Below are 117399 nucleotides of genomic sequence, written 5' to 3' on the forward strand. Positions count from 1 at the left end.
AGCAGATGTTTGTCGAGGACCCCTCTACCCTGTCAGGGGGCTTCCTCCTGCCCGAGGGCCCAGTGAGTGGGTGTGGCCTGCTGAGCTGTGGGCATGGAGTCCTGAAAAACACAGTGAGCTCAGTGGGGCCGTGAGCAGGGGAGACGGTGGAACCCCATGGAGTAGCCCCTGCTGCTGCTCAGAGATCTCCAAGGGCCCTTGACTGTCACGTGCATTAGGATTAGACATTTTAGACATGTTTGTCTGTCACAGGCCTGGGGTCCAAGCCTCTCACTAAAAAGGAGGTCCACGAGGAAGGGGGTGTCCACCTTGAGTACATCTCCACAGGGAGGTCCCCAGAGCCCCAAGCAGTGTGGGGGACCCCTATGGTGAGCTCATGCCCACCCTGGAGGACACTCACACCGAGGACACAGACGGCCTCTGCAGGGTCACCATGGCTGTGACCATCAGGGACAGCTCTGTGAGGACAAGCCCTGCTCCGTCAGTAACACCTGCTGGGCCAGGAGAGGGGCTCTGGGGTCTTCCTTCCAGGTCAGCTCCCTGCCCTCTGGGGGCCCAGCCCGTGGATGCAGGACCCTCAGCAGACAGTTGGGAGCCTGAGTGGGGCTGGGGGAGGGGGGGGGCTGGGAGGGTCCTGGGCCCTGAGGAGCTCAGGCTACAGCTGAGCTGAGGCCTATCCCCTCCTCACAGGGGGCATCACAGAGTCTCCCATCCCAGGAGGAGGAGCCTCTTCTCTGAGGGTAAATCTGGTCATTTTTTCCTGTTGTGGTTCTGATGCTGCAGCTACGTTTGTGTGTTCAGGACAATCACACGCCGTGGAGAGTGGGGGGGGGCAGGGGGTGTCTGCACCTGGGGGTGCTGATACTGAAGCCTCCCCTCCTGCCCGTGGGGTTTCCCAAGGACAGAACTGGGACAGTCAGTGTCTACAGACACTCATAAACTCAGTCAATGAACACTTAGCAAGGATCACATATGTTCTAGGCTCAGTTCTAGAAAAAGGAGATAAATCAGTGAACAAAATGAATAAGGAGACCTTCCCTCAACAGCCCCACATTTTAGAACAGCAGAAAGTAATCTATAAAACAGTTAACTAGAGGAGTAAAATAATTAAACTACTACATCACATGGTGGTAAGTGCTGTAGAAAAATTAATCCGGGGCGAGTGTGTGGAGGCTAGAGGCAGGGGAGCTGTGATGGAACTGGAAAGGTGAGGGGAGGCTCCTGTGAGAAGGGACAACAGGGCACGTGGGGGTGAGCACCAGGGAGCAGGAGGGGCAGGGGCCCGGGGCCTGAGGCAGCAGCACGTCTGGCAGTTTCGAGGAACCCGGGGGGCAGGTGTGGGTGGAGGGACTGAGTGCAGGGAGGATGGGAGGAGGGGGGTGCGGACCTGGAAGGGGCCCAGACCAGACGGGGGCAAAGCAGGTCCCAGGGGGCCTGTGGTGGAGTCTCGGTGAGACAGGAGCCAGGGCAGGGACTGGAGCAGAAGCCGGAAGGAGGGGGTTGCAGTGACCAGGCCCCAGTGAGGGCAGCTCAGTGGGGACAGTGACGGTTGTGGGTTTTCAGTCATCGGGTCCTTCCCACGGGGACTGCAGGTGCTGCTGCTCCTCTGTCTCCTCGGCCCTGACAGGTGACACAACTAGAACTACTTGGTGACCAGCTGACGGCTTCTGTTTGAGGGAAAACCGTCCATGGACTGGGGGCTGCAGGGCCTCACCCGGAGGGGAGCCCCCCCCGGAGAGATTTGGGGCGACAGGAAGGGGTGCAGAGGCAGAAAAGGCCTGACTGTCTGGGGGCCGGCGTGTCCTGGTGAGGCAGCTGCTCCTGTGTGTGGGGGGCAGGTGAGTGGCTGAGCTGGTGGGAGGGTTGCCCTGGGCGTCTGTCAGTTTCCCTGACAACGGGGTGTTTCCAGCGCGCCCAGCAGACGTCAGCGTGGGCGTGTTGTGTGGGCCACAGGGGCGGCCTCTGCTCTGTGGGTCACGTGTGTGAGTTGTCTGCACCAGCCCCCAGCCGCGGCCCCCACTGTGGTTCCTGGGAGGGAAGAGGACAGAGCAGGGACCTGAGCGAGCTCCTCAGAGGGGCACCCACGGGTGCTCTCACCTGGGTCTCCCTGGTCTCACTGACTGGGACTTTTCTAGTCTTCCCTCCAGAAGGAGTCTTCATCCCCAGCCCCCCTGCCTGGACGGTGGCCCTGGCGGTCCTCCCCCCCCCACCCCCGCTCTGCTCCTCCTCGTCATGTCGGGGTCGGATCCGCAGGCACCTGCTTCTCTGTTTCCGGGCCCGGACCGGCCTTCCCCGGTGCCCGACTCAGTCGGACGTCGTCCTCGCCGCCGTGGAGACGAGCGTTGCTGGGCGGCCCCTCCCTGCGGGCTGACAACACCCTCACACACACACACACTCACGTGCAGAGCAGGGGACCTTACCTACAGCACAGCTTTCTCTAGTGAAAATGGACCTTTCTGAGTATATTGACCCATTTCACACCCATTTCCCTCCCAGCGCCACCCACAGGTCAGGGTGAGAACTGCGCCTGGGACCCTGGATCCCGGGAAACTCCAAAGAGGTGAGAAACCATCTGCCCAGAAGCTCCCATCTGGTTGGGAACGAGGCGGCTTCTCTGCGTCAGAGCAAACGGGGTGCTCCAGACAAGACTGGCATGTGTCCCTCTTACTGATACGACTTCTAGCAGCAAAGCTTTCGGTGGATGAATCTGTGGGTGAGACAGCAGGGGGCCCTCAGAGAAGGGGCTCCCCTCCCCACTCTGTGGCTGCAGCCTGACCTGGGCAGGAAGGTCACTTCCTGTCCCCTGTGGGGTTGGCTGGGAGGGACGCGCCTGTCGCCCCGGCCTGACCACGGGCAGGGAGAGTTCTCGTGCAGCCCCAGTGCTCTGCGCCGCGGGGCCCGGCTCCCACTGCATTTACCCTCTGAGCCCACCGCAGGCCTTTCCGCAGCTTCCTGCCGGCGCCCACGGTCCCGGCCGATTCCACAGCAAGAGGGACCCCCAGACTGGGGGGCAGGGAGGGATCTGCTCCGTGCAAACCGGCTCCACTGGGACGGAGCAGGGACGTGGGAACGGGGCTGTGGGACTGTCCTGGGGACAAGAGGCCCAGGGTCCAGACCACTGAGTGACTGGACAGCTGCCCCCAGTCAGCTCTGCGCCGCTGCTCTGCCCTGGGAGAAACGTGCCCCCTCTGCTCCAGGTTCAGTCCCAGGTGGGAAGAGAAACTGCGTCTCTGACACAGAGGGGAGGGGCTTTACAAGTCCAGGAGTCCCTGTCCCTAGACTCTAGCCCTGATTGGCCCACCCTCATGCAAATGCGGGCTCCAAATTGTTACTGTTTGATTGGTCCAAAAGTCACTTTCTTGTCTGAGCTGCTCTGATTGGCCCGACTTGCACACCTGTGCCTGGAAGGCTAAAGCCTGAGTCTTATTGCTTGAAGTGGGCTTCTGGGAGGTTTCTGCAGAAGGGCGGGCTCACTGGGAAAAATCACGTGTGGGAAGGGTCAGTGCAAAGGTGGGCAAACCAGTGCAGTCCTCTCTGTGACGTCCAGTTTGTGGGAGGGACCCCTGTGCAGAAATGGCTCCTGGGCTGTATGTTTCAAAATGTGAGCCCAGTTACCCACCAAGACCCCTTGTTAGTGGGTGTCTTTTTTTCTCAGGGTTCACACTGCCATTCTTGAGAGGATTCATGGGGCCCCACATCCTACAGGTCCCCAAGAACGACAGTCCCCTGCTGTGGCATCAGCGGTGAAGCCAGAACCTCTGTCATCAGATGCCAGGGGACCAAGGGAAGGGGCCTGAGTGGGTGCTTGTCCTGTGTCAGGCTGTGGGGAGCATCCTGCTGACAGAACATTGGAAGTGGCCTTGATCTTAGGAGGAGGGGCCAGGGACCTGGGCCAGACTGTCTGTAAAAGGAGGGAGACGACATTTAGAAGCGAGGGATACCCACTGAGTGTTTTGAAATTAGGACTGAAAATTACTCCTACATCCACGTTTTAAACACAGCTTCGGTGCCTCACGCATTTCAGGACTGAGTTCTGCGTGACAGGTGTGTGTGGATGCTCCCAGGGGAAGGTGTACTGATGCTCCCAGCTTACTCTAAAAGGCTGCAGATGAGTAAGCATAAGACATCAACAGAAGGATGGATGATTATGAAGTAAGTGTGTGTTGTAAACGTGCACTGTGGACCCTCAGCAGCAGGTGTGCAGAGGCCTGGATGCACAGGACACACTGACAGCTGTCAGAAGGGAGGGGTTGGGGACTGAGTGGAAGAAGGTGAAGGAATGAGCCATAAACACACACACACACACACACACGTAACTCACAGACACACACAACTGTGTGGTGACAGCCAGAAGGAAAGGGTGTTGGGGTTGGGTGGAGGTGGGCAAAGGGGCAAAAAATGGGGACATAAAAGGACTTTGCTTGCAATGACAGGTGCACAAAGCAGTGAGCAGATGAAGTTTTATTGGGTTCTACACTTCAAAACTGAGTTTGTGAATCAATATCACCCCAATACATTCAAATTTTAAAACTACAGGACAGTTTGAAAAGGAAAAAGAGAAAGTAGTAAAAAACAAGCAGTACATATATTTAATGTTCATTGAAACAGTCTCTCAGCTGTGTTCTGTGTTTGTAGTTTTCCTGACAAACTGCTGGCAGAGGGGGTGGGGCGGGAAGAGCCATGTACTGCTGCTGGTAACAGAGACCAGAGGTGCCAGGGGCTTCAACTAAACACGGGTCCACGTTCCTCTCACGGGAGATGACCCCAGAGGGCAGTGGTCCAGGGCTGGTCTGAGAGCTCAGAGAGGCATCCACGCCCCAGCCTCCACCTGTCTCCATCTCTGCCCTCTCAGTGTGTGGCTTCCATCCCCAGGTGGCCTCTGGGTGACGAGATGGCTGCTGAGCTCCAGGTCCAGAGACGGTGTCCACCCAAGAGGAAGGAGGAAGTGGGAGGAGTTGGGTCTCTAGAGGAACACAACCAACAACTTCAACCTGCAAACTATCGGCTCAAACTTAGTCCCTAGAATTCAGGGGTGTCAAACTCATTTTCACCAGGGGCCACATCAGCCTCCTGGTTGCCTTCAAAGGGCAGAATGTAATTTTAGGGCTGTATAGATGTAACTACTCCTTAACTAGGGGCCAGGAGCTTGGTGCTGCCGCTGAGGAGAAACTAGCTCCTGGGCCGGATACAACAAAGTGGGGGGCCGGATTTGGTCCTCGGACCTTGTGTTTGTCTCCTGTGCCCTAGATACTCCCGTCATCAAGAGGGATGGGCACATGACGTACCTTCCCCCAGAAACAAGGTCTGTTCACTGAGAAGCAGCAGGAAACAGATGGGGCACAAGGGAGCAGCCACCTTCACCCCAGAACCCACATTCACACCATGGAATGCATCACAGTCCATCAGCCACAGTCACACTCTGCCCTGGGAGATCAATTCATGACCTAGAGACCTAAACACAGTGTCTCTGGAGGCCACAGGCCACAGGCAGACCCTGCTGGTCCCCAAGTCCCCTGACAGACACACTCACATCCTCTCCCGTCCAACCTCAGAGAACACAGACCCTGCAGCAGAGAGAAGTGAGCACACCTGAAACCCAGGTGCAGCTCAGATGAGGGGCAGAGGCTGGATGGACCTTCTCAGCCACGCCCCCATGACCCTTCCCTAGAAAACCTGGAACCTGCCCATCGGTCCCTGACAGCACCGCCCGTGGGAACCTGAACACGGTGCTGCCTGGGAGTGGATCTGAGACCTGAGTGTCACAGGGGCCAGGACAGGTGGCGTGGGCCTGCCCTCTCTCTGGCACACCTGCACGGGGCTCTGCTGTCAAAGACCTTAGCCAACAACCACAGTGACCCTGTAACTCCTGCACCTTCCTCTCCTCACACACTGCCCTCTGCTGCTCTGTCCTGGTTCCTCTGCTGAACACACTGTGACACAAGTGACATGAAGCAGGTGTGTACAGTGAGATACTGCTCACACACACCCACACCCAGGACTGATTCACGCAGGTGACCACACAGAGAGACACAGAGGGAGGGAGTCAGGGCTGGAGCTGGTCTGCACTGCTCCCTCCAACAGGGGGTCCTGGTTCACACCAACCTTGCCCACTGGTTTCTGCCCAGAAACTGATGAGACACACAAGGCTCAGAGCCAATCAGAGAACAAGGGTTTTCAAAGAGGGACTTTGCCCATTTCCCTTGCTGAGCACCCTTTCTCCTTCCCCACCCTTTCATCCATATCAGAGACTCACCTATAATAAAGAGACCTGGAGTACCTTTGCTCTGTGATTTTCATCTGGGAGTGTCAAGGTTAAGTGGGGGCAGTTGGTGAGATCCAGGGCCCCAGGTCCCTTTAGGAGAGAGGCTGAGGAGCTGGGGGAGCCTGCAGGGTGTCCCTCACCCAGGGAAGGAGTGTGGGGCTGTGAGCCTGCAGGTGAGGGCACAGGGGAGCGTGGAGCAGGGCAGGTAAGGTCTGCACTGGGACACCTGTGGGAGGGAGACAACGGGAACCAGGGAGCTGGACACCTGCCCGTCCCTGGGAGCTTCCTGTGGTCAGAGAGGAGCAAGGCCCCTCACAGTCTCTCCTGCTCGTCTCTGGGAACGTGTTCTAGGAGATTCTAGAAGAGGCATTGACACCAAAGCCAGGTGTGACTGCCTGCTGCTCATAAGCAAATAACAGAGAGACCAGGACTGGCGGGAGGAAAGTAGGTCCATTCAAGGGCCAGGTATTGGGGATGATGGGGGTCTCAGCTCAAAGACCATCTGAACAATCACACACAGGAAGGGGTTTCTGTAAGGAGAGAGAAGGAAGAAAATATACACAGCAAAGACACGGAAGGGAGGGTGTTGAGAGTTCTGCCTGGAGGGGACAAGGTGCAAACAACACAGTCTGTTCAGGTTCCTGGTCGAGGTCAGCAGATCTCCCAGAGCCGAATGTCTGAGGGTGGAGTGAGCTCCTTCTGAAGTTGGTGTCTGGAATTCTTCAGCAAACTGGCTGTTTATCTGAGTCACATGTAAGTTAGCCAGTCATCATTTACAGAAATAATGTGGAGAGAATAGTGGGGTGGGTTACCAGGTGTGTGCCTTAAAGATTAACTGTAAAACCCTGGCCAGGGCAGCTTAGTTGGTTGGAGCATCGTCCCACACACCAAAAGGCTAGGGGTTCGATTCCTGGTCAGGGCACAGACCTAGGTGTTGGGTTCCATCCCCTGAATACGCAGCCCAGGAGGGGCAGCCAACTGATGTGTCTCTCTCCTGCCCACTTTCTTTGTCTGTTCATCGTCCTACTCTCTCCTCCACCCTTCCTCCCCCTCTAGAAGTAATGAAGAAAAATGTCCCTGTGTGAGGATATAATAAAGATGTATGTGTAAAGAAGATTGTTAAAGACATACTTGTGATATAGAACAATCTGAAGCATCCACACACACAACGGTCGAGGAATGCATGACTACACAGTGTCTGACCACAAGGGGGTCCAGTCCGTGTGTCTGTTGGCCGTCTGTACCTACCCTTTGGAGAAAAGTCCGTTCAGGCCCACAGCTCATTTTATACTTCGATTGTTTGCTTTCTTGGTGTTTAGTTGTCTGAGTTCTTTCTAAATTCTGAATATTAAACGCAGTTTAAAAAGTGGGTCCTATCACTACCTGCTTTTTATTTTATTTATTTAGTTTAAGATTCCATTTATTTATGTTTAGAGAGGGGGAAAGGGAGGGAGAAAGAGAGCGAGAGAGACACTGAAGCCCAAGAGAAACATCAATTGTTTGCCTCTGACATGCTCCCTACCAGGGACCCGGCCAGCACCCCAGGCCTGTGCCCTCCCTGGGAATCTGACTGGCAACCTTTGGGTTCTCAGGCTGGCACTCAACACACTGAGCCACACAGTTCAGAGCTAAACACTTTTTTAATTGTGTTATTGGCAAATATCTTCTTCATTTACTGCATGGTGTTTTCATCTTGTGATGGTTTTCTGTGCTGGGCAAACTGTTGTTACTTTGAGATGGTCTCATTCTTTTATTTGTTCACTTCTGCCCTTGCCCAAGGGGACATGCCCAAAATGACATTGTGAACAGTGATGTTAGAGAATTCACTGCCCATGTTTTCATCCAGTTTTATGGTTTCAGATTTTACATTTAAATCTTTAATTTTATTCTGTGTTCTTCATACTTGGTTTAGGAAAGGGATGCAGTCACACCCTTTTGCTCGTATCCGTCCAGGTCCGACAACAGCATGTTGGAGAGGGTCTCTTCACCTCAGACCGATTGCCCACAGAAGGGAGGACTCGCTGCTGGCTCTCTGGTCTGTCCCATTGACTTGGTGACTGCTGTCCTGCCAGGTCCTGCTGTCTCTTCAGTGCAGACGTGTGACGTCCTGTCCTGTCAGGGAGTGTGACACCACCAACTTCGTTCTGTCTCAGGGTTTCTCTGGCTGTTCAGAGCTTTTGTGTTTCCACATACATTTTAGGGTTAGTTGTTGTACTTCTGAGAAGTAGGTCGTTGGTACTTTAGTAGGGATTGCACTGCATCTGTGTGTTGCCTTAGGCTGTGCGGACATTGGGACAATATGAACCCTTCCCAACACCAGCACACTGTATGTCCCCACTCATTTGTGTTTCCTCAGTTTCTGTCCTCATTGTCCCACAGTTGTCACTGTACAGGTCTGTCACTCTTCACTTACATTGAATCCTAGTTATTTTGTCCTTTTGGATGATAATGAAAACAGGATTTGAGGAATGTCTCATTCTGAATATTCAGTATTGCTGTGTAGAAATGCAGCAGGTTTCTGCTTTTATATCCTGCAATGTGACTCCATTCATACTAGTTCTAATAGTTGTTTAGGTTTTTTTTGGGGGGGTGGCGGAGTCTTCAGGCTTTTCTCTATTTTGTATCATGTCATCTGCAAATGGTGAGAATTTTACTTTCTCCTCTCTGATTTGTATGATACTTATTTCTCTGTCCTGTCTGATCAGTGTGGCCAGGACTTCCAACACTGTACTGAATGGAAGTGGTCATAGTGGGCATCTGTTTCTTCTTCCTGGTCCACAGGAACAGCCTTCAGCTTTGCACCACTGAGATTATGTGAATTGTTAGTTTAGGAATCATGTTTTTAATAAAGAGGTTTTCTACATATTTGTAACAAAATTGGTTGCAGTTTGGGTATTTAAATTGTATCTTCACTTTGCTATTACAGGCACACTTAAATATAAACCTTTGTGATAATGTCCCATTTTTTTCTTTGAGAGTAAATTTTTCAAACGAAAAACATTTTAAAGCCATTCTGTGTCTGTGTGTGTCTGTGTGTGTATATATATATTCAAAATATGTTCAGAAATATTTACACTCATATAAAGCAAAGTCTATGATTTCCATTATAAGTTATAAATATTTTATTCTATTATTATTATTACTATAAATAATATTTTGGTCATTTTATACTTGTCTGTGATCAGGAATAAAAAAACAATAAATATTTCCAGAAATAAGTGGAAATACATCCCACACTGTGAAAACTTTTAACATTTAAAACATTCAGGTAATTGTAAAAGTACAGGGTGCAAAGGACTCCCGCTTCTGCTCTGGGATGGAATGGGGAGCCCCTGGGAGGGGCTGAGCAGCAGGGAGGGAGGGGTCAGGACGTCCTGGCTGCTGTGCGGGAGCACGGCCTGCAGGGGGGCAGCAGTGGGACTCGAGACTAGAGCAGTGGGTGCCTGCGTTCCCTCAGAGGGTGATGCTGGGTGGCAGGCACCTGGCTGTGGCAGGGAAGTGTGGGTGAGTGGAGGGACTTCTGAGCACGTTCGCACAGGAGGGCTCCGTTCTCCCTGAGGACGAGGGTTAAGGTACGTCCATTACTGTTCCATGTTTCCTGGGTGATTTCCGTGTTGGGATCCAAGGTGAAAGAGACTCCCCAGGGAGACATTTGCAGAGGCAGGCTCTCCCGTCAGCAGGGATCCTGGTTGTGCCCCCTTCCAGCCCTGGGGAGGCCGCGCCTCCACGTTGAATTCTCCACCTTCTCCAAGGTCATCACTGCTACCCAGCCCCTCCTGGCATCTCTGTCTGCACAGCAGGGAACGATGGTGAGGCGCCTGGTTCCCCGTCTGCCTGCCCTCCCTGTCTGCCTCGCCGTGGTCCAGCTGCTCAGCCCCTGCTCAGGTAGGACCTGCTCTGCGTTCGTGCACCTGAAGCCTTTCCCTTGGGGGCCCAGTCAGAACCCTGGACTCCCCCCACCCCTGCAAGGCCCGTCCAGACCCACCTGTGTGAGGACTGAGTTCCTGTCTAGGTGTCTCTCCCCTCGCCCTCCCTGCTGGGGCACCCCCTGGTCCTCTGGCCCCAGCTCCCTCTGACGGAGCCCCCCCTTCTGATGACCAGCTCAGTTTGCTGTGGTTGGACCCCCCGAGCCCATCCTGGCCATGGTGGGTGAAGACGCTGAGCTGCCCTGTCACCTGTCCCCGGAGATGAGCGCTGAGACCATGGAGCTGATGTGGGTGCGACCCAGCCCCAGGCAGGTAGTGCACACGTACGCACACGGGCAGGAGGACACGCCGGCAGCAGAGTATCGAGGGAGAACTTCGATTTTACGAGAGGACATCACTGCAGGGAAGGCTGCTCTCCGGATTCGGGATATCAGAGCCTCTGACAGAGGAACCTACCTGTGTTATTTCCAAGATGGAGACTTCTCTGAAAATGCCCTGGTGCAGCTGAAGGTTGCAGGTGAGACTCAGGTTTGATCTGTGCTTGTTTCCCTGGAGTCAAGGGAAGACAGTCCAAGCCCATCAGAGAACACTCGGGGCTCCTCACCACCAGTGGTTCCCATGCCCCCCCCTTCCAGCTCCCTCCCTGCTCCTCTGAGGCCCGAGACAGACCCAGGTCGTCCCCCAGGAAGGGCTCCTCCTGCATCCAGTAAAGAGTCCCTCACGCCGCCCACCAGGTCTCAGCAGGGAAGTGGAGGTCGGGGACGGGAAGGAGGAGGAGACCCCCCCACAGTGGGAGGCACACAGGTGTTTGGGTTCAGCGTGTCCCAGACAGTGGCCGTGGGCCCCCAGGTGCCCGCTGCTGTGGGTCCAGGGGGCTGAGCTGCAGGGACAGCACCTGTGGTGCCCACACCCTCCAACCAAAGGCCCCGGGACACACGTGCAGTTGAACAGGGTGTGTCCATCCCTGGAGCAGGGAGGGGGGACGCACAGGGGAGGAAACCTGGGGTGTCTCAGAGAAGGGGGTGTCAGGGAGGATCTGGGTGTGACCTCTGGGCTGTCAGGGGACTTGGGGGGATGTGGAAGCAGGGCTCTGCTCTGGGCTGGATGCTGTCAGGAAGGTGCAGGGGTGTCATGGGTCACTCCCAGCCAGGACAGGGGAGGGTGGTCACTGCTGTGGTCTGCACACTGTTCCTGCTTCCTCTGTGCTCAGACCGACTGCTAAGTGGTCTTGACCTTGTCCTGACCCGTCCCAGTGACAGAGTGACCTTGTCTGAGGGTGCTGCCCCGTGAAAGTGCTCGTGTCCGGGTGTCAGGGCTGCACTTCACCTTCTCAGGACACAGCCCCGCCCTGGGCTTCTGCCTGGTGGGTCCCTGGGGAGCCCGGCAGGGGATGGACTGTGGGGGAGTCCTGGCTTTGTCCCTGCAGGGGCCTCCTGAGCCCAGACACTGTCCCTCCCTGTAGACCACAGGTCCTTTGAAGAGAGTCCTCCCCACAGGACTGTCCTCTCAGGTCTGTAAGGGGCTCCCTGCCTGCTCCTCTTGTGTTTAGGGATTCAGTGTCAGTAGCAAAAACCCCACAGTTCCTGGCCTGGGTCAGCGCTCCTCTGTGGAGAAGTGTTCCCCTCTCCACAGTCACGTGATAGAAACTTCCCATGGAGGAGGGGCCCCAAAGCAGGCTGACACCTGCAGCGTTAATTACATCAGAGATTCCCACGGGGACAAGCATACAGCACACAGCTGGGGTAGTGCAAGACAAGTGCAGATCCTTCCCCCACATGGCAGGCAGGGCAGAGGCTCACACAGGACAGGCAGGATGGATGGGGCCTCTGGGGTGGGGCCTGCTTCAACTAAGCAGGAACTTACATGCTTGCCCAGGGTGGGGTGAGGGGCTGTTCCAGGAACCAGCATGTTTGGGACATGGGGAAGGGAGAGTCCAGCAGTCTCTAAGGTGATTTAGGGGAAACAATATCAGTTCCAGCCCAGATCCCCCTTTCCAGCACGAGGGCCCAGCAATGGTCAAGCAGTGGTCACACCGAGGGTCAGTCTCTCCTGCACAGCACACTCTGGGAGCAGCTCCTGTGAATCCCTGCTGGGCTCATCCAGGGTGGGTGTGCCCCTCCCTGCTGTGGAGACCCCCACCAGAGCAGAGGGCTCCCCAGGATTCAGACTCACTGTTCCTCCCCAGCACTGGGCTCTGACCCCCACGTTGAAATGAAGGGGTACGAGGCTGGAGGGATCCGTGTGGAGTGCACGTCTGCCGGCTGGTACCCGCAGCCCCAGATCCAGTGGAGAGACGCCAGGGGACACAGCTTGTCTGCTGAGGTGGCCACAGAGGCTGCAGACCCCCAGGGCCTTTATACAGCCTCAGCCTCTGTGATCCTGGAGGACAGCTCTGGGGAGGGGGTCTCCTGTGTCATCAGAAACCCCCTGCTGGGCCAGGAAAGGTCATCAGCCAGGGTTTCCATAGCAGGTGAGTGTCCTGCCCACTGCCCTGGGCTCCTGGGTGGCCCCTGGGAGAAGGTGTGGTTGTCTGCTGCTGACCTGGGTCTGTGCAGGGAACAGAAGGGACAGAGCAGGGACCTGCTGCTCCCTCCCCATGAAGCTCTTTGTGTCACAGACACCTTCTGAGCACTTCCTGCGGCCACACAGGGTGCCAGGGGATGGGGACTGGGGGCAAATGGTCAAGATCAGCAAAGACATGAGAAAAGGGGAAAGAAATGTACAACACAAATCTTAGAGAAAGGGGTGATCTCCTTAAAATATAAAACAACCTAGTAGAACACTGAGCAAACAACAGGAAGTATCAGTTCATAGAACAGGAAATGACTCAGGAAAAGGTGTCCGATCACACTGACTAGGGAGGTGATTTCCACCTGTGAGACTGGCAAAACAGGAAAAACGAGGTGATGGTGACACATTCTGACAGCAGAATTGTTGGGAGCCAGTCACTCTTAGAGGTTTGTGGCTATTGTTGGGTGTAGTTTCATGTCAATAAGCACAACTTCCACTGGGGACACCAGAGCCACCTCATCCAGAGTGCTCACTCAGTAATGCAAGACCCCACTTCTGGGAAATCTATCTGACAGATCAGCTCACATTTCTGTGAAATGACCCACATAAAAGGTTATTTCCTGCACCATTAACTATAGTAACAAAGAGTCAGAGACGGTGCAAGTGCCCCCGAGGGGCCGTGTGTGCAGGGGGCGCTGCCCTGTGAGAGCAGACACAGACCTGCCCCCTGTGCTGAGGCGGGAAGGTCGCCCAGACCCAGGGGAGCAGAGAGAACAACCAGCACATCAGCTGGCATAGAGTGCTGTCTTCACTGTAAACAAGATAAAATAGAACTACATTTATGTTTTTAAAATTTAATAAAACTTCCATGGCACTCACTATGTGTCAGGCACTGTATAAGCATTAATTTAATCTCTTACCCATCAGGACCAGGAACAGATGCTTAAGTCATTAGTTCAAGGTCACAGAGCTAGTCAGGTGGAAGACCCAGAATTGGAGCCCAGGCCCTCCAGCCCCAAAGTGCATGTTCTTAATCCCCAGATTAAACTGACTTACAAGGAGATAATAAATGGCAGAGGGAGGAGCAGTGGAGAGATTTCAATGTTCTTGTATACGTTCTTTTATATTCAAAATATTCCCATGTGAGAGGCAGTTACTGCAAGACAACGGTGTTCTGTGCCAGTGAAAGTTCTGGGCACTTCGGGGAGAGAACGATTGTTTTCAGTCCCCAGATACTCTGAGACCCAGGGTGGCCATCAGCTGAGGCTCACCCTTCGCAGGCCCCTTCTTCCGGATCACGCAGCCCTGGGTGGTGACCCTGGGCGTGACCCTGCCGGCTCTGTTGGGGCTCCTGGCTGGGGCGGGCTACTTCCTGTGGCGACAGCAGAAGAAGATCCAGGACCTGTCCCAGGAGAAGGAGAGGGAGCGAGCGGAGAAAGCAGCAGCTCAGGAGGAGAAAGAAGCAGCTAAGAGGGAGAAAGCAGTAGCGCAGGCGGAGAAAGAAGCAGCTCAGGCCAAGGAGCAGCGGGAGCGAGGCGCCAAAGGTGAGGCCCAGCTGCAGGTGGTCACCACCTCCCGGCCCCACCCAGCACCCACCACGCAGGTCCTCTATTCCATCCCCTTTAAAGGATTTTCTTTTCCTGCTTATTTCCAGAGAAACTTCAGGACAAACTCAGTAAGTGACGATCCCCGGCCCACGGATCGTGGGGTCCCTGCGTTACCCATCTCACTGACCCCTCACGTTGTTCCCTGCAGGGTGGACAAACATCCCGTACCTACCACGTGAGTACCCGGACCTGCATCTCTGCCTCTCTGCCCAGATAGTTCAGCCCCTTTCCTCCCGCCTAAGCTTCCTGGGGAAGAAAGGGAGGGACTCTAATTGGGGGCACCAGGCAGTGGTCTGTCTCAGTGGGGAAAGGGGCTGTGGGTCTCTCTGCACCAGGGGGCGCTCACGCAGGACACCCTGGGAACCTTGGAAAGGAGTGGGGGATGGGGAGGTGACTCAGTATGGGGGTCCTTCCCGCCCTCATTGGTCCACAAACTCTGTAGCGCACTGACAAGCAGGCAAAAGGAGCGAAAAGTGTCTTAAAAACAGGAGTGGCCGTGTCAGTTGTCACAGATTTATCATCACTGCTGAAAAAAATAGTATCTGAAATTTTCCAGTTAGGTTGGTCCATTGTTTCCGGAGTGGGCAAGAAATAATGCAGATTTAGGTGAATGAATTCCAGCACACAGGTACACACATGTGTACACAGGGCAGTGTGTGTGCAGACACACCCAGGCGCTGGAGAACCTGGTCATCGCTTATATGACAGGGTCGCCATCCTTGTCCCCCAGGGATGTCTGACCGTGGAGAGGACCAAACCCTGAATACACGAGGTTTTTCCCCCTCATGTGAAGGAAGGCTTCTCATTGGCACACCAGCACTGCAGCATCACTGTTCTTGCTTGTTGGGATTGTTATTAAGTAAAATACGGGTGACTGAAGACCACTGCTGTGATACTGGGACCGTCCATCTGTCACAGAGAAAGTCCTCAGGGACTAAGGGAGGGCGGGACCCCCAGGGTGGACGTGCTGGACTCGGGGGGATTCCTGAGGGGGCAGGTCGGAGCAGACAGCAGGGGACCTCATCACGCTGCTCAGACTGATGTGCAATTTAAAACTTATGAATTGTTTGTTTCTGCAATTTTTATTCACTCTCCCCAACCCTGGTTGACAGAAGGTAACTGAAACTTCAGAAGCTAAAGCAGGGGATGAGAGGTGACTGCTGCACAGACACGGACAGGACAGCTGTGCGGTGACCCTGGGACAGCCCCTGCAGGGCGCCTGGGGGTCCTGAGCTGCAGCTGATGGAAAGAGGAGGGGGTGCCGGGGAGGGACCAGGCAGAGGGGGAGGTGGGGAGGGTGGGGGGCACACAGGAAGGTGACAGGGGGGCACAAGGGAGAGGAAGGAACCGACTCAGAAAGGACAGTTCAGGTGACTGTCTGTCTCCATTGCAGGTGAGGAGCGGTCTCAGGGCCTATGCAGGTGAGTGAGCCTGAGGCTCTCTGGTTTCCCTGGCTCCTGTGGGGGGAAGCAGGTGCAGCCTTTCCTGCTGGGGGAGGGGGCCCGTCCCGTCCAGCTCAGAGGCTCATTCTCTGTGTCTGCACCACCCCCTCCTGTCTGGTCACTCAGAGAGGACCTTCCAGACCCAGTGTCCCCTCACCCTGCTGACACCCACGCCCACACCCGGCACAGCCTGGCTGTGTCCCCACGGCCCCAGTGTGATGGAGGGAAGCCGAGCACTGGGAGAGGGTCCAGCCTGGCCCACAGAGCTGCAGATGAGGGGAGTGGACGTTGGAGGGGACTGAGGAGAGGAGAGAGAAGAGGCTCAGTGAGGACAGTGGGGGGGGAACACAGAAAGAGTGACCTTTCCTTGTCTGTGTCTCCTTCCTTCCAGAGTGTAAGACGGCCCTCTTCCAGCCTGGTGAGTGGGTCCCTCTGTGTCCCCAGGACAACTCCCGAGGGCCCCTGCTCCCTCTTTCTTCTCCAACTGTTGACTGGGACACTTCTGGGAGGGTGACCTGAGATCGTGGTCTCAAAAGTGCACCCACCTGCTGCCCAGAGCCCAGGGAGCAGGGACATCAGGTGCCCTGGGGCCCACAGGTCTCTGTGGGAGAAAGAGGCAGGAGGGGCGGGGCTGGAGGGAGGGGCTGCAGGGAGAGGGAGGGGTGACCTGACCAGGCTCCTGCCCTCCTGCCCCTGTGTGTCCCTGAGTTCTGCCATGTCCCACAGTCACTGCTGCTCTGTGAGGGCTGGGACAAGGACTGAGTGAGGGGGTGACTGTGTGTTGTCAGAACACCCACAGGAAACAGACGGCCTGTTTGAAGGGGGTGTTTGTCTGACGGTAATGACCACGGTGAGGAGAAGGTGTCATAAGACCTAAAACCGATGCAGACAACTCCTCAGACTGCAACAGAGTGTGCTGTAGGGTGATTCACTCCCAGGGGTGCAGGGTCAGAGAGGACAGAGGACCCCACAACCTGCACAGATTGTTCCCTGACAACACACCCCTTACAGCACTTTCTCACACTGTGACTCGGGCACTGATGACTGACAGGAACAGGGACAAAGAATGGGGCAGCACCAGCCACACCTCCCGGTGGTCCTGTGACAGGTGACCCTTTATCCTCCACACGATCCCCAGTGTGGAGTTGACCTCGGTGCCCCTGTCACTCTGGCTGTTAGTGACAGAAGTGCTCATGGCCGTGTTTAAGGGACACGGATGACAGTCACCTGGAGGCCTTGGTGTGCTGGCTGAGGACAGTGAGGTGGGTCAAAGGTCACAGCAGGAAGAGGTGAAGGAAATCCCTGACACAGAGATGGGGTTGGGTGTGTTCACAGTGACAGGTGGGGCGACATTAGGGAGACCCAACCAGGACAGATGAGGCCCCACGGCTCCCAGCAGTGGGGGCTGTGACCACCCCTGGGCCGAGGGCACAGGGACAGGGAGGACTCCCTGGGGCCTCAGCTGAGGCTCAGGGGGGGCTCCTGGGGGAGGTGCTCTGGTGGAGCATCTCCCTGGGGGACGTGGGGGTCAGCGCTGTGCCCCCCCTCCTCCCTCCTCCCCGTGTTCAGCCTGTGCCTCCCCTTGGCCAAACCCAACAGTAACCAGAGCCCAGGGGCCAGGGTTGCTGTCCATGGAGGACTGAGTCCTGGGCCAGAGGGGGTGGGACAGGTGGGGAGTGGACCCCAGAGCACATGGAGCCCAGCCTGGCCCCGAGCACAGGAGGGACACGGTGTCTGTTGTCACTCCAGACACTTCCTCTGTGCTCAGCCTGGGGTTCAGTATACCTCTCATTTGTCCTATTCCTCCCCAGAGATCAGTGTTTTACCCCCAGTTCACAGACATGATATTGAACTTAGATATTCCGTAGCTGGTGTCTGAGGACAGAGAGACTGTGCAGGAAAGGACGTCACCCAGCTCAGGGCAGAGCCAGGGCTGACGTTTAATCCATGTGACTGTACAGCACAGGTGGGCATGACATTTTGGGGCAGAAACAGGAAAATGGTAGATCTCAACCCTCCTCACCCTCCCCTTCCTCACCAAACACGAGACCCCTGCAGTTTCCCTGGCACGGCTGAGGGTCCCATCCAGGGTGGGCTGGGGCCCCAGACTGTGGGCTTTGGCTTCCTGCCCAGACCCAGGCCTGGAAGGCTGAGGCTCTGAGGTCCAGGAACCATGGCTGACCCCTTGCCCTCCGAACCCCCTGCAGCGGATGTGTTTCTGGACCCAGACACTGCGCACCCCACCCTCCTGGTTTCTGGGGACAAGAGGAGCCTGCAGCGGGCAGAGGAATGGCAGGACCTGCCAGAAAACCCGAAGAGATTTGAATGGGAGTCCTGTGTGCTGGGCTGTGAGAGCTTCACGTCAGGGAGACACTTCTGGGAGGTGGAGGTGGGGGACAGAGAAGAATGGCGTGTTGGGATGTGCAGGGAGAGTGTGAGCAGAAAAGCTAGCGGTGAAATGGTCCCTGCAAATGGATTCTGGACAGTGGGGCTGAATCCTGGGAAGTACTACTGGGCTCTCACAGACCCACAGACCAGACTGACCAACGTGAGCCCCCCTGAGAGGGTGGGGATTTTCCTGGACTGTGAGCTGGGGGAGGTCTCGTTCTACAATGCCCTCGACGGGTCTCACATCTTCACCTTCCCACACACCCGCTTCTCTGGGCCTCTGAGGCCTGTTTTCTGGATTTTGACAGATGATCCCACTCCCTTGACCATTTGCCCAGCACAGAAAGCAGTGAGGAGGTCCCTCGTGATTGTCCCAAAGGCTGACCCTTCCCTGGAGACCCCAGTGGCCCTGGCATCAGCTGGAGGGAATGGGGACCCTCAGGCTGAAGAAACTTCTCTGCTTCTGGCTGCCCTGCCTGGAGCTGAGGGCCTCCTGAACAGCAAAATGTCTCAGTGAGAAAACACTCACTAAAAACACACTGAGTGACGGACTTCACTAACAATCACTCAGTTTTTCCACACGAGAGACAAGGAGACCAGGGTGCAGACAGTGAGTTAACTTTCCAAAGGTGAGTCAGGGGCTTCGAACGACCAGAGCTGACATCTCTGGTAACTTCACATGTACTAGTGCTGTGCTACCTGCTTCAGGTGAATCTACCTCATCCCCAGAAACCCTGTGAGGCAGCCTCATTATGAAAGTGCAGAACCTGAGGCAGCGGCAGTTCACTGAGGTACATAATTCACTCAGATTTTAGTGCTGAATGATGTCCATCCCCTGCCCCTCCCCCTCCCTCTCGTCTGTCCCTTTGCAGCTGATTGTCCTGTTGGGCAGGGTCATGGGCAGCCCTGAGGGTCCCTCCTGTAAGGTTTTCTTAGACCCCGCCGAGGAAATAAACAGCCAATTAGCCATGGAAACAGGCAGATGAGCTTTATTTTGGAAGTTTGTGCTCCCGGGCACTGTTTTCCCCGCCCGGAGAAGGGGCTAAGAAAAGACCGCTCGGGAGAAGGGAAAGGCTGGGAGTTTTATATGGCTGGACTTCGCAAGGGAGCCAAGGATTGGTTCTTGGTGAACAAAGAAGCAACTTAGCATTGGTGGCTCCTAGTCTGATGTCAGTCACCTCTTCTGGGTCAGAGTTCAGTTGCCATATTACTTCTAGTTCAAACGGTGGCCATATTTGTAGTCCAAAATGCTAATTGTAACTACATTCCCACTTGTCCTACCCTGCCCATCCTGATACCTCCCAGGGCACCAAGGGTAAAGGTCACTGCAGGTGACTGTGAAGGCCACACCCCACTTGGATCCTTCAAGGTCAACTGTCAGAGCCATGGTCCACCCTTCACTGACTGGCTCTGCAGGACGCCGAGGTCCAGGGGATGAACTCACAGTGACCCCATCACACAGGCTGAGAAGGGGCCAGCGGCCACTTTCTGAACCAGCCTGTGACCTGCGGGCACAGGGCAGACCCACCCCCCACCTCCCACCTGGAGGTCCTCTGTGAGCAGGATGGTGGGGGGAGGGGGCAGACGGACGTCAGTGGAAGTTTCATCACACGGTGGGACCCATGTCCAGGACAGGGACGCCCACCGCTGACCACCCACTGAGGTTCCCAGGTTCCTGTCACCTGTGGGTCCTGGGGAAAGGCCGCTCTTCCTCATCATCATCATCGTCACTGTGACTGTTCACTGTGTGTTTCCTCGCCCCGCATGTGGGTGTCAGGTCACGTGTGTTAAATAAAGTTGTCAATAATTGTCACGCTTCAATTGACCTCTTTCTAGATCTAACCCCGTGGATGACTCACCAGGTTCACAGTTTAGTTCCCTGGCACATTTTTCCCAATGCTTATTGGATGAACTTTCTATTTTTGCTGTAATAGTATAAATTTCAGGACCTAATGCAACACAAATCTGTTATCTCACAATTCTCTGGGTCAGAATCCAGCACGGCTCTCGCCAGACTGTGTTTAAGGTGTCTTCAGGCTGCTATTTCTTTTGTTTGTTTGTTGTTTTGGGGGTGATCCAGGGACAAGTCTGTGTTGCTGATTCTGACTGCTGGCAGAGCTGAGTTCCCTGCAGTGTCAGGACCCCAGCGGCCCCCTTGCTGTATTTGGAAGAAGCTGAGACCCTCCAGGCTGGGAACATCTGGGGTCGTTCTCACAGGGACAGATGTGGGGGAAAAGAAGGGAATGACTGTTAGGGACCGCCCTGCCTGGTCTCAGGAAGCTGTAATCCCCCATGACTTAGGCTGAGTGAAAGACTTCCAGACCAGAAGCCACTAAGGAGACAAAACTTATCTCCCTGGCATGAACGCTGCCTGTTCTAATACCTGGCTTCCCTTTTGCATGGTCGGCAGTCAATGACGGGTAACAATTCTCTAAGAAAGAGAATGAATCTAAAACAGACATGATCACGTGGGAATGCCCTAAGGGAAGAAATTCATGGGGCTGTGGATATGAAGGGGTGATTGACATCAACCCCTGCCCCCTTGGCTTTGTCAAAGCCTGAGCCCTTGTGAGAAATCCAAGTCTCCTGGCTGCCTTTGTCTTCTCTGTGAACTCAGGCTAGCAGGGGCAGTGCAGCCCAGAGCAGAGATGAGGGATCCCTGGGGTGATCAGGCCTGGGACATAGAATATGCAAGATCCTGTGAGATCTGTTTGCTGGAGGATGTTATTATCTTGGAATTTAAAGGCACAGACAGGAAACCTTTGGAACCTGTAGTCCTTTCATATGTTAAAACCCCAAACTTTGCCCAGAATTGTAACCAGAAAAGACACCAGTGTTAGGGCTGCCTGTCACTACCAAACCCAATAAGCAATGACAGTGATTGAATCTTTTATAGGCGCTTTATCCAGATGGCTGGTGATCCGAGAAGATGGCGGGTTCATACCCTAACAAATCATCTTACTCTTTCTTTCCCATCCAGATCTTTTATAAGGGGGTTGGGGGAGGGCAAACAAGGTGTCAGCGAAAGCCTTTCAAAATCAACAGTTGCCTCCAAGGGGGAAGGGTAGTCTCTTGCTTCTTCCTGGTACAGACGTCTCCAAGAGGTCATCTGTTTATTCTTAGGTGCCAAGATAGGCCTTATCTGTAGTTACTGAAACAAAAACTTAACATACACATTACTTGCTAGATTTATGACTATTTACCTTAAGCTAAATTTTCCAAGTTTTAAGCTCCTATCAGAATCACAGTGTGGGTTCTGCCTGCACCTTTGTAAATCACCTGCTTCTTTTGATCTTTTCTGCCAGACTGTAAATCCACAAACTAAGTCTGTGTTCTCAATAAAAATCTGCTTGGGAATAGATACAGCACACCCTCCATGAGAGAGAGTGGCCCTTCTGTCCCTATTCCCCCACAGGACCTGGTTGTCTCTGTGTATGTTTTTCTCGTGTTTTTGAAGAGCATCCATAGCCAAGATGGATACTGCTGGCCGGTATCCATCTACAAATGACATGGGGACGGAGTCCCAGGAGTGGAGTCACTGCTGGTGGGGCCCTTGCTCATAAGCTAATGGCAGCATCCAGTTGAGGCAGTGACGAGGACGAACGACCTTTGTGAGCAAGGGGAGGGTGGCCCTGCTCCTTCACAATGTCACAGCCCAGGACAATCCCATGCACCTCTGTCATTCCAACAAGGCAGGTCCTATGACTGTGGCCACTCTGTGCCTGATGGTGGCAGGTCCATTGTTTCTCTTTGGTGACTTTTTCACAGTGTGACCCTTGGGGATAGTTTCCCTCTGCACTTCGGCCCCCCACAGACCAGCAGATGTTTGTCGAGGACCCCTCTGCCCTGGCAGGGGGGCTTCCTCCTGCCCAAGTGCCCAGTGAGTGGGTGTGTCCTGCTGAGCTGTGGGCATTGAGTTTGAAAGCCACAGTGAGCTCAGTGGGGCCCTGAGCAGGGGAGACGGTGGAACCCCACGGAGTAGCCCCTGCTGCTGCTCAGAGATCTCTAAGGGTCTTGGTCTGTCACTTGTGTTAGGAATAGACATTTTAGACTATTTGTCTGTCACAGGCCTGGGGCCCAAGCCCCTCACTGAGATGAAGGGTCACAAGGATGGTGGTGTCCACCTGGAGTGCCCCTCCACAGGGTGGTCCCCAGAGCCCTGTCCAGTGTCGGGGGACTCTTATGGTGAGCTCATGCCACCCTGGAGGAAGCTTACACAGAGGACACAGACAGCCTCTATAGGGTCACCATGGCCGTGATTATGGAGGACAGCTCTGTGAGGAATGTATCCTGTTCGATCAACACCGCCCTGCTGGGCCAGGAGAGGGACTCTGTGATCTTCATCCCAGGATAGTTCCTTGCCTATGGAGGCCATCCCTTGGAGGTAGGGTCCTCAGCAGACAGTTGGGAGCCTGAGTGGGGCTGGGGGAGGGGCGGGGCTGGGAGGGTCCTGGGCCCTGAGGAGCTCAGGCTGCAGCTGAGCTGAGGCCTCTCCCCTCCTCACAGGGGGCATCACAGAGTCTCTTGTCCCAGGAGGAGGAGCCTTGTCCCTGAGGGTAAATCTGCTCATTTTCCCTGTTGTGGTTCTGATGCTGCAGCTACATTTGTGTGTTCAGAACAATCACACGCCATGGAGAGTGGTGGGGGCAGGGGGTGTCTGCACCTGGGGGTGCTGATGCTGAAGCCTCCCCTCCTGCCCATGGGGTTTTCCAAGGACGGACCTGGGACAGTCAGTGTCTACAGACATTCATAAAGTCACTCAACAAACACTTAGCAAGGATCACATATGTTCTAGGCTCAGTTCTAGAAACAGGAGATAAATCAGGGGAGAAAATGCATAAACATCCCTACCATCAAAGGGCTCATATTGTACAGAAGCAGAAAATAATCTATAAAACAGTTAACTAAAGGAGTAAAATAATTAAACTACTACATCAGATGGTGATAAGTGCTGTAGAAAAATCAATCAGGGAAGAATGTCTGGAGGGCTAGAGGCAGGGGAGCTGTGATGGAACCAGAAAGGTGAGGGGAGGCTCCTGTGAGAAGAGGGCAACAGGGCACGTGAGGGGTGAGCACCAGGGAGCAGGAGGGGCAGGTGCCCGGGGCCTGAGGCAGCAGCACATCTGGCAGTTTCGAGGAACCAGGGAGGCAGGTGTGGGGGGAGGGACTGAGTGCAGGGAGAAGGGGAGGAGGGGGGTGCAGACCTGGAAGGGGCCCAGACCAGACAGGGCAAAGCAGGAAACAGGGGACCTGTGGTGGAGTCTCTGTGAGACAGGAGCCACGGCAGGGACTGGAGCAGAGCAGCAAGGTGACCTGGAGGAGGGAGCTGTGTGAGGACAGACTGCACGGATGTCGGCAGAAGATGGGGAAGGGGGTTGCAGTGACCAGGCCACAGTGAGGGTCGCTCAGCTGGGGACGGTGACGGTTGTTGGTTTTCATTCATCTGGTCCTTCCAACGGTGACAGCAGGTGCTTCTGCTCTTCTGTCTCCCCAGCCCTGTCAAGTGACAAAAATGAAAGTATTTGTTAATGAGTTTGACATCTTTTGTTCAAAAGAAAACCACCCATGAACTGGGGGGCTGTAGGGCCTCACCTGCAGGGGACCCTCTCCCTGACGGGTTTGGGGTAAGAACAAGAGGCACAGAGGATGGAGCAGACGTCACTGACTAGGGGGTCAGGGTCTCCTTGTGAGACAGCAGGTCCCGTGTTCTGGGGGCAGGTGAGTGGCCCGAAGTGCTTCACTGTAGGCGGAGGGGACAGGGTCTCTCGTGTGTGAAGCCAGTTTGGGAAGTCTGCAACCAAACAGAGTCCCAGAGACCATCTGTTTGTAATAGAAAAGGGGGCACATCTCAGGATGTGGAGAGAAAGTGGGAGACATTAACTTCAGCCCCTTTACTAAACTCTCTGCTCACTCAGTCCCCAGGTGTGCTCTCCCTGAGGCCCCGCCCCTCACTCAGCAGGTGAACATGCAGCCTCAGGGGCTCTCCTCTGTGAGCTGCCTGGGGTCTGGGGTCACGGGGCCTTCATGGAGGTCCCACCTTGTGGGTATTTCCCCCCAGCTTCCTGGGTCCCCCTGAGCGCCCAGGCCTCACCCTGAGACTTCCCGTGCAGCTGACGTGCTCCTGGACCCAGACACCGCCCACCCCGTGCTCCTCCTGTCCCAGGACCAGAGGAGGGTGGGACGGGACAGGGCCCCTCAAAGCAGATCTTGCCCAACAACCCCGAGAGATTCGACTGCCGGCCATGCGTCTTGGGTGTGCAGAGTTTCTCCTCGGGGAGACACTACTGGGAGGTGGAGGTAGGAAATGTGACGGTGTGGGCCGTGGGGGTCTGTGCAGACCGTGTGCAGAGGAAGGGGGAGGCCCTGCTGGTCCCTCACAATGGCTTCTGGGCCCTGGAGCTGTTTGGAAACCAGTGCCGGGTCCTGTCCTCTCCGGAGAAGACCCTTCCCCTGAAGGAGCGCCTTCGCCGGGTGGCCGTCCTCCTGGACTACGAATGTGGAGACGTCTCCTTCTACAACATGAGGGATCGTCCCCACATCTACACGTGTCCCCGCTCCCACTTCTCGGGGCCCCTGAGGCCCTTCCTCAGGCTGGGGTCTGATGACAGCCCCCTCTTCCTCTGCCCAGCATTCACGGAGGCCCAGGGGGTCACTGTGCCTGAGGGTGGCCTGGTTCTCCATGGAGCAGGGACCCACCACAGCCACCAGAACCAGCGCCCTGGTCTCAGAGCTCAGTAGAGAAGCCCTGGCCGTCTCTGCTCACATAGCACAGCACCCAGAGGACTCGGCCCCTCCCTCTGGGACACCAGAGAACCTGCCCCATAGGCCCCGGACCCCTCTCCAGTCCCAGCCCATCCCCCCCGAGGCTGCTGCTGTAGCAGCTTGTGAGCTTGTCCCCACGGGGCAGGGGCCAGTCTCAGGGGAGCCAGTGGTTCCATGTGACTCTCAACCAAGGACAATGTGGGACAGTGACAGGCTGACAGCCTGCTGCTCTGACATCAGGGTGACCTGTCAGCATGGGACCTGAGGTGACACCAGACACTGTGGACTCGGGGTGAGGACAGCAGGATGCACCAGGGCCTGAGGGGTGAGGAGCCACCACTGGGGGTCAGAGGTGGAGGAAGGGGGACCGAGAGCTGGGGGGGACCAAGCTGTTCGTATGGTGGCCCCCCCATGACAGCCAGGGGTCCAGCACCTGAAGGTCCATCCCCACCGACCCTAGTGTTCCAGCCCTCGCAGCAGAGCTCCAGGTGCAGACAGATGACAGGCAAGGACAGAAGGATAATGGACAAGGACATCCTGGATCTGACCTGGCTCAGGTGTCCCTGCAATAAATCTTTTCAGTCAGGACGGCCCCAGCTTTAAGGTCCTGGCTGAGCAGGTGAGTGTGAACCACGTTCATTCAAGGTCAGGGTCAGTGGGGAGGCCAGCAGTTTGCAGCTTCTTGTTCTCAGGATGCATTAAAAACTGGAGAATTACTGAGCACCCTGAAGAGGTTTTGCTCATTTCACTTACATCTGACAGTATTTACTGTATTGGACTGAAAAAGCTTTGAAGACATATTTACTTATATATATTTAAATATAGAGATTAACTGATCACATGCTATTGTAAATAACATGTTTTGTGAAAAATAACTTCTTTGGGAAGCAAAATTAACGCTAGTGCCATTGTTCAGTTTGTTACGTCTGGCTTAACAGAAGCCTGGATGCTCGTGTCTGTGGACATGGGAAGGTGGAATCCTGCAGAGAGTTTTCATGAGAGTTAGTCTGAGGCCGACTGCCGTCGTGGGGGGAGGACCTGACCGCTCTGGGGAACGACAGGTGGGCAGCTTCTCTCTGTGTGTGCACTGAGGGGGCCGTGAGGGGGCTGGGGAGGAGGGAGGAAGGAGAGGGAACAAGACCCCGAGCTCCTTGGAGGGTGGCCACTCTCCCAGGGTCTGAGGAACAGGGTGACCTCTGGCCCCTCAAACGCAGGTTAATCCAGGTGCCCGAGGACAGTGTACAGGGTTTGCTGAAGGTGAAGGAAACCTCTCACTGAAGACGTGTCTGCCTGGGGCCTCACTCCCACCCGGACCTGCCCAGTGAGGTGTCTGTGGTCAGATCACCCCGTGAGCTCACTGAGGTCACTGATTTGTTCCAGAACCTTCTTCACTTGCAGCACCAGTCTTGAGAGTAAAACAGAGTGAGAGGCATCTTAAAATCCAAAGTCCAGATAAATAGATAATGTCTGGTTTCAATTTCTGCTTAGGGGAATTTACTGTGTGAGAATTCCCTTCTTCCTTATTTTGTCCCTGTCTGTCCCTTCTCATTATCAACCCAGGTCCAGGGACTGTCCCTGTGTGTCCTGTCTGTTGCTTCCCCTGAAGCCCTCACCTCCAACCCTGGTCTTCCTCTGACCCCAGTCAGAGCTCCCCCAGTGAGAGCGGCCTCTTCTCCAGGGGCAGTTTGTGAAACCAGTTGGTGCCAATGATTTAACTTGCCTCTGCCTGAGATGGTTGGTGCAGTTGGAGGGAGAGAGAGTTTCACCCCCACGGTCCATGGAGGGGAGTCTGCCTCCAGGTGACAGACAAGCCCCTTTCTACACAAGTGACAGCGCAGCTCAGCCAGCAGGAACCTGGAGCAGCCGCCCAGAGCAACCGGAGCCTTTGTTCCCAACCTCCCCGCCCCCCCCCCACCAGCACCGTCTGCTGTGGCTGCAGAAGCCCCAGCCTCTCTGCCTCCCCAGCAGTTACTCTGTCTGCAGGGCGTGAGGCCTGGACAGTTGTTTCCCCAGTAACACCGTCTGACCCCGCAGGGTGTGGTGGAGAGCCCGGGCTCCCACCCCTGCCGCCCTCAGTAAGTAACGGGGTTCCTTCCCCGCCCCTCGCCGTGTGCGGGTGAAACGCGGAATGAAGGAGCTCGGAGGAGAGGCTGTCAGAGGAGATGGCATCAGCGCGCAGGCAAATCAGCGGAGGGCCTTCCCGCAGACACGCAAGTGGAGCTTCTGTCGTCCGTGCTTTTGGCCCGAACACGGGACTGACCCGCTTCTGTCTCCACGGGAAACGGGAGGGAGACAGCATTAATATGAAGAGAAATATGTCGATTTTTAGCTTTCAGAATTATTTTTAAAAACGCCTGTCCAAACCTAAAATTTGAAGTTCAATTTTTGAGTTTCAAAAGTCGGTCCCTTGGACAAGCAGAGCAGAGCCCCGCAGGCCAGGGGGCGCCGCGCTCCCGCGGACAGACGGTCCTCCCGGAGCAGCGCCACCTGCAGGGGCCTGCGCCGCTGGTAGGGGGGACATGCACACACTGCGCAGTGAGCGAGGTTTATGTGAGAAACTCGAGCTGAACTATGAGACCACAAAGTGTGTATATATATACATCTGAGTGTGTCTCCTCAGTTACAATATAAACTGTATTTCTCACCATGTATCGCAGTTTTAAAAAACGATTTGCATTTATATTACACAAACTTGTGGGAACCTGGCGGGACTCCCCGGTGGACAGAGCGCGCACGCAGTTCCGAGGCTCACGGTCTGCAGTGAAGCGCCGCGACCACTAGGGGGCGGAAGAGCCTCAATATCTTCCTCTGAGAAGTCGGAGGAACAGGGGTCGGGAGGAGGAGCTGGGGGACACTGATCGGATGGAGAGGGGGTGAGACCTGGGGAGAGAGATGGCGCCCGTGTCCTGTAGCTCCCGCCCCGGAATGGAGACACCCACGGAGCTGACGGGACCCGACCTGCAGCCCCCCATCAGCCAGGCCCCCAGCGAGCCCGCCCGACCCAGCTGCACCATGTGCGCTGCAGACCCACGACAGAGAAAAAGAAACGTCCGTAGAATCCCCTGAGATTTCGGTGTTTGCTTTATGACGCGATTGGATTAGTAATTTATCTAATACACATGCGCCCAGTGCAGAGTAAGGGTTAGTCCAGTTATTCTTCCTCTAATGATGGTAGAACTCCTCGCCACTGATTATTCGGGGGGTCGATTCAGGCTGGTCCGTGGATCCCAGCAGCTGAAGCCTTGCTGAGCACCACGGTGGGGGAGGAGCGGGAGGAGGAAGAGGAAGGGTTCTTGCTGATCCTCCCCTGGGAGGGTGTCGGGGACAGGGTGAACTCTGGGGCTTGACTTGGAGGAAGGGCCCCAGGAGTGAGAAGACGCCCCTGCACGGAAAATGCGTTTCCAACTGCGGGCTTCCCCTGAAGTCTAGTGAAGTGGGGAGACAGCGTTTTGTCCCACAGTGGGAATAACAGACGTCAGATGCAATGTAGCGGAATGGATCAGGTGAGTTTTAGGATACACAACGATGGTAATGTCTCTCCGTGTGTCTTCATATCTTTCTCTTTATTTAACCAGAGGCTTGGGCAGCTGCCTGTGTCTCTAACTCCATTTCTTCGCGTGTGCAAATGTGAAACAGGTGTGTGACTTGTGGGCAGAGAGGGTCAAACATTCAGCAGGCCCCGGGCATCTGAAACTGGGGACACTTTCCACAAATTGGCCTCAGGGGCAGTGTAATTGTGAAACACACAGACTCGGACTGGAAGGCACGTGCTCCTCATTTCAGGGCCCGGACCAGCCTTCACCGGTGCCCTGACTCCGTGAGACACTGCCCACCCTGCAGCTGAGACGACATCTCTGGAGGGCATCTGGCCTTGGCGCACAATAACCGCCCCATCCACACTCCTCACCCCCCACGCCCGTCACACACAGAGCAGAACAGATTATCTGCAATGCCCAGGTGAAAATTGGATATGTCTCTGTTTGTTGGCCCATTTCACACCCATTCCCCTCCCAGCGCCACCCACAGGTCTGGGAGAGAACTGCACCTGGGACCCTGGATCCTGGGAAACTCTAAAGAGGTGAGAAACCATCTGCCCAGAAGCTCCCATCCAGGTTGGGAAGGAGGCGACTTCTCTGTGTCAGAGAAACCGGGGTGCTCCCGACGAAGCTCGGGTGCGTCCCTCTTGCTGATACTACTTCTAGCAGCAAAGCTTTCGGTGGATGAATCTGTGGGTGAGACAGCAGGGGCCCTCAGAGAAGGGGCTCCTCCCCACTCTGTAGCTGCAGCCTGACCTGGGCAGGAAAGTCACTTCCTGTCCCCTGTGGGGCAGGCTGGGAGGGACGCGCCTGTCGCCCCAGCCTGATCACGGGCAGGGAGAGTTGATATACAGTCTCACTTCTCTTTACTGTAAGGTCCACGCACACATTTTATTTAATTTCTCAAATCAACCTCATGCCTTTCCACAGCTTCCTGCCAGCAGCCCACGGTCCCGGCCGATTCAACAGCAACAGTGACCCCCAGACTGGGGGGCAGGGAAGGGATCTGCTCCGTGCAAATCAGCTCCACTGGGACGGTGCAGCGACGTGGGAACGGGGCAGTGGGACTGTCCTGGAGACAAGAGGCCCAGGGACCAGACCACTGAGTGACTGGACAGCTGCCCCCAGTCAGCTCTGTGCCCCTGCTCTGCCCTGGGAGAAACGTGCCCCCTCTGCTCCAGGTTCAGTCTCAGGTGGGAAGAGAAACTGCGTCTCTGACACAGAGGGGACCTGGTTACCTGGACAGAAATTCCATTCCTAGTCCCTCATTGGTCCGCTGTCAGGCAAACAAGGACTCCAGATCTACAATTTGATTGGTCTGAAGGCCACTGTCCTGTTTGAGCCGCTGTGATTGGCCAGTGCTGCACACCTGTGACTGGAATTGGAAGCCGGGGTCCTATTGCTTGAAGTGGGCTTCTGGCAGGTTTCTAAAGAAGGGCGGGCTCAGCGGGAAGAATCACCTGCGGGAAGGGTCAGTGCAAAGGGGAGCAGCCCAGTGCAGGCCTCTCTCTGTGACGTCCAGTTTGTGGGAGGGACCCTGAGCAGAAATGGCCGCCAGGCTCTGTTCTTCAATGTGTGAGCCCAGTTGCTCACCAAGACCCCTTGTTAGTGGTGTCTTTTTTTCTCAGGGATCACACTGCCATTCTTGAGGGGATTCATGGAGGCCCACATCCTACAGGTCCCCAAGAACGACAGTCCCCTGCTGTGGCATCAGCGGTGAAGCCAGAACCTCTGTCATCAGATGCCAGGGGACCAAGGGAAGGGGCCTGAGTGGGTGCTTGTCCTGTGTCAGGCTGTGGGGAGCATCCTGCTGACAGAACATTGGAGGTGGCCTTGATCTTAGGAGGAGGGGCCAGGGACCTGGGCCAGACTGTCCGTAAAAGGAGGGAGACTAGACATTTAGAAGCAAGGGATGCCCACTGAGTATTTTGAAATTACGACAGAAAATTACTCCTACATCCACGTTTTAAACACAGCTTCGGTGTCTCACGCATTTCAGGACTGAGTTCTCCGTGACAGGTGTGTGTGGATGCTCCCAGGGGAAGGTGTACTGATGCTCCCAGCTTACTCTAAAGGGCTGCAGATAAATAACTAAGTGTAGGGGCATCAACAGAAGGATGGATGATTATGAAGTAAGCGTGTGTTTAAACGTGCACTGTGGACCCTCAACAGTGCTTGTGCAGAGGCCTGGATGCACAGGACACACTGACAGCCGTCAGAAGGGAGGGGTGGGGAGCTGAGTGGAAGAAGGTGAAGGAATGAGCGAGAAACACACACACACACACACACACACAACTGTGTGGTGACAGCCAGAGGGGAGGGGTGGGTGGAGGTGGGCAAAGGGACAAAAAATGGGGACAGAAAGGGACTTTCCTTGCAATGACAGGTGCACAAAGCAGTGAGCAGATGAAGTTTTATTGGGTTCTACACTTCAAAACTGAGTTTGTGAATCAATAGCACCCCAATCCATTCAAATTTTAAAACTATAGTGCAATTTAAAAAAGGAAAAAGAGAAACCATTAAAAAACAAGCAGTAGGTACATCCAGTGTTCATTGAAACATTCCCTGAACTGCGTTCTGTGTTTGTAGTTTTCCCGACAAACTGCTGACAGAGGGGGTGGGGCGGGAAGAGCCGTGTTCTGCTGCTGGTAACAGAGACCAGAGGTGCCTGGGGCCTCAACTAAACACGGGTTCACGTTCCTCTCATGGGAGATGACCCCAGAGGGCGGCGGTCCAGGGCTGGTGTGAGAGCTCAGAGAGGCATCCACGCCCCAGCCTCCACCTGTCTCCATTCTCTGCCCTCTCTGTGTGTGGCTTCCATCCCCAGGTGGCCTCTTGGTGACAAGATGGCTGCTGAGCTCCAGGTCCAGAGACGGTGTCCACCCAACAGGAAGGAAGAAGTGGGGGGAGTGTGGGTTTCTTGAGAAACACAACCAACAACTTCAACCTGCAAACCATCAGCTCAAAATTAGTCCCTAGAATTCAGGTTTGTCAAACTCATTTTCCTAGGGGCCACATCCGCCTCACAGTTGCCTTTAAAGAGCAGAATGTAATTTTAGGACCATATAAATGTAACTGCTCCTTATTAGGGGCAAGGAGCTCAGCACTGATGCCAGGTAGAAACTAGCTGCTGGGCCGGATAAAACGAAGCAGAGGGTCGGTTTTGGTCGTTGGGCCTTGTGTTTGTCTCCTGTGCCCTAGAAACTCCCGTCATTGACAGGGATGGACACATGAAGTACCTTCCCCTCAGAAACAAGGTCTGTTCACTGAGAAGCAGCAGGGAACAGATGTGGCACAAGGGAGCAGCCACCTCCACCCCAGAACCCACATTCACACCATGGGATGCATCACAGTCCATCAACCACAGTCACACTCTGCCCTGGGGGCTCAACTCACGCACTTGAGACCTAAACACAGTGTCTCTGGAGGCCCCAGGCCACAGGTGGACCCTGCTGGCCTCCAAGTCCCCTGACAGACACACTCACAGCCTGTCCCATCCAACCTCAGAGAACACAGATCCTGCAGCAGAGGGAAGTGAGCACACCTGAAACCCAGGTGCAGCTCAGATGAGGGGCAGAGGGTGGATGGACCCTTCTCAGCAACGCCCCCATGAACCTTCCCTGGAAAACCTGGAACCTGCCCATCGGCCCCTGACAGCACCGCCCGTGGGAACCTGAACACGGTGCTGCCTGGGAGTGGATCTGAGACCTGAGTGTCACAGGGGCCAGGACAGGTGGCGGGGGCCTGCCCTCTCTCTGTCACACCTGCACTGGGCTCTGCTGTCAAAGTCGTTGGCAAACGACCACAATGACCCTGTAACTCCTGCACCCTCCTCTGCTCCCACACTGCCCTCTGCTGCTCTGTCCTGGTTCCTCTGCTGAACACACTGTGACACAAGTGACATGAAGCAGGTGTGTGCAGTGAGGTACTGCTCACACACACCCACACCCAGGACTGATTCACGCAGGTGACCACACAGAGAGACCCAGAGGGTGGGAGTCAGGGCTGGAGCTGGTCTGCACTGGTCCACCCAACACGGGGTCCTGCTTCACGCCAACCTTGCCCACTGGTTTCTGCCCAGCAACTGATGAGACATATGGCTTCGAGCCAATCAAAGGAATATCTTCACACAGGGACTTGGCCCTGTTTCTGGCAGAGAGGAAGCCTTCTTTGTCCCCACCCTCCTTCCGGGTCGGAGACTCAACTCTAATGGAGAACTTTCCAGTGCCTGAGCCCTGGGATGTTCAGCTGGAAGAACGAAGGGTAATTGTGGGGAGCTGGTGAGAGCCAGGGCCCCAGGGCCCCTTGGGAGGGAGGCTGAGAAGTTGTTGAGCCCGCAAGGGGAGCGTGGAGCAGGGCAGGTAAGGTCTGCACTGGGACACCTGTGGGAGGGAGACAACGGGAACCAGGGAGCTGGACACCTGCCCATCCCTGGGAACTTCCTGTGGTCAGAGAGGGGCAAGGCCCCTCACAGTCTCTCCTGCTCGTCTCTGGGAACGTGTTCTAGGAGATTCCAGAAGAGAAGTTGATATCAAACCCAGGTTTGCCTTCCTGCTGTTTGAAAACCAATAACTGAGAGACAGGGACTGGTGGGAGGAAAGTAGGTCCATTCAAGGGCCTGCAGCTCCAGAATATGGGGTCTCAGCTCAAAGAACGTCCGAACAATTGGACACAGGCAGGGGCTTTTCTAACGATGAAAATGGAAAGAAAAAAAAACACACACACAACAAAGACACGAGAAGCCAGTGCTGAGAGTTCTCCTTTTGAGGACAAAGTGCAAGCAACGCAGTCTGCTCAGATAACTAGTAGAAGGTCAGCAGATCTCCCAGAGCATAAAGATCCGGCTGAGTAGCAGGGAGGTGAGGGGTCAGGAGGTCCTTTCTGCTGTGCGGAGCACGGCCTGCAGGGGGCAGCAGTGGGATCAGGGGACTCAGAGGGGAGGGGCCTGCCTTCCTCAGAGGGTGATTTTGGGGGCGCGCACCTGGCTGTGGCAGGAACTGAGGGTGAGTGGAGGGATTCTGAGTTCGTTCCCACAGGAGAGCCCCGCACTCCCTGGTGGAGAGGGTTAAGGTACGTCCATTACCATTCCCTACTTCATGGGTGATTTCCCTGTTGGGATCCAAGGTGAAGAAAATCCCCAGGAGACGTTTGCAGAGGAGACTCTGGGTCAGCAGCCATTGCGTTTGCACGCCCCCTGTCTGCCCTGGGGAGGCACCGTCTCCATGTGGAATTCTCCACCTTCTCCCAGGTCGTCACTGCCGCCCAGCCCCTGCTGGCGTCTCCCTCTGCCCAGCAGGGAACGATGGTGAGGTGCCTGGTCCCCCGTCTGCCTGCCCTCCCTGTCTGCCTCGCCGTGGTCCAGCTGCTCACCCCCTGCTCAGGTAGGACCTGCTCTGCGTTCGTGCATCTGAAGCCCTTTACCTTTGGGGCCCAGTCAGAACCCCTGGGACGCCCCCCCCCCATCCCCTGCAAGGCCCATCCAGACCCACCTGTGTGAGGACTGAGTTCCTGTCTAGGTGTCTCTCCCCTCGCCCTCCCTGCTGGGGCACCCCCTGGTCCTCTGGCCCCAGCTCCCTCTGACGGAGCCCCCCCTTCTGATAACCAGCTCAGTTTGCTGTGGTTGGACCCCCCGAGCCCATCCTGGCCATGGAGGGTGAAGACGCTGAGCTGCCCTGTCACCTGTCCCCGGAGATGAGCGCTGAGACCATGCAGTTGATATGGATGCGACCCAGCCCCAGGCAGGTAGTGCACACGTACGCACACGGGCAGGAGGACACGCCGGCAGCAGAGTATCGAGGAGAACTTCGATTTTAAGAGAGGACATCACTGCGGGGAAGGCTGCTCTCCAGATTCGAGACGTCAGAGCCTCTGACAGAGGAATCTACCTGTGTTATTTCCAAGATGGAGACATCTATGCAAAAGCTCAGGTGGATCTAAAGGTGGCAGGTGAGCCTCATATGTTTGATCTGCACTTGCTTTTCCTAGGGTCAAAGGCACAGGCTCCAAGCCAACCTGAGAACACTCTCAGGTCTTCACCAACACCGGCCCCCACTGTGCTGAGACCTGACTGCTGAGTGGTCTTGACCTTGTCCTGACCCATCCCAGTGACAAAAGCACCTTGTCCGAGGTGCTGCCCCATGTAGGTGCTCGTGTCCATGTGTCAGGGCTACACTTCACCTTCTCAGGACACAGCCCTGTCCTGTGGCTTCTGCCTGGTGGGTCACTGGGGAGTCCAGCAGGGGATGGATGGTGGGGAGGTCCTGGCTTTGTCCTTGCAGGGCCAGAGGTAGCTATAGTCCCTTCCTGGAGAATGCAGGTTTTGAAGCTGGTCTTCCCTACATGACTCTATTCTTCATTAGGCTTCTACCACCTTGTCTTGCATTTGAGAGTTCAAGGACAGGTAATCACAACTTCACTGTTCCTGTCCCCGAGTCAACCCTCTTCTGTGGAAAAGTTATCCCCTCTCTATCACCAAATTATAAAAACTTCCTATGCTGAAAAAAGAGGTTGACAACTCAATCCTTAATATATCAGAGTTTTCCGAGGGCCCTAGCATACAACACACAGCTTGGGCGTCAAGAAGACAAGGTTCATGTCTTTTTCTCCACACGGCAGGGCAAAGCTCACAGAAGACAGGCAGAATGAATTGAGGCACTGGGGTGCGACCTGCTTCAGCTAAGGGGGAACCGTTTACATGCTTGCCCAGGGTGGGGTGAGGGGCTGTTCCAGGAACCAGCATGTCTGGGCCATGGGGGAGGGCAGAGTCCAGCAGTCTCCAAGGGGATTTAGGGGAAGCAATGTCTGTGCTGGCCCAGATCGCCCTGGATCCAGCATGAGGGGCCAGCAATGGTCAAGCAGTGGTCACACCGTGGGTCAGTCTCTCCTGCACAGAACACTCTGGGAACAGCTCCTGGGGAATCCCTGCTGGGCTCATCCAGGGTGGGTGTGCCCCTCCCTGCTGTGGAGACCCCTCACCAGTGCAGAGGGCTCCTCAGAATTCAGACTCACTGTCCCTCCCCAGCGCTGGGCTCTGATCCCCACATTGAAATGAAGGGCTACGAGGCTGGAGGGATCCGTGTGGAGTGCACGTCTGCCGGCTGGTACCCGCAGCCCCAGATCCAGTGGAGAGACGCCAGGGGACACAGCTTGTCTGCTGAGGTGGCCACAGAGGCTGCAGACCCCCAGGGCCTTTATGCAGCCTCAGCCTCTGTGATCCTGGAAGGTGGCTCTGGGGAGGGGGGTCTCCTGTGTCATCAGAAACCCCCCTGCTGGGCCAGCAGAGGTCAGCCAGGCTTTCCATCCCAGGTGAGTGCCCTGCCCCCCTGCCCTGGGCTCCTGTGTGGCCCCTGGGGGAAAGGTGTGGTTGTCTGCTGCTGACCTGGGTCTGTGCAGGGAACAGAAGGGACAGAGCAGGGACCTGCTGCTCCTTCCCCCATGAAGCTGTTTAAGTTACAGACACCTGAGCTCTTCCTGTGTGCCACTAACTGTGACGGACAATGGGAAATGGGGACAAATGGTCAAGATCATCAAGGACATGGTAAAAGGGGAGAAAACATGTAGTAGGTAAATATTTTTAAAATATGTAAAAAAATATCAAATTTTAATGTATAAAACAACCCATTAGAAAATATGCAAAAACATGAATTATCATAGTTCTGGCCAAGATGGAGTCGTAGGTAAAAAGTCTTCGCTTCCTTGCACAACCAAAAAGCAGGATAAACAACCAATCTAATAACATTAAACAACCAGAGGTGCCAGAAAATCAAGCTGCACAGAAATCCGACACTCAAGGAGTTAAAGAACATTCACTCAGATGGGTGGGAGGGCAGAGATGGACAGCCAAGCAGAGAAGACCTGCAGCAAGGTGGGGTGTTGCACAGGCGAGGTGGGGCTGCCTGAACGGGAAACTAAAGACTCAAAGCTAGCTGTAAACTATGTTGGGGGGTTGCCATGGGGGAGAAAGTCCCAGTCTCACAAGAGAGAGTTCATTGGAAAGTGGGGCTGCAGCAGATCAAGCAAGCCACATTTCCCCTCTCTGACCCGTGCCCCACAGACAGCGCCACCACAGCACAGCAAAGAGGGTTGCCCTGCCCAGGTGAATACCTAAGGCCCCACCCCTTACAACATAATGGTGCACTGAGACAAAGAAATATGTCCCAAATGAAAGAACAGATCGAAGCTCCAGAAAAAGAGCTAAGTGACTAGGAGATAGCCAACCTATTTGATGCAGAGTTCAAAACACTGGTAATATGGATGCTCACAGAACTGGTTAAGCTCAATTGAAAAATGAAGGAACACATGAAGGCTACCCAAAATGAAATGAAGCAGAAAATTCAGGAAACCAACAGTGACGGGAAGGAAACCAGAATTCAAATCAATGATTTGGAACAAAAGGAAGAAATAAACATCCAACCAGAACAGAATGAAGAAACAAGAATTCAAAAAAATGAGGAAAGTCTTAGGAAACTCTGGGACAAATTTAAACACTCTAACATCAGAATCATAGGGGTGCCAGAAGAAGAACAAGAGTAAGAAATTGAACACTTACTTGAACAAATGATGAAGGAAAACTTCCCCAATCTGGCAAAGGAAATAGACTTCCAGGAAGCCCATGCAGTCCAAAAGAAGTTGAACCCAAAGAGGAACACACCAAGACACATCATCATTAAGTTACCCAAGATTAAAGATAAGAGAGAATCTTAAAAGCAGCAAGAGAGAAGGAGACAGTTACGTACCAAGGAGTTCCCATAAGACTACCAAATGATTTCTCAAAAGAAACCTTTCAGGCAAGAAGGGGCTGGAAAGAAGAATTCAAAGGCATGAAAGGCAAGGGTCTACATCCAAGATTGCTCTATGCAGCAAAGCTTTCATTTAGAATGGAAGGGCAGATAAAGTGATTCCCAGAGAAGGTAAAATTAAAGGAGTTCATTATCACCAAGCCCTTGTTATATGGAATGTTAAAGGGACTTATCTAAGAAATGGAAGAATATCAAAAACTATGAATAGTAAAATGACAACAAACTTAAAACTGTCAACAACTGAACCTAAAAAAGTGAAAACAAAAACTAAGCAAACAACCAGAACAGGAACAGAATTAGAGAAATGGAGATCACATGGAAGGTTTTAGTGGTGAGGGGGAGGGGAAGAATGTGGAGAAAGGTACAGAGAATAAGAAGCATAATTGGTAGGCATAAAGTAGACGAGGAAAGGTTAAGAATGGTATAGGGAACCAAGGTCAAAGGATTTATATGTACAACCCATGGACATGAACTAAGGGAGGGAATGCTGGAGGGTTGGGGGTGCAGGGCAGAGTGGAGATAAAAGGGGAGCATTGGGAAAACAGTAATAGCATAACCAATAAAATACACTTAATTATTTTTTTATTTTAATTTTTTATCAGTCCACAGAAAAGTAAATAACTTATGAAAGCATGCCTATCTCACTGACTAGGGAGATGATTTCCGCCCATGAGACTGGCAACAAACGAAGAAAGAAGGTGCTTGATAACGCCCCCTGATGGGGCGACTGTGGGGAGGCAGCCACCCTTAGATGTTTTGTTGCTAAGGTTTTGTATATTTTGGGTGCTATTTGGCATAATGTCTACTGGGGCAATAGAGTAATCTTTATCCAAACTATTTATTTATTGATCCAAATTACCACTTCTGAGAATTTATCTGACAGATCAGCTTCCATTACTGTGAAATGCCTCATATAAAAGGTTATTTCCTGCACCATTAACTGTAACAACAAAGAGTCAGAGATGGTGCAAGTGCCCCCGAGGGGCCGTGTGTGCAGGGGGCGCTGCCCCTGTGAGAGCAGACACAGACCTGCCCCTGTGCTGAGGCGGGAAGGTCTCCCAGACCCAGGGGAGCAGAGGGAACCTGCAGAGTAGCCGGTGTAGACTGACATGCTTGGTATGAACAAGAAAAAAACATAAGAATCTATTTATATTTTTTAAAATTTAACAAACACTTGCATGGCACTCGCTGTGTGTCAGGCACTATATAAGCATTAATTTAATCCTCTTACTGAACAGAACGCCAGGAAGGAATGGTTGGGTCATTAGTTCAAGGTCACAGAGCTAGTCAGGCAGGAGATCCTGAATTTGAAGGCTGGCCCTCCAGCCCCGACGTTCAGGTTCTTAATCACCAGAGTAAGATTCTAACCAGAAGCTAGTCAGTGCGGGGCGGAGGGAGTGGACAGAGATTTCACCGATTCCGCACGCCTTGTTGGTGTTTGAACTGTTCCCATGAGACAGTCCGACCGTTCCGGACAGCACCACTGTGTGGCGGTGAGGGGTCTGGGCACTTCGGGAAGACAATGGTCTCTCAGCGGCTGAGGCTCACCCTTCGCAGGCCCCTTCTTCCGGAGCGCGCAGCCCTGGGTGGCGGCCTTCGCGGTGACCCTGCTGGTTCTGCTGGTGACCCTGGCGGGGGCAGGGAGTTTCCTTTGGAGACAGCAGAGGAAGACCGAGGTTCTGCGGCAGGAGAAGACGAGGGAGCAAAGAAACAACGGTGAGACCCCGCCGCAGGAGGGCGCCACCTCCCCACCGCAGCCGGCACCCAGCGCGCGGAAACTCCCCCTGGGTCCTCCTCTGAGGACTTTCTTTTTCCTGCTTATTTTCAGAAAGGCTGCAGGGACGAACTCAGTAAGTCCCGATCCCCAGCCCCGCGCGTCCTGCGGACCCTGGTGACACAAGTCACCAACGCCTCCTCTTGTTCCCTGCAGGGTGGAGAAGGTTCGAGTACACACCACGTGAGTACCCGGACCCGCATCTCAGCCTCTCTGCTCGGATATTCCAGCCCCTTCCCTCCCCCCTAACCGCCCAGGGGAAGGAATGAGAACTGATGGGAGAACCAGGCAGGGGTCTGTCTCGGTGGAGAAGGGGCTGCGGTGTCTCTCCATCAGGGGGCGCTCTAGCCGGGACACCCCGCCAACCCCGAAAAGGAGAGTGGGCGGGAGGTGACTCAGTGTGGGAGTCCTTCCCTCCCTGGTTGATTCTCACACTCTGTAGACAACCAGGAAGAAAAACAGAAGGTAAGAAACGTGTCCCTTAAAAACAGGAGTGGCCAGTGTCAGTTGTCACAGATTCATCATCACTGCTAAAAAAATAGTACCTGAATTTTTTCCCATTAAGTTGTCCAGTTGTTTCTGGAAGTGGTCAGGATATCATACAGATGGAGGTGGATGGATTCCAGCACACAGGTACACACACGTGTGCCCAGGGCGACCCTATGCCCAGGTGCACCCAGGTCCTGGAGTAAAGTGGTCACCCCTCATCCCAGGGCGATGTGGTGCAACACCACAGGTAGCACCAAGCACTGAACACACGAGGTTTTTCCTTTTCACGTAAAGAAGGCTTCTCCTTGGCACACCTGCATCACAGCATCACTGTTCTTGTACATTGGAGTCGTTATTAAGTAAAATATGGGTGACTGAACAGCAGCGCTGTGATACTGGGACCATCCATGTGTCACAGAGACACTCAGAGACCGGCAGGGGAGGCAGGATGCTGGGTGGACGTGCTGGACTCGGGGAGGATTCCTGAGGGGGCAGGTTGCAGCAGACAGCAGGGGACCTCATCATACTACTCAGATTGGCATGCAATTTAAAACTTCTGAATTCTTTCTTTCTGCAATTTTCCATTTTTTAAATTTTCTGGCTATAGATGATAGAAGGCAAACAAACTTTAGAAAGCAAACTGTATAAGCGGTGCCTCCTGGATAGACATGGACAGGACAGCTGTGCAGTCACCCTGGGACACCCCCTGCAGGGGGCCTGGGGGTCCTGAGCTGCAGCTGATGGAAAGAGGAGGGGACGCCGGGGAGGGAACAGGCAGAGGGGGAAGTGGGGAGGGTGGGGGGCACACAGGAAGATGACAGGGGGCACAAGGGACAGAAAGGAACCAACTCAGACATGACAGTTCAGGTGACTGTTTCCATTGCAGGTGAGGAGTGGCCTCAGGCCTATGCAGGTGAGTGAGCCTGAGGCTCTCTGGTTTCCCGGCTCCTGTGGGGGAAGCAGGTGCAGCCTTTCCTGCTGGGGGAGGGGCCATCCCGTCCAGCTCAGAGGCTCATTCTCTGTGTCTGCACCACCCCCTCCTGTCTGGTCACTCAGAGAGGACCTTCCAGACCCAGTGTCCCCTCACCCTGCTGACACCCACGCCCACACCCGGCACAGCCTGGTCCTGTCCCCACGGCCCCAGCGTGATGGAGGGAAGCCCAGCACTGGGAGAGGGTTCAGCCTGGCCCGCAGAGCTGCAGATGAGGGGAGTGGACGCTGGAGGGGACTGAGGGGAGGAGAGAGAAGAGGCTCAGTGAGGACAGTGGGTGGGGGGGACAGAAAGAATGACCTTTCCTTGTCTGTGCTTCCAGAGTGGAAGACGGCCCTCTTCCAGCCTGGTGAGTGGGTCCCCTCTGTGTCCCCAGGACAACCCCCGAGGGCCCCTGCTCCCTCTTTCCTCTCCAACTGTTGACTGGGACAGTTCTGGGAGGGTGACCTGAGGTCATTGTCTCAAAGGTGTGCCCACCTGCTGCCCTAGAGCCCAGGGACCAGGGACAGCAGCTGTCCTGGGGGTCCCACAGGTCTCTGTGGGAGGAAGAGGCAGGAGGGGCAGGGGCTGGAGGGAGGGGCTGCAGGGAGAGGGAGGGGGGACCTGACCAGGCTCAGGCTGACCCAGGTCCTGCAGGAAGGGACTAGGGGGACGGCAGGAGGCTGCTCAGAGAGGGCACGACCGACCACTGTGGTTCCTGGGCTTTGCTGATGGTCCCTTCAGGGCAGGTCGGGGCCCCACTCGCTGGAGTGTGGCCTCCAGCCCAGAGCCTGGTCTTGAAGGCTGAGGCTCTGAGGTCCAGGGCACCACGGCTGACCCCCACACCCTCTGACCCCCCTGCAGCGGATGTGTTTCTGGACCCAGACACGGCGCACTCCGCCCTCCTGGTTTCTGAGGACAAGAGGAGCCTGCAGTGGGCAGACAGAATGGCAGGACCTGACAGAAAACCCCGAGAGATTTCAGGGGAATCACTGTGTGCTGGGCTGTGAGAGCTTCACGTCAGGGAGACACTTCTGGGAGGTGGGGGTGGGGGCCAGGGCACAGTGGTGTGTTGGGGTGTGCAGGGAAAACATGGAGAGAAAACACTGTTTTAAAATTAACCCAGAGAGTGGGTTCTGGGTCATGGGGCGATATTCTGGGAGTGACTACCTGGCTCTCACCAACCCACAGACCACACTGACCTGTGTGAGCCCCCCTGAGAGGGTGGGGGTTTTCCTGGACTGTGAGCTGGGGCAGGTCTCGTTCTACAATGCCCTCGACGGGTCTCACATCTTCACCTTCCCACGCACCCGCTTCTCGGGGCCTCTGAGGCCTGTTTTCAGGATTTGGACGACTGAGCCCACTCCCTTGACCATTTGCCCAGCACAGAAACCAGTGAGAAGAACCCTTCTGCCCTGACCCAGGGCCTGACCCTTCCCTGGAGACCCCAGTGTCCCACGGGCCCAGCTGATGGGAATGGGGACCCTCAGGCTGAAGAAACATCTCTGCTTCTCACTGCCCAGCCTGGGGCTGAGGGCCTCCTGAATAGGAAAACGTCTCAGCAGGAAGGGACTGAGGACGTACAGAAGGGGCCAGCAGCCACTTTCTGAACCAGCCTGTGACCTGTGGGCACAGAGCAGACCCACCCTCCCACCTCCCACCTGAAGGTCCTCTGTGAGCAGGACGGTGGGGGGAGGGGCAGACGGACGTCAGTGGAAGTTCCATCACACGGTGGGACCCACGTCCAGGACACGGCGCCCACCGCTGACCACCCACTGAGGTTCCCGAGGTTCCTGTCACCTGTGGGTCCTGGGGAAAGGCTGCTCTTCCTCATCATCATCATCACTGTGACTGTTCACTGTGTGTTTCCTCGCCCTGCATGTGGGTGTCAGGTCACATGTGTTAAATAAATGTGTCAATAATTGTCACTCTTCAACAGAGCTCTTTCTAGATTTGACCCCCCACCGTTAACTCACCAGGGTCACAGTTTGGCTCCTGGGCACCTTGTTACCGAAATCCTTGTTCTGTTGGGTGTGCAGTGCAGCTGTGATCAGTAACCACACATGTCATGACCTGACACAACACACATCTGCGACCTTAGAACTTTGAGGTCAGGGGTCCAGCATGGCTGTCACCGGACAGAAGTCAGGGTGTCTCAGGCTGGGTCCTTTCTGCAGGACCCAGGGCACGAGTCTGCGTTGCTGACTCTGGCTGCTGGCAGAGCTGAGTTCCCTGCAGTGACGGGACCCAGGTGGCCCCTCTTGCTGCTGTCAGAAGGAGCTGAGACCCCTCCAGGCTGGGGGACGTCTGGGAGTCGTTCTTGCAGGGACAGACGTGGGGGAACAAGTCAGGTGAAGGGGAGTGACATGAGGACAGGGGTCCCAGGGGTGGAGTCACTGGAGGTGGGGGCCCTTGCTCGTGAGCTACCTGCAGCGTTGGTGGCGTCAGGGGGAATGGGAGGACTCCAGAGGGAGGGTCCAGCCACAGGCGGGAAATGTTATGACTGTGCTTTAGGGAGATTGTTCTAGAAGAAATGTACCCGATGGCTGGACTGGGATCTGTGGGACCCGGGAAGGGAGCATCCTGTGGGTGTCCAGGTGCTGGACCAAAGGAGGCCATCTGCTGGCCGACCCGTGAAAGGACACAGCCAGAGCCATTGGCTGTCTCGGGGCCCTGGACCTGGGCCCAAGACCTTGTCACACGTGACGGCCATTTCCCTCTTCCGGCTGCGGTTCCCAGGACGGCCAACGACTGGAGAGTCACGCCCTGTCCCCCGTGGGGTTGGCTGGGAGGGACGCGCCTGTCGCCCCGGCCTGACCACGGGCAAGGAGAGCTCTCGTGCAGCCCCAGTGCTCTGCGCCGCGGGGCCCGGCTCCCACTGCATTTACCCTCTGAGCCCACCGCGGGCCTTTCCGCAGCTGCCTGCCGGCGCCCACGGTCCCGGCCGATTCCACAGCAACAGGGACCCCCAGACTGGGGGGCAGGGAAGGGATCTGCTCCGTGCAAACCGGCTCCACTGGGACGGAGCAGACACCTGGGAACCAGGCTGTGTCTGCGGTGGGCGGGGCCAGGTGAGGAGGGTGTGCGCTGATTGGTGGGGAAAGGTGGGGGCAGCTCCCCTGCAGGAGGAGGTGACTCCCCAGGCTGGGGCAGGCGTGGGGACTGTTAACCCGGGACCCTTATCCTGCCCCAGACCCCGGGTGTCACCCCGCAGTGACACAGACACGTCAGAGGGGCGGTTAGTTAAAGTCCACGCAGTCACCAGAGTTACTGACGGGCTCTTCCCTGGGCACCGGGGACCCCCTCCTCTCCCCCCCGTCTAGACCTTGGGGAGAACACTCGGTTTCAAAGGCTTCCCGTCCCAGACAGTGGAAACGATGCACAGAATGTCACCCCCCCCCCTCCTGTGCTGGCAGGTGTTTCTTGGGATGTCGGGACACCTGGCATAACTCGGGGACCAGGCCCAGGACGGCCGAGTCAGCGGGGGAGACGTGTGTCCCGCCCCCTCCCTGCCTTGCTGCGCCGTCTTTCCCACCGAGCAGCTCAGCGGAGAGTCGAGAACCTCCGGCACCAGGTGCCCGGGCGGGGCCGGAGGGGCCTGAGTCGGTGCTTGTCCTGGGTCGGGCTGTCGGGGACCAGCTGCTGGAGGTGGCCTAGACCTTTGGAGGAGGGGCCAGGGACCTGGGTCAGAGTGTCCTTGAGACTGGGGATGAGCATACATTTAGAACCCGGGGTCACCCACGTAAAAACCATCCACTGATCACTTTGAACACACGACTGAAAACTACTCCTGCATCCATACGTGAAGCACAGCTTTGGTGCCTCGTGCATTTCAGGACTGAGCTCCTCCTGACAGGTGGGTGCAAGTTCCCAGGGGGGACGTGAACTGATGTCATAACTCAGTTTAAAAGGCTCCAGGTGAGTAACTACGCACAGGGGCATCCAGGGAAAGTGAGCGTGTACTGTAACATGTTCCTTGTACATGACAAGGTAAGTGTGTGTAGTCCGGGGAGCCTGGACTACAAGAGGCCTGCCCTCCCAAAGATACTCCCAGGGTATTTGGGGGGTGGTCCCCCTCATACAGTTAACCCGTAGACGCAGAAACACTGAGGTGACAGCAGAGGAAAGGGGTGTGGGGTGGGTAGAGGTGGGAAAAGGAGGGGAACTGGGGACAGAAAGAGACTTTGCTGGGGGGATGGGCACATGATGCCGTGTGTGCAGATGACGTTTCATCGGGTTTAGGGTTTGGGAGGCCAGTATCACCCCAATGAATTAATTTGAAATCATATGAAATTATTTTAAGAAGAAAATATTTAAAAATGAGCAGTAGGTATATTCAGTGTTCATTGAAACATTCCCTCAGCTGTGCTCTGTGTTTGTAGTTTTCCCGACAAACTGCTGACAGAGGGGGTGGGGCGGGAAGAACCGGGTTCTGCTGCTGGTAACAGAGACCAGAGGTGCCCGGGGCTTCAACTAAAAATGGTTCACGTTCCTCTCACGGGAGATGACCCCAGAGGGCGGCGGTCCAGGGCTGGTCTGAGAGCTCAGAGAGGCATCCACGCCCCAGCCTCCACCTGTCTCCATTCTCTGCCCTCTCAGTGTGTGGCGTCCATCCCCAGGTGGCCTCTGGGTGACAAGATGGCTGCTGAGCTCCAGGTCCAGAGATGGTGTCCACCCAAGAGGAAGGAGGGAGTGGGAGGAGCATGGATCTCTCTGGAGAAACACAACACACAGCACCCACCTGCAAACCATCGGCTCAAACTCAGTCCCTCAGCCTCTCCCATCAACAAGGGGGATGGGCACAGTGCAGTACCCTCTCCCCCAAATTTGGTCTGTTCACTGAGGAGCAGCAGGGAACAGATGTGGCACAAGGGAGCAGCCGCCTCCACCCCAGAACCCACATTCAAGCCATGGAATGCATCAGAGTCCATCAGCCACAGTCACACTCTGCCCTGGGGGCTCAACTCACAGCCTTGAGACCTAAATAGAGTGTCTCTGGAGGCCCCAGGCCACAGGTGGACCCTGCTGGTCCCCAAGTCCCCTGACAGACACACTCACATCCTCTCCCACCCAACCTCAGAGAACACAGACCCTGCAGCAGAGAGAAGTGGGCACACCTGAAACCCAGGTGCAGCTCAGATGGGGGCAGAGGGTGGATGGACCCTCTCAGCAACACCCCCATGAACCTTCTCTGGAAAACCTGGAACCTGCCCATCGGCCCCTGACAGCACCGCCCGTGGGAACCTGAACACAGTGCTGCCTGGGAGTGGATCTGAGACCTGAGTGTCACAGGGGCCAGGACAGGTGGCGTGGGCCTGCCCTCTCTCTGTCACTCCTGCACTGGGCTCTGCTGTCAAAGACGTTAGCCAACGACCACAGTGACCCTGTAACTCCTGCACCCTCCTCTGCTCCCACACTGCCCTCTGCTGCTCTGTCCTGGTTCCTCTGCTGAACACACTGTGACACAAGTGACATGAAGCAGGTGTGTACAGTGAGATACTGCTCACACCCACCCACACCCAGGACTGATTCACGCAGGTGAGCACACAGAGAGACCCAGAGGGGGGAGTCAGGGCTGGAGCTGGTCTGCACTGCTCCATCCATCTCTGGGTCCCAGCTCATGCCAACGTTACCCACGGGTTTCTGCCCAGCAACTGATGAGACCCAGGCTCTGAGCCAATCAGAACAAAGGGCTTTGAGAGAAGGGCTCAGCTCTGTTCCTCTGGGTGAGCGTGCTTTCCTCTTCCCCACACTGTCTTCCAGGTCAGAGACCCAACTCTAAGGGACAGCTGTGGAATACCTGAGTTCTAGGATTTTCAGCTGGAGAGCCAAGGGTAATTGCGGGGAGCTGGTGAGAGCCAGGGCCCCAGGGCCCCTTGGGAGAGAGGCTGAGGAGCTGGGGGAGCCTGCAGGGTGTCCCTCAGCCAGAGAAGGAGTGTGGGTCTGTGAGCCTGCAGGTGAGGGCACAGGGGGAGCGTGGAGCAGGGCAGGTAAGGTCTGCACTGGGACACCTGTGCGAGGGAGACAACGGGAACCAGGGAGCTGGACACCTGCCCGTCCCTGGGAACTTCCTGTGGTCAGAGAGGAGCAAGGCCCCTCACAGTCTCTCCTGCTCGTCTCTGGGAACGTGTTCTAGGAGATTCCAGAAGAGAAGTTGACACCAGGTTTAGCTGCCTGCCACTCGAAAGCCAGTACTTGAGAGACAGGAATGGATGGTGGGAGGAAAGTAGGCTTGCAGCTCCAGATGATGGGGTCTCAGCTCAAAGACCATCTGCACAATCGCACACAGGCATGGTTTTTGTAATGAGGGAGAAAGGAAAAAAAGATACACAACAAAGACACAGAAAAGAGGGTGTTGAGATTTCTGCATCCAGGGGACAACGTGCAAACAACACAGTCTGTTCAGGTGACTGGTCAGGTCAGCAAACCTCCCAGAGCTGAATGTCTGAGGGTGGAGTGAGTGAAGTTGGTGTCTGGAATTCTTCAGCAAACTGGCTGTTTATCTGCAGTCACATAGTGTTGTGTTGGCCAAAATGTTTGTTTGTTTGGTGAATATGTTGTTCAATCAATTACTGGTAAAAATGAAAATGTGTTTTTATTTTTACTTCAAACTGAGTGAACCCCTTGACCAGCCCTACAGTTAGCAGGTCATCACTTACAGAAACAACGGTGGAGGAATGGCGTGGTGGGCTGTGATGTGAGTGTCTTAAAGATTTAGATGTAAAACCTTGGCTAGTGTGGCTCAGGGGGTTGGGGCAGCATCCCATACGGGGGAAGGTTGTGGCTTTGAATCCTGGTCAGGACACAAATTTAGGTTGTTGCTTCGATTATTAGGTGTTGGTTGGGGAGCCTAGGAGAGGCAGCCAATAGATGTTTCTGTCTCTCCCTCTCTCTCCCTCTCTCCCTATTACAATGTTACCAGATGAATCCTTCCAACCCAGGAGCACAGTGTATCCTTTCATTCATTTGTATCCTCCTCAGTTTCTTTCTTCCTTTTCTCATGTTTTCAGGGTGGAGCTCTTTTGACTCTTTGGTTGAATTTATTCCTAGACGTGTTATGCTTTTTGATGAAATTGTAAATGGGATGTATAATTTTTTTTCTCTGATTATTCAGTGTTGCTGTTGGAAATGCAACAGGTTTGTGATTTTGTATCCTGAAACGTTATTGAGTTCACTTAGTAGTTCTAGTAGTTTATCTTTTTGGTGGAGTCCTCAGGCTTTCCTGTACATTGTGTCATGTGATCTGCATGTAGTGAGAGTCTAACTTCCTCCTGTCTGGTTTGTATGCCTTTCCTTTCTTTGTCCAGTCTGACCGGGGGCTACACCCCCAGTACCGTCCTCAGTGGAAGTGGCCACAGTGGGCATCTCTTTCCTGATCCCACCAGAAAAGTTTTCAGCTTTTCACCACTGAGTATTATGTTGGTTGTTGGCTAAGTAATCATGTTTCTTAAAAAGTTTTTACTTATGTTTGTAACAAAATTGAATGCAATGTAGGCATTTAAACTGTCTCTGTATTTTTCTGTTGTAGATTTTTCTATGTTGAACAGCATTAAATATAAACCTTTGTGTTAATGCCTCATTTTTTTATGTGTGTTTTGAGAGTAATTCCTGCATGTCAAATTTGTGGTAAAAGGATGAAACATTTTTAAGGCACTTGGTGCAGATATGTGACCAAACATATCCAGAAGTATTTACATTCATGTTAAGCAACATATATGATCACTGTTATAAATTATTCATGTATTATCCATTTATGTATTTTTCATTTTAAATTTGTCTATAATCAGAAATTTAAAAACCATACATATTCTTCAAAATATGCGAAAATACATACCGCACGTGGAAAACTCTTCATTAAAAACATGCAGTTAACTTAAAAATCATAAGGTGCCAAGGACTTCAGCTTCTGCTCTGGATGGAAGGGGAGCCCCTGGGAGGGGCTGAGCAGCAGGGAGGGGAGGGGTCAGGACGTCCTGGCTGCTGTGCAGAGCACGGCCTGCAGGGGGCAGCAGAGGGATTGGGGACTCAGAGGAGAAGGGCCTGCCTTCCTCAGAGGGTGATGCTGAGGGTGCCCACAACTGGCTGTGGCAGGGACGTGTGGGTGAGTGGAGGGACTTCTGAGCACATTCGCACAGGAGAGCCCCGCACTCCCTGCTGGAGAGGTTAAGGTATGTGCACTACCGTTCCATGTTTCCTGGGTGGTTTCCATGTTGGGATACAAGGTTAGGAGACTCCCCAGGAGACATTTGCAGAGGAGGCTCCCGGGTCAGCAGGGATCCCGTTTGCACCCCGGGTCGGCCCTGGGGAGGCCGCGCCTCCACGTTGAATTCTCCACCTTCTCCAAGGTCATCACTGCTACCCAGCCCCTGCTGGCATCTCTCTCTGCCAAAGAGGGAACGATGGTGAGGCACCTGGTCCTCCGTCTGCCTGCCCTCCCTGTCTGCCTCGCCGTGGTCCAGCTGCTCAGCCCCTGCTCAGGTAGGACCTGCTCTGCGTTTGTGCACCTGAAGCCTTTCCCTTGGGGGCCCAGTCAGAACCCTGGGACTCCCCCCACCCCCTGCAAGGCCCGTCCAGACCACACCTGTGTGAGGACTGAGTTCCTGTCTAGGAGTCCCTTCCCCTCACCCTCCCTGCTGGGGGCACCCCCTGGTCCCTCTGGCCCCAGCTCCCTCTGACGGAGCCCCTCTTCTGATGACCAGCTGATTTCGCTGTGGTTGGACCCCCCGAGCCCATCCTGGCCATTGAGGGTGAAGTCGCTGAGCTGCCCTGTCACCTGTCCCCGGAGATGAGCGCTGACACCATGCAGCTGAGGTGGGAGCGATCCAGCCCCAGGCAGGTAGTGCACACGTACGCACACGGGCAGGAAGTCATGCCGGCAGCAGAGTATCGAGGGAGAACTTCGATTTTAAGAGAGGACATCACTGCGGGGAAGGCTGCTCTCTGGATTCAGGATATCAGAGCCTCTGACAGCGGAACCTACCTGTGTTATTTCCAAGATGGAGATTTCTATGCAAAAGCCCAGGTGGAGCTGAAGGTTGCAGGTGAGTCTCAGGTTTGATCTGAGCTTGTTTCCTGTGGGGCAGGTACAGAGGCTCCAGGCCCACCTGAGAGCTCTCTCAGCTCCTCACCAGCACCTGCCCCCCCACCTACCTCCCTGCTTCTCTGAGGCCTTGTAACAGACCCAGGTCGTCCCCCAGAAAGGGCTCCTCCTGCATCCAGTGAAGAGTCCCTCACGCCGCCCACCAGGTCTCAGCAGGGAAGTGGAGGTTGGGGACAGGAAGAATGAGGAGGACACTTCCACTGCAGTGGGTGGCACAAAGGTGTTTGGGTTCAGTGTGTCCCAGACAGTGGCCGTGGGCCCCCAGGTGCCCGCTGCTGTGGGTCCAGGGGGCTGGGCTGCAGGGACAGCACCTGCAGTGCCCACACCCTCCAACCAAAGGCCCCGGGACACACGTGCAGTTTGAACAGGGTGTGTCCATCCCTGGAGCAGTGAGGGGGGACACACAGGGGAGGAAACCGGGGTGTCTCAGAGAGGGGGTGTCAGGGAGGACTGGGTGTGACCCCTGGGCTGTCAGGGGACTTGGGGGGATGTGGAAGCAGGGCTCTGCTCTGGGCTGGATGCTGTCAGGAAGGTGCAGGGGTGTCATGGGTCACTCCCAGCCAGGACAGGGGAGGGTGGTCACTGCTGAGGTCTGCACACTGTTCCTGCTTCCTCTGTGCTCAGACCGACTGCTGAGTGGTCTTGACTGTGTCCTGACCCGTCCCAGGGACAGAGTGACCTTGTCTGAGGTGCTGCCCCCATGAAAGTGCTCGTGTCCGGGTGTCAGGGCTGCACTTCACCTTCTCAGGACACAGCCCCTGCCCTGGGCTTCTGCCTGGTGGGTCCCTGGGGAGCCCTGGCAGAGGGATGGACTGTGGGGGGTCCCTGGCTTTGTCCCTGTAGGGGCCTCCTGAGCCAGACACTGTCCCTCCCTGGAGACCACAGGTCCTCTTAAGAAAGTCCCTCCCTACGAGGGACTCTGTCCCCTCAGGTCTCGCAAACAGGCTGCTCCCCACGCCCCTCTTGGTGTGCTGAGGGCTAGAGACATGGGCAGTAACAGCTCTACTGTCCCCAGGGCCCTGCAGGTCAGCTCTGTTCTTTGAGGAAGTTGTCTCCCTTTCTACATGACCACATCCCTACAAGCTTTCCCTGGGTTGGGAGACTCAAAAACAGGCTGACAACAGTAGCATTAATTACAGCAAGACCTCTACTGAGGGGACCTACATGCAAATGCAGAGCTTGGGCGTCGGCAAGACAAGCTCATATCTTTCCCCCACACACGGCAGGGCTGAGGCTCACACAGGGACAGGCGGGAAGGATAGGGGCACTGGGATGGGACCTGCTTCAGATAACAGGGAACCACCTCCACATTTGTTCAGGGTGGGGTCAGGGGCTGTTCCAGGAACCAGCATGTCTGGGCCATGGGGGAGGGGAGGGCCCAGCAGTATCTAAGGACATTCAGGGGAAGCAATGTCTGTTCTAGCCCAGATCGCCCCTGGATCCAGCATGAGGGTCCAGCAATGGTCAGGCAGTGGTCACGCTGTGGGTCAGTCTCTCCTGCACAGCACACTCTGGGAACAGCTCCTGTGAATCCCTGCTGGGCTCTTCCAGGGTGGGTGTGTCCCTCCCTGCTGTGGAGACCCTCACCAGTGCAGAGGGCTCCCCATGATTCAGACTCACTGTTCCTCCCCAGCACTGGGCTCTGACCCCCACGTTGAAATGAAGGGCTACGAGGCTGGAGGGATCCGTGTGGAGTGCACGTCTGCCGGCTGGTACCCGCAGCCCCAGATCCAGTGGAGAGACGCCAGGGGACACAGCTTGTCTGCTGAGGTGGCCACAGAGGCTGCAGACCCCCCAGGGCCTTTATGCAGCCTCAGCCTCTGTGATCCTGGGAAGGTGGCTCTGGGGAGGGGGTCTCCTGTGTCATCAGAAACCCCCTGCTGGGCCAGGAGAGGTCATCAGCCACGGCTTTCCATCCCAGGTGAGTGCCCTGCCCACTGCCCTGGGCTCCTGGGTGGCCCCTGGGGGAAGGTGTGGTTGTCTGCTGCTGACCTGGGTCTGTGCAGGGAACAGAAGGGACAGAGCAGGGACCTGCTGCTCCTTCCCCATGAAGCTGTTTGAGTCACAGACACCTTCTGAGCTCTTCCTGTGGCCACACACGGTGCCAGGGGATGGGAACTGGGGGACAAATGGTCAAGATCAGCAAAGACATGAGAAAAGGGGAAAAATATGTACAACACAAATCTTAGAAACAGGGCTGATCTCCTTAAAATATTAAACAACCAAGTACAACAATGACCAAAGAACAGAAGTTATCAGTTCAAAGAACAGGTAGTAACTCACAAAAAGGTGTCCAATCTGACTGCCTAGGGAGATATTTCCACCTATGAGACTGGCAACAAAGGTGAAAACGAGGTGGTTGGTAACACATTCTGATGTTGGAATTTTGGAAGACAGTCTCTCTTAGAGGTTTGTGGCTATTGTTTGATGTAGTTTTGGTGTCAATAAGCACAACTGCCACTGGGGACACCACAACCTCCTTATCCAGAGTGCTCACTCAGTTACGCAAGATCCCACTTCTGGGACTTTATCTGACAGATCAGGTCACATTTCTACTTAATGCCTCATATAAAGGGTTATTTCCTGTATCATTAACCATTTTAACAAAGAGTCAGAGACGGTGCAAGTGCCCCCGAGGGGCCGTGTGTGCAGGGGGCGCTGCCCTGTGAGAGCAGACACAGACCTGCCCCCTGTGCTGAGGCGGGAAGGTCGCCCAGACCCGGGGGAGCAGGGAGAACAACCTGTGGACCCGCTGGAGTAGAGTGCTGTCTGCGGTGTGAACAAGATAAAATAAACATATTAATATTTTTAAAATATAATAAAACTTGCATGGACTCACTATGTGTCAGGCACTGTATAAACATTAACTTAATCTCTGACCCATCAGGACACCAGAAACAGATGCTTAAGTCATTAGTTCAAGGTCACAGAGCTAGTCAGGTGGAAGACCCAGAATTAAAACCCAGGTCTCCAGTCCCAAAGTTCACATTCTTAATCCCCAGAGTAAAGTGACTCAGAAAGAGATAATAAATGGCAGAGGGAGGAGCAGTGGAGAGATTTCAATGTTCTTGTATATAATGTTCTTTTAATTTCAAAATATTCCCATGTGAGAGGCAGTTACTTCAAGACAACGGTGTTATGTGCCAGTGAAAGTTCTGGGCACTTCGGGGAGAGAACGATTGTTTTCGGTCCCCAGATACTCTGAGACCCAGGGTGGCCATCAGCTGAGGCTCACCCTTCGCAGGCCCCTTCTTCCGGAACGCGCAGCCCTGGGTGGTGGCCCTGGGCGTGACCCTGCCGGCTCTGCTGGGGCTCCTGGCGGGGGCGGGCTACTTCCTGTGGCGACAGCAGAAGAAGATCCAGGCCCTGTCCCAGGAGAAGGAGACGGAGCGAAGCACCAAAGGTGAGGCCCCTCTGCAGGTGATCGCCACTTCCCCACCACAGGCCGCACCTACCACGCGGGTCCTCTGTTTGATTCCCTTTAAAGGAGTTTCTTTTTCTGTTTATTTCCAGAGATGCTGCAGGACAAACTCAGTAAGTGGCGGTCCCCGGCCCACGCGTCCTCGGGTCCCTGCATTACACGAGTCACTGACCCCTCACGTTGTTCCCTGCAGGGTGGACAAACATCCCGTACCTACCACGTGAGTGACCCGGACTGGACTCTCAGCCTCTCTGCTCAGATATTTCAGTCCCTTCCGTCCTGCCTAACCTCCCAGGGGCAGGAATGAGGGCGCTGATGCGGGGACCAGGCTGTGGTCTGTCTCAGTGGGGAACGGTCTTTGCCTCCCTCCACCAGGGGGCGCTGCCGCGGAACACCCCGGAATACCAGAAAGGGGGAGGGGGAGGTGACTCAGCATGTGAGTCCTTCCCGCCCTGGTTGGTTCACAAACTCTGTAGCGCACTGACAAGAAAGGCAGAAGGAGAGAAAAGTGTCTTAAAAGCGGGAGTGGCTGCGTCAGTTGTCCCAGACTTACCGTTACTGCTGAAAAACATAGTATCTGAAATTTTTCCCATTAGGTTGGTCCATTGTCTCCGGAGTGGGCAGGAAATAATGCAGACTGAGGGGAATGAACCCCAGCACACAGGTACACGCGTGTGCACATGGGGCAGCGTGTGCGCAGACACACTCAGGTCCTGGAGAACCCGGTCATCACTTATATGACAGGGTCATGGTCCAGGTGCCCCAGGGGCTGTCTGACCAGATAGTCCCAAACCTTGAATACACGACACTTTTCCTTTTCAAGTAAAGGAAGGTTTCTCATTAGCACACCAGCACTGCAGCATCACTGTTCTTGCACGTTGGAATCGATATTAAGTAAAATAAGGCTGACTGAACACCAGTGCTGTGATACTTGGACCGTCTATATGTCACAGAGACGCTCCTCAGTGACTAAGGGCAGAGGACTCTGGGTGGAGGTGCTGGACTCTGAGAAAGTTCTGAAGGCGCCAGGTCAGAGCAGACAGCAGGGGACCTCATCACGCCGCTGAGACTGATCTGCAATTTAAAACTTATGAATTGTTTGTTTCTGCGAATTTTCTATTCACTATTCCCCGACCGTGGTTGTCAAGAAGGTAACTGAAACTTCAGAAGCTAAAGCAGGGATGAGAGGTGACTGCTGCACAGACACGGACAGGACAGCTGTGCGGTGACCCTGGGACAGCCCCTGCAGGGCGCCTGGGGGTCCTGAGCTGCAGCTGATGGAAAGAGGAGGGGCGCCGGGGAGGGAACAGGCAGAGGGGGAGGTGGGGAGGGTGGGGGGGGCACACAGGATGATGACATGGGGCACCAGGGAGAGAAAGGAACCAACTCAGAAAGGACAGTTCAGGTGACTGTCTGTCTCCACTGCAGGTGGGGAGCGGTCTCAGGCCTATGCAGGTGAGTGAGCCTGAGGCTCTCTGGTTTCCTGGCTCCTGTGGGGGAAGCAGGTGCAGCCTTTCCTGCTGGGGGAGGGGCCATCCCCATCCTGCTCAGAGGCTCATTCTCTGTGTCTGCACCGCCCCCCTCCTGTCTGGTCACTCAGAGAGGACCTTCCAGACCCAGTGTCCCCTCACCCTGCTGACACCCACGCCCACACCCGGCACAGCCTGGTCGTGTCCCCACGGCCCCAGCGTGATGGGGGGAAGCCCAGCACTGGGAGAGGGTGCAGCCTGGCCCGCAGAGCTGCAGACGAGGGGAGTGGGCTTTGGAGGGGACTGAGGGGAGGAGAGAGAAGAGGCTCAGTGAGGACAGTGGCGGGGGGGGGGGGGACAGAAAGAGTGACCTTTCCTTGTCTGTGTCTCCTTCCTTCCAGCAGTGGAAGACGGCCCTCTTCCAGCCTGGTGAGTGGGTCCCTCTGTGTCCCCAGGACAACCCCCGAGGGCCCCTGCTCCCTCTTTCCTCTCCAACTCTTGACAGGGACAGTTCTGGGGGGTGACCTGAGGTCAAGGTCTCAAAGGTGTGCCCACCTGCTGCCCAGAGCCCAGGGACCAGGGACAGAAGCTGTCCTGGGGTCCACAGGTCTCTGTGGGAGGAAGAGGCAGGAGGAAGGGGCTGGAGGAAGGGGCTGCAGGGAGATGGAGGGGATGTCCTGACCAGGCTCCTCCCCTCCTGCCCCTGTGTGCCCCCGAGTTCTGCGGTGTTCCACAGTCACTCCTGCTCTGTGAGGGCTGGGACAAGGACTGAGTGAGGGGGTGACTGTGTGTTGTCAGAACACCCACAGGAAACAGTCGGCCTGTTTGAAGGGGGTGTTTGTCTGACGGTAATGACCACGGGTGAGGAGAAGGTGTCTTAAGACCTAAAAAGCGATGCAGACAACTCCTCAGACTGCGAAACAGACTGTGCTGTAGGGTGATTCACTCCCAGGGGTGCAGGGTCAGAGAGGACAGAGGACCCCACAACCTGCACAGATTATTCCCTGACAACACACCCCCTTACAGCACTTTCTCACACTGTGACTCGGGCACTGATGACTGACAGGAACAGGGACAAAGAATGGGGCAGCACCAGCCACACCTCCCGGTGGTCCTGTGACAGGTGACCCTTTATAATCCACACGATCCCCAGTGTGGAGTTGACCTCAGTGCCCCTGTCACTCTGGCTGTTAGTGACAAAAGTGCTCATGGCCGTGTTTAAGGGACACGGATGACCGTCACCTGGAGGCCTTGGTGTGCTGGCTGAGGACAGTGAGGTGGGTCAAAGGTCACAGCAGGAAGAGGTGAAGGAAATCCCTGACACAGAGATGGGGTTGGGTGTGTTCACAGTGACAGGTGGGGTGACATTAGGGAAACCAACAAGGACAGATGAGGCCCCAGGGCTCCCAGCAGTGGGGGCTGTGACCACCCCTGGGCCGAGGGCAGAGGAACAGGGAGGACTCGCTGGGGCCTGGAGGAGGCAGCTGGGGCTCAGGGGGGCTCCTGGGGGAGGAGCTGTGGTGGAGCATCTCCCTGGGGGACGTGGGGGTCAGCGCTATGCCCCCTCTCCTCCCTCCTTCCCGTGTTCAGCCTGCACCTCCCCTTGGCCAAACCCCACAGTAACCAGAGCCCAGGGGCCCAGGGGTGCTGTCCATGGAGGACTGAGTCCTGGGCCAGAGGGGGTGGGACAGGTGGGGAGTGGACCCCAGAGCACATGGAGCCCAGCCTGGCCCCGAGCACAGGAGGGACACGGTGTCTGTTGTCACACCAGGCACTTCCTCTGTGCCTAGCCTGGGGCTCAGGGATACCACCCATTTGTCCTATTCCTCCCCAGAGATCAGTGTTTTTACCCCCATTTCACAGACATGATATTGAACTCAAGATATTCCGTAGCTGGTGTCTGAGGAAAGAGAGACTGTGCAGGAAAGGACGTCCCCCAGCTCAGGGAGGGCAGAGCCAGGGCTGACATTTAATCCATGTAGCTTTACAGCAAAGGTGGACACAGCATTTGGGGGCAGAAACAGGAAAATGGTAGATCCCAGCCCTCCTCACCCTTCCCTCCCCCAGCAAACACCAGACCCCTGCAGTGTCCCTGGCACGGCTGACGGTCACGTCCAGGGTGGGCTGGGGACCCCAGACTGTGGGCCTGGGCCTCCTGCCCAGACACAGGCCTGGAAGGCTGAGGCTCTGAAAACCATGGCTGACCCCAACGCCCTCTGACCCCCTGCAGCGGATGTGTTTCTGGATCCAGACACCGCCCACCCCGCCCTCCGTGTTTCTGAGGACAAGAGGAGCCTTCATTGGGCAGACACATGGCAGAACCTGCCAGAAAACCCCAAGAGATTTTGCAGGAATGAGTGTGTGCTGGGCTGTGAGAGCTTCACGTCAGGGAGACACTTCTGGGAGGTGGACGTGGGGGACAGAGAAGAATGGTGTGTTGGGGTGTGCAGGGAGAATGTGATGAGAAAAGGGATAGTTAAAATGGCCCCCGAGAATGGGTTCTGGACAGTGGAGCTGAATCCTGGGAAGGGTTACCGGTCTCTCACAGACCCACAGACCACACTGACCAACGTGAGCCCCCCTGAGAGGGTGGGGGGTTTTCCTGGACTGTGAGCTGGGGGAGGTCTCGTTCTACAATGCCCTCGACGGGTCTCACATCTTCACCTTCCCACACACCCGCTTCTCTGGGCCTCTGAGGCCTGTTTTCAGGGATTAGACAGTGCGCACTGCCCTTTGACCATTTGCCCAGCACAGAAAGCAGTGGGGAGGTCCCTTGTGCCTGACCCAGGGCCTGACCCCTTCCCTGGGAGACCCCAGTGTCCCCAGGGCTCAGCTGATGGGAATGGGGACCCTCAGGCTGAAGAAACGTCTCTGCTTCTCGATGCCCCACCTGGAGCTGAGGGCCTCCTGAACAGCAAAACATCTCAGCAAGAAAACACTCACTAAAACCACACTGAGTGACGGACTTCACTGACATTCATTCAGTTTTTCCACACGAGAGACAAGGAGACCAGGGTGCAGACAGTGAGTTAACTTTCCAAAGGTGAGTCAGGGGCTTCGAACAACCAGAGCTGACATTTATAGGTGACTTCACATGTACTGGGTGCTGTGCTACCTGCTTCAGGTGAATCTCACTCATTCTCAAAAACCCTGGGAAACAGCCTCATGTAGACAGTGTGGAAACTGAGGCAGCTGCAGTTCACTGAGGTACATAATTCACACAGATTTTAGTGCTGAACCATGTCCATCCCCTCCCCTCCCCTCTCTCTCGTCTGTCCCTTTGCAGCTGATTGTCCTGTTGGGCAGGGTCATGGGCAGCCCCGAGGGTCCCCCCAGGGCACCAAGGGTAAAGGTCATTGCAGGTGACTGTGAAGGCCACAGCCCACTTGGATCCTTTAAGGTCGACTGTCAGAGCCATGGTCCACCCCTTCACTGACTGGCTCTGCAGGACGCCGTGGTCCAGAGGATGAACTCACAGTGACCCCATCACACAGGCTGAGAAGGGACCAGCGGCCACTCTCTGAACCAGCCTGTGACCTGTGGGCACAGAGCAGACCCGCCCTCCCAACTCCCACCTGAAGGTCCTCTGTGAGCAGGACGGTGGTGGGGAGGGGGCAGACGGACGTCAGTGGAAGTTCCATCACACGGTGGGACCCCGTCCAGGAGAGGGATGCCCACCACTGACCACCCACTGAGGTTCCCGAGGTCCCTGTCACCTGTGGGTCCTGGGGAAAGGCTGCTCTTCCTCATCATCAGCATCACTGTGACTGTTCACCAGGTGCCCCCTCCCCCCGCATGTGGGTGTCATGTCACATGTGTTAAATAAATGTTTCAATAATTGTCACTCTTCGACAGAGCTCTTTCTAGATCTAACCCCACAGTTAACTCACCAGGGTCACAGTTTACCTCCTTGGCACATTGTTACCTAATCCTTAACTGGATTAACTTTCTATTTTTGCTGTAATAGTATAAATGTCAGGACCTAATACAACACAAATCTGTTATCTCACAATTCTCTGAGGTCAGAATCCAGCATGGCTCTCTCCAGACTGTGTTTAAGGTGTCTGCAGGCTGCTCTTTCTTGTTTGTTTGCTTTTTTGGGGGGTGATCCAGGGACGAGTCTGCGTTGCTGACTCTGGCTGCTGGCAGAGCTGAGTTCCCTGCAGTGACGGGACCCAGGTGGCCCCTCTTGCTGCTGTCAGAAGGGCTGAGACCCTCCAGGCTGGGAACGTCTGGGGTCGTTCTCGCAGGGACAGATGTGGGGGAACAAGTCAGGTGAAGGGAACGACATGGGGACGGGGTCCCAGGGGTGGAGTCACTGCAGGTGGGGCCCTTACTCGTGGACTACCTGCAGCGTTGGTGGCGTCAGGGGAATGGGAGGACTCCAGAGGGAGGGTCCAGGCACAGGCGGGAAATGTTATGACTGTCTTTAGGGAGATTGTTCTAGAAGAAATGTACCCGATGGCTGGACTGGGATCTGTGGGACCCCAGAAGGGAGCATCCTGCGGGTGTCCAGGTGCTGGACCCCAGGAGGCCATCTGCTGGCCAACTCGTGAAAGGACACAGCCAGAGCCATTGGCTGTCCCGGGGCCCTGGGCCTGGGCCCAAGACCTTGTCACACAGGACGGCCATTTCCCTCTTCCGGCTGCTGTTCCCAGGACTGCAAACGACTGGAAAGCCACTCCCTGTCCCCCTGTGGGACTGGCTTGGAGGGAAGGGCCTGTCGCCCCGGCCCGACCACGGGCAGGGAGAGTTCTCGTGCAGCCCCAGTGCTCTGCGCCGCAGGGCCCCAGCTCCCACTGCATTTACCCTCTGAGAGCCCACCGCAGGCCTTTCCGCAGCTGCCTGCCGGCGCCCATGGTCCCGGCCGATTCCACAGCAACAGTGACCCCCAGACTGGGGGGCAGGGAAGGGATCTGCTCCGTGCAAATCAGCTCCACTGGGACAGAGCAGTGACGAGAGAACCTGGCTGTGGGACTGTCCTGGGGCCCAGAGGGCAGCAGGAACATCGGGTCCTTTGTGCTGGGACCTCTGCGGTGGGCGGGGCCAGGTGAGGAGGGTGTGCGCTGATTGGTGGGGAAAGGTGGGGGAGCTCCGCCGGAGGAGATGACTCCCCAGACCGGGGCAGGCGTGGGGTCTGTTAACCCGGGACCCTTATCCTGCCCCAGACCCCGGGTGTCACCCCGCAGTGACACAGACACGTCAGAGGGGCGGTTAGTTAAAGTCCACGCAGTCACCACAGTTACTGACGGGCTCTTCCCTGGGCACCGGGGACCCCCTCCTCTTCCCCCGTCTAGACCTTGGGGAGAACACTCGGTTTCAAAGGCTTCCCGTCCCAGACAGTGGAAACGATGCACAGAATGTCACGGCCCCCTCCTGTGCTGGCAGGTGTTTCTTGGGGTGCGGGACACCTGGCCTAACTCGGGGACCAGGCCCAGGACGGCCGAGTCAGCGGGGAGACCTGTGTCCCGCCCCCTCCCTGCCTTGCTGCGCCGTCTTTCCCACCGAGCAGCTCAGCGGAGAGTCGAAAACCTCCGCCACCAGATGCCGGGGTGGGGCCGGAGGGGCCTGAGTCGGTGCTTGTGCTGGGTCGGGTTGTCAGGGACCAGCTGCTGGAGGTGGCCTTGACCTTTGGAGGAGGGGCCAGGGACCTGGGTCAGAGTGTCCATGAGACTGGGGATGACCATACATTTAAAAGCCAGGGACACCCACGTAAAAACAATCCACTGATCACTTTGAACACACGACTGAAAATCACCCATACATCCATATGTTAAGCATAGCTTTGTGCCTCGTGCATTTCAGGACTGAGCTCCTCATGACAGGTGTGTGCAAGTCCCAGGGGGAGGTGAACTGATGTCATAACTCAGTTTAAAAGGCTCAGGATTGTTACAGAAAAGACGACTCAAACGGCTTCGGGGTTTGTGAAGTGAAGTTTTATTCATGAATGCAGACCCAGAGGAGGCAAATTCCAAATTCTGGGCTCCGAGCTCAGGCTGGGGCCTGCTTATATTCTTGTGACAAAGGCAGGAGGAGGAGGAAGGAGTGCAGCTGCTGGAAGCGGGCACACAGAAGCAGAAAGCGGCAGTTAGGGTGCAGCCTTGAGATAACTGCTTATCTGGGAATGGCTGCTGTCCAGATCCTACTTAACAATGGCTACTGCTCAGCTATGTCCTGTCACAGTCCCCCCTTCGATGCTATAAGGTGCTTTTACCCCTTTAGCATCAGCATATACCTGGCTATACGGCTGAGGTGCTGGGGAGGGTTGCAACTCCTGATACTGGTATTGGTACCGCTGGAGGGCTAACACTTTGGCAGCTGCCCCACGAGTCACCATGGCCTCCAGGTTTTGGACCAAGGTCCGGAGGATGCAGGGTCCCATATGCCTGACACCTCCGGGTCTGGTATCCTATGGTCCTGGATGTTACTCCAGTCCGGTGTTCCTTCCCTCCCCAAGTGCAGAGGGATTGCTGTGACTGAATGCAACCCGATGGCATGTCAGGGAAGGAGCTGAAAGCTGACCCTGGGTGATAGTAAAAGACCACTCTACCACTGAGCATAATCCTACGCCCGGGGGTATTACATTTGCAGGCTGGGGCTGAGACAGGGGCCACAGCATACAATAAACCCACATGCAGAGACCAAACAGAGAGAAACTATTCCTAGGGTGATCCGCTTTGCGGGATTCCATTCCACAGGGGTCACAGTCACTAGTCCAATTCCCAATACTCCTGCGAAGGTGCCAGTCAAAGTCAGGTGCCCTGGGGAACAATGGTGCATCCCTGGTGTCTTCTTTACTGGCTGGCGTCCTCCGGAGCCTCAGCGTGGGTATTCTAGGCGCAGGCCTAGTCCTCGGGTCCTCGGGTCCTCGGGATCTGCTGCTGTTTTGGCCCAGCTATAGGGGATCCAGGGGCTGATTCCTGTAACTTTAAGGGCAGTCAGGGTGGTTAGTAACACCAAATGTGGCCCTGTCCACACAGGTTGGAGTGGTTATTTCTTTCCAGTCCTTTACCCATACACAACTTCCCAGTTTAAAGGAGTGCACTGGCACCCCCTCGGGGTGGGGGTCCCTGGCCCCTACCAAGTGTGAAAACGGGCCCAAACCGGCCCCGTTTATCTTTCCTAATGTTTCCCCTAGCTTCTGGAGATATTTTGTCTGTCCTAATAAACCTTTCAACCGAGTCCCCCTTTTTGTATGCTGAGAACTGGGGGAGGTCTCCCAAAAACTAGTTCATTTGGAGTACATCCTGAGGGGTCAGGGGCGTTTCTAACCCTAGGCAATGCTAGTGGCAGCAAGTCCGTCCAGGGCAGTCCGGCCTCCTGGTGAAATTGAGCTAAGGTTTCTTTAAGAGTCCGGTCCATCCGCTCCACCTTCCCAGAGCTCTGGGGTCGATAGGCGGTGTGCAGCTTCCACGAGATCTTCAGAAGCTTGGCTGTTTCTTGGATGACTTGTGAGATGAAGGCCGGCCTGTTGTCCCCTCCAGTGGTCAGAGGCAGTCCGTACCTGGGGATGACCCCCCTCAGGAGGGCTCGGGTGACTTCCCGGCTTTTCTCTGTCTTGGGGGGAAAAGCCTCAACCCATCCAGAGATGGTGCACACGATTACCAGGAGGTATTTCAACCCTCAGTTAGGCTTAACTTCAGCAAAATGATTCAGCAGGAGCTTCAGCAGCATGTGCGTTCCCTCCCAGCACTGTTCCCGAGATGGGGCCGCCAGGAGGAGGTCGTCCGTGTCCTGCAGAATCGTCAGGTCGGCGCCCCTCAGCGAGGGGCTTCATGTATCCTGCTAGGGCTTCCCCAAATAAGGTTGGGGAGTTCTTTAACCTCTGAGACAGTCTAGTCCAGGTCAATGGAGTCTTGACCGCACTGTGAGGGTCTTACCACTCAAAGCCAAAAATGGGTTAGCTGGAAGGTGACACAGAGAGCCAATCTTCTCTGAGCTCCCACGCAGGAGCTGTAACTCGGGGGACCTGCCTCCCAGTCACATCTTGGGCGGGGGGGAGGGGGGAGTCTCTTTTCATCTCCCTGGCCCAGGGCATGGCCACAGCTATTCAGCGTATCTAAGTGACCAGCCGAAGGGTATAGATATGTTAAACGACTATGCCATGGATTAGCTGTAAAGCTGTTGCTGTACAAAATAGCCCTATATGTTCTTGCTCCGTGTGTCCCTCCTCCAACTCACACCTGTGGGGGAAGGGGTGAAGACATCTAAAATCTCCTGGATGCCTTGAGTTCTGGACCCCATTTTAAATGCCCATTTGGGGTCCCCCCTCTTGGCTGCACCCTGTAACAATCCTTCTTTTCAGATATACACCCACTTTAAAGTCTTTTAAAGGACAATGGATGAAGGTCTCATCTTCTTGTAACTACTTCCAGCTGGACATAGACATTGTCCTACCTACCCGTGGGTCAGGGGTGCCCTGAAAGGGGTGGGGTGCAGCATGGAGGGAGTCCTTCCTGTAAGGGGAAGGACACTACAGAATCCTGGTCAGTTGGCTGTCAACAGGAAGTCGCAGGTTTGGTGTCCAAAGGCTGGCATTACTGTACCGTTGGCATCCTGGTCATATTCTGGAGATGACAGATTTGGAAAGAGTTGGAAGGCACAATTAAATCATAACCACTAAATGACAAAGGCAGGAACTTAAATAAAGAATGGCTTATCTGGAGGAAGGTGTACAAGGCATGCTACACCTATCCAAAACTCTTGTGGTCCATTATACTTCACTCGGGCTGAGGGGAATATATTAGGATTTCCCTCCTTCCAGACATCTGAACCCTTCCTGTCCAAGCCATCAAGACAGAAAAGGGAAAATCAGTTCTAAAGTGAAGCCCACAGATCACCCAAACTGCTCGCCAACGCAACCACTTAGTTCAGCCAAACCATTGAGCTCCAGGGGGCGATGATGAAGATGGGCTCCTTAAGTGAGGCCTATATTGCAACCAACCACTCAGGTAATGAAGTCATAGGCATACGTCCTATGGAAACAGAAGAGCACACAGGTTAATTCACACAACAATCCCCAAACCAGTCTCTGTGCCTGTGAGACTGTCTTTTGGGAAGACATTCAGTTGCAAGGTCTTTCCTGCAATGACATTCAGCAATGGCAATTTCACAGGTCCTCCATACCTGTAAACTGGACATCTTTGATGATATTACAAAACCAGTTTTAACTTTCAAACAAAAGATGCTTCTAAGACAGTTAGCTGCATCATTCTGATATTTAATACTGAGCACTTTGATTTTCCTTGAATCACAATTTTTCTCCTTAAGATCACCCTCACTGTTATTAAAGGGACCACTTTGAGTTCCGCTTTTCATTTTGACTGTTCGTTTGCATAAACACACCAAGAGCAGCCTGGATCACTTATGATCTTTAAGTCTGCTTTGCTGGCACTCACACAGGGGACCTTTAGATTGACTTTTCAGTCCGCCCCTTGGGGCACAGAAGCAGAGCCACACATCTGCCATCTGGCTTCACGTGTAACAGTTGTTTCACTCAGATCCTTGAGGCTTCCATTGTGCCCACAGGTTCCTTTTTGGCCATCTTTCATGAAAGCAACCTTTGTTCCTTCCCTGGAAAGACTGCCATGAACTGCACAACCAACCAAAGTACCAGGCATTTCTTGTGGGCTTACACTAGCTTCACAAGTCAATCCCAGTTCCTCAGGGCTTTCTGGTGGCGCCCAGAACCCATACATGCCTCCTTCAGATGTGACGTTCCAGTCAAAGTCTTGGTTAACAAAACCACTATTAACGACTGGTCTTATTGGTTTTATGCAAAGAAACCTTATGTCTTCACTCACTCCTTCAGAATGCCAAATTCTGGAGGAATCAGGTAGGGAGAAAAATACAAAGCATGAAAGAAAATATTTTTCCTTCTGATGTCCACCGGGCTTCTCAAAACCTTCACTTCCTGACATTTTGCAACACTTACAAACCCTCTATTCTTTCTTTTATACAGCTTCTGATATCCACGAAGGTTGCATCTCCATGCCTTATACCTTCTATTACTAACTAACACCACGTAATTCCTTCCTAAAACTTTTATTTTTCTATTTGTTTTTGCAGTTTCTCACAGACCTTCTTTATATATATATATAAAATTTACATCTCTACAGAGTATGAAGTTTCAACCTTCCCTGGAATCCTCAATTTTCCTTTTAGAGCAGATACAAAGCAAAATCCAAAACACAGAGTTCCAGAACAATACACAGGTAGGGGCATTTTCTTGCACCAATGCGCCCATCGGTGCCTCACAGAGACATGCTCCTTCAGGCCCTGTCTTTTGGCAGAGACATGCTGCTTTGCCTCTGGCTGAAGCACTCATCAGCCCCAAATGACCCTTCCTGGGTCCCGAGTGGCAAAGGCATTCTCCCCAACCAGTAACAGGTGACCTTTCTTAGGTCTTACAGGTGACCTTAAACAGGTCTTCAAGTACAGAGGGTTTCTGATCAGAAACAACACCAATGTTAGAAATTTGCTCTTTTCCCACAAAACCAGAGAACACATAGTTGAGGTTTCCTTTACTCCAGGCTTAAAACTTTACATTCTTTATATATAATTTTACTCATTCAGATTTAACCATCATTCTCTTTTAATCCTGGTTCCTTTCCCACTCTGGGAAGGACTGTACTTAAACTCAGCATGTGGCAGCCGAAAGTCCCTGGCACTGCAGGTACCTTCCACTAAAATTTCCAAGATTTGCAGGGACACCCTGCAGTTTCCTGAAGCTCAGACCCTGCAAACACCCTACAGGTCAGATGTTCATCCTTGAACCTCAGTTCATGTCCTTCAGAACCAGAGCCATTCTTATCAGAACCAGTTACACAGAGAACCAGACTGGTGCGGTGCCCACACAGCAGCAGCACACAGCCTTTAATCTGAAGAGAGCCCTTAGCCTGGCACCTTGCCCAGTTCCAAGGTGGAGGGGCTCTCACGTGACCCGTCATCCAAGACGACGACAACCAGGCACGCCCCACCCTCCACGGTGGGGCACTCACGTGGCTCTCCTCAATTTTACCCAAAATGGTGGTGCACCCACATGGCTTGCTGTCCGATCTCCAACATACATGCAATATAGTACTGTGGCAGAAACCCGCCCCCCATGATGAATTCTCCCGATGGGCACAGACAAACAAAGGAAAAAGGGATCTTTTGCACGCCCACCGCAGGTGAGGGCCCAATCAGACTCTGTAAGCCTGGTCGGCTCGTGGAGTCACAGATATGTTCACACTCACACTCTCAGTCACACAGAGTTTACAACTTTTCCTCCCCCGAGCAGGAGTCCGATGGTTTGAGCCTTGGTCCAGACTCCTGAATTTTTCCGGTTGAGAGGTGATCAGCCTCTCTCTGGTCTTGGGTCCGGTCCCCAGGGGCACTTACCAATTCCAATTGGCACCCCCGACAGTTCGTGGTTCGTCTCTCCCCCTCCGCCCGGGTCTTAGAGCGGTCGGGGACTCGGCCTGGGAGTCTCCACCCCGGGAAGCCTGAAACAACCGGGCCACGTGCTCCTTCCCTTGCAGCAGGGCTCCCCCACTGACCCCCATGTTCCCCACCTGCCGCGGTCGCCTTCACCGGAGGCAAAATGCCTGCTCGAGTGAGTGTTTCCTGGTCAGGGAACCAAAATGTTGCGGGAAATAACTCACACGCGGGAGAGATTGCAGAGCACGATCCTTTATTACGCGCTCGGGCTCAGAGGGGAATCCATCCCAAAATCTGAGCAATGACCTTTGTTCTCCCGGGGTTTAAATAGCCCCGGGCTTCCTGCCTACGTGGGGAAGCAAGTTACAGAAGCCAAATTCGGGGGTTAGTGTACGACCTTGAGATAACGGCTGTTGCCTAGAAACGGCTGCTGGTCAGCTCCTACCTAAGAATAGCTACTGCTCAGCTATGTCCTGTCACAGGATGTATAACTTTTTTCCTTCTGATTATTCAGTGTTGCTGTTGGAAATGCAACAAGTTTCTGATTTTGTATCCTGCAACGTTATTGAGTTCACTTAGTAGTTCTAGTAGTTTATCTTTTTGGTGGAGTCCTCAGGCTTTTCTGTACATTGTGTCATGTGATCTGCATGTAGTGAGAGTCTAACTTCCTCCTGTCTGGTTTGTATGCTTTTCCTTTCTTTGTCCAGTCTGACCGGGGGCTACACCCCCAGTACCATCCTCAGTGAAAGTGGCCACAGTGGGCATCTCTTTCCTGTTCCTGATCCCACCAGAAAAGCTTTCAGCTTTTCACCACTGAGAATTATGTTGGTTGTTGGCTAAGTAATCATGTTTTTTAAAAAGGTTTTTTCTTTGTTTGTAACATTGAATGCAATGTAGGCATTTAAACTGTGTCTGTATTTTGCTATTGTAGATTTCTCTATGTTGAACAGCCTTAAACATAAACCTTTGTGTTAATTCCTCATTTTTTTTATGTGTGTTTTGAGAGTAATTCCTGCATGTTGAATGTGTGGTAAAAGGATGAAACATTTTTAAGGCACTTGGTACATTATGTGACCAAACACATCCAGAAGTATTTACATTCATGTTAAGCAACATATGTGATCACTATTATAAATTATTCATGTATTACCCATTTATGTATTTTTTCATTTTAAATTTGTCTACAATCAGAAATAAAAAAACAATACATATTCTTCAAAATATGTAAAAATACATACTACACGTGGAAAACTTTTAATTAAAAAAACATGCACTTAATTTAAAAATCATAGGGTGCCAAGGACTTCAGCTTCTGCTCTGGATGGAATGGGGGCCCCTGGGAGGGGCTGAGCAGGAGGGAGGGGAGGGGCCAGGACATCCTGGCTGCTGTGCGGAGCACGGCCTGCAGGGGGCAGCAGTGGGATGGGGACTCAGAGCAGAGGGGCCTGCCTTCCTCAGAGGGTGCTGCTGGGGCTGGCAGCTGGCTGTGGCAGGAAGTGTGGGTGAGTGGAGGGATTCTGAGCACGTTCGCACAGGAGAGCCCTGCACTCCCTGGTGGAGAGGGTTCAGGTACGTGCACTACCGTTCCATGTTTCGTGGGTGATTTCCATTTTGGGATCCAAGGTGAAGAGACTCCCCAGGAGACATTTGCAGAGGAGGCTCTCAGTCAGCAGGGATCCTGGTTGTGCCCCCTGTCAGCCCTGGGGAGGCCGAGTCTCCATGTGGAATTCTCCACCTTCTCCCAGGTCGTCACTGCCACCCAGCCCCTCCTGGCATCTCTGTCTGCCCAGCAGGGAACGATGGTGAGGCACCTGGTCTCCCGTCTGCCTGCCCTCCCTGTCTGCCTCGCCGTGGTCCAGCTGCTCAGCCCCTGCTCAGGTAGGACCTGCTCTGTGTTTGTGCACCTGAACCTTTACCTTTGAGCCCAGTGAGAACCCTGGACTCCCCCCACCCCTGCAAGGTCATCCAGACCACACCTGTGTGAGGACTGAGTTCCTGTCTTGGTGTCTCTCCCCTCGCCCTCCCTGCTGGGGCACCCCCTGGTCCTCTGGCCCCAGCTCCCTCTGACGGAGCCCCCCCTTCTGATGACCAGCTCATTTTGCTGTGGTTGGACCCCCCAAGCCCATCCTGGCCATGGTGGGTGAAGACGCTGAGCTGCCCTGTCACCTGTTCCCGAACATGAGTGCTGAGACCATGGAGCTGATGTGGGAGCGATCCAGCCCCAGGCAGGTAGTGCACACATTTGCACACGGGCAGGAGGACACGCCGGCAGCAGAGTTTCGAGGGAGAACTTCGATTTTAAGAGAGGACATCACTGCGGGGAAGGCTGCTCTCCGGATTCGGGACATCAGAGCCTCTGACAGAGGAACCTACCTGTGTTATTTCCAAGATGGAGACTTCTCTGAAAATGCCCTGGTGGAGCTGAAGGTTGCAGGTGAGTCTCAGGTTTGTTCTTGGCTCATTTCTGTGGGGTCAGGTACAGAGGCTCCAGGCCCACCTGAGAGCTCTCCCTGCTCCTCACCAGCACCTGCGCCCCCACCTCCCTCCCTGCTTCTCTGAGGCCCGTGACAGACCCAGGTCGTCCCCCAGGAAGGGCTCCTCCTGCATCCAGTAAAGAGTCCCTCATGCCACCCACCAGGTCTCAGCAGGGAAGTGGAGGTCGGGGACAGGAAGGAGGAGGACACCCCCCCGCAGTGGGGGGCACACAGGTGTTTGGGTTCAGTGTGTCCCAGACAGTGGCCGTGGGCCCCCAGGTGCCCGCTGCTGTGGGTCCAGGGGGCTGAGCTGCAGGGACAGCACCTGTGGTGCCCACACCCTCCAACCAAAGGCCCCGGGACACACGTGCAGTTGAACAGGGTGTGTCCATCCCTGGGACAGGGAGGGGGGACACACAGGGGAGGAAACCGGGGGTGTCTCAGAGAGGGGGGTGTCAGGGAGGATCTGGTGTGACCCCTGGGCTGTCAGGGGGACTTGGGGGGGGATGTGGAAGCAGGGCTCTGCTCTGGGCTGGATGCTGTCAGGAAGGTGCAGGAGGGTGTCATGGGTCACTCCCAGCCAGGACAGGGGAGGGTGGTCACTGCTGTGGTCTGCACACTGTTCCTGCTTCCTCTGTGCTCAGACCGACTGCTGAGGGGTCTTGACTTTGTCCTGACCCGTCCCAGTGACAGAGTGACCTTGTCTGAGGTGCTGCCCCGTGAACGTGCTCGTGTCCTCATGTCAGGGCCGCACTGCACTCTCTCCATGTGCCCTTGGCCTTGGATGGTGCATTGGGAGCCCAGCGGGTGATGGGAGGCGGGGGTCCTGGCTTTGTCCCTGGGGGGCCTCGTCAGCCAGACTCTGTCCCTCCCTGGAGACCACAGCTCCTCTTGGGGAACCCCTCCCCCAGGGACTCTGCTCTCTCAGGTCTCGCACAGGCTGCTCCCCCCCCACCCTTGGGTGCTGAGGGCTAGGGACAGGCAGTAACAGTTCTACTGCCCCAGGCCCTGGGTCCGCTCTGTTCTTTGAGGAAGTTGTCTCCTTTTCACAACCACATCCCAGCAACTTCCCTGGTTGGGAGACCCAAAAAAGAGGCTGACAACAGTAGCATTAATTACGGCAAGACCTCACTGAGGGGACCTACACGCAATGCAGAGCTTGGGCGGCGGCAAGACAAGCTCATATCTTTCCCCCACACACAGGGCAGGGCTGAGGCTCACACAGGACAGGCGGGAAGGATAGGGGCACTGGGGTGGGACCTGCTTCAGATAAGGGGGAACCACCTCCATGCTTGCCCAGGGTGGGGTGAGGGGCTGTTCCAGGAACCAGCAAGTCTGGGCCATGGGGGAGGGGAGCGTTCAGCAGTCTCCAAGGGAATTTAGGGGAAGCAATGTCTGTGCTGGCCCAGATCCCCCTGGATCCAGCACGAGGGGCCAGCAATGGTTAGGCAGTGGTCACACTGTGGGTCAGTCTCTCCTGCACAGCACACTCTGGGAGCAGCTCCTGTGAATCCCTGCTGGGCTCATCCAGGGTGCATGCCCCTCCCTGCTGTGGAGACCCCCACCAGTGCAGAGGGCTTCCCAGGATCCAGGCTCACTTTTCTTGCCAATGCTGGGCTCTGACCCCCACGTTGAAATGAAGGGCTACGAGGCTGGAGGGATCCGTGTGGAGTGCACGTCTGCCGGCTGGTACCCGCAGCCCCAGATCCAGTGGAGAGACGCCAGGGGACACAGCTTGTCTGCTGAGGTGGCCACAGAGGCTGCAGACCCCCCAGGGCCTTTATGCAGCCTCAGCCTCTGTGATCCTGGGAAGGTGGCTCTGGGGGAGGGGGGTCTCCTGTGTCATCAGAAAACCCCCTGCTGGGCCAGGAGAGGTCAGCCAGGCTTTCCATCCCAGGTGAGTGCCCTGCCCACTGCCCTGGGCTCACTGCTGCCCCTGGGGGAAGGTGTGGTTGTCTGCTGCTGACCTGGGTCTGTGCAGGGAACAGAAGGGACAGAGCAAGGACCTGCTGCTCCTTCCCCATGAAGCTGTTTGAGTCACAGACACCTTCTGAGCACTTCCTGCGGCCACACACGGTGCCAGGGGATGGGAACTGGGGACAAAATGTCAAGGTCAGCAAAGACATGAGAAAAGGGGAAAATATGTACCATGCGAATCTTAGAGAAAGGGCTAATCCTCTAATATATAAAACAACCCAGTAGAACAACAAGCAAAGAACAGGAATGATCAGTTCAGAAAAGGAAATGACTCAGGAAAGGATGCGGAATCTCACTGTGAGACCGGCTCCAAAACAGAAAACAAGGCCCTTGATGGTGGGATTGTGGGAAGACAGTCACTCTCAGATGTCTGTGGCTATTATTGGGTATATTTTTGGAATATATTTTCACACCTTCTGTAGGGGTAATAAAGCATTTGTTATTCAACATACTTAATTATTGGTCCAAACTCCAGCTTCTGGAGTTCGGCAGATCAGCCTGCATTTGTGTGAAATGAACCATGGAAAAGGTTATTTCCTGTATCATTAACCATTTTAACAAAGAGTCAGAGACGGTGCAAGTGCCCCCGATGGGCCGTGTGTGCAGGGGGCGCTGCCCCGTGAGAGCAGACACAGACCTGCCCCCTGTGCTGAGGCGGGAAGGTCGCCCAGACCCAGGGGGGCAGAGAGAAGAGCCTGTGGACCTGCTGGTGTGGAGTGCTGTCTTCACTGTAAAGAAAATGAAATAAAATTATATTAATGTTTTCAAAATTTAACAAACACTTGCAGGGCACTCACTGTCTCAGGCACTGTATAAACATTAACTTAATCTCTTACCAGTCAGGATACCAGGAACAGGTGGTTAAGTCATTAGTTCAAGGTCACAGAGCTAGTCAGGTAGAAGACCCAGAATTGGAGCCCAGACCCTCCAGCCCCAAAGTTCACATTCTTAATCCCCAGATAAAGTGACCCAGAAGGAGATAATAAGTGGCAGAGGGAGGAGCAGTGGAGAGATTCCAATGACTTTATATACGTTCTTTTATATTCAAAATATTCCCATGTGAGAGGCAGTTACTTCAAGACAATGGTGTTATGTGCCAGTGAAAGTTCTGGGCACTTTGGGGGGAGAACGATTGTTTTCAGTCCCCAGATACTCTGAGACCCAGGGTGGCCATCAGCTGAGGCTTACCCTTCACAGGCCCCTACTTCCAGATCGTGGAGCCCTGGGTGTTGGCCCTGGGTGTGACCCTGCTGGCAGCTCTGCTGGTGCTCCTGGTGGTGGCGTTCTACTGCGTGTGTCGACAGCAGAAGAAGATCCTGGCCCTGTCCAAGGAGAAGGAGAGGGAGCGAGCAGAGAAAGAAGCAGCTCAGGTGGAGAAAGCAGCAGCTCAGGTGGAGAAAGAAGTAGCTCAGGCAGAGAAAGAAAAAGCTCAGTTGGAGAAAGCAGCAGCTCAGGCGGAGAAAGAAGCAGCTCAGGAGGAGAAAGAAGCAGCTCAGGCAGAGAAAGAAAAAGCTAAGGCAGAGAAAGAAGCAGCTCAGGTGGAGAAAGAAGTAGCTCAGGCAGAGAAAGAAAAAGCTCAGTTGGAGAAAGCAGCAGCTCAGGTGGAGAAAGAAGCAGCTCAGGCGGAGAAAGAAGCAGCTCAGGTGGAGAAAGCAGCAGCTCAGGTGGAGAAAGAAGCAGCTCAGGCGGAGAAAGAAGCAGCTCAGGTGGAGAAAGCAGCAGCTCAGGCGGAGAAAGAAGCAGCTCAGGCAGAGAAAGAAGCAGCTCAGGCGGAGAAAGAAGCAGCTCAGGCAGAGAAAGAAGCAGCTCAGGCGGAGAAAGAAGCAGCTCAGTTGGAGAAAGGAGCAGCTCAGGTGGAGAAAGCAGCAGCTCAGGTGGAGAAAGAAGCAGCTCAGGCGGAGAAAGAAGCAGCTCAGGCGGAGAAAGAAGCAGCTCAGGCGGAGAAAGCAGCAGCTCAGTTGGAGAAAGGAGCAGCTCAGGTGGAGAAAGAAGCAGCTCAGGCGGAGAAAGAAGCAGCTCAGTGGGAGAAAGAGGCAGCTCAGGCGGAGAAAGAAGCAGCTCAGGTGGAGAAAGTAGCAGCTCAGGAGGAGAAAGAAGCAGCTCAGGAAGAGAAAGAAGTAGCTCAGGCAGAGAAAGAAAAAGCTCAGTTGGAGAATGAGGCTGCTCAGGCGGGGAAAGAAAAAGCTCAGTTGGAAAAAGAAGCAGCTCAGTGGGAGAAAGAAGCAGCTCAGGCAGAGAAAGAAGCAGCTCAGGCAGAGAAAGAAGCAGCTCAGGCCAAGGAGCAGCAGGAGCGAGGCGCCAAAGGTGAGGCCCAGCTGCAAGGTGATCGCCACCTGCCGACCCCAGCCCGCACGCACCACACAGGTCCTCTATTCCATCCCCTTTAAAGGAGTTTCTGTTTCTGCTTATTTCCAGAGAAGCTGCAGGGCGAACTCAGTAAGTGACGATCCCCGGCCCACACGTCCTGGGGTCCCTGCATTACACGTGTCACTGACCCCTCACGTTGTTCCCTGCAGGGTGGACAAAGATACCCTGTACCTACCACGTGAGTACCCGGACCCGCATCTCAGCCTCTCTGCCCAGATAGCTCAGCCCCTTCCCTCCCCCATTAACGTCCCCAGGGAAGAAATGAGTACGCTGATGGCGGACCAGGCAGTGGTCTGTCTCAGGGGGAAGGGTCTTTGGCCTCCCTCCACCAGGGGGCGCTCACGGAGGACACCCCGGGAACCCCACAAAGGACAGTCGGGGTGGGGGGAGGTGACTCAGTGTGGGAGTCCTTCCTTCCCTGCTTGGTTCACAAACTCTGTAGCCCCCCGAAAAGAAAGGCAGAAGAAGAGAAAAGTGTCTTAAAAACAGGAGTGGCTGCGTCAGTTGTCACAGACTTACCGTCACTGCTGAAAACATAGTATCTGAAATTTTCCCATTAGGTTGGTCCATTGTCTCCGGAGTGGGCAGGAAATAATGCAGACTGAGGGGAATGAACCCCAGCACACAGGTACACGCGTGTGTACACAGGGCAGCGTGTGCGCAGGCACACTCAGGTCCTGGAGAACCTGGTCATCGCTTATATGACAGGGTCGTGGTCCAGGTTCCTCAGGGGATGTCTGACCACAGATGGTCCCAAACCCTGAACACACGAGGTTTTTCCTTTTCACGTAAAGGAAGGCTTCTCCTTGGCACACCAGCATCACAGCATCACTGTTCTTGCACGTTGGGGTCATTACTGGTAAAATACGGGTGACTGAACATCAGCGCTGTGACACTGAGACCATCCGTCTGTCACAGAGACGCTCCTCAGTGACAAAGGGGGGGAGGGACCCCCAGGGTGGACGTGCTGGACTCCGGGGGATTCCTGAGGGGGCAGGTCGGAGCAGACAGCAGGGGACCTCATCACGCTGCTCAGACTGATGTGCAATTTAAAACTTGTGAATTGTTTGTTTCTGCAATTTTTATTCACTATCCCCAACCGTGGTTGACAGAAGGTAACTGAAACTTCAGAAGCTAAAGCAGGGATGAGAGGTGACTGCTGCACAGACACGGACAGGACAGCTGTGCGGTGACCCTGGGACAGCCCCGTGCAGGGTGCCTGGGGGGTCCTGAGCTGCAGCTGATGGAAAGAGGGAGGGCGCCGGGGAGGGAACAGGCAGAGGGGGAGGTGGGGAGGGTGGGGGGCACACAGGAAGGTGACAGGGGGCACCAGGGAGAGAAAGGAACCGACTCAGAAATGACAGCTCAGGTGACTGTCTGTCTCCCTTGCAGGTGAGGAGAGGTCTCAGGTCTATGCAGGTGAGTGAGCCTGAGGCTCTCTGGTTTCCTGGCTCCTGTGGGGGAAGCACCTGCAGCCTTTCCTGCTGGGGGAGGGGCCGTCCCGTCCGGCTCAGAGGGTCATTCTCTGTGTCTGCACCACCCCCTCCTGTCTGGTCACTCAGAGAGGACCTTCCAGACCCAGTGTCCCCTCACCTTGCTGACACCCACGCCCACACCCAGCACAGCCTGGTCGTGTCCCCATGGCCCCAGCGTGATGGGGGGAAGCCCAGCACTGGGAGAGGGTGCAGCCTGGCCCGCAGAGCTGCAGACAAGGGGAGTGGACGTTGGAGGGGACTGAGGAGAGGAGAGAGAAGAGGCTCAGTGAGGACAGTCGACAGAGAGAATGACCTTTCCTTGTCTGTGTCTCCTTCCTTCCAGAGTGGAAGACGGCCCTCTTCCAGCCTGGTGAGTGGGTCCCTCTGTGTCCCCAGGACAACCCCCGAGGGCCCCTGCTCCCTCTTTCCTCTCCCACTCTTCCTTGAGGGAGGTGACCTGAGGTCGAGGTCTCAAAGGTGTGCCCCCCTGGGGCCCAGAGCCCAGGGACCAGGGACAGCAGCTCTCCTGGGGTCCACAGGTCTCTGGGGGAGGCAGAGGCAGGAGGGGTGGGGCTGGTGGAAGGGGCTGCAGGGACAGGGAGAGGGGACCTGACCAGGCTCAGGCTGCCCCAGGTCCTGCAGGAAGGGACTAGGGGGGACGTCAGGAGGCTGCTCAGTGAGGGCACGACCGTTGTGGTTCCTGGGTTTTGCTGATGGTCCCCTTCAGGGCAGGTCGGAGCCCCCACTCACGGGAGTGTGGCCTCCGGCCCAGAGCCTGGTCTTGAAGGCTGAGGCTCTGAGGTCCAGACACCATGGCTGACCCCCCACCCTCTGACCCCCTGCAGCGGATGTGTTTCTGGATCCAGACTCTGCGCACCCCACCCTCCGTGTTTCTGAGGACAAGAGGAGCCTGCAGTGGGCGGACACATGGCAGAACCTGCCAGAAAACCCCGAGAGATTTCAGGGGAATCACTGTGTGCTGGGCTGTGAGAGCTTCACGTCAGGGAGACACTTCTGGGAGGTGGAGGTGGGGGCCAGGAGACAGTGGTGTGTTGGGGCGTGCAGGGAGGACGTGAGGAGGAAAGATGGTGATAAAATGGCCCCCGAGAATGGATTCTGGACAGTGGAGCTGTGCCCTGGGAAGGGTTACCAGGCTCTCACAGACCCGCAGACCCCACTGACCAGTGTGAGCCCCCCTGAGAGGGTGGGGGTCTTCCTGGACTGTGAGCTGGGGGAGGTCTCGTTCTACAATGCCCTCGACGGGTCTCACATCTTCACCTTCCCACACACCCGCTTCTCTGGGCCTCTGAGGCCTGTTTTGGGGATTTGGAAAAAGGATCCCTCTCCCTTGACCATTTGCCCAGCACAGAAAACAGTGAGGAGAACCCTTCTGCCTGACCCAGGGCCTGACCCTTCCCTGGAGACCCCAGTGTCCCCGGGCTCAGCTGATGGGAATGGGGACCCTCAGGCTGAAGGAACGTCTCTGCTTCTCGCTGCCCCACCTGGGGCTGAGGGCCCCTGAACAGCAAACGTCTCAGCAGGAAGCACTCACTGAAACCACGCTGAGTGACGGACGTCACTGACACTCCCTCAATGTTTCCACACGACAAGCAGAGACAAGGGGCAGGCGGTGAGGTCACAGGCCGCCGGCGATGGAGCTGCCCTCAACGGCAGCAGCTGACACTCACAGGTGATGTCCCATGTCCTGGAGTCGTGCCAGAGGCTTCGTGGGAACCTCGCTGACCCTCGCAACAGCCCTGGGAGGCAGCGCGTTTTGAAAGTGTGAAAACTGAGACGGGGCCAAGTTCACTAACACACGATTCATGCAGAGTTCAGTGCACCTGAGAGATACGTGGCCTCTGCCCCTCCCTCTGCCTCTCGTCTGTCCCTCTGCAGCAGCTGAGTGTCCCTGCTGGGCAGGGGCACAGAGCCCTGAGGGTCCCTTCCCAGGGCACCAAGGGTAAAGGTCACGTCATCATCACTGTGATTGTTCACCGTGTGTCCCCTCCACTAGCATATGGTTGTCATGTGTCATTTGTTAAATGAATTTGGCAGTAATCACCGAAGCTGGTGTGGCTCAGTGCATTAAGTGCCAACTTGTGAACCAAAGGATCACAGGTTCAATTCCCAGTCAGGGCACGTGCCTGGGTTGTTGGCCAGGTCTCCAGTAGAGGGCGCACGAGAAGCAACCCCCACATTGATGTTCTCTCCCTCTCTTTCTCCCTCCCTACCCTCTCTGAAAATAAATAAATAAAATCTTTTTTAAAAAATTGTCAAAAACCTTCACTGTTCAATGCACTTCTAGATTAAGCTCTCAGAGACAACTCACCACAGATTCATGGTTTAGCTCCTTACAACATTTTCACAAAATCCCAATTATATTGGTTTTGTGTTGCTGCTGTGATACATACCCACACATTTCCTGACCTGACACAGCACCCATTGACTACCCCTCGACTCTGTAGGTCAGAGGTCCAGCAGGGCCCTCACTGACCTCAAGTCCAGGGAGTCACCGCCCTGGGGGGCTCGCTGAGGACCCAGGGACCAGTGTGTCTTCCTGACTCTGGCTGCTGGCAGAGCTGCATTCCCGCAGTGGCGGGACCCAGAGGCCCCTGTTGCTGCTGTCAGAGGAGCTGAGACCCTCCAGGCTGGGCACGTCTGGGGCCCTTCTCGCAGGGACAGATGTGGGGGAACAAGTCAGGTGAAAGGAAGGACATGAGGACAGAGTCCCAGTGCTAGAACGATTGCTTCGGGGCCATTGCTGGGGGTAAGTGCAGTGTCCGGTTGAGGCAGTGACCAGGACAACCAACCTTTTTGAGCAAGAGGAGGGTGGCCCTCATCATTCTCAACATCACAGCCCAGGACAACGGCATCCACCACTGTCATTTCTACAAGTCAGGTCCTATGGGAGGCCATCATGCGCCTTGTGGTGGCAGGTATGGCATTTCATCTGGTGGCTCTTTTGCACTGTGACTCCTGGAGAAAGTTTCTCTCTGAGCCTCAGGCCCCCCACAGACCAGCAGATGTTTGTCTAGGATCCCTCTACCCTGGCAGGGGGCTTCCTCCTGCCCGAGGGCCCAGTGAGTGGGTGTGGCCTGCTAGGCTGTGGGCATCCGGTCTTGAGAAGCACAGTGCGCTCAGTGGGGCCGTGAGCAGGGGAGACGGTGGAACCCCACGGAGTAGCACCTGGTGCTGCTCAGAGATCTCTAAGGGTCTTTGCCTGTCACTTGTGTTAGGATTAGACATTTTAGACATGTTTGTCACAGGCCTGGGGTCCGAGCCCCTCACTGAGATGACGGGCCATGAGGATCGGGGTGTCTGGCTGGAGTGCACCTCCACAGGCTGGTTTCTGGAGCCCCGCACAGTGTGGGGGACCCCTATGGTGAGCTCATGCCCGCCCTGGAGGACACTCTCACTGAGGACACAGATGACCTCTGCAGGGTCACCATGGCCGTGACCATCAGGGACAGCTCTGTGAGGACAAGCCCTGCTCTGTCAACAACACCTGCTGGGCCAGGAGAGGGACCCTGGGGTCTTCCTTCCAGATGAGCTCCCTGCCCTCTGGGGGCCCGGCCAGTGAATGTAGGACCCTCAGCAGACAGTTGGGAGCCTGAGTGGGGCTGGGGGAGGGGTGGGGCTGGGGAGGGTCCTGGGCCCCAAGGAGCTCCGGCTGCAGCTGAGCTCAGGCCTCTCCCCTCCTCACAGGGGGCATCACAGAGTCTCCCATCCCAGGAGGAGGAGCCTCGTCTCTGAGGGTAAATCTGCTCATTTTTCCTGTTGTGGTTCTGATGCTGCAGCTACATTTGTGTGTTCAGGACAATCACACACCGTGGAGAGTGGTGGGGGCAGGGGCCTGTCTGCACCTGGTGGTGCTGATGCTGAAGCCTCCCCTCCTGCCCGTGGGGTTTCCCAAGGATGGAACTGGGACAGTCAGTGTCTACAGACATTCATAAAGTCACTCAACAAACACTTAGCAAGGATCACATATGTTCTAGGCTCAGTTCTAGAAACAGGAGATAAATCAGAGGAGAAAATGCATAAATATCCCTACCATCAAGGGGCTCATATTGTACAGAAGCAGAAAGTAATCTATAAAACAGTTAACTAAAGGAGTAAAATAATTAAACTACTACATCAGATGGTGGTAAGTGCTGTAGAAAAATTAATCAGGGGAGAGTGTGTGGAGGCTAGAGGCAGGGGAGCGGTGATGGAACTGGAAAGGTGAGGGGAGGCTCCTGTGAGAAGGGGCAACAGGGCACGAGAGGGGTGAGCACCAGGGAGCAGGAGGGGCGGGTGCCTGGGGCCTGAGGCAACAGCAGGTCGGGCAGTTTCGAGGAACCCGGGAGGCAGGTGTGGGTGGAGGGACTGAGTGCAGGGAGGATGGGAGGAGGGGGGTGCGGAGCTGGAAGGGGCCCAGACCAGAAGGGGCAAAGCAGGTCCCAGGGAGCCTGTGGTTGAGTCTCAGTGAGACAGGAGCCAGGGCAGGGACTGGAGCAGAGCAGCAAGGTGACCTGGAGGAGGGAGCTGTGTGAGGACAGACTGCAGGGATGTCGGCAGAAGATGGGAAAGGGGGTTGCAGTAACCAGGCCACAGTGAGGGCGGCTCAGCGGGGACGGTGACAGTTGTTGGTTTTCATTCATCTGGTCCTTCCAACGGTGACGGCAGGTGCTTCTGCTCTTCTGTCTCCCCAGCCCTGTCAAGTGACAAAAATGAAAGTATTTGTTAATGAGTTTGACATCCTTTGTTCAAAAGAAAACCACCCATGAACTGGGGGGCTGTAGGGCCTCACCTGCAGGAGACCCTCTCCCTGAGGGGTTTGGGGCAAGAACAAGAGGCACAGAGGAGGGAGCAGAGTCACTGACTAGGGGGTCGGGGTCTCCTTGTGAGGCAGCAGGTCCCGTGTTCTGGGGGCAGGTGAGTGGCCCAAAGTGCTTCACTGCAGGTGGAGGGGGCAGGATCCCCCGTGTATGAAGCCAGTTTGGAAAGTCTGCAACCAAACAGAGTCCCAGAGATCATCTGTTTGTAATAGAAAAGGGGGCACATCTCAGGATGTGGAGAGAAAGTGGGAGACATTAACTTCAGCTCCTTTACTAAACTCTCTGCTCACTCAGTGCCCAGGTGTGCTCTCCCTGAGGCCCCGCCCCTCACTCAGCAGGTGAACATGCAGCCTCAGGGGCTCTCCTCTGTGAGCTGCCTGGGGTCTGGGATCACGGGGCCTTCATGGAGGTCCCACCCTGTGAGTATGTTCCCCCAGCTTCCCAGGTCCCCCTGAGTGCCCAGGCCTCACCCCCAGACTTCCTGTGCAGCTGACGTGCTCCTGCCCCAGACACCGCCCACCCCGAGCTCTTCCTGTCCCAGGACCAGAGGAGGGTGTGGCGGGGCCCCTCCAGGCCGAGCCTGCCCGACAACCCTGAGAGGCTCAACTACCGGCCATGCGTCTTGGGTGTGCAGAATTTCTCCTCAGGGAGACACTACTGGGAGGTGGAGGTAGGAAATGTGAAGGTGTGGGCCGTGGGGGTCTGTGCAGACCATGTGCAGAGGAAGGGGGAGGCCCTGCTGGTCCCTCACAATGGCTTCTGGGTCCTGGAGCTGTTTGGACACCAGTGCCGGTTCCTGTCCTCTCCGGAGAAGACCCTTCCTCTGAAGGAGCGCCTTCACCAGGTGGCCGTCCTCCTGGACTACAATCTGGAGACGTCTCCTTCTGTGACAGGAGGGACAGATCACTCATCTACACATGCCCCCATTCACTCTTCTCTGGGCCCCTGAGGCCCTTCCTCAGGTTGGGCTCTGATGACCACCCCTTCTTCCTCTGCCCAGCATTCACGGGGGCCCAGGGGTCACTGTGCCTGAGGGTGGCCTGGTTCTCCATGCAGCAGGAACCCACCGCAGCCACCAGGACCAGTGCCCTGGTCTTAGAGCCCAGGAGAGAAGCCCCGGCCGTCTCTGCTCACACAGCACAGCACCCAGAGGACTCGGCCCCTCCCTCTGGGCACACCAGAGAACCTGCCCCACAGGCCCGGGACCCCTCTCCAGTCCCAGCCCATCCCCCCCTAGGCTGCTGCTCTAGCAGCTGGTGAGCTTGTCCCCACAGGGCAGGGGCCAGTCTCAGGGGAGTCAGTGCTTCCAGGTGGCTCCCAACCAAGGACAATGTGGGACAGTGACAGGCTGACAGCCTGCTGCTCTGACATCAGGGTGACCTGTCAGCATGGGACCTGAGGTGACACCAGACACTGTGGACTCGGGGTGAGGACAGCAGGATGCACCAGGGCCTGAGGGGTGAGGAGCCACCACTGGGGGTCAGAGGTGGAGGAAGGGGGACCGAGAGGTTGGAGGGCCCAGGCTGTTGGGGTGGTGGCCCCCCATGACAGCCAGGGGTCTAGCACTGGAAGGTCCATCCCCACTGTCCCCTAGAGTTCCAGATGTCAGCGTGAAGCTCCAGGTTCAGACAGATGACAGGCAAGGACAGAAGGATAATGGACAAGGACATCCTGGATCTGACCTGGCTCAGGTGTCCCTGCAGTAAATCTTCTCAGTCAGTGGGGATGGCCCAGGTTTAAGGTCCTGGCTGAGCAGGTGAGTGTGAACCACGTTCATTCAAGGTCACGGTCAGTGGGGAGGCCAGCAGTTTGCAGCTTCTTGTTCTCAGGATGCATTAAAAACTGGAGAATTACTGAGCACTCTGGAGAGGTTTTGCTCATTTCACTCACATCTGACAGTATTTACTATATTGGACTGAAAAAGCTTTGGAGACATATTTACTTATATATATTTAAATATAGAGATTAACTGATCACATGCTAATGTAAATAACATGTTTTGTGAAAAATAACTTCTTTGGGAAGCAAAATTAACGCTAGTGCCATTGTTCAGTTTGTTACGTCTGGCTTAACAGAAGCCTGGATGCTCGTGTCTGTTCACGTTGGAACGTGGAATCCTGCAGAGAGTTTTCATGAGAGTTAATCTGAGGCCGACTGCCGTCGTTGGGGGGAGGACCTGACCGCTCTGGGGAACGACAGGTGGGCAGCTTCTCTCTGCGTGTGCACTGAGGGGGCCGGGAGGGGGCCGGGGAGGAGGGAGGAAGGAGAGGGACCAAGACCCCGAGCTCCTTGGAGGGCGGCCACTCTCCCAGGGGCTGAGGAACAGGGTGACCTCTGGCCCCTCAAACGCAGGTTAATCCAGGGGCCCGAGGGCAGAGGACAGGGTTTGCTGAAGGTGAAGGAAACCTCTTACTGAAGACGTGTCGGCCTGGGGCCTGACTCCCACCCTGACCTGCCCAGTGAGGGGTCTGTGGTCAGATCACCCCGTGAGGTCACGGAGGTCACTGATCTGTTCCAGAACCTTCTTCACTTGCAGCACCAGAGTCTTGAGAGTAAAACAGAGCGAGAGGCATCTTAAAATTCAAAGTCCAGATAAATAGATAATGTCTGGTTTCAATTTCTGCTTAGGGGAATTTACCGTGTGAGAATTCCCTTCTTCCTTATTGTGTCACGGTCTGTCCCTTCTCATTATCAACCCACGTCCAGGGACTGTCCCTGTGTGTCCTGTCTGTTGCTTCCCTGGAAGCCCTCACCTCCAACCCTGGTCTTCCTCTGACCCGAGTCAGAGCTGCCCCAGTGAGAGCGGCCTCTTCTCCAGGGGCAGTTTGTGAAACCAGTTGGTGCCAATGATTTAACTTACATCTGCCTGAGACGGATGGTGCTCAGCAGTTGGAGGGAGAGAGGGGCTCACCCCCGCGGTCCATGGAGGGGAGTCTGCCTCCAGGTGACAGACAAGCCCCTTTCTACACAACTGACAGCACAGCTCAGCCAGCAGGAACCTGGAGCAGCAGCCCAGGGCAACCGGAGCCTTTGTTCCCAACCTCCCCGCCCCGTCCCCCCACCAGCACCCTCTGCTGTGGCTGCTTCGGGCCTAGCCTCTCTGCCCTCCCAGCAGTTACTCTGTCTGCAGGGCGTGAGGCCTGGACAGTTGTTTCCCCCAGTAACACCGTCTGACCCCGCAGGGTGTGGTGGAGAGCCCGGGCTCCCACCCCTGCCGCCCTCAGTAAGTAACGGGGGTCCTTCCCCACCGCTCGCCGTGTGCGGGTGAAACACGGAATGAAGGAGCTCGGAGGAGAGGCCGTCAGAGGAGATGGCGTCAGCGCGCAGGCAAATCAGCGGAGGGCCTTCCCGCAGACACGCAAGTGGAGCTTCTGTCGTCTGTGCTTTTGGCCAGAGCACGGGACTGACCCGCTTCTGTCTCCACGGGAAACGGGAGGGAGACAGCATTAATATGAAGAGAAATATGTGGATTTTTAGCTTTCAGAATTATTTTTAAAAACGCCTGTCCAAACCTAAAATTTGAAGTTCAATTTTTGAGTTTCAAAGTCGGTCCCTTGGACAAGCAGAGCAGAGCCCCGCAGGCCAGGGGGCGCCGCGCTCCCGCGGACAGACGGTCCTCCCGGAGCAGCGCCACCTGCAGGGCCTGCGCCGCTGGTGGGGGACATGCACACACTGCGCAGTGACCAAGGTTTATGTGAGAAACTCGAGCTGAACTATGGGACCATAAAGTGTGTGTATATATACATCTGAGTGTGTCTCCTCAGTTACAATATAAACTGTATTTCTCACCATGTATCGCAGTTTTAAAAAACGATTTGCATTTATATTACACAAACTTGTGGGAACCTGGCGGGACTCCCCGGTGGACAGAGCGCTCACGCAGTTCCGAGGCTCACGGTCTGCAGTGAAGCGCCGCGACCACTAGGGGGCGGAGGAGCCTCAAGATCTTCGTCTGAGAAGTTGGAGGAACAGGGGTCGGGAGGAGGAGCTGGGGGACACTGATCGGATGGAGAGGGGGCAAGAACTGGGGAGAGAGATGGCGCACGTGTCCTGTAGCTCCGGGACCCCGGAATGGAGACACCCACGGAGCTGACGGGACCCGACCTGCAGCCCCCCATCAGCCAGGCCCCAGCGAGCCCGCCGACCCAGCTGCACCATGTGCGCTGCAGACCCACGACAGAGAAAAAGAAACGTCCGTAGAATCCCCTGAGATTTCGGTGTTTGCTTTATGACGCGATTGGATTAGTAATTTATCTAATACACATGCGCCCAGTGCAGAGTAAGGATTAGTCCAGTTATTCTTCCTCTAATGATGGTAGAACTCCTCGCCACTGATTATTCGGGGGTCGATTCAGGCTGGTCTGTGGATCCCAGCAGCTGACGCCTTGCTGAGCACCACGGTGGGGGAGGAGCGGGAGGAGGAAGAGGAAGGGTTCTTGCTGATCCCTCCCCAGGGAGGGTGTCGGGGACCTGGGTGAACTCTTGGGGCTTGACTTGGAGGAAGGGCCCCAGGCGTGAGAAGAAGCCCCTGCGCCGGAAAATGCGTTTCCAACTGCGGGCTTTCCCTGAAGTCTAGTGAAGTGGGGAGACAGCGTTTTGTCCCACAGTGGGAATAACAGACGTCAGATGCAATGTAACGGAATGGATCAAGTGAGTTTTAGGATACACAACGATGGTAATGTCTCTCCGTGTGTCTTTATATCTTTCTCTTTATTTAACCAGAGGCTTGGGCAGCTGCCTGTGTCTCTAACTCCATTTCTTCGAGTGTGCAAATGTGAAACAGGTACATGACTTGTGGGCAGAGAGGGTCAAACATTCAGCAGGCCCTGGGCATCTGAAACTGGGGACACTTTCCACAAATTGGCCTCAGGGGCAGTGTAATTATGAAACACACAGACTCGGACTGGAAGGCACGTGCTCCTCATTTCAGGGCCCGGACCCAGCCCTTTACCGGTGCCCTGACTCCGTGAGACACTGCCCACCCTGCAGCTGAGACGACATCTCTGGAGGGCATCTGGCCTTGGCGCACAATAACCGCCCCATCCACACTCCTCACCCCCCACGCCCGTCACACACGGAGCAGAACAGATTATCTGCAATGCACAGGTGAAAATTGGATCTCTCTCTGTATATTGACCTGTTTCACACCCATTTCCCTCCAAGCGCCACCCACAGGTCTGGGAGAGAACTGCACCTGGGACCCTGGATCCCGGGAAACTCTAAAGAGGGGAGAAACCATCTGCCCAGAAGCTCCCATCCAGGCTGGGAACGAGGCTGCTTCTCTGTGTCAGAGTAACTGTGATGCTCCCGGCGACGCTCTATTGTGTCTCTCTTGCTGATACGACTTCTAGCAGCAAAGCCTTCGCTGGATGAATCTGTCGGTGAGACAGCAGGGGGCCCTCAGAGAAGGGGCTCCCCCCACTCTGTGGCTGCAGCCTGACCTGGGCAGGAAAGTCACGCCCTGTCCCCTGTGGGGTTGGCTGGGAGGGACGCGCCTGTCGCCCCAGCCTAACCACGGGCAGGGAGAGATGATATACAGTCTCACTTCTCTGTACTGTAAGGCCCACGCACGCATTTTATTTAATTTCTCAAATCAACCTCATGCCTTTCCACAGCTTCCTGCCGGCGCCCACGGTCCCAGCCATTCCAACAGCAACAGTGACCCCCAGACTGGGGGGCAGGGAAGGGATCTGCTCCGTGCAAATCAGCTCCACTGGGACGGAGCAGCGACGGGGGAACGGGGCTGTGGGACTGTCCTGGGGACAAGAGGCCCAGGGACCAGACCACTGAGTGACTGGACAGCTGCCCCCAGTCAGCTTTGCGCCCCTGCTCTGCCCTGGGAGACATGTGCCCCCTCTGCTCCAGGTTCAGTCCCTGGTGGGAAGAGAAACTGCGTCTCTGACACAGAGGGGACCTGGTTACCGGGACAGAAATTCCATTCGTAGTCCCTCATTGGTCCGCTGTCAAGCAAACAAGGACTCCAGATCTACAATTTGATTGGTCCGAAGGCCACTGTCCTGTTTGAGCCAATGTGATTGGCCGGGGCTGCACTCCTGTGACTGGAATTGGAAGCCGGGGTCCTATTGCTTGAAGTGGGATTCCAGGACATTTCTAAAGAAGGGCGGGCTCAGCGGGAAGAATCACGTGCGGGAAGGGTCAGTGCAAAGGGGAGCAGCCCAGTGCAGGCCTCTCTCTGTGACGTCCAGTTTGTGGGAGGGACCTCTGAGAAGAAATGGCCGCCAGGCTCTGTTCTCCAATGTGTGAGCCCAGGTAGCCAGCAAGACCCCTTGTTAGTGGGTGTCTTTTTTTCTCAGGGTTCACACTGCCATTCTTGAAGGGATTCATGGAGGCCCACATCCTACAGGTCCCCAGGAACGACAGTCCCCTGCTGTGGCATCAGCGGTGAAGCCAGAACCTCTGTCATGAGATGCCAGGGGACCAAGGGAAGGGGCCTGAGTGGGTGCTCGTCCTGTGTCAGGCTGTGGGGAGCATCCTGCTGACAGAACATTGGAGGTGGCCTTGGTCTTAGCAGGAGGGGTCAGGGACCTGGGTCAAACCGTCCGTAAAAGGAGGGAGACTAGACATTTAGAAGCGAGGGATACCCACTGAGTGTTTTGAAATTATGACTGAAAATTACTCTTACATCCATGTTTTAAACACAGCTTCGGTGCCTCACGCATTTCAGGACTGAGTTCTCCGTGACAGGTGTGTGTGAACACTCCCAGGGGAAGGTGTACTGATGCTCCCAGCTTACTCTAAAAGGCTCCAGATAAATAACTAAGTGCAGGGGCATCAACAGAAGGATGGATGATTATGAAGTAAGCGTGTGTTATAAACGTGCACTGTGGACTCTCAACAGCAGGTGTGCAGAGGCCTGGATGCACAGGACAGACTGACGGACGTCAGAAGGGAGGGGGTGGCAGCTGAGTGGAAGAAGGTGAAGGCATGAGCCAGAAACACACACACACACACACACACACACACACACACACACACACCTGTGCGGTGACAGCCAGAAGGAAAGGGTGTTGGGGCTGAGTGGAGGTGGGCAAAGGGACAAAAAATGGGGACAGAAAGGGACTTTCCTTGCAATGACAGGTACACAAAGGAGTGAGCAGATGAAGTTTTATTGGGTTCTACACTTCAAAACTGAGTTTGTGAATCAATATCACCCCAATACATTCAATTTTTAAAATTATAGATCAATTTATAAAAGGAAAAAGAGAAACTATTAAAAAACAAGCAGTAGGTATATTCAGTGTTCATTGAAACATTCTCTCAGCTGCACTCTATCGTTGTAGTTTTCCTGGCAAACTGCTGGCAGAGGGGGTGGGGCGGGAAGAGCCGTGTGCTGCTGCTGATAACAAACTCCAGAGGTGCCTGGGGCTTCAACTAAACACGGGTTCACGTTCCTCTCACGGGAGCTGACCCCAGAGGGCGGCGGTCCAGGGCTGGTCTGAGAGCTCAGAGAGGCATCCACGCCCCAGCCTCCACCTGTCTCCATTCTCTGCCCTCTCAGTGTGTGGCTTCCATCCCCAGGTGGCCTCTTGGTGACAGGATGGCTACTGAGCTCCAGTTCCAGAGACGGTGTCCACCCAAGAGGAAGGAAGAAGTGGGGGGAGTGTGGGTTTCTTGAGAAACACAACCAACAACTTCAACCTGCAAACCATCAGCTCAAACTTAGTCCCTAGAATTCAGGTTTGTCAAACTCATTTTCACCAGAGACAACATCAGCCTTATAGTTGCCTTCAAAGGGCGGAATGTAATTTTAGGACTGTGTAAATGTAACTGCTCCTTATTAGGGGCAAGGAGCTCGGCACTGATGCCAGGTAGAAACTAGCTGCTGGACCGGATACAACAAAGTGGGGGGCCTGACTTGGTTCTCGGGCCTTGTGCTTGTCTCCTGTGCCCTAGAAACTCCCGTCATCGAGAGGGAGGGACACATGAAGTACCTTCCCCCAGAAACAAGGTCTGTTCACTGAGAAGCAGCAGGGAACAGATGGGGCACAAGGGAGCAGCCAACTCCACCCCAGAACCTACATGCACCCCAATGGAATGCATCAGAGTCCATCAGCCACGGTCACACTCAGGCCCTGGGGGCTCAACTCACGCACTTGAGACCTAAACACACTGTCTCTGGAGGACCCAGGCCACAGGTAGACCCTGCTGATCCCCAAGTCCCCTGACAGACACACTCACACCCTCTCCCGTCCAACCTCAGAGAACACAGACCCTGCAGCAGAGGAGAAGTGAGCACACCTGAAACCCAGGTGCAGCTCAGATGAGGGGCAGAGGGTGGATGGACCCTCTCAGCAACGCCCCCATGACCCTTCCCTGGAAAACCTAGAACCTGCCCATCAGTCCCTGACAGCACCGCCCGTGGGAACCTGAACACGGTGCTGCCTGGGAGTGGATCTGAGACCTGAGTGTCACAGGGGCCAGGACAGGTGAGGGGGCCTCCCCTCTCTCTGTCACACCTGCACTGGGCTCTGCTGCCAAAGACCTTAGCAAACGACCGCAGTGACCCTGTGACTCCTGCACCCTCCTCTGCTCCCACACTGCCCTCTGCTGCTCTGTCCTGGTTCCTCTGCTGAACACACTGTGACACAGGTGACATGAAGCAGGTGTGTGCAGTGAGGTACTGCTCACACCCACCCACACCCAGGACTGATTCACGCAGGTGACCATATAGACAGACCCAGAGGGAGGGAGTCAGGGCTGGAGCTGGTCTGCACTGCCCCATCCAACTCGGGGTCCTGCTTCATGCCAACCTTGCCCACTGGTTTCTGCCCAGCAACTGATGAGCCCCAGGCTCTGAGCCAATCAGAGAACAAGTGTTTTGAAAGAGAGACTTTTGCCCTGTTTCCCTTGCTGAGCACTCTTTCTCCTTCCCCACCCTTTCATCCACATCAGAGACGCACCTATAATAAAGAGCCCTGGAGTACCTTTGCTCTGTGATTTCCATCTGGGAGTGTCAAGGGTAATTGGGGGCAGTTGGTGAAAGCCAGGGCCCCAGGGCCCCTTGGGAGAGAGGCTGAGGAGCTGGAGGAGCCTGCAGGGTGTCCCGCACCCAGAGAAGGAGTGTGGGGCTGTGAGCCTGCAGGTGAGGGCACAGGGGAGCGTGGAGCAGGGCAGGTAAGGTCTGCACTGGGACACCTGTGGGAGGGAGACAGTGGGAACCAGGGAGGTGGACACCTGCTTGTCCCTGGGAACTTCCTGTGGTCAGAGAGGGGCAAGGCCCCTCACAGTCCTTCCTGCTGGTCTCTGGGAACATGTTCTAGGAGATTCTAGAACAGACGTGAACATGAAACCCAGGTTTACCTGCCTGCTGCTCAAAACCCAATAATTGAGAGACAAGGCCTGGTGGGAGGAAAGTAGGTCCATTCAAGGGCCCACGGCTAGAGAAGACGGGGGTCTCTCCTGACAAATCTGAACAATGGACACAGACAGGGGATTTTGTAAGGAGGGAGAAGGAAGGAAACAAAAACACAAGAAAGACACAGAAAGGAGGGTGTTGAGAGTTCTGCCTGGAGGGGGCAATGTGCCAACAACACAGTCTGTTCAGGTTCCTGGTCGAGGTCAGCAAACCTCCCAGAGCTGAATGTCTGAGGGTGGACTGAGCTCCTTCTGAAGTTAGTGTCTGGAATTCTTCAGCAAACTGGCTGTTTATCTGAGTCACAGATAAGTTAGCAGGTCATTATTTACAGAAATAATGTGGAAAGAACAGTGGGGTGTGTTACCAGGTGTGTGTCTTAAAGATTAATTGTAAATCCCTGGCCAGTGTCGCTTAGTTGGTTGGAACATCATCCCACACACCAAAAGGCTGGGGGTTCGATTCCTGGTCAGGGGAGAAACCTGGGTGTTGGGTTTCATCCCCAGATTACGCAGCCTAGGAGGGGCAGCCAACTGATGTTTCTCTCTCTCCCCTACTCTCTTTATCTATTTATCTCCTTCTCTCTCCTCCACTCTTCTGCTCCCTCTGAAAATAATGAAGAAAAATGTCCTTGTGTGAGGATATAAAAAGATGTATGTGTAAAGAAGATTGTTAAAGAAATATTTGTGATATAGAACAATCTGCAGCATCCACACACACAACGGTTGAGGAATGCATGACTACACAGTGTCTGACCACAGAGGGGGTTCCAGTCTGTGTGTCTGTACTTCCTTTTTGGAGAAATGTCCATTCTGGTCCACAGCTCATCTTCTAAATCAGATTGTTTGTTTTTTTTGGCTTTTAGTTGTATGAGTTCTTTATAAATTCTGAATATTAAACACAGTTTAAAAAGTGAGTACTATTACTATCTGCTTTTTATTTTATTTATTTGTTTAGTTTAAGATTCCATTTATTTCCCTGGCTGGCATAGCTCAGTGGATTGAGCACGAGGTGTGAATCAGGCATCGCAGGTTCGATTCCCAGTCAAGGCTGGTGCCTACATTGCAGGCCACGGCCCCCAGCAACCCCATATTGATGTTTCTCTTTCTCTCTCTCTTTCTCCTTCCCTTCCCTCTCTAAAAATAAATAAATGGAATCTTTTTTAGAAGATTTTATTTATTTATGTATTTATTTTTAGAGAAGGGGAAAGAGAGGGAGAGAGACATTGAACTACAAGAGAAACATGGGTTGGTTGCCTCTCACATGCTCCCTACCAGGGACCTGGCTGTCAACCCAGGCCTGTGCCCTCCCTGGGAATCGAACTGGCAACATTTGGGTTCACAGGTTGGCACTCAACACACTGAGCGACATCATTCAGGGCTAAACACTTTTTAAATTGTATTATTGGCAAATATCTTCTTCATTTATTGCATGGTGTTTACATTTTGTTGATGGTTTTCTGTGCTGGGCAAACACTTGTTTCTTTGAAATGGTCTCATTCATTTATTTTTTCACTTTTTGTCCTTGCCCAAGGGGACATGCCCAAAATGACATTGTGAACAGTGATGTTAGAGAATTAATTGCCCATGTTTTCATCCAGTTTTATGGTTTCAGATTTTACATTTAAATCTTTAATTTTATTCTGTGTTCTTCTTCGTACTTGGTTTAGGAAAGAGATGCAGTCACACCCTTTTGCACGTATCCGTCCAGGGTTGACAACAGCATGTTGGAGAGGGTCTCTTCACCTCAGACCGATTGCCCACAGAAGGGAGGACTCGTTGCTGGCTCTCTGGTCTGTCCCATTGACTTGGTGACTGCTGTCCTGCCAGGTCCTGCTGTCTCTTCAGTGCAGACGTGTGACGTCCTGTCCTGTCCGGGAGTGTGACACCACTGACTTTGTTCTGTCTCAGGGTTTCTCTGGCTGTTCAGAGTTTTTGTGTTTCCACATACATTTTAGGGTTAGTTGTTGTACTTCTGAGAAGTAGGTCGTTGGTACTTTAGTAGGGATTGCCCTGAATCTGTGTTTTGCCTTAGGCTGTGTGGACATTGGGACAATATGAACCCTTCCCAACACCAGCACACTGTATGTCCCCACTCATTTGTGTTTCTTCAGTTTCTGTCCTCATTGTCCTACAATTGTCAATGTACAGGTCTGTGACTCTTTACTTACATTGAATCCTAGGGACTTTGTCCTTTTGGATGATATTGAACATGGGATTTAAAGAATATCTGATTCTGAATATTCAGTATTGCTGTGTAGAAATGCAGCAGGTTTCTGCTTTTATATTCTGAATATTACTCAATTCATAGTAGTTCTAATAGGTTCTTTTTTGGGGGGGGTGGCGGAGTCTTCAAGCTTTTCTCTATTTTGTATCATGTCATCTGCAAATGGTGAGAATTTTACTTTTTCCTCTCTGATTCGTATGATATTTATTTCTCTGTCCTGTCCGATCAGTGTGGCTAGGACTCCCAACACTGTACTGAATGGCAGTGGTCATTGTGGGCATCTGTTTCTTCTTCCTGATCCACAGGAACAGCCTTCAGCTTTTCACCACTGAGATTGTGTGGGTTGTTGGTTTAGGAATTATGTTTTTAATAAAGAGGTTTTCTATACATTTGTAACAAAATTAGTTGCAGTTTGGCTATTTAAATTGTATCTACACTTTGCTATTGCAGATTTTACCATGGTGAACACCCTTAAATATAAGCCTTTGTGATAATGCCTGATTTGTCTTCTTTGAGATTAATTCTTGCAAAGGAAAACATTCTTAAGCCAGTGTGTGTGACTGTGTGTGTGTGTGTGTGTGTGTGTGTATATATCACATTCAGTAATATTTACATTCATGTGAAGCAAAGTATATGATTTCCGTTATAACATAAATTTTTATTTTATTATTGTTATTACTATTAATATTATTTGGGTTATTTTAAACTTGTATATGATCAGGATTAAAAAACAATAAATATCTCCAGAAATAAGTGGAAATACATCCCACACTGTGAAAACTTTTAATTTAAAACATTCAGGTAATTGTAAAAGTACTGGATGCAAAGGACTCCCCTTCTGCTCTGGATGGAAGGGGGGCCCCTGGGAGGGGCTGAGCAGGAGGGAGGGGAGGGGTCAGGACGTCCTGGCTGCTGTGTGGAGCACGGCCTGCAGGGGGCAGCAACGGGACCAGGGACTCAGAGCAGAGGGGCCTGCCTTCCTCAGAGGGCGATGCTGGGGATGCGCACCTGGCTGTGGCAGGGACGTGTGGGCGAGCGGAGGGATTCTGAGCACCTTTCTGAAAGGAGACCCAAGGACTCCCTGCTGGTGAGGGTGAAGGTACTTGCATTACTGTGCCATGTTTCCTGGGTGATTTCCATGTTGGGATCCAGGGTGAAGAAAATCCCCAGGAGACATTTGCGGAGGAGGCTCTCCGGTCAGCAGCCATTGCGTTTGCACCCTCCGGTCTGCCCTGGGGAGGCAGTGTCTCCATGTGGAATTCTCCGCCTTCTCCCAGGTCGTCACTGCCGCCCAGCCCCTGCTGCTGTGTCTCTCTCTGCCCAGCAGGGAACGATGGTGAGGCGCCTGGTCCCCCGTCTGCCTGCCCTCCCTGTCTGCCTCGCCGTGGTCCAGCTGCTCAGCCCCTGCTCAGGTAGGACCTGCTCTGCGTTCGTGCACCTGAAGCCTTTCCCTTGGGGCCCAGTCAGAACCCTGGACTCCCCCCACCCCCTGAGAGGCCCGTCCCAGACCCACCTGTGTGAGGACTGAGTTCCTGTCTAGGTGTCTCTCCCCTCACCCTCCCTGCTGGGGCTCCCCCTGGTCCTCTGGGCCCAGCTCCCTCTGACGGAGCCCCCCCCCTTCTGATGACCAGCTCAGTCTGCTGTGGTTGGACCCCCCAAGCCCACCCTGGCCATGGTGGGTGAAGACGCTGAGCTTCCCTGTCACCTGTCCCCGGAGATGAGCGCTGAGACCATGGAGCTGATGTGGGTGCGATCCAGCCCCAGGCAGGTAGTGCACACGTACGCACACGGGCAGGAGGACACGCCGGCAGCAGAGTACCGAGGGAGAACTTCGATGTTAAGACAGGACATCACTGCGGGGAAGGCTGCTCTGCAGATTCGAGATGTCAGAGTCTCTGACAGAGGAACCTACCTGTGTTATTTCCGAGATGGAGACTTCTTTGAAAATGCCCTGGTGGAGCTGAAGGTTGCAGGTGAGTCTCAGGTTTGATCTGAGCTTGTTTCCTGTGGGGTCAGGGGCAGAGGGTCCATGCCCACCAGGGAGCACTCAGGGCTCCTCATCACCAAGGGTCTCCCAGGGCCCCCCCACCCTGCCTCCCTCCCTGCTCCTCTGAGGCCCGTGAAGGACCCAGGTCGTCCCCCAGGAAGGGCTCCTCCTGCATCCAGTAAAGAGTCCCTCACGCCGCCCACCAGGTCTCAGCAGGGAAGAGGAGGTCGGGGACAGGAAGGAGGAGGACACCCCCCCACAGTGGGGGGCACACAGGTGTTTGGGTGCAGCATGTCCCAGACAGTGGCCGTGGGCCCCCCATGTGCCCGCTGCTGTGGGTCCAGGGGGCTGAGCTGCAGGGACAACACCTGTGGTGCCCACACCCTCCAACCAAAGGCCCCGGGACACACGTGCAGTTGAACAGGGTGTGTCCATCCCTGGAGCAGTGAGGGGGGACGCACAGGGGAGGAAACCGGGGTGTCTCAGAGAGGGGGTGTCAGGGAGAGCTGGGTGTGACCCCTGGGCTGTCAGGGGACTTGGGGGGATGTGGAAGCAGGGCTCTGCTCTGGGCTGGATGCTGTCAGGAAGGTGCAGGGGTGTCATGGGTCACTCCCAGCCAGGACAGGGGAGGGAGGTCACTGCTGTGGCCTGCACACTGTTCCTGCTTCCTCTGTGCTCAGACCGACTGCTGAGTGGTCCTGACTTTGTCCTGACCCGTCCCAGGGACAGAGTGACCTTGTGTGAGGTGCTGCCCCATGAGAGTGCTCGTGTCCGGGTGTCAGGGCTGCACTTCACCTTCTCAGGACACAGCCCCGCCCTGGGCTTCTGCCTGGTGGGTCCCTGGGGAGCCCGGCAGGGGATGGACTGTGGGGGGTCCTGGCTTTGTCCCTGCAGGGGCTCCTGAGCCAGACACTGTCCCTCCCTGTACATCACAGGTCCTTTGAAGAGAGTCCTCCCCACAGGACTCTGTCCTCTCAGGTCTGTAAGGGGCTTCCCCCTGCTCCCCTTGTGTTTAAGGGTTCAGTGTCAGTAGGAAAAACCCCACAGTTCCTGCCTAGGTCAGCGCTCCTCTGTGGAGAAGTGTTCCCCTCTCCACAGTCAGGTGATACAAACTTCCCACAGTGGAGGCTGACACCTGCAGCATGAATTACAGCAAGAGTTTCACACGGGGACAAGCATACAGCACACAGCTAGGGCAGCAGCAAGACGAGGTGCAGATCCTTCCCCCACAAAGCAGGGCTGAGGCTCACACAGGACAGGCGGGATGGATAGGGGCACTGGGGTGGGACCTGTTTCAGCAAAGGGGGAACTGTTTACATGCTTGCGCAGGGTGGGGTGAGGGGCTGTTCCAGGAACCAGCATGTCTGGGCCATGGGGGAGGGGAGGGTCCAGCAGTCTCTAAGGGGATTTAGGGGAAACAGTGTCAGTTCCAGCCCAGATCCCCCTGGATCCAGCACGAGGGTCCAGCGATGGTCAGGCAGTGGTCACACTGTGGGTCAGTCTCTCCTGCACAGCACACTCTGGGAGCAGCTCCTGTGAATCCCTGCTGGGCTCATCCAGGATGGGTGTGCCCCTCCCTGCTGTGGAGACCCCCACCAGTGCAGAGGGATCCCCAGGATTAAGGTTCACTGTCCCTCCCCAGTGCTGGGCTCTGATCCTCACGTTGAAAAGAAAGGTTACGGGGCTGGAGGGATCCGTGTGGAGTGCACGTCTGCCGGCTGGTACCCGCAGCCCCAGATCCAGTGGAGAGACGCCAGGGGACGCAGCTTGTCTGCTGAGGTGGCCACAGAGGCTGCAGACCCCCAGGGCCTTTATGCAGCCTCAGCCTCTCTGATCCTGGAAGGCGGCTCTGGGGAGGGGGTCTCCTGTGTCATCAGAAACCTCCTGGTGGGCCAGGAGAGGTCATCAGCCATGGTTTCCATTGCAGGTGAGTGCCCTGCCCACTACTCTGGGCTCCTGGGTGCCCCCCGAGGGAAGGTGTGGTTGTCTGCTGCTGACCTGGGTCTCTGCAGGGAACAGAAGGGACAGAGCAGGGACCTGCTGCTCCTTCCCCATGAAGCTGTTTATGTCACAGACACCTTGTGAGCACTTCCTGTGGCCACACACGGTGCCAGGGGATGGGAACTGGGGGCAAATGGTCAAGGTCAGCAAACACATGAGAAAAGGGGAAAAAATATGTACAAAGCAAATCTTAGAAAAAGGGCTGATCTCCTTAAAATGTAAAACAACCAAGTAGAAGAAAGAGCAGAGAACAGGAATGATCAGTTCACAGAACAGGAAATGACTCGGGAAAAGGTGTCCAGTCTCCCTGACTAGGGAGGTGATTTCCACCTGTGAGACTGGCAACACAGCAAAAAATTAGGTGGTTGGTAACACATTCTGAGGGCAGGATTGTCGGGAGGCAGTGACTCTTAGAGGTTTGTGGCTGTTGTTTGGTGTATTTTTGGTGTCAATAAGCACAACTTTTATTGGGGACACCAGAGCAGCCGTATCCAGAGTGCTCATTCAGTTATGCAAGACCCCACTTGTGGGAATTGTCTGAAAATCAGCTTGCATTTCTGTGAAATGACCCACATAAAAGGTTATTTCCTGCACCATTAACTATAGTAACAAAGAGTCAGAGACGGTGCAAGTGCCCCCGAGGGGCCGTGTGTGCAGGGGGCGCTGCCCTGTGAGAGCAGACACAGACCTGCCCCCTGTGCTGAGGCGGGAAGGTTGTGCAGACCCAGCGTGAACAGTTTGTATAGACTGCTATTTTTGGTGTGAAGAAAAATATATAAGAATATATATGTTTTAATTTAATAAACACGTCCAGGTTTCAGTGTGTGCCAGGTACTTTATAAGCATTAATTTAATCCTTTTACTAATCTGGACACCAGAAACAGGTGGTGAAGTCGTTAGTTCAAGGTCACAGAGCTAGTCAGGCAGAAGACTGAATCTGAACCCAGACCCTCCAGCCCCAAAGTTCACCACCTTCATCACCAGATCAGCTGACTCAGGAGAAGCTAATAAGTGGGAACTGAGGGAGTGGAGAGGACACTTGAAAATTTTGTAAATATGTCTGATATTTGAACTTCTCCCATGTGAGGGGCAGACATTTCAAGAAACTGCACTTACTATGTGACAGTAAGAGTTCTGGGCACTTTGGGAAGAGAGGGATCACTTTCCGTCCTGAGATGCCCCGCGACCCCGCTGTGCGAGGGGCTCAGGCTCACCCTTCGCAGGCCCCTTCTTCCGGAACGCGCAGCCCTGGGTGGTGGCCCTGGGCGTGACCCTGCCGGCTCTGCTGGGGCTCCTGGCCGGGGCGGGCTACTTCCTGTGGCGACAGCAGAAGAGGATCCAGGCCCTGTCCCAGGAGAAGGAGAGGGAGCGAGCGGAGAAAGCAGCAGCTCAGGCGGAGGGGCTGCAGGAACGAGTCGCCAAAGGTGAGGCCCCGCTGCAGGTGGTTGTCACCTCCGGGCCCCAGCCCGCGCCCACCACGGGGGTCCTCCCCTCGATTTCCTTATAAGAACTTTTCTTTTCCTGCTCTTTTCCAGAGAGGCTGCAGGATGAACTCAGTAAGTCCACGTCCTCGGCCCCACGCGTCAAGGGTCCCTAATGACACTTGTGACTGACCCCTCACGTTGTTCCCTGCAGGGTGGACAAAGACCTGGTGCCTAGCACGTGAGTACCCGGACCCGCATCTCAGTGTCTCTGCTCAGATATTTCAGCCCCTTTCCTACCCCCTAACCGCCCAGGGGAGGGATGAGGACGCTGGTGGGGGGACCAGGCAGTGGTCTGTCTCAGTGAGGAAGGGGCTGAGGTCTCTCTCCACCAGGGGGCGCTCGCACAAGACGCCCTGGGAACCCAGGAAAGGAGAGGGGAGGGGGAGGTGACTCAGTGTGTGAGTCCTTCCTCCCTGGTTGATTCTCAAACTCTGTACCCGCTGAGAAGAAAAGCAGAAGGAGAGACAAAAGTGGCTCTTAAAAAGGGGAGTGGCCAGTGTCAGCTGATACACATTTATTGTCACTGAGAAGAGCTAAGTAAGAGTATCTCAAATTTTTTATTATTATATTGCCCAATTGTCAGCGGAAGACGCAGGAAATAGCACAGGCTCAGGTGGATGGGTTGTAGCACACAGGTACACACACGTGTGTGCACAAGGCGATCCTGTGCCCAGGTACATCCAGGTACAGGAGTAAGGTGATCGGCCCTGATGTGAGTGGGATGCGGTCCAGGTCCCCCAGGGGCTGTCTGACCACGGACGGTACCACACCCTGAATGCACGAGGTTTTTCCTTTCCACGTAGAGAGGGCTTCTCCTTGGCACCCCAGCATCACAGCATCACTGCTCTTGCTCACTGGAGCTGCTATTGGGTAACATAGAGGTGACTTGAACACCAGCGCTGTGATACAGTGACTGTCCGTCTGTCACAGAGACGCTCCTCAGTGACTAGGGGGGCATCCACAGGGGGGACGTGCTGGACTCGGGGGGACCCGTGAGGGGGCAGGTCAGAGCAGACAGCACAGAACCTCATCACGCTGCTCAGAGTGATGTGCAATTTAAAACTTGTGAATTGTTTATTTCAGAAATTTTCACCTTAACAGTTTACCACCATGGTTCAAGAATGTGACTGAAAGTTTAGAGGGAAAATCTGGGGGTCAGGGTGACTGCTGCACAGACACGGACAGGACAGCTGTGTGGTGACCCTGGGACAGCCCGTGCAGGCCGCCTGGGGGTCCTGAGCTGCAGCTGATGGAAAGAAGAGGGGGTGCCAGGGAGGGACCAGGCAGAGAGGTGGGGAGGGTGGGGGGCACACAGGAAGATGACAGGGGGGCACAAGGGAGAGGAAGGAACCGACTCAGAAAGGACAGCTCAGGTGAGTGTCTGTCTCCCTTGCAGGTGAGGAGCGGTCTCAGGCCTATGCAGGTGAGTGAGCCCCAGGCTCTCTGGTTTCCTGGCTCCTGTGGGGGAAGCACCTGCAGCCTTTCCTGCTGGGGGAGGGGCCGTCCCATCCTGCTCAGAGGCTCATTCTCTGTGTCTGCACCGCCCCCTCCTGTCTGGTCACTCAGAGAGGACCTTCCAGACCCAGTGTCCCCTCGCCCTGCTGACACCCACGCCCACACCCGGCACAGCCTGGTCATGTCCCCCATGGCCCCAGCGTGATGGGGGGAAGCCCAGCACTGGGAGAGGGTGCAGCCTGGCCCGCAGAGCTGCAGATGAGGGGAGTGGACGCTGGAGGGGACTGAGGAGAGGAGAGAGAAGAGGCTCAGTGAGGACAGTGGGTGGGGGGGGACACAGAAAGAATGACCTTTCCTTGTCTGTGTCTCCTTCCTTCCAGAGTTGAAGACGGCCCTCTTCCAGCCTGGTGAGTGGGTCCCTCTGTGTCCCCAGGACAACCCCTGAGGGCCCCTGCTCCCTCTTTCCTCTCCAGCTCTTGACTTCAAGAGTCTAGTGGCTGACCTGAGGTTGAAGTCTCAAAGGTGTCTTCACCTGCTGCCCAGGGCCCAGGGAGCAGGGACAGCAGTTGTCCTGGGGCCCACAGGTCTCTGTGGGAGGAAGAGGCAGGAGGGGCGTGGCTGGAGGGATGGGCTGCAGGGAGGGGGAGGGGTGACCTGACCAAGCTCCTGCCCTCCTGCCCCTGTGTGTCCCCGAGTTCTGCCGTGTTCCACAGTCACTGCTGCTCTGTGAGGGCTGGGACAAGGACCGAGTGAGGTGGTGACTGTGTGTTGTCAGAGCACCCACAGGAAACAGACGGCCTGTTTGAAGGGGGTGTTTGTCTGACGGTAATGACCATGGTGAGGAGAAGGTGTCATAAGACCTAAAAACGATGCAGACAGCTCCTCAGACTGCAACAGACTGTGTTGTAGGGTGATTCACTCCCAGGGGTGCAGGGTCAGAGAGGACAGAGGACCCCACAACCTGCACAGATTGTTCCACTGACAACACACCCCTTACAGCACTTTCTCACACTGTGACTCGGGCACTGATGACTGACAGGAACAGGGACAAAGAGTGGGGCAGCACCAGCCACACCTCCCGGTGGTCCTGTGACAGGTGACCCTTTATAATCCACACGATCCCCAGTGTGGAGTTGACCTCGGTGCTCCTGTCACCCTGGCTGTTAGTGACAAAAGTGCTCATGGCCGTGTTTAAGGGACACGGATGACCGTCACTGGAGGCTTTGGTGTGCTGACTGAGGACCGTGAGCTGGGTCAAAGGTCACAGCAGGAAGAGGTGAAAGAAATCCCTGACACAGAGACGGGTTGGGTGTGTTCACAGTGACAGGTGGGGAGTGGACCCCAGAGCACATGGAGCCCAGCCTGGCCCCAAGCACAGGAGGGACACGGTGTCTGTTGTCACACCAGGCACTTCCTCTGTGCCCAGCCTGGGGCTCAGTATACCACCCAGAGTTTGTCTTACTCCTTCCCAGAGATTAGAGTTTCACCCTTCCTTTAGACATAGGTTATTGAGACTCACGATTTCCGTAGCTGGTGTCTGTGGAAAGAGAGACTGTGCAGGAAAGGACGTCCCCCAGCTCAGGGGGCAGAGCCAGGGCTGACGTTTAATCCACGTGACTGAGCAGCACCGGAGGGCACCCAATTTTGGGACGGGAACAAGGTAGAAGGAAGGTTTCAGATGACTGGTGGTTCCGAAGTGCAGTCATGACCACTGTGGACTCTCTTGCCATGGCTGAGGGTCACTTCCAGGGTGAGAGGGGGACCCCAGACTCTGGCCTCAGGCCTCCTGCTGAGACGCATGTCCCGAAGACTGAAGCTCAAAGGTCTGGTAGCCATGGCTGACCCTACCCCTCCTAAACTCTCTCAGCGGATGTGTTTCTGGACCCAGACACCGCCCACTCCACCCTCCATGTTTCTGAGGACCAGCGGAGCCTGCAGCGGGCAGAGACAGGGCAGAACGTGCCAGGCAACCCCGAGAGATTTGTGTGGTATTGCAGTGTTCTGGGCTCTGAGCGCTTCACGTCAGGGAGACATTTCTGGGAGGTGCAGGTGGGGGACAGGGGAGAGTGGCTTGTTGGGATGTGCAGGGAGAACGTGGAGCGGAAATGCTGGGTTAAAATGTCACCCCAGAATGGATTCTGGGTCATGAGGCTGTCTCATGAGAATGACTATTGGGCTCACACAGACCCTGAAACCAAACTGACAGTTCTCAGCCCCCCTGAGAGGGTGGGGGTTTTCCTGGACTATGAGGTGGGGCAGGTCTCGTTCTACAATGCCCTCGACGGGTCTCACATCTTCACCTTCCCACACACCCGCTTCTCTGGGCCTCTGAGGCCTGTTCTTAAGATTTTGGATATGAAATCCACTCCTTTGACCATTTGCCCAGCACAGAAAACAGTGGGGAGATCCCTTCTGCCTGACCCAGGGCCTGACCCTTCCCTGGGGACCCCAGTGTCCCCGGGCTCAGCTGGTGGGAATGGGGACCCTCAGGTTGAAGAAATGTCTCTGCTTCTGGCTTCCCCGCCTGGGGCTGAGGGCCCGTGAACAGCAAACCTCTCAGCGGGGAAATACTCACTGAAACCACGCTGAGTGACGGACGTCACTGACACTCCCTCAGTTCCCTCACGACAAGCAGAGACAAGGGGCAGGCCGTGAGGTCACAAGCCACCGGTGACGGAGCTGCCCTCGAACGGCAGCAGCTGACACTCACAGGTGACGTCCCATGTCCTGGAGTCGTGCGAGAGGCTTCGTGGGAACCTCGCTGACCCTCGCAACAGCCCTGGGAGGCAGCCGCATTTTGAAAGGGTGAAAACTGAGATGGGGCCAAGTTCACTAACACGATTCGTGCCAAGTTCAGTCACCTGAGAGATAGGTGGCCTCTGCCCCTCCCTCTGCCTCTCGTCTGTCCCTCTGCAGCAGCTGAGTGTCCCTGCTGGGCAGGGTCACAGAGCCCTGGTCACCCCTGAGGGTCCCTTCCCAGGGCACCAAGGGTAAAGGTCACGTCATCATCACTGTGATTGTTCACCGTGTGTCCCCTCCACTAGCATATGGTTGTCATGTGTCACTTGTTAAATGAATTTGTCAGTAATCACTGTAGCTGGTGTGGCTCAGTGGATTGAGTGCCAACTTGTGAACCAAAGGGTCACAGGTTCAATTCCCAGTCAGGGCACATGCCTGGGTTGTTGGCCAGGTCTCCAGTGGGGGGCATATGAGAAGCAACCCCACATTGATGCTCTCTCCCTCTCTTTCTCCCTTCCCCTCTCTGAAAATAAATAAATAAAATCTTTTTTAAAAATTGTCAAAAATCTTCACTGTTCAATGCACTTCTAGATTAAGCTCTCAGAGACAACTCACGACAGATTCATGGTTTAGCTCCTTACAACATTTTCACAAAATCCCAATTATATTGGTTTTGTGTTGCTGCTGTGATACATACCCACACATTTCCTGACCTGAAACAGCACCCATTGACTACCCCTCGACTCTGTAGGTCAGAGGTCCAGCAGGGCCCTCACTGACCTCAAGTCCAGGAGTCACCGCCCGGGGGCTCGCTGAGGACCCAGGGACCAGTGCGTCTTCCTGACTCTGGCTGCTGGCAGAGCTGTGCTTCCCGCAGTGGCGGGACCCAGAGGCCCCTGTTGCTGCTGTCAGAGGAGCTGAGACCCTCCAGACTGGGCACGTCTGGGGCCCTTCTCGCAGGGACAGATGTGGGGGAACAAGTCAGGTGAAAGGAAGGACATGAGGACAGAGTCCCAGTGCTAGAACGATTGCTTCGGGGGCCATTGCTGGGGGGTAAGTGCAGTGTCCGGTTGAGGCAGTGACGAGGACAAACAACCTTTTTGAGCAAGAGGAGGGTGGCCCTGGTCATTCACAATGTCACAGCCCAGGACAATGGCATCCACCACTGTCATTTCCCACAAGGCAGGTCCTACAGGAGGCCATCATGCACCTGGTGGTGGCAGGTGTGGCATTTCATTTGGTGGCTCTTTTGCACTGTGACTCCTGGAGAAAGTTTCTCTCTGAGCCTCAGGCCCCCACAGACCAGCAGATGTTTGTCTAGGATCCCTCTACCCTTGCAGGGGGCTTCCTCCTGCCCGAGGGCGCAGTGAGTGGGTGTGTCCTGCTGAGCCGTGGGCATTGGGTCTTGAGAAGCACAAGGAGCTCAGTGGGGCCCCACGGAGTAGCCCCTGCTGCTGCTCAGAGATCTCTAAGGGTCCTCGCCTGTCTCGTACATTAGGATCAGACACTTTAGACATGTTTGTCTGTCACAGGCCTGGGGTCCAAGTCCCTCACTGAAATGAAGAGCCATGACAACGGTGGTGTCCGGCCAGAGTTCACCTCCACAGGGTGGTACCCAGAGCCCCGAGCAGTGTGGGGGACCCCTATGGTGAGCTCATGCCCGCCCTGGGGGAGGCTCACACCGAGGACACAGACGGCCTCTGCAGTGTCACCATGGCCGTGACCATCAGGGACAGCTCTGTGAGGACAAGCCCTGCTCCGTCAGTAACACCTGCTGGGCCAGGAGAGGGGCTCTGGGGTCTTCCTTCCAGGTCAGCTCCCTGCCCTCTGGGGCCCAGCCCATGGACACAGGACCCTCAGCAGACAGTTGGGAGCCTGAGTGGGGCTGGGGGAGGGCGGGGCTGGGAGAGTCCTGGGCCCTGAGGAGCTCAGGCTGCAGCTGAGCTGAGCCTCTCCCCTCCTCACAGGGGGCATCACAGAGTCTCCCATCCCAGGAGGAGGAGCCTCTTCTCTGAGGGTAAATCTGGTCATTTTCCCCTGTTGTGGTTCTGATGCTGCAGCTACAGTTGTGTGTTCAGGACAATCACATGCCGTGGAGAGTGGTGGGGGCAGGGGCTGTCTGCACCTGGGGGTGCTGATGCTGAAGCCTCCCCTCCTGCCCCTGGGGTTTTCAAAGATGGAACTGGGACATTCAGCGTCTACAGACACTCATAAAGTCACTCAACAAACACTTAGCAAGGATCACATATGTTCTAGGCTCAGTTCTAGAAACAGGAGATAAATCAGGGGAGAAAATGCATAAACATCCCCACCATCAAGGGGCTCATGTTGTACAGAAGCAGAAAGTAACCTATAAAACACTTAACTCATTGAGTAAAATAATTAAACTGTTATATCAGGTGGTGGTAAGTACTGTAGAAAAATTAATCTGGGGAGAGTGCGTGGAGGCTAGAGGCAGGGGAGCGGTGATGGAACTGGAAAGGTGAGGGGAGGCTCCTGGGAGAAGGGGCAACAGGGCACGTGAGGGGTGAGCACCAGGGAGCAGGAGGGGCAGGTGCCCGGGGCCTGAGGCAGCAGCATGTCTGGCAGTTTCGAGGAACCCAGGGGGCAGGTGTGGGGGGAGGGACTGAGTGCAGGGAGGATGGGAGGAGGGGGGTGCGGAGCTGGAAGGGGGCCCAGACCAGACGGGGGCAAAGCAGGTCCCAGGGGGCCTGTGGTGGAGTCTGAGTGAGACAGGAGCCAGGGCAGGGACTGGGGCAGAGCAGGAAGGTGACCACGGGGAGGCACTGTGCTGAGGTCGCACTGGTGTGGCCTGACCCGGGGGGAGGGCGGAGGGCGGGGAGGGGTGGGAGGGACGGGAGGTTGTTGCAGTAACCCGGCAACAGTGATGGCGGCTCAGCCTGGAGTGTGGCTGTGGAGGGTTTCTATTCATCCGGGTCCTTCCCACAGAAACTCCAGGTGCTTGTCCCGTTTGTCTCCTAGGCAAGGCAAGTGACAAACTCGAACTGTTTATTAGTGAGTCTGACATCCTTTGTTCAAGAGAAAAGCACCCAGGAACTGGGGGGCTGCAGGGCCTCAGGACAGGAGGGGCCTCTCCCTGAGGGGTTTGGGGCAAGAGCAAGGGGGTAAGGGGGGAGCAGACAGCACTGTCGAGGGGGTCGGGGTCTCCTTGGGAGGCCTCAGGACCCCTGACCTGGGGGCAGGTGAGTGGCCTGAATTCCTTTCCTGGGAGGTGGAGGGCACAGGGTCTCAGGTGTTTGGGGCAATTCGGAAAGTTTCCAGCTAGAAAGCGCACCCGAGATCATATGACTTGAACAGAAAAGGGGGCAGATCAGAGAAGGTGCAGAGAAAGTGGGAGACGTTCATTTCAGCTCCTTTCCTGAACCGTCAGCATCACTTAGTGCCCAGGTGTCCGCGCCCCGAGGCCCCGTCCCCTCACGCAGCAGGTGGAACCTTGTATTCCGCCTGGTTCCGACGCATCGGCCGGCCGCGCCCCGGGGAAACCTTGTCTGCGGGGGCCGACATTTCCGTTCCCTGCAGCTGTGACTTGCCCCCGAGTGGTTTGTGGGTTCCCTGTGTCCCCAGGGGAAAACAGCACCAGCAGGAGGGCTGCGGAGTACGGCCACATCCTCCACTCCCGACCTTCTCTTCAGTGACCAAACTGTGTATTGTTTCCCCAGTAACACGGTCTGACCCCGCAGGGTGTGGCGGAGAGCCCGGGCTGCCCCCCCCCCCCGCCGGCCGCCCTCAGTAAGTAACGGGAGTCCTTCCCCACCGCTCGCCGTGTGCGGCTGAGACACGGAATGAAGGAGCTCGGAGGAGAGGCCATCAGAGGAGATGGCGTCAGCGCGCAGGCAAATCAGCGGAGGGCCTTCCCGCAGACACGCAAGTGGAGCTTCTGTCGTCCGTGCTTTTGGCCAGAGCACGGGACTGACCCGCTTCTGTCTCCACGGGAAACGGGAGGGAGACACGTGTCTCGGGAAGCCCCCGTGGGAACCAGGCGGAGACAGCGTGAAGCTTCCACAGGCCTGGAACCGCCAAAGACTGCCGGCACCCCACCCCCACCCCCACCCCCACCCCACCCTCCACCGTCGCCTGAACCGGGGCAGGGGCTGGAACTGACCCGCCGGGACCGGAGCTCAGGCCTCCAGCCTCGGGAACGGGCACCGCGAGGCTCTGCTGTTTCAGCCGCCCCGAGTGCGGCACGAGGTGCAGCCAGACCTGGGGGCCACGGGCCGCTGTTCGGCGTGTTCGCGGGCGTGTGGTTCGTAGGGAGACGTCCTCACCGATGGGGGGAGGGCGGGCGGGGGGATGTCAACCAGATACTTGTCCGTCTGCACCAGAAAAGCTCTGTGCTCCGCCTCCGGCCCAGCTAAGGGGCTCTGACAGCATTAACGTGAAGGGAAACAAGGGCGTTGTTAGGTTTCAGAATGAAGGTGAGTTTTTGAGTGTCCAAGTTCTCTCCCTTGGACAAGCAGAGCAGAGCCCCGCAGGCCAGGGGGCGCCGCGCTCCCGCGGACAGACGGTCCTCCCGGGGCAGCGCCACCTGCAGGGCCTGCGCCGCTGGTGGGGGACATGCACACACTGCGCAGTGTATTGATTATTTTATTTTAAAAACCAAATGGAACTATGAGTCAATATAGTATGTATAAACATGAGTGTATGTCGGCAGTTATAATATAAAATGCATTTCTTACGGTGTATCACAGGGTTTTGGGATTTTTTTTTTTAAGGATTTGAGGTTATATTGAACAAAGATGTGGGAACCTGTCCGGACATCTCCCTGGAGGGACAGTAGCTGCGGTTCCCAGGCTCACGGCCTACAGTGAAGCGCCGTGGCCACCAGGGGGCGGAGGAGCCTCAAGATCCCCCTCTGAGAAGGTAGAGGAGGAGGGAGAAGGGGAAGGGCAATGATTAGACGCAGGGGGAGGGGAAGAGGGGATAGAGACAGAGCAGGAGTTCTGCAGCTTTCGGCCTCCGAATGGAGAGACCCGGAGGGCTGACCGGTCCGGCTTGCAGCCTGGAGCCCAAGTCCATCAGTCAGGCCCAAGCGAGACCGCCGGAGAAGGTGCGCCCGGAGCCCTGCCGACCCACGACTGAGACAAAGAAATGTCCACAGAGAATCCCCCGAGAGGTTCGGCGTGCGCTCTGAGGCACGATAGCATTACAAAGGTGTCTAGTCACATGCAGCCAGTGCAGAGTAAAGGTTCGCACCATTATTATTACTAGTTTCTCTAATGATGGTAACTCCTCGCCACTGATTACTTCGCAGTCCATTGGGGCTGGTCTGTGGATCCCAGCAGCTGACTCGCCTTGCCGAGCACGAAGGTTGGGGAGGAAGGGCAGGAGGAAGTGCTCCTGCTGCCCCACCCCAAGGAGGGTGTCGGAGACAGGGTGAACTCCTGGACTTCGAGTGCTTGAAGGGCCCCAGGGGTGAGAAGACGCCCTGCACCGGAAAATGCGTTTCCAACTGCGGGCTTTCCCTGAAGTCTAGTGGAGTGAGGAGACAGCACTTTGTCCCATGGATGAAATAACAGACGTCAGATGCAATGTAACGGAATGGATCAAGTGCATTTTGGGGGAAATAGTGATGACAGTTTCTGTCTGTCTCTTATCTCTCTTTTTTCCTGGTCTGAACGCACCAGAGGCTTGGGCACCTGCCTCTCTCACCAACTCTTTCCTTGAACTGTGCAACTGGGAAATAGACTAGGGCCTGGCCGGCAGATGGGATCAAAGGTCAGCGCCCCCTGGGGTTGACACTGAGTTCCCAGCGTGGACTGGACGTCCTGGAGTCAAGGCCTCGGGCGCAGCCCACTTTGGAAACGCACAGAACTGGGACTGAGATGCATGTGCCACCTTCCTGCACTGGCCAGCCTTCGTGGGCGCCCAAAGAGAGACGAGCATTGCTGGAGGGCATCCTACTGAGGACGAACAATACCCAGCACACACACGCAGAGCAGAAGAGATCATCTGAACGCAGGGTTTATCTGATGAAAATGGACTTTTCACATGTGATGTTCAGTCCCATTTCCCATTTGCCTCCCAGCACCACATACAGGTCTGGAGGAGAAGCGCATCAGGACTGGAGTTCCTGGGAAACTCCTAGAGATGCAAGACCTCCTGCCCAGAAATCCTCAGCTGGAGGCTCACGTCTAGGGTGGACATTGGCTGCTTCTCTGTGTCAGTGTACCCTGGTCCCTGCAGGGACGGCTGCAATGTTTCCCTGAGTGTGAGCCTCTCTGGACAAACACAAGCCAACAAATTTCGCCTGCAAACCATCGGCCCAAACCACTCCCATCAACAAGGTGATGGGCACAGTGTGGTACCTGTCTCTCCCAAACTGCTGAGAAGCAGCAGGGAACAGATGGGGCACAAGGGAGCAGCCACCTCCACCCCAGAACCCACATTTACACGATGGAATGCATCACAGTCCATCAGCCACGGTCACACTCAGGCCCTGGGAGCTCAAATCATGGGCTTGAGACCTAAACACAGTGTCTCTGGAGGCCCCAGGCCACAGGTAGACCCTGCTGGTCCCCAAGTCCCCTGACAGACACACTCACATCTTGTCCCATCCAACCTCGGAGAACACAGACCCTGCAGCAGAGAGAAGTGAGCACACCTGAAACCCAGGTGCAGCTCAGATGAGGGGCAGAGGGTGGATGGACCCTCTCAGCAACGCCCCCATGAACCTTCCCTGGAAAACCTGGAACCTGCCCTATCGGTCCCTGACAGCACCACCCATGGGAACCTGAACACGGTGCTGCTTGGGAGTGGATCTGAGACCTGAGTGTCGCAGGGGCCAGGACAGGTGGCCTGGGCCTGCCCTCTCTCTGTCACACCTGCACTGGGCTCTGCTGTCAAAGACGTTAGCAAACGACCACAGTGACCCTGTAACTCCTGCACCTTCCTCTGTTCACACACCGCCCTCTGCTGCTCTGTCCTGGTTCCTCTGCTAAACACACTGTGACACAAATGACATGAAGCAGGTTTGTACAGTGAGACACTGCTCACACCCCCCCACGCCCAGGACTAATTCATGCAGGTGACAACACAGAGAGACACACAGAGGGTGGGAGTCAGGGCTGGAGCTGGTCTGCACTGCTCCATCCAACACGGGGTCAATGTTCATGCCAATTTTGCCTTCTGGTTTCTGCCCAGCAACTGATGAGACATACAGCTTCAAGCCAATCAAAGGAATGTCTTCACACAGGGACTTTGCCCTGTTTCTGGCAGAGAGGAAGCTGTCTTTGTCCCCACCCTCCTCCCAGGTCGGAGACTCAGCCTTAATGGAGAACGTTCCAGTGCCTGAGCTCTGGGATCTTCAGCTGGAGAACGAAGGGTAATTGCGGGGAGCTGGTGAGAGCCAGGACCCCAGGGCCCCTTAGGAGAAAGGCTGAGAAGTGGTTGAGCCCGCAGGTGGAGCGTGGAGCAGAGCAGGTAAGGTCTGCACTGAGACACCTGTGGGAGGGAGACAACGGGAACCAGGGAGCTGGACACCTGCCCGTCCCTGGGAACTTCCTGTGGTCAGAGAGGGGCAAGGACCCTCACAGTCTCTCCTGCTGGTCTCTGGGAACTTGTTCTAGGAGATTCCAGAAGAGGCGTGGATATCAAACCCAGGTGTGACTGCCTGCCACTCGAAAGCCAATAACTGAGAGACAGGGACTGGTGGGAGGAAAGTAGGTCCATTCAAGGGCCAGCAGCTCCAGAATATGGGGTCTCAGCTCAAGGAACGTCCGAACAATTGGACACAGGCAGGGGCTTTTGTAACGACGAAAATGGAAAGAAAAAAAAACACACACACAACACAGGCACGAGAAGCCGGTGCTGAGAGTTCTCCTTTTGAGGACAAAGTGCAAGCAACGCAGTCTGCTCAGATAACTAGTAGAAGGTCAGCAGATCTCCCAGAACGGAAAGATCCCGCTGAGTAGCAGCCAGGTGAGGGGTCAGGACGTCCTTTCTGCTGTGCGGAGCACGGCCTGCAGGGGGCAGCAGAGAGATCGGGGACTCGGAGCAGAGGGGCCTGCCTTCCTCAGAGGGTGATGCTGGGAGCGCGCACCTGGCTGTGACAGGAAGTGTGGGTGAGTGGAGGGATTCTGGGCACGTTCGCGCAGGAGAGCCCCGGACTCCCTGGTGGAGAGGGTTAAGGTACGTCCATTACCATTCGCTGCTTTATGCCTGATTTCCCTGTTGGGATCCAAGGTGAAGAAAATCTCCAGTGGACATTTGCAGAGGAGGGTCTGGGTCAGCAGCCATTGCGTTTGCACACCCCCTGTCTGCCCTGGGGGAGGCGGCGTCTCCAGGTGGAATTCTCCGCCTTCTCCCAGCAGGGGCTGGGTCACTGCCGCCCAGCCCCTGCTGGTGTCTCTCTGTCTGCCCAGCAGGGAAGGATGGTGAGGCGCCTGGTCCCCCGTCTGCCTGCCCTCCCTGTCTGCCTCGCCGTGGTCCAGCTGCTCAGCCCCTGCTCAGGTAGGACCTGCTCTGCGTTCGTGCATCTGCAGCCTTTCCCTTGGGGCCCAGTCAGAACCCTGGACTCCCCCACCCCTGCAAGGTCATCCAGACCCACCTGTGTGAGGACTGAGTTCCTGTCCAGGTGTCTCTCCCCTCACCCTCCCTGCTGGGGCACCCCCTGGCCCTCTGGCCCCAGCTCCCTCTGACGGAGCCCCCCCTTCTGATGACCAGCCCAGTTTGCTGTGGTTGGACCCCCCGAGCCCATCCAGGCCATGGTGGGTGAAGACGCTGAGCTGCCCTGTCACCTGTCCCCGGAGATGAGCGCTGAGACCATGGAGCTGATGTGGGAGCGATCCAGCCCCAGGCAGGTAGTGCACACGTACGCACACGGGCAGGAGGACACACCGGCAGCAGAGTATCGAGGGAGAACTTCGATTTTAAAAGAGGACATCACAGAGGGGAAGGCTGCTCTCTGGATTCGAGACCTCAGAGCCTCTGACAGTGGAAACTACCTGTGTTATTTCCAAGATGGAGACTTGTATGCAAAAGCCCAGGTGGAGCTGAAGGTTGCAGGTGAGCCTCTGGTTTGATCTGTGCTTGTTTCCTGTGGGGTCAGGGGCACAGGCTCCAGGCCCACCTGAGAGCTCTCCCTGCTCCTCACCAGCACCTGCCCCCCTGCCTCCCTCCCTGCTCCTCTGAGGCCCGAGACAGACCCAGGTTGTCCCCCAGGAAGGGCTCCTCCTGCATCCAGTAAAGAGTCCCTCACACCGCCCACCAGGTCTCAGCAGGGAAGTGGAGGTCGGGGACGGGAAGGAGGAGGACACCCCCCCGCAGTGTGGGGCACACGGGTGTTTGGGTTCAGCGTGTCCCAGACAGTGGCCGTGGGCCCCCAGGTGCCCGCTGCTGTGGGTCCAGGAGGCTGAGCTGCAGGGACAGCACCTGTGGTGCCCACACCCTCCAACCAGAGGCCCCAGGACACACGTGCAGTTGAACAGGGTGTGTCCATCCCTGGAGCAGTGAGGGGGGACGCACAGGGGAGGAAACCGGGGTATCTCAGAGACGGGGTGTCAGGGAGGACTGGGTGTGCCCTCTGGGCTGTCAGGGGACTTGGGGGGATGTGGAAGCAGGGCTCTGCTCTGGGCTGGGTGCTGTCAGGAAGGTGCAGGGGTGTCATGGGTCACTCCCAGCCAGGACAGGGAGGGTGGTCACTGCTGTGGTCTGCACACTGTTCCTGCTTCCTCTGTGCTCAGACCGGCTGCTGAGTGGTCTTGACTTTGTCCTGACCCGTCCCAGTGACAGAGTGACCTTGTCTGAGCTGCTGCCCTGTGAAAGTGCTCGTGTCCGGGTGTCAGGGCTGCACTTCACCTTCTCAGGACACGGCCCTGCCCTGGGCTTCTGCCTGGTGGGTCCCTGGGACCCCAGCAGGGGATGGATTGTGGGGAGTCCTGGCTTTGTCCCTGCAGGGCCAGAGCTAGCTATGGTTCCTTCTGGAGAATGCAGGTTTTGAAGCTGGTCTTCCATACATGACTCTATTCTTCAATTGGCTTCTACCACCTTGTCTTGTATTTTGGGGTTCAAGGACAGGTAATCACAACTTCACTGTTCCTGTCCCTGAGTTAACTCTCTTCTGTAGAAAAGTTATCCCCTCTCTACCGCCAAATTATAAAAACTTTCTTTGCTGAAAAAAGAGGTTGATAACCCCATCCTTAATACATCAGAGTTTCCCGAGGGCCCTAGCATATAACCCACTGCTTGGGCATCAGGAAGACAAGGTTCATGTCTTTTCCTCCACATGGCAGGGCAAAGCTTAAACAGGACAGGCACAATGAATTGAGGCACTGGGGTGCGACCTGCTTCAGCTAAGGGGGAACCGTTTACATGCTTGCCCAGCGTGGGGTTAGGGGCTGTTCCAGGAACCAGGATGACTTGGCCATGGGGAAGGGAGGGTCCAGCAGTTTCCAAGGGGAATTAGGAGAAACAAACTCTGTTCTGGCCCAGATCCCCCTGGATCCAGAAGGAGGGTCCAGCGATGGTCAGGCAGTGGTCACACCATGGGTCAGTCTCTCCTGCACAGCACACTCTGGGGACAGCTCCTGCTGAATCCCTGCTGGTCTCATCCAGGGTGTATGCCCCTCCCTGCTGTGGAGACCCCCACCAGTACAGAGGGCTCCCCAGGATTCAGACTCACTTTTCCTCCCCAGCACTAGGCTCTGATCCCCACGTTGAAATGAAGGATCATGAGGCTGGAGGGATCCGTGTGGAGTGCACGTCTGCCGGCTGGTACCCACAGCCCCAGATCCAGTGGAGAGACGCCAGGGGACACAGCTTGTCTGCTGAGGCAGCACCTAAAGCTGCAGACCCCCAGGGCCTTTATGCAGCCTCAGCCTCTGTGATTCTGGAAGGTGGCTCTGGGGAGGGGGTGTCCTGTGTCATCAGAAACCCCCTGCTCAGCCAGGAGAAGTCAGCCATGGTTTCCATCGCAGGTGAGTGCCCTGCCCATTGCCCTGGGCTCCTGGGTGGCCCCCGGGGGAAGGTGTGGTTGTCTGCTGCTGACCTGGGTCTGTGCAGGGAACAGAAGGGACAGAGCAGGGACCTGCTGCTCCTTCCCCATGAAGCTACTCATGTCACAGACACCTTCTGAGCACTTCCTGTGTGCCACTAACTGTGGCAGACAATGGGAAATGAGGACAAATGGTCAAGACCAGCAAGGACATGGTAAAAGGGGAGAAAACATGTAGTACGTAAATATTTAAAAATATGTAAAAAATATCAAATTTTACAGGAAGAGCTATTTTCTATAATGTATAAAACAACCCATTAGAAAATATGCAAAAACAAGAATTATCATAGGTCTGGCCAAGATGGAGTCATAGGTAGAAATTCTTCACTTCCTAGCACAACCAAAAGAAGGATAAACAACCAATCTAAAAACATTAAACAACCAGAGGTGCTAGAAAATCAAGCTCCACAGAAATCCGACACTCAAGGAGTTAAAGAACATTCACCCAGATGGGTGGGAGGGCAGAGATGGACAGCCAAGCAGAGAGGACCTGCAACAAGGTGGCAGGGGGGTGGGGGGTGCTGCGCAGCCAAGGCGGGGCTGCCTGAACGGGAAACTAAAGACTCAAAGCTAGCTGTAAACTATGTTGGGGGGTTGCCATGGGGGAGTAAGTCCCGGTCTCAGGAGAGAGTTCATTGGAAAGTGGGGCTGCAGCAGATCAAGCAAGCCACATTGCCCCTCTCTGACCCATGCCCCACAGCACAGCAAAGAGGGTTGCCCTGCCCAGGTGAATACCTAAGGACCCACCCCTTACAACATAATGGTTCACTGAAACAAAGAAATATGTCCCAAATGAAAGAACAGACTGAAGCTCCAGAAAAAGAGCTAAGTGACCAGGAGATAGCCAACCTATCTGATGCAGAGTTCAAAATACTGGTGATCAGGCTGCTCACAGAACTAATTGAGCTCAGTTGAAAAATGAAGGAACACATGAAGGCTACCCAAAATGAAATGAAGCAGAAAATTCAGGAAACCAACAGTGATGGGAAGGAAACCAGAACTCAAATCAATGATTTGGAACAAAAGGAAGAAATAAACATCCAACCAGAACAGAATGAAGAAACAAGAATTCAAAAAAATGAGAAGAGTCTTAGGAAACTCTGGGACAACTTTAAACACTCTAACATCAGAATCATAGGGGTGCCAGAAGAAGAACAAGAGTAGGAAATTGAACACTTATTTGAACAAATAATGAAGGAAAACTTCCCCAATCTGGCGAAGGAAATAGACTTCCAGGAAGACTAGAGAGTCCAAAAGGAGTTGGACCCAAAGAGGAACACACCAAGACACATCATCATTAAGTTACCCAAGATTAAAGATGAAGAGAGAATCTTAAAAGCAGCAAGAGAGAAGGAGACAGTTACCCACCAAGGAGTTCCCATAAGACTGTCATCTGATTTCTCAAAAGAGACCTTGCAGGCAAGAAGGGGCTGGAAAGAAGAATTCAAAGTCATGAAAGGCAAGGACCTACATCCAAGATGACTCTATCCAGCAAAGCTCTCATTTAGAATGGAAGGGCAGATAAAGTGCTTCCAGGTAAGGTAAAATTAAAGGAGTTCATCATCACCAAGCCCTTGTTATATGAAATGTTAAAGGGACTTATCTAGGAAATGGAAGAAGATCAAAAACTATGAACAGTAAAATGACAACAAACTTAAAACTGTCAACAACTGAACCTAAAAAAAATGAAAACAAAAACTAAGCAAACAACTAGAACAGGAACAGAATTAGAGAAATGGACATCACATGGAGGGTTTTAGTGGTGAGGGGGAGGGGAAGAATGTGGGGATAGGTACAGAGAATAAGAAGCATAATTGGTAGGCATAAAATAGACGAGGAAAGGTTAAGAATGGTATAGGAAACAGAAGTCAAAGGATTTATGTGTACAACCCATGAACATAAACTAAGGGAGGGAATGCTGGAGGGTTGGGGGGTGCAGGGCAGAGTGGAGATAAAAGGGGGGACATTGGGAAAACAGTAATAGCATAATCAATGAAATACACTGAATTCTTTTTTATTTTTTATTTTCATTTTTATCAGTTCACAGAAAAGTAAATAACTTATGAAAGCATACCAATCTCACTGAGTAGGGAGATGATTTCCACCCATGAGATTAGCAACAAACAAAAAAAAGAAGGTGCTTGATAATGCCCCCTGATGGGTGACTGTGGGGAGGCAGCCACCCTTAGATGTTTTGTTGCTAAAATTTTGTATATTTTGGGTGCTATTTGGCATAATGTCTACTGGGGCAATAGAGTAATCTTTATCTAAACTATTTATTTATTGATCCAAATTACCACTTCTGAGAATTTATCTGACAGATCAGCTTCCATTACTGTGAAATGCCTCATATAAAAGGTTATTTCCTGCACCATTAACTGTAACAACAAAGAGTCAGAGATGGTGCAAGTGCCCCCGATGGGACGCGTGTGCAGGGGGCGCTGCCCTGTGAGAGCAGACACAGACCTGCCCCCTGTGCTGAGGCGGGAAGGTCGCCCAGACCCAGGGGAGCAGAGGAAACCTGCAGCTCAACCAGTATAGACTGATACGTGGTATGAACAAGAAAAAACATAAGAATCTATTTATATTTTTAAAATTTAACAAACACTTGCATGGCACTCGCTGTGTGTCAGGCACTGGATAAGCATTAATTTAATCCTCTTACTGAACAGGACACCAGGAAGGAATGGTTGGGTCATTAGTTCAAGGTCACAGAGCTAGTCAGGCAGGAGATCCTGAATTTGAAGGCTGGCCCTCCAGCCCCGAAGTTCAGGTTCTTAATCACCAGAGTAAGATTCTAACCAGAAGCTAGTCAGTGGGGGGCGGAGGGAGAGGACAGAGATTTCAACGATTCTGTACGCCTTGTTGGTGTTTGAACTGTTCCCATGTGACAGTCCGACCGTTCCGGACAGCACCACTGTGTGGCGGTGAGGGGTCTGGGCACTTCGGGAAGACAATGGTCACTCAGCAGCTGAGGCTCACCCTTCGCAGGCCCCTTCTTCCGGAGCGCGCAGCCCTGGGTGGCGGCCTTCGCGGTGACCCTGCTGGTTCTGCTGGTGACCCTGGCGGGGGCAGGGAGTTTCCTTTGGAGACAGCAGAGGAAGACCGAGGTTCTGCGGCAGGAGAAGACGAGGGAGCAAAGAAACAACGGTGAGACCCCGCCGCAGGAGGGCGCCACCTCCCCACCGCAGCCGGCACCCAGCGCGCGGAAACTCCCCCGGGTCCTCCTCTGAGGACTTTCTTTTTCCTGCTTATTTTCAGAAAGGCTGCAGGACGAACTCAGTAAGTCCCGATCCCAAGCCCCGTGCATCCTGGGGACCCTGGTGACACAGGTCACCAACGCCTCCTGTTGTTCCCTGCAGGGTGGAGAAGGTTCCAGTACGGACCACGTGAGTACCCCGGACCCGCATCTCAGCCTCTCTGCTCGGATAATTCAGCCCCTTCCCTCCCCGCTAACCGCCCAGGGGAAGGAATGAGAACTGATGGGAGAACCAGGCAGGGGTCTGTCTCAGTCGGGAAGGGGCTGCGGGTCTTTCTCCACCAGGGGGCGCTCGACCCAGGACACCCGGCAACCCCGAAAAGGAAAGGGGGAGGGGGAGGTGACTCAGTGTGTGAGTCCTTCCCTCCCTGGTTGATTCTCACACTCTGTAGACAACCAGGAAGAAAAACAGAAGGTAAGAAACCTGTCCCTTAAAAACAGGAGTGGCCAGTGTCAGTTGTCACAGATTCATCATCACTGCTAAAAAAATAGTATCTTAATTTTTCCCATTAAGTTGTCCAGTTGTTTCTGGAAGTGGTCAGGATATCATACAGATGGAGGTGGATGGATTCCAGCACACAGGTACACACACGTGTGCCCAGGGCGACCCTATGCCCAGGTGCACCCAGGTCCTGGAGTAAAGTGGTCACCCCTCATCCCAGGGCGATGTGGTGCAAGACCACAGGTAGCACCAAGCACTGAACACACGAGGTTTTTCCTGTTCACGTAAAGGAAGGCTTCTCATGGGCACATCAGCAACACAGCATCACTGTGCTTGCACGTTGGAGTCGTTATTAAGTAAAATGTGGGTGACTGAACACCAGCGCTGTGATACTGGGACCGTCCATGTGTCACAGAGACGCTCCTCAGGGACTAAGGGGGGGATGTGCTGGATTCGTTGGGGATTCAAGTGGGGGCAGGTCAGGGCAGACAGCACGGAACCTCATCATACTACTCAGATTGGCGTGCAGTTTAAAACTTCTGAATCGTTTGTTTCTGCAATTTTCCATTTTTTTTATTTTCTGGCTATGGATGATAGAAGGTAAACAAACTTTAGAAAGCAAACCACGTATAAGCGGTGCCTCCTACACAGACACAGACAGGACAGCTGTGCGGTGACCCTGGGACAGCCCATGCAGGGCGCCTGGGGGTCCTGAGCTGCAGCTGATGGAAAGAGGAGGGGGAGCCGGGGAGGGAACAGGCAGAGGGAGGGGGGGAGGGGGGGCACACAGGAAGATGACAGGGGGGCACCAGGAAGAGGAAGGAACTGACTCAGAAAGGACAGTTCACGTGACTGTCTGTCTCCACTGCAGGTGAGGAGCGGTCTCAGGCCTATGCAGGTGAGTGAGCCTGAGGCTCTCTGGTTTCCAGGCTCCTGTGGGGGAAGCACCTGCAGCCTTTCCTGCTGGGGGAGGGGCCGTCCCATCCGGCTCAGAGGCTCATTCTCTGTGTCTGCATCACCCCCTCCTGCCTGGTCACTCAGAGAGGACCTTCCAGACCCAGTGTCCCCTTGCCCTGCTGACACCCACGCCCACACCCGGCACAGCCTGGTCGTGTCCCCGGGACCCCAGCGTGTTGGAGGGAAGCCTAGCACTGGGAGAGGGTTCAGCCTGGCCCGCAGAGCTGCAGACGAGGGGAGTGGACATTGGAGGGGACTGAGGAGAGGAGAGAGAAGAGGCTCAGTGAGGTCAGTGGGGGGGGGGAACACAGAAAGAATGACCTTTCCTTGTCTGTGTCTCCTTCCTTCCAGCGTGGAAGAAGGCCCTCTTCCAGCCTGGTGAGTGGGTCCCTCTGTGTCCCCAGGACAACCCCCAAGGGCCCCTGCTCCCTCTTTCCTCTCCAGCTCTTGACTGGGACAGTTCTAGAGGTCCTGGTCTCAAAGGTGTGCCCACCTGCTGCCCAGAGCCCAGTGACCAGGGACAGCAGGTGTCCTGGGGCCCACAGGTCTCTGTGGGAGGAAGAGGAAGGAGGGGCGGGGCTGGAGGGAGGGGCTGCAGGGACAGGGAGGGGGGACCTGACCAGGCTCAGGCTGCCCCAGGTCCTGCAGGAAGGGACTAGGGGGACGGCAGGAGGCTGCTCAGTGAGGGCACGACCGACCGCTGTGGTTCCTGGGCTTTGCTGATGGTCCCCTTCAGGACAGGTCGGGCCCCCACTCGCTGGAGTGTGGCCTCCTGCCCAGAGCCTGGTCTTGAAGGCTGAGGCTCTGATGTCCAGGAACGATGGCTGACCCCACGCCCTCTGACCCCCTGCAGCAGATGTGTTTCTGGATCCAGACTCTGCACACCCCGACCTCCTGGTTTCTGAGAGCAAGAGGAGCCTGCAGCGGGTGGAAACACAGCAGAACCTGCCAGAAAACCCCAACAGATTTTGCAGGAATGAGTGTGTGCTGGGCTGTGAGAGCTTCACGTCAGGGAGACACTTCTGGGAGGTGGAGGTGGGGGACAGGGCACAGTGGCAAGTAGGGGTGTGCAGGGAGAGTGTGGAGAGAAAAAACTGGGTTAAAATTAACCCAGAGAATGGGTTCTGGGTCATGGGGCGGTATCTGGGGAATTACTACCGAGCTCTCACATATCCCCGGACCAAACTGACCATTGTCCACACTCCTGAGAGGGTGGGGGTTTTCCTGGACTGTGAGCTGGGGGAGGTCTCGTTCTACAATGCCACCAACGGGTCTCACATCTTCACCTTCCCAGACATCCATTTCTCTGGGCCTCTGAGGCCTGTTTTCAGGATCTTAGGAAAGGATCCCACCACCTTGACCATTTGCCCAGCGCAGGAAGCAGTGAGGAGGTCCCTTGTGCCTGACCCAGGGCCTGACCCTTCCCTGGAGACCCCAGTGGCCCCAGGCTCTGCTGATGGGAATGGGGACCCTCAGGCT

The 117399-nt window shown here is 55.2% G+C and overlaps 5 protein-coding genes and 4 pseudogenes across 9 annotated transcripts; all 9 read left to right on the forward strand.

The window, feature by feature from the left end:
• Positions 1 to 6353: 6353 nt before the first annotated feature.
• On the forward strand, positions 6354 to 18658 carry LOC123825737 (butyrophilin subfamily 3 member A1-like). 5 transcript variants are annotated; one of them, XM_045849356.1, is made up of 10 exons: positions 6354 to 6467; positions 10063 to 10147; positions 10364 to 10705; positions 12374 to 12658; positions 13980 to 14243; positions 14328 to 14374; positions 14455 to 14481; positions 15700 to 15727; positions 16140 to 16166; positions 17956 to 18658. In XM_045849356.1, exons 2-10 carry the CDS (start codon positions 10069 to 10071, stop codon positions 18651 to 18653), a joined length of 1797 nt encoding a protein of 598 aa, XP_045705312.1. In that variant the 5' UTR covers positions 6354 to 6467; positions 10063 to 10068; the 3' UTR covers positions 18654 to 18658. The 5 variants fall into 5 exon arrangements, with proteins under 5 accessions (XP_045705312.1, XP_045705315.1, XP_045705310.1 ...); XM_045849359.1 differs by having other exon boundaries at positions 6354 to 6435; positions 10015 to 10147; XM_045849354.1 differs by having other exon boundaries at positions 6371 to 6435.
• A 3572-nt stretch (positions 18659 to 22230) lies between these two features.
• Positions 22231 to 24874, forward strand: LOC123825742 (butyrophilin subfamily 2 member A2-like). Its single transcript, XM_045849361.1, is given in 3 exon segments — positions 22231 to 22321; positions 24247 to 24320; positions 24323 to 24874. Coding segments are annotated over 3 exon segments (717 nt in total).
• Positions 24875 to 32572: 7698 nt separating this feature from the next.
• LOC123825735 (butyrophilin subfamily 3 member A3-like) lies at positions 32573 to 100716 on the forward strand. Its single transcript, XM_045849353.1, has 10 exons — positions 32573 to 32697; positions 33683 to 33815; positions 92217 to 92558; positions 94215 to 94499; positions 95797 to 95997; positions 96109 to 96129; positions 96209 to 96235; positions 97454 to 97480; positions 97893 to 97919; positions 99380 to 100716. The coding sequence occupies exons 1-10, from the start codon at positions 32644 to 32646 to the stop codon at positions 100054 to 100056; spliced, it is 1794 nt and encodes a 597-aa protein (XP_045705309.1). The 5' UTR covers positions 32573 to 32643; the 3' UTR covers positions 100057 to 100716.
• On the forward strand, positions 34152 to 42388 carry LOC123825736 (annotated as a pseudogene).
• Positions 48865 to 53214, forward strand: LOC123825738 (butyrophilin subfamily 3 member A2-like). The gene is given in 9 exon segments (XM_045849360.1): positions 48865 to 48943; positions 49165 to 49506; positions 51199 to 51356; positions 51358 to 51396; positions 51398 to 51459; positions 51832 to 51839; positions 52795 to 52968; positions 53079 to 53099; positions 53180 to 53214. Coding segments are annotated over 9 exon segments (918 nt in total).
• LOC123825739 lies at positions 54436 to 58219 on the forward strand (annotated as a pseudogene).
• Positions 67352 to 76295, forward strand: LOC123825740 (annotated as a pseudogene).
• On the forward strand, positions 73840 to 80692 carry LOC123825741 (annotated as a pseudogene).
• A 6811-nt stretch (positions 100717 to 107527) lies between the features above and the next one.
• On the forward strand, positions 107528 to 117396 carry LOC123825743 (butyrophilin subfamily 3 member A3-like; the record flags this gene model as incomplete). The annotated part of the gene is made up of 10 exons (XM_045849363.1): positions 107528 to 107593; positions 108636 to 108720; positions 108934 to 109275; positions 110904 to 111185; positions 114254 to 114412; positions 114524 to 114544; positions 114625 to 114651; positions 115835 to 115861; positions 116272 to 116298; positions 116774 to 117396. Coding segments are annotated over exons 2-10 (1587 nt in total), but the record flags the coding sequence as incomplete, so codon positions are not given.
• Between the last annotated feature and the right edge of the window lie 3 nt (positions 117397 to 117399).

This window comes from Phyllostomus hastatus, unplaced genomic scaffold (genome assembly GCF_019186645.2).
Source record: "Phyllostomus hastatus isolate PE091 unplaced genomic scaffold, TTU_PhHast_1.1 phas_contig_641, whole genome shotgun sequence".
Classification (NCBI taxonomy): domain Eukaryota; kingdom Metazoa; phylum Chordata; class Mammalia; order Chiroptera; family Phyllostomidae; genus Phyllostomus; species Phyllostomus hastatus.

Bases quoted from the DNA above. Each gene is read 5' to 3' on its own strand.
- LOC123825735 (XM_045849353.1), top strand. From the start codon at position 32,644: ATGGAGAACTTTCCAGTGCCTGAGCCCTGGGATGTTCAGCTGGAAGAA. The intron at 95,998-96,108 runs GTGAGGCCCCGC...GCTCTTTTCCAG, and splicing joins GCAGGAACGAGTCGCCAAAG to AGAGGCTGCAGGATGAACTC. The intron at 97,920-99,379 runs GTGAGTGGGTCC...AAACTCTCTCAG, and splicing joins GACGGCCCTCTTCCAGCCTG to CGGATGTGTTTCTGGACCCA.
- LOC123825737 (XM_045849356.1), top strand. From the start codon at position 10,069: ATGGTGAGGCGCCTGGTTCCCCGTCTGCCTGCCCTCCCTGTCTGCCTC. The intron at 14,375-14,454 runs GTAAGTGACGAT...TGTTCCCTGCAG, and splicing joins GAAACTTCAGGACAAACTCA to GGTGGACAAACATCCCGTAC. The intron at 16,167-17,955 runs GTGAGTGGGTCC...AACCCCCTGCAG, and splicing joins GACGGCCCTCTTCCAGCCTG to CGGATGTGTTTCTGGACCCA.